Source organism: Oncorhynchus clarkii, chromosome 20, assembly GCF_045791955.1.
Source record: "Oncorhynchus clarkii lewisi isolate Uvic-CL-2024 chromosome 20, UVic_Ocla_1.0, whole genome shotgun sequence".
Lineage (NCBI taxonomy): Eukaryota > Metazoa > Chordata > Actinopteri > Salmoniformes > Salmonidae > Oncorhynchus > Oncorhynchus clarkii.
Window position 1 is genome coordinate 15,783,470 of NC_092166.1, and position 114,043 is coordinate 15,897,512.

Sequence of the window (114,043 nt, forward strand, 5' to 3'; positions counted from 1 at the left end):
TCATAGACAAATTCAGCTACATCTCAAGTTGTAAAATAAATTAAACCAAATCTGCCTTACTCCCCCTTGAAAACCCGACAGAGGACCCCATCTCTACTTATGGAATCTCAATCGTTTCCTATTTGAAATATTTAGGAATAGATATATTTCCTTCTTTAGATAAAACCATTGCCAAAAACTTCAACAGAAGGCTCAAGTTAATTCTATCAGACCTCAGTAGATGGAATAACATCCCAGTCACTCTAACTGGCAGAATGGATATTGTAAAAAAGGATTTATATTGCTTCAGTTGAATTGATCCCTTCCGGCTATTAGAATAAAATCCACAGTGCGTTTTTAAAATGTATTTGGAAAGGTAAGAGTTCCCGGATTAAATTAAGACATTTACAGAAAGGGAAAGACGCTGGAGGGCTATTCGTTCCAAACGTTCAATTGTATAACCAAGCACTAGCATTTCGCCCAATTCTAAACTGATTTAGACAAGACGTTTCCGCTCCCTGGCTGACAATAGAGAAACTATGGTGTCCCCCAATACCCCCTATCGCAGTCTCCAGCTGCAATAGTCTATGTGCCGGGGGGCTAGTGTCAGTCTGTCCTATCTGGTGTAATTATCCTGTCTTATATGGTGTCCTGTGTGATCTCAGGTATGCTCCCTCTAATTCTCCCATCTCTCTCTCTCCTCCCAGAGGACCTGAGCCCTAGGACCATGACTCAAGACTACCTGGCCTGACGACTTCTGGCTGTTCACATCCCCAGTCCACCTGGTAGTGCTGCTGACAGTTTCTGCTGTTCAGCCTGCGGTTATGACCTGTTCACCAGATGTGCTACCTTGTACCGGACCTGCTGTTTTGACGCTCTCCCCCTGACCGAGTCTGTAATACCTACATGTTTCAAGCAGACCACCATAGTCCCTATGCCCACGGAAGCGAAGGTAACCTGCCTAAATGATTAACACCCCGTAGCACTCATGTTGGTAGCCATGAAGTGCTTTGAAAGGCTGGTCATGGCTCACATCAACACCATCATCCCGGAAACCCTAGACCTACTCCAATTCGCATACCGCACAAAAAGATCCACATATGACGCAATCTCAATCGCACTCCACACGGCCCTTTCCCACCTGGACAAAAGGAACACCTATGTGAGAATGCTGTTCATTGACTTCTGCAACTGGATCCTGGACTTCCTGACAGTCCGCCACAGGTGGTAAGGGTAGGCAACAACACATCTGCCACGCTGATCCTCAACACTGGACCCCTCAGTTGTGGGTGCTTAGTCCCCTCCTGTACTCCCTGTTCACCCACGACTGCGTAGCCAAACACGACTCCAACACCATCATTATGTTTGTTGATGACACAACAGTGGTAGGCATGATCACCGACAATAATGAGACAGCCTATAGGGAGGTGTGGTGCCAGGACAACAACCTCTCCCTCAATATGAGCAAGACAAAGGAGCTGATCGTGGACTACAGGAAAAAGCGGTCCGAACAGGCCCTCATTAACATCGACAGGGCTGTAGTGGAGAGGGTCGAGAGTTTCAAGTTCCTTGGTGTCCACATCACCAACAAACTATCATGGTCCAAACACACCAAGACAGTCGTGAAGAGGGCACGACAACACCTTTGCCCCCTCAGGAGAATGAATAGATTTGGCATGGGTCCCCAGATCCTCAAAAAGTTCTACAGCTGCACCATTGAGAGCATTCTGACCGGTTGCATCACCGCCTGGTATGGCAACTGCTCTGTATCTGACCGTAAGGCGCTTCAGAGGGTAGTGTGTACAGCCCAGTACATCATTGGGGCCAAGCTTCCTGCCATCCAGGACCTACATACTAGGCGGTGTTAGAGTAAGGCCCAAAAAATTGTCAAAGACTCCAGTCACCCAAGTCATAGACGGTTCTCTCTGTTACTGAACGGCAAGCGGTACCGGAGCGCCAAGTCTAGGACCAAAAGGCTCCTTAACAGCTTTTACCTCAAACAATTTACATTGACCTCCCCCTTTTTATTTTTACACTGGTGCTACTCACTGGTTATTACCTATGCAGTCACTTTACCCCTACCTACATGTGCAAATTACCTCGACTAACCTGTGCCCCTGCACATTGACTCGGTACCGATACCCCCTGTAAATAGCCTTGTTATTAGTTATTTTATTGTGTTATTTTTTATTTGAATTTAAAAAATGTACTTTATTTTATTTAGTAAATTTTTTCTGAGCTCTATTTCTTGAACTGCCTTGTTGGTTAAGAGCTTATGAGTAAAGCCTTTCACTATAAGGTTGTATTCTGCGCAACATTTGATTTGATTTGTTCCTTTGTTTTCACATAACTGATCAAGGTGATTGATTAGCTAGGAAGTCTACACACCTGGGTTTCCTGCTCTAAAAGAATGAATGAAAATCCTAAGACACTGGAGCCCTCTGGGAATTGACTTTGACTTCTACTCCCTTGTCATAGCGAAACACAAAAATATATCTGAAAGAGGCAATGAAGAAATGTCTTCTTCTTCTCCAGACCTTTGCCTGCGGAACAGTTCTACTGTATTCCAGAGGGACTATATCTAAAGGTGTAGTTGACAGAACTCAACAGCTTCAAATCTATCAATCAGCATTACCGTCAAGGTCAATTATCCTCCACGGCAACAGCTATAATCTGGTGTATGTGTCAAGGTACAGGTGTTTGTGTGTGTGCATGTGTGTCCTTGTGTGTGGGCGGGTGGGTGTGTGTGTGTCTTCGTTGGTGGGTGGGGGGGTGGTTGTGCATGGGTCGGCGGGTCAAAATAGATGTTGTTCAATGGAACAGAGAACAACTCATAGGTCTTCCCTTTAATCAAACTTCCTGAAAATATGAATATGCTTATTTTATGTAATCATAAATTATCACGTAGCAAGATCAACATGGTAACAACACAGTAATTGCATGATTATTACCCAAAACAGTTACAAATGGTGTTAACTAATCTCAGAGAATTACCATAAAGTAGCCTGACCATAAAATCAACATTTTGCAATGGCCATCTCAGTCTCCGGACTTGAGCTCTAATGGAAGGCTGTGGTTTGAATTGAAGAGGGCAGTCCATAAGCACAGACAAAAGACATCAAAGATCTGGAAAGATTCTGTATGGAGGAATGTATGGAGGAATGGGCTAACATCAAATCAAATCAAAGTTTATTTGTCACGTGCGCCGAATACAACAGGTGTAAACCTTACAGTGAAATGCTTACTTACAGGCTCTAACCAATGGTGCCAAAAAAACAAAACAAAAACAAAAAAAGGTGTGTGTGTGTGTGTGTGTGTGTGTGTGTGTGTGTGTGTGTGTGTGTGTGTGTGTGTGTGTGTGTGTGTGTGTGTGTGTGTGTGTAGGTAAGTAAAGAAATAAAACAACAGTAGAAAGACATTTGAAAAAAGAGTAGCAAGGCTATATACAGACACCTGTTAGTCAGGCTTATTGAGGTAGTATGTACATGTAGGCATCGTTAAAGTGACTGTGCATATATGATGAACAGAGAGTAGCAGAAGTGTAAAAAGAGGGGTTGGCGGGTGGTGGGACACAATGCAGATAGCCCGGTCAGCCAATGTGCGGGAGCACTGGTTGGTCGGGCCAATTTAGGTAGTATGTATATGAATGAATAGTTAAAGTGACTATGCATATAAGATAAACAGAGAGTAGCAGCAGCGTAAAAGAGGGGTTGGGGGGTGGCACACAATGCAAATAGTCCAGGTAACCACCTGTTCAGGAGTCTTATGGCTTGGGGGTAAAAACTGTTGAGAAGCCTTTTTGTCCTAGACTTGGCACTCTGGTAGTAGAGAGAACCGGCTATGACTGGGGTGGCTGGGGTCTTTGACAATTTTTAGGGCCTTCCTCTGACACCGCCTGGTGTAGAGGTCCTGGATGGCAGGCAGCTTTGCCCCAGTGATGTACTGGGCCGTACGCACTACCCTCTGAAGTGCCTTGCGGTCGGAGGCCGAGCAATTGCCGTACCAGGCAGTGATGCAACCGGTCAGGATGCTCTCGATGTTGCAGCTGTAGAACCTTTTGAGGATATCAGGACCCATGCCAAATCTTTTTAGTTTCCTGAGGGGGAATAGGCATTGTCGTGCCCTCTTCACGACTGTCTTGGTGTGTTTGGACCAATCTAGTTTGTTTGAATTTGAAGCTCTCAACCTGCTCCATTACAGCCCCGTCGATGAGAATGGGGATGTGCTCGGTGCTCCTTTTCCTGTAGTCCACAACCATCTCCTTAGTCTTGGTTACATTGAGGGATAGGTTGTTATTCTGGCACAACCCGGCCAGGTCTCTGACCTCCTCCCTATAGGCTGTCTCATCGTTGTCGGTGATCAGGCCTACCACTGTTGTGTCGTCAGCAAACTTAATGATGGTGTTGGAGTCGTGCCTGGTCATGCAGTCGTGGGTGAGCAGGGAGTACAGGAGGGGACTGAGCACGCACCCCTGGGGAGCTCCAGTGTTGAGGATCAGCGTGGCAGATGTGTTGCTACCTACCCTCACCACCTGGGGGCGGCCTGTCAGAAAGTCCAGGATCCAGTTGCAGAGGGAGGTGTTTAGTTCAAGGATCCTTAGCTTGGTGATGAGCTTTGAGGGTACTACGTGTGTACGGGTGTTGAACGCTGAGCTGTAGTCAATAAACAGCATTCTCACATAGGTGTTCCTTTTGTCCAGGTGGGAAAGGGCAGTGTGGAGTGCAATAGAGATTGCATAATTTCTGGATCTGTTTGGGCAGTATGCAAATTGGAGTGGGTCTAGGGTTTTTGGGATAATGGTGTTAATGTGAGCCATTACCAGCCTTTCAAAGCACTTCATGGCTACGAACGTGAGTGCTACGGGTCTGTAGTCATTTAGCCAAGTTGCCTTTGTGTTCTTGGGCACAGGGACTATGGTGGTCTGCTTGAAGCATGTTGTTATTACAGACTCAATCAGGGACATGTTGAAAATGTCAGTGAAGACACCTGCCAGTTGGTCAGCACATGCCCGGAGCGCACGTCCTGGTAATTCGTCTGGCCCCGCAGCCTTGGGTATGTTGACCTATTTAAAGGTCTTACTCACGGCGACTACGGAGAGTGTGATCACACAGTCATCCGGAACAGCAGATGCTTTAATGCTTGCCTCAGTGTTGCTTGCCTCGAAGCGAGCATAGAAGTGATTTAGCTTGTCTGGTGGGCTCGTGTCACTGGGCAGCTCGCGGCTGTGCTTCCCTTTGTAGTCTGTAATAGTTTCCAACCCTGCCACATCCGACGAGCGCCGGAGCCGGTGTAGCATGATTCGATCTTAGCCCTGTATTGACGCTTTGCCTGTTTGATGGTTCGTCGCAGGGCATAGTGGGATTTCTTGTAAGCTTCCGGGTTAGAGTCCGGCACCTTGAAAGCGGCAGCTCTACCCTTTAGCTCAGTGCGGATGTTGCCTGTAATCCATGGCTTCTGGTTGGGGTATGTACGTACAGTCACTGTGGGGACGACGTCCTCGATGCACTTATTGATAAAGCCAGTGACTGATGTGGTGTATTCCTCAATGTCATCAGAAGAATCCCGGAACATGTTTCAGTCTGTGATAGCAAAGCAGTCCTGTAGTTTAGCATCTGCTTCGTCTGACCATTTTTTTACAGACCGAGTCACTGGTGCTTCCTGCTTTAATTTTTGCTTGTAAACAGGAATTAGGAGGATATAGTTGTGGTTGGATTTACCAAATAGAGGGCGAGGGAGAGCTTTGTACACGCCTCTGTGTGTGGAGTACAGGTGATCTAGAATTGTTTTTATTTTGGTTGCACAGTTAACATGTTGATAGAAATTTGGTAGAACTGATTTAAGTTTCCCTGCATTAAAGTCTCCGGCCACTAGGAGCGCCGCCTCTGGGTGAGTGGTTTCCTGTTTGCTTATTTCCTTATACAGCTGACTGAGTGCGGTCCCAATGTGTTCTCCAATCTCATCAAATATTTGAGAAAAAGGTTCAGTGCCGTTATCCACACAAGGGGAGGGTGCAGGTGTACTGAAAACAAGGGTGCCAATCATTTTCACCCCTCTCTTTTTGACAAAAAAAGATTATTACTTGTTAAAGAAAATCTCTTTCTCTGAGAAATTCTATTTTTTGCTCATCTTTATCAAGGGCGTCAATAATCTCAGTTATGACTGTACTTACAGTACTTACTAACTTACTAACGGGGATGTTCAAATAAGTAGTCTATCATGTCGTTATCAAGTAATTTCCTAACAAATATTAGGTACTGTACATACCAGCTACAGGACTAGTAATGATTTACTGTAAACTCTAACTTCAATATGAAGTATCCACATCAATACTGTCTCAAATCATCCAAAATACAGTATAATACCACTGAAATATTCCCCTCAAGGGTAATGAAGGAGTAATCTCCAGTCGCTCTTCTCAGTTACTTGGCCCATAGTGGTGTGTATTGTTCCATAACAGCCCCCTTGGCTGCTTGCTTATCTCTGTGACTGTTGATCGGGGCGTAGAGTGCAGAGGGTTATCTCCCTCCATCCAACCAGCAGCCAGAACCATAGTTCCCCAGCAGCCCGACAAGGGACACATCATATCGAACTGCCGAATCAGTAATCAGAAAGCTAATAAGCTTCTAGCAATTTGGAAATTGTACCTAGTTGTCTGAGGATCTTGATTAACAGACATAATACATTTTCTGCCTTGGGTGTTTTTGTTCCATTGATCGGGGTGGAGGTTGTTGAACGTGTGCTTAGTCACTCTTCTTGGAAACCGTAGTTGGATCAGACTCATGTTGGGACCTGGGTAATATGTCTACCAGTTTAGACAGTTACAGTACCAAGATTTTGGAATGACACTGGTTCCCCCTAAATCTATCAATCAAATGTATTTTATAAAGTCCTTTTTATATCAGCAGTTGTCACAAAGTGCTTTACAGATACCCAGCCTAAACCCCCAAAGAGCAAGCAATGAAAAGGCAGACGCAAAAACTCACAAGGCAGGAACCTAGGAAGAAACCTAGAGAGGAACCAGGCTCCGAAGGGTGGCCAGTCCTCTAATCTCTGCAACCTTGTAAATAGAAATGGACCTCAGATCTAGCCATATTTTAATTCCCAAGTAACATTTATTGGTACCAGAAATATCAATAGTACTTGGCCTTGAACATAGGTTTCATTTGGGTTCTTATCAGCCTCAGAAGAGAAAAATCTATATCCCATTCAGGGTTATCGTGTTGTCAAACAGGTGAGGCCAAGGACGAGACATTACCTTGCTACCATGACAGTGCTATTGCTTACAGGTCTACACAGATATGGTGGACAGAGTAGAGCATTATGGGTAAGAAAAGAGGGGCAAAGCAGCTGATAGAATGTTCAATGTCAAGGTGGTAGAATTCTCCCTATAATGTAAATAATTGAAAGGAAGGAGACGTAGCCCTTTCCTGTAGTCAAATGACCTAGTGACCTCATGGGTAGAGTGGTATTCATAATTTTCATAATTTCATAATTAATCAACTTTATTTTTAAAAAGCCGGAGAAAATCCGTTGTTTCTATATCAACCAGTTCTGTTCTATTTCAGTCTTCTGTGATGTATATAAAGTGTAATATTGGGTTGCAAACTCAAAATGTAATACATTTCAACTCTATATCTGACATGGTACAGGTGTCTTCTTTTTTAAGCCCATAACATGTATGTGAGGTGTATACTTTTGTTTCAAAGTAGATTTGTTTAAGACTACCAAGAAACACTCTGTGTGATCATGATTTAGCCCACGACAGTAAAAGGTTAATAACATACAGCACAATATCTTAGAATTGTACACATAAATCATTGAAACTGATTAAAAGAAACTGCCAGCAGATTATTATTTTCATGACATGCTCTGCTACTTTATCAATCATACATAGAAAATATTTGATGTATACACTAAATTAATTATACATTTAAATTAACATTTAGTGTTGTGATTCATTTTTCATTGTCAGGTCTGTGATGCTCACTGTTCCAGACATATTTCTGGTTAGCTCAGTTACCAGACAAGATATTCTTTGTAGATTTCTTAGGTATAATACATTTTCTATAAAGAAGATGTCATTTTTAATTGACTTCTGCTTCAGACTTGTTTGCATAATTAGCTTAAAGGTCAAGCTAACGCCCTGCCAAGGAAGTGTTAATAATTCAAACTAGTGAAGTTGTCCTTCAGTTCCCTTCTCTTATCACCACAGCAGTTCGCTCATTTCACCATAAGCAACGTCATACACAGTCAGATTTAAGTGCCATTCACAGATAAGATATTCTGTCAATGGGATACTGGTTTAAACTGGACATGAAAGTTTTATCCCAATTTGATATTAAAAAAATATTTGGTATTTTGGGTATGCGGAAATAGAAAGTTTGATAGTATGTGAAAGTTTGAAAATGGAGTATGCTTTAAATGCTTTCAAATGATTGTATATTTGTATAAATCACATTGGTTATAGTTTATTAATGCTGATTTGTGGAAGTTATTGTAAAGTCTCAAAGACATACATCTTGTGATATTTTATGACATCTTCAACATGCCCCAATCTTTAAAGCCAAACAATTGAAAACTATTTTGACTGTACACAATACCATATCAATGTAAAAATTGCACAGTTATGCAACAGAGTAGTGTATATAAATGCATTATTGCCACATAAATTGTGGCACTTCCACATTTCCATTACTGATGTCATCATCTGACATTCTAATCACTAGAAGACACCCTTAGCAGAGCAACATACAGTAATTAGTCCCCTGTAGGAATCGAAACCACACAACACGTTGTGACTATGCAATACCAACTGAGCCACACTAGATCTGATCATCTGGTCTAGACATCCCGTCAAAAGGGCCTGCTTTAGTCAAAAACTATTTTTCAGCAGATGGTAAACAACACACTCCCAAACCTCATAGGAACATTAACAGGATTCACAACCATAAGCCAAACCAGTCAGGGAAACATGACACATCAGTGATTCTGTAAAAGGACTCCCACATCAGCAGCATGGTTCTCTGAACAACATCCCCCAGCTGCATTATCCATTTTGTTTTCATGATACATTAGGGGATAGCTCAAATAAGGAAACGCTGTACGTCTTGACTGTAAATGATATAACAGCGATCAGCCGCCCAGCCAGCCACTGTCTACCACACCCATGATACAGGAGTAACCTTCTATCCAGGAGTGACCTGTGTGACGGTGGATGGATTAAGGTTACTACAGTCTAAACTCAAAGGGCAGGTTAGTTACAAAAACGAAGAAAGAAAGAAGCTGAAAACTAAACAAAGGGTTTGATATGATTTTGTTTAAACACCAGGGCAGAATTTGTCATGGATTTATCTGATTTACTGATTTGAATATCATTTTTTTGTGCATTTAATAAGGAACGTTTTCAAAGTTTCACATATAAAGTTTACCACTACAATTTTGAAAGAATCCTCTCACCCGAAAGACTACAAGTGATAAAATGCAAAGAATAAACGAGACCTTAACCTTGAAACTATGAGTTGACATGACGCCAGGGATAAAGACAAAACCAGCAAGTCTTTTCAATTAATCGTTTTTCAGTCAGTTGTGGGGGTTTTTCTTCGAAAAATGTATAAATGAATATCTTCAAGTTAAATCATAAACATGCAAATGCCATGGGGCGGCAGGGTAGCCTAGTGGTTAGAGCGTTGGACTAGTAAACGGAAGGTTGCAAGTTCAAACCCCCGAGCTGATGTTCTGCCCCTGAACAGGCAGTGTTCCTAGGCTGTCATTGAAAATAAGAATTTGTTCTTAACTGACTTGCCTAGTAAAATAAAGATAAAGTAAATAAAAATCACAGGTGTTGCAATGTTCCATCCTGTCCACATCTTCACCTATTTGCAGGGTTAATTTAAACTTTTCCTCTTTAATTAATGATTCTCATTATTTAATTTAACTGTCAGCTGTCTGCTGTGCATGTGATGAATGCTATGTGCTACATTTGGTGAGATGGGAAGAAAATGGGTAGGTAGTCAGGCAAACATGTAGGAAAATAGATGAAAATCTTAGTTGCTTATTTTTATCAGAGCTTCATCGTGTGGTTAAGAGAATATAGGGCAAATGTATCTGAGTAAAAATGTATGTGTAAAGATGCAACAATCCTGCTTACAAGTTCAAACTTGTTTATTTAGATCCTGAAAATGCACACACCATATTCCCATTAACAATTATAGCCATTCTCTGTGGAAAGTAAAAATTAATTCATATTGAGAAAGCAAACCAAATGGAACTCAAAAGAGTTCTACATTGAACTAAAAAGGATCAAATCAAATCAAATGTTATTGGTCATATACACTTATATAGCAGATGTTTTTGGGGTCTAGCAAAATGCTTGTGTAAGAAATAACAAACAAAAAAATCTAAACACTGCTATGTTGCTTAGGAGCTAGAAGCAGAGCTGCCATGTCTGTCGGTGTCATCATCTACAGTCTCTGGAACCATAGATGTTGTTTTCTTTAGGGCAGGTGTCTCTCAGTGTGACCCAAACATAACCTTTGCTGATTAAATATCACATATTGTTCATCTACAAAAAGGTTCACATAACATGACACCCATTGTTCAAGTATGTGTGTCTGACTCAAACTAATGTGATAGGACTTAGTCACTTGTCCAAAGTTCTACAGCTGCACCATCGCAAGCATAGTTTGCATCACCGCCTGGTATGGCAACTGCTCGGCCTCCAACCACAAGGCACTACATAGGGTTGTGCGTACGGCCCAGTACATCACCGGGGCCAAGCTTCCTGCCACCCAGGACCCTTATACCAGGCGGTGTCAGAGAAAGGCGCTAACATTTGTCAAAGACTCCAGCCACCCTAGTCATAGACTTTTCTCTCTGCTACCGCAAGCGGTACCGGAGCGCCAAGTCTAGGTCCAAGAGGCTTCTAAACAGCTTCTACCCACAAGCCATAAGACTCCCAGACTATGGCCCCCCCACACTTTTACACCACTGCTACTCTCTGTTGTTATCATCTATGCATAGTCACTTTAATAACTCTACCTACGTGTACATATTACCTCAATTACCTCGATTAACTGTTGCCCCCGCACATTGACTCTGTACCGGTATCCCCCCTGTATACAGTCTCGCTATTATTATTTTACTGCTGTTCTTTAATTACTTGTTACTTTTATTTCTTATTCTTATTCATATTAATTCATTAATTAATAACTTTTTTAACTGCATTGTTGGCTAGGGGCTCGTAAGTAAGCATTTCACTGTAAGGTGAACTCACCTGTTGTATTCAGCGCATGTGACTAATACAATTTGATTTGATTTGATTTATAGCAAAACAATCCTGTGGAGAGGCTCTCTCCAAAAAGCTTCCATCATCCATAATACATTTTAATGTTCTGTCCTGAGGGTTCATGGAAGAGTTCATGGATGAGTTCAAGGGGAAATTAATTGTTCAAGATAATTATCTCTTGAGCGCGAACAAATGTATTGTTTTGATATTTATGTTGTAAGAGCAACTGAAATACAGAACCTTACATTCTCCACCTAGTTACTGGTCTCAACAATTTGTCAGAACAGGTCACAACAAGCATACACACACACTCACTCACAAACACGAGAGCGAGGGCGAGAGAGACTGAGACAGACTCACGTACAGTGCATTTGGAAAGTATTCAGATCCCTTGACTTTTTCCACTTTTTGTTATGTTACAGCCTTGTTCTAAAATTGAAAAAAATAAAACATTTTCCTCATCAATCTACACATAATACCCCATAATGACAAAGCAAAAACAGGTTTTAAAAATATAAAACATGTAAAACAGAAATTGCTTATTTGCATAAATATTCAGACCCTTTGCTATGAGACTCGAAATTGAGCTCAGGTGCATCCTGTTTCCATTGATCATCCTGGAGATGTTTCTACAACTTTATTGGAGTCCACCTGTGGTAAATTCAATTGATTGGACATGATTTGGAAAGGCACACACCTGTCTATATAAAGTTCCACAGTTGACAGTGCATGTCAGAGCAAAAACCAAGCCATGAGGTCAAAGGAATTGTCCGTAGATCCGGATTATGATTGTGTCGAGGCAGAGATCTTGGGAAGGGTACCAAAAAATGTCTGCAGCATTGAAGGTCCCCAAGAACACAGTGGCCTTCATCCTTCTTAAATGGAAGAAATTTGGAACCACCAAGAATCTTCCGAGAGCTGGCCGCCTGACCAAACTGAACAATCGGTGGAGAAGGGCCTTGTTCAGGGAGGTGACCAAGAACCCGATGGTCACTCTGACAGAGCTCCAGAGTTCCTCTGCATCACTCCACCAATCAGGCCTTTATGGTTGAGTGGCCAGACTAAAGCCACTCCTCAATAAAAGGCACTTGACAGCCCACTTTAAGTTTGCCAAAAGGCACCTAAAGGACTCTCAGACGATGAGAAACAATATTCTGTGGTCAGATGAAACCAAAATTGAACTCTTTGGCCTGAATGCCAAGGGTCATGTCTGGAGGAAACCTGGCACCATCCAGGTGGTGAAGCATGGTGGTGGCAGCAACGTACAAAGAGATCCTTGATGAAAACCTGCTCCAGACCGCTCAGGAACTCATACTGGGGTGAAGGTCCACCTTCCAGCAGGACAATGACCATAAGCACACAGCCAAGACAATGCAGGAGTGGCTTCGGGACAAGTCTCTGAATGTCCTTGAGTGGCCCAGCCAGATCCCAGACTTGAACCCGATCAAACATCTTTGGAGAGACCTGATAATAGCTGTGTAGTGACGCTCCCCATCCAACCTAACAGAGCTAGAGAGGATCTGCAGAGAAGAATGGGAGAAACTCCGCAAATACAAGTGTGCCAAGCTTGTAGAGTCATACCTGTAACGATTTTGTTCCTCTTCTGACGAGGAGTAGGAAGGATCAGACCAATGCGCAGCGTGGTAAGTGTTTGTGTTATTTATTAGGAACAGAAACATTAAACAAAATAACAAAGAGAGTGAAACGAAAATGAAACAGTCCTGTAAGGTGCAGCAACACAAAACAGAAAACAACTACCCACAACCCATAGTGGGAAAACAGGCTGCCTAAGTATGGTTCTCAATCAGAGACAACGATAGACAGCTGCCTTTGATTGGGAACCATTTCAGGCCAAACACCTAGACATATGACACACAGAACAAAACATAGAATGCCCACCCCAACTCACGCCTTGACCAAACTAAAATAGAGACATAAAAAAGGAACTCAGGTCAGGACGTGACAATACCCAAGAAGACTTGAGGATATTGTCGATGCCAAAGGTGCTTCAACAAAGTACTGAGTAAAGGGTCTGAATACTTATGTAAATGTGATTTCATTTTGAATATATTTGCAAAGATTTCTAAAAACCTCTTTTTGCTTTGTCATTAAGGAGTATTGTGTGTAGATTGATGAGAGGTAATAAACTATTTTATACATTTTAGATTAAGGCTGTAACGTAACAAAATGTGGAAAATGTCAAGGGGTCTGATTACTTTCTGAATGCACTGTACACACACACAAATGCACACAAAGACACACAAACACTTGTGCGCGCCCACACGCATTCACACAGAGAGAGAGAGAGAGAGAGAGAGAGAGAGACACACACACACACACAGAAGCGTCAAAGACCTTGAAAGCTATTTGCCAACCCAGTGGGGCTATCAGGTACAGTCCTTCAGGTAGTGTTGTCCATGGACTACAGTCAAGGCCATTGTACACACATACACTTCCATAGATTTCCTAGCGACATCTAGTGTAACAGGTTATACATGTAACAAAAACAGGAAGGCGGTGTCTTGGCTGCACCTGCTAATCATTCACCGCCAATGCTTTATTGCTTCATCTGTCATCCCGTGGCGTGTGTGGAGCACCATATAAATAGCTGCCTCAGACCTAAGGATGCCACGAACACAGTCTCCAGAACCTCTACTGTCAGCTAGCTGTGTTCTCTCTGCTAGGGAGTCTACACTGAACCTAACCATCTGACCTCTCTAAGGCAGCTTGTGATCTGGCATCCACCACTAGCCTTCTGGAGCATCTTTAGCAACCATGATTATCACCATATCTTTGATTTGGGCAGTGGTGATTGGTTTTTGCTGCTGTCTGTGGCTTGCTCTGGGGATCCGCAAGAGGTAAGCAGAGACACGTGCATTGTATAGTAAAATGCCTTTACATGTCAAATGTTAAAAGATAAGAAATCAGATGTGGAATGTAGACAATAGCATCATGTAATGGAACTCATTGCAATGGAAGGATTTGGGAGATGTGGAATGTGGGTTATGTAGTTCTATTTCTTTTAAGAAAACTAAAGAGCAGCTGACTGAATTGTTTTCTTTCTTGGAGGTGTTATTTGTGTCATCTGTCATTGCTCTTAAAACTCAGATTGTTTTAAAGTTTTGTTGACTTTGGCAGGTTCTTCATTTTTGTTGAGACTTTAGTGTTGTTCACATTTCAAGAAAGTCGGAGCTAATTCAACGTATTTGACATGTTGCACTTTAAAACCAGATGGTTATGTATAAGTAGTATTGTTATTCTTAGATTGCTGCAGTGTCATTAGGTTTCACTCTGCTGGATATGATTCATTACTTTTAATGTTTGAATTGACCTAGTAGTTTGAGTACATCTTGTTTTAGCACACACTTATTTATGCATTACTATGTTGTTGTTTGGGTTACTTTGTTGCTGTTTAAGTCAAGTGTTTTAACATCTCTTACTTTATGTCTAAACATTACCTTTGTGTTTCTTATGTACAGCTTTCTCTGTTGGCTTGCTTGGGCATTGCTTTCTCGTTGTTATTATGTTACATGAGTGTTGTTGCTCTTCCAGACAACCAGGCGAGCCTCCGGTGGAGAATGGTTTGATCCCGTACCTCGGCTGTGCCCTCCAGTTTGGAGCCAACCCCCTGGAGTTTCTCCGGAGCCGACAAAAAAAATACGGCCACATCTTCACTTGCAAGATTGCTGGAAAATACTTTCACTTCCTGTGCGACCCTTTCTCCTACCATGCCGTCATCCGCCAAGGCAGGCATCTGGACTGGAAGAAGTTCCACTTCTCTACCTCGGTCAAGGTAAGGACAAACCTACCTATGAATTGTTGTTCAACTAAACATTTGGTGATATTGAGTTCATATATCTATGTCTGTCAATGCAGACTTTCAAGAGTATAATTTTAAACCTCTCTCTGTCTCCCCCCAGGCGTTCGGCCATGACAGCATGGACCCCAGACACGGTTACACCACAGAGAACCTCCACCAGACCTTCTTGAAGACCCTGCAGGGCGAAGCCCTCCCCTCGCTCATCGAGACCATGATGGAGAACCTACAGTCGGTCATGCTGCAATCCGACACCCTCAGCCCCAGCAAGGACCGCTGGGACGTGGACGGCATCTTTGCCTTCTGCTACAAGGTCATGTTCGAGTCAGGCTACCTGACGCTCTTCGGCAAGGATCTGGGAAACAACAAGAATGCTGCGCGCCAGGAGGCCCAGAAGGCGTTGGTGCTTAACGCTCTAGAGAACTTCAAGGAGTTTGACAAGATCTTCCCGGCTCTGGTGGCCGGCTTGCCCATCCACGTGTTCAAGAGCGCCCACTCTGCCAGGGAGAACCTGGCTAAGACCATGCTGGCCGAGAACTTAAGCAAACGCCAGAACATATCAGACCTGATCTCATTGCGCATGCTTCTAAATGACACGCTGTCCACCTTCAATGACCTGAGCAAGGCCCGCACCCATGTGGCACTGCTCTGGGCCTCACAGGCCAACACACTGCCTGCTACTTTCTGGAGCCTGCTTTACATGATCAGGTATGTAGGGCTTAGTCTCATTCCCATCCTTAATGTCTCTTCTATAGACTTGTGTCGTACGTTTGGACAAGCTCACTCCATGTGAGACTAGTCAGGCCAGACTAAGTAGGCCAGAAAGTGTTACAAAGAGTTTAGTCTGTTAACCCAGAAGTAAAATCTTGCGTAATGTGGTCAATTGCGTGAGTAACTTCTGTGTTCATACGTGTTGAACACCCCCACCGGCTTCACCCAATCCTGATGCATCCAAATAACAAGTTACAACAACAACAAAAAGCGGAACTAATGCTCCTCGGATCTCACGCATCTCATGCTGTGCTCATTGTGGTGGAGTTAAGGCCAGAGTAATGTCTTTTGTAACAGTCCTGTACAGTACATTGGCATCTCAACAATGCTCTGACTGCGGCTTAGCACTGGCTCACAGTAACTCTTCGATAACAGAGGTGTCAAGAACCACTTATTAAATACAGTTGGAGAAACATAGCATTCCCTTTATGTCGTAGAGCTGCATAGAATGACCATATCCTCCTCTACCAAAGTGCACGTTGAGAATATTGTGATTAATCAATCTGTATAGTCTGAACTTGATGGTTTTATTGACCCTATCTTGTCTTGTGTCTTCAGGAGTCCAGAGGCTATGAAGGCAGCCAATGAGGAGGTGAAAAAGATTCTGGAGAGTTCAGGTCAGCGTGTCGACCACAGCAAACCACAACTCACTCTCTCCCGGGAGGACCTGGACAACATGCCTGTAATAGGTAAGGGAAAGTTGCGATACACCTGGTGAAATAAAGCCAAAATTATTTAATAAATATTGTAACTAAATCATGTTTGATACCAAAGTCTGTCCATTCAATATGTGATTGTCAAATGTAATGTCTTCTTGCCTACAGACAGCATCATTAAGGAAGCCATGCGTCTGTCAAGTGCGTCAATGAACGTCCGAGTGGCTAAAGAGGACTTCCTGCTTCACCTTGACAACCAGGAGTCGTACCGCATCCGCAAAGATGATGTCATCGCCCTCTACCCCCAGATGCTCCACTTTGACCCCGAAATTTACGAGGACCCTTTGGTGAGTGATGCTCAGGCTCTTTCTTTTAAAGGTGAAGGGGGTCTAGTATGAAGACCTCTTAACTAGGGCCAGTTTTACTTGATTTTTCTAATACTCCTCTACCTGTCAATCCACAGACCTACAAATACGACAGATATTTGGATAACAGTGGCCAAGAAAAGACGACGTTCTACAGGGAGGGGCGCAAACTGCGGTACTATTACATGCCTTTCGGCTCTGGGGTGACCAAGTGCCCCGGGCGTTTCTTCGCAGTGCACGAGATCAAGCAGTTCCTAGCGCTGGTGCTCTCCTACTTCGACATGGAGCTCCTAGACTCAGCCGTTAAAGTGCCTCCTCTCGACCAGTCACGTGCAGGCCTGGGGATCCTGCAACCCACCTATGATATTGACTTTAGATATAAACTGAAAACTCAGTAAGACAGACTCGACTGATATACTTTCTCCATAATGTGAATTGCATATATTGTATATTTAAGAATTTAAGCCACAATGATCCCACTGGGCACACACTGGTTGAATCAACATTGTTTCCACATCCTTTCAATGAAATGACGTGGAACCAACGTGGAATAGACGTTGAATTGACGTCCGCACTCAGTGGGATTTAAATACACTGCGATGTACTGTTATAATGTATTTTTAAAGTTGATACAGAGAGGTTTTTGTTAGCCTCAGAAAGGTAGCATTGGTGAAAAGGCCATTTTAGGAAGAGTCCTGTTTCAAAAGTGTCTTTGATGGAACTCCATATAAATGTTATCAGTAATATTTACTGAATCTTCCACGTAAGCATTATTACTGTATCACTATTGCCGACCGCAATCTTTGAACTGTGAAATCATTCAACATTTCAGTTGTGCTTCTGTTTGTGACCTTCACAATCAGTAGTTGGTAATTGCCCCCCATTTACTGTGCTGTTGAATGACTCTTTTTGCGCTGATTGAGTAGTGTAATGTACATTCTAGTTCCGTTGAAGTATTCCCTATGCTGGGATAAAATAATTGTATTATCTGTATTAATGTTTACTGTGATATACCGTACAAAACAAGTATAAAAATGCATGTGATGTTTACTTTACAAAACCAGTATAAATGCAATACATTTCTACAATGGTGTATTGTGCCACTAATTTCTTAATTGACCATTCAGTCATTACTTTGATCACTATTCACGCAAACATACACAAAGAAAAGCCACACTCATGGTATAGGTCATTCAATAAACTAATAAAGTCTCTCTCTCTCTCTCTCTCTCTCTCTCTCTCTCTCTCTCTCTCGGGGTCTGACAATCTGGATGGAAAATTACTGAGAATAATAGCAGGCGATATTGCCTGGAGGGAAGCTGAAGTCGTTCCACTACCCAAGAATAGTAAAGCCCCCTTAACAGGCTCAAATAGCCGACCAATCAGCCTGTTACCAACCCTTAGTAAACTTCTGGAAAAAATGGTGTTTGACCAGATACAATGCTCTTTCACAGTAAACAAATTGACAACAGACTTTCAGCACACTTATAGGGAAGGACACTCAACAAGCACAGCACTTATACAAATGACTGATGATTGGCTGAGAGAAATTGATGATCAAATGATTGTGGGGACTGTCTTGTTAGACTTCAGTGCAGCTTTTGACATTATCGATCATAGTCTGCTTCTGGAAAAAGCGTATGTGTTATGGCTTCACACCACCTGCTATAATGTGGATAAAGAGTTACTTGTCTAACAGAACACATAGGGTGTTCTTTAATGGAAGCCTCTCAAATATAATCCAGGTAGAATCAGGAATTCCCCAGGGTAGCTGTTTAGGCCCCTTGCTTTTATAAATTTTTACTAACGACATGCCACTGACTTTGAGTAAAGCCAGAGTGTTTATGTATGCGGATGACTCCACACTATACATATCAGCTACTACAGCGACTGAAATGACTGCAACACTCAACAAAGAGCTGCAGTTAGTTTCAGAGTGGGTGGCAAGGAATAAGTTAGCCCAAAATATTTCTAAAACTAAAAGCATAATATTTGGGACAAAACATTCACTAAACCCTAAACCTCAACTACATCTTGTAATAAATAATGTGGAAATTGAGCAAGTTGAGATGACTAAACTGCTTGGAGTAACCCTAGATTGTAAACTGTCATGGTCAAAACATATTGATACAGTAGTAGCTAAATGGGGAGAAGTCTGTCTATAATAAAGCAATGCCCTGCCTTCTTAACAACAGTATCAACAAGGCAGGTCCTACAGGCCCTAGTTTTGTCACAACTTGACTACTGTTCAGTCGTGTGGTCAAGTGCCACAAAAAAAGACTGGTCAGCACAGTTGTCCCTTGGATGTACACAGAGCTAATATTAATAATATGCATGTCAATCTCTCCTGGCTCAAAGTGCCCTGAAGTAACTTGTCCAGTCATCAGATCATAAAACATAGAGTTTTACATAGATTTATGGATCAATGGATTCACATATTGATTTATGGATCCATATCTAGCTATCAGAGGTGGTGTCTACAACAAGGACACAGTCCACTAGCCATAACCATCCAAGGCCAGCTGTCGTCTGTACCATCCTGGCAGTGTATGTGTGCCAGCTGTGCAAGAGATCAACCCCAGGATGATAAGAGAACACTGTCACTGACACATTGTAACCCCAGCTGCAACCGTCAGCACAGCTGTCTCGCCAACATTACAACAGGCCAACGGGTTCATTTGTGAGCTACTGTCTTTCACAGCTGGAATGTAGTTATTGAATGATTATTCATGCCTTACTGTTGGTACAGCTGGGCTGAGCTGGCTTAATGATGAATGCAGCACAATTAATACGTTTGATCCTTTTTTATCTGTTTGTTTAAAAAAAAAAATTTGATCACATAATATATATGATGCTCTCTCTGTGGTATCCTCTATGGGATCGGTGTCCCTATACCGGGACAGTTGAACTAACGTGCACTAATGTGTCTAGCATGATGTTGTAAGTAACAGCAAACTTTCCAGGACATAGACATGTCTCATATGTGTAAAAAGCTTAAATTCTTGTTAGTCTAACTGCACTGTTCAATTTACACTAGCTATTGCAGTGAAAAAAAACATGCTATTGTTTGAGGAGAGTGCACAACAACAAAACACTTTTATGATGGCAACTGGTTTGATACATTCACCTCTGAAGGTAAATAATGTACTTACATTCAATAATCTTGTATTGATTTGTCATCCTGAGGGTCACAGAGATAAAATGTAGCATAGTTTTGTTTGATATACAGTATTCAAATGTAGGAACTGGGTTCTACAGTTTGAACCCCTGCTGTCTCTGGCTCCACATCTACGCCGCCCGGCCATCTAGATGTGTCATTTTGGTATAAAAGGATCGGGAGACAGGCGCATGTCACGTTCTGACCATAGTTCTGTTATTTTATTCTTTGTTTTAGTATGGTCAGGGCGTAAGTTGGGGTGGGCAGTTTATGTTTGTCTTTCCATGTTGGTTTTTGTGTTCAGCCTAGTATGGTTCTCAATCAGAGGCAGGTGTCGTTAGTTGTCTCTGATTGAAAATCATACTTAGGTAACCTGGGTTTCACTGTTGGTGTTGTGTTTGTTTCCGTGTGAGTGTTTGTCACCAGTTTTAAAAAAAACACCAGTTATGTGTCGGTTTTCGTTTTCATCACATCGTTTGTTTTGTATTTCAGTGTTCAGTTCGTTTTTAATAAATCGTCATGAACACTTACCACGCTGCATCTTGGTCTGATCCTTACTCCTCTTCAGACGAAGAGGAAATCTGCCGTTACAGCGCAGGAATGCGTAATATGGTTTTTTATTACCCCATATTACAGCGTGCCATGTAAAGGCACAGGGACAAAGATCAAACACACATATACAACACACAGGGTTGAAACCCAAACAAAAGAGTGAGGAGTACCTCAAAGAAATAACACTAGCGCACAATGATTATCACACGGGATGAGACCTGTAATCATCTGCACACTCCACAATGGCACAAAAGTCAAAACAACACAGCACAGGTACTCACACTACCAACGGACATTGGAACAATAATCGACAGCCCAATGGTGAAATAAAGGGCACATTTATACAAAGACAATCAGTGGGAATGGGGACCAGGTGTGCGTAATGACACAGTTACAGAGGGATCCGTGACAAGATGTGTGAAAGTTAGTGCATAAGCTAATGATCTATCATGTATGACATTCCTGGGAGTGTGTAAACTTAAATGTTGTATTACCATATAATTTTTGTATGTACTTGAACAAAATATTGTCCAGTATTGCAATGCTTCACTGGATCAATCTGAAACTTTGCACACGCACTGCTGCCATCTAGTGGCCAAAATCTAAATTGCTCCTAAATTCCTATATTATATTATGGCCTTTCTCTTGCATTTCAAAGATGATGAAAAAAAATCATAATTTGAAAACGTGTTTTTTTGTTTGTATTATCTTTTACCAGATCTAATGTGTCATGTTCTCCTACAATCATTTCACATTTCTACAAACTTCAAAGTGTTTCCTTTCAAATGGTATCAAGAATATGCATATCCTTGCAAGATCGAATCCCCGAGCTGACAAGGTAAAAATCTGTCGTTCTGCCCCTGAACAAGGCAGTTAACCCACTGTTCCTAGACCGTCATTGAAAATAAGAATTTGTTCTTAACTGACTTGCCTAGTTATTAAATAAAGGTCAAATAAATAAATAAATATCTAGCCTTATTTCTTTGGAATTTGATCTGGTTATCTATAACCTGCATCCAAAAGTACATCCTTGATGCTAATGATGCTCCAGAAGTAAACATATACGCTTAGACTGATGTACCCAGGATTTAATCTCGTTTAAACTAACTGGTGATTAGATTGTACAGCAATGGGACTCAAAGGTGGGTGCTCACAAAAAAGACGCTAAACCTTGCGTGTGCCAGTTTTCGCATAAAGGTTGGTATTGATCCATTTTGAACTTGACAGGTAAGTGTGTGTATCTCCACACAAATCTCAGACCATGCATGGAGAGTTGTGTGGAGGAAAGGTGGAATTAGTGGCGGGGAGGATGGAGTCTCACAGTAAAAGCGATATGGATACTAATAGATATACAGTATATTTCCAGGCCTGAGGTTGATGAGGAGAGTAACCTCACAGAAAAAGAAGAAGAGGATAAGGAGAGTAAAGAAATCCGATGATGAGTTTGAATCTGATGAAGGTAGGGCTAGCCAGCTAGCTACCCCTGTCGGAGCTGGTGGCACGTTTTTTTGTCTGTCATTTCCGGTCACAACTTGCAGACTTGTTTACGTCCTGCTGTGCGTTTTGTTGCTAACTTTACTTTGCTACCTGACAACTTTACGGTTTTTACTTTTTAATTGCAGTTTATATTTTTAGTTTTTCCCTCACTCAACTTTTTTTCATTCAACTTTTTCACTCCGGACGCTATATCTGGACGTGTTTCGTCAGGCCCTCCACCAGCAAGCTAAGTAGTAACATTAACATGACGCCTTCTAATTGCTGTCGCTGTACTCATAATATACAGGAGAACGACCGCCTTATGGCGAGGATAGCTGTGCTGCAAGCCTAGCTTCAGACGCAATCGTTAGGCAAGGGTAATTTCAGTGTAGGAAAGGATGAAACAGCGTCTGTGCCACCAGTAAGTATAGATAGTAGTATAAATCCCCTCGCGCGGTCCCCGCAGCCGGACAACTTTGTCATGGCTTCTGGAGGGAAATGCTGTAGGAATGCTCAACCGGTGTCACTCATTCAGCCGACAGAAACTTTCAACCGGTTCTCCCCATTAAGCAGCAAGTAGGAGTCAGAGGCCGAGCCTTCTCTGGTCTCTACTCCTCCCGTTACGGGGTCTGAGACGCCGAATCCTCCCACCATTAGCTCTGACAAATTGAAAACCCTAGTCATTGGCGACTCCATTCAATGAAATGACGTGGAACCAACGTGGAATAGACGTTGAATTGACGTCCGCACTCAGTGGGATTTAAATACACTGCGATGTACTGTTATAATGTATTTTTAAAGTTGATACAGAGAGGTTTTTGTTAGCCTCAGAAAGGTAGCATTGGTGAAAAGGCCATTTTAGGAAGAGTCCTGTTTCAAAAGTGTCTTTGATGGAACTCCATATAAATGTTATCAGTAATATTTACTGAATCTTCCACGTAAGCATTATTACTGTATCACTATTGCCGACCGCAATCTTTGAACTGTGAAATCATTCAACATTTCAGTTGTGCTTCTGTTTGTGACCTTCACAATCAGTAGTTGGTAATTGCCCCCCATTTACTGTGCTGTTGAATGACTCTTTTTGCGCTGATTGAGTAGTGTAATGTACATTCTAGTTCCGTTGAAGTATTCCCTATGCTGGGATAAAATAATTGTATTATCTGTATTAATGTTTACTGTGATATACCGTACAAAACAAGTATAAAAATGCATGTGATGTTTACTTTACAAAACCAGTATAAATGCAATACATTTCTACAATGGTGTATTGTGCCACTAATTTCTTAATTGACCATTCAGTCATTACTTTGATCACTATTCACGCAAACATACACAAAGAAAAGCCACACTCATGGTATAGGTCATTCAATAAACTAATAAAGTCTCTCTCTCTCTCTCTCTCTCTCTCTCTCTCTCTCTCTCTCGGGGTCTGACAATCTGGATGGAAAATTACTGAGAATAATAGCAGGCGATATTGCCTGGAGGGAAGCTGAAGTCGTTCCACTACCCAAGAATAGTAAAGCCCCCTTAACAGGCTCAAATAGCCGACCAATCAGCCTGTTACCAACCCTTAGTAAACTTCTGGAAAAAATGGTGTTTGACCAGATACAATGCTCTTTCACAGTAAACAAATTGACAACAGACTTTCAGCACACTTATAGGGAAGGACACTCAACAAGCACAGCACTTATACAAATGACTGATGATTGGCTGAGAGAAATTGATGATCAAATGATTGTGGGGACTGTCTTGTTAGACTTCAGTGCAGCTTTTGACATTATCGATCATAGTCTGCTTCTGGAAAAAGCGTATGTGTTATGGCTTCACACCACCTGCTATAATGTGGATAAAGAGTTACTTGTCTAACAGAACACATAGGGTGTTCTTTAATGGAAGCCTCTCAAATATAATCCAGGTAGAATCAGGAATTCCCCAGGGTAGCTGTTTAGGCCCCTTGCTTTTATAAATTTTTACTAACGACATGCCACTGACTTTGAGTAAAGCCAGAGTGTTTATGTATGCGGATGACTCCACACTATACATATCAGCTACTACAGCGACTGAAATGACTGCAACACTCAACAAAGAGCTGCAGTTAGTTTCAGAGTGGGTGGCAAGGAATAAGTTAGCCCAAAATATTTCTAAAACTAAAAGCATAATATTTGGGACAAAACATTCACTAAACCCTAAACCTCAACTACATCTTGTAATAAATAATGTGGAAATTGAGCAAGTTGAGATGACTAAACTGCTTGGAGTAACCCTAGATTGTAAACTGTCATGGTCAAAACATATTGATACAGTAGTAGCTAAATGGGGAGAAGTCTGTCTATAATAAAGCAATGCCCTGCCTTCTTAACAACAGTATCAACAAGGCAGGTCCTACAGGCCCTAGTTTTGTCACAACTTGACTACTGTTCAGTCGTGTGGTCAAGTGCCACAAAAAAAGACTGGTCAGCACAGTTGTCCCTTGGATGTACACAGAGCTAATATTAATAATATGCATGTCAATCTCTCCTGGCTCAAAGTGCCCTGAAGTAACTTGTCCAGTCATCAGATCATAAAACATAGAGTTTTACATAGATTTATGGATCAATGGATTCACATATTGATTTATGGATCCATATCTAGCTATCAGAGGTGGTGTCTACAACAAGGACACAGTCCACTAGCCATAACCATCCAAGGCCAGCTGTCGTCTGTACCATCCTGGCAGTGTATGTGTGCCAGCTGTGCAAGAGATCAACCCCAGGATGATAAGAGAACACTGTCACTGACACATTGTAACCCCAGCTGCAACCGTCAGCACAGCTGTCTCGCCAACATTACAACAGGCCAACGGGTTCATTTGTGAGCTACTGTCTTTCACAGCTGGAATGTAGTTATTGAATGATTATTCATGCCTTACTGTTGGTACAGCTGGGCTGAGCTGGCTTAATGATGAATGCAGCACAATTAATACGTTTGATCCTTTTTTATCTGTTTGTTTAAAAAAAAAAATTTGATCACATAATATATATGATGCTCTCTCTGTGGTATCCTCTATGGGATCGGTGTCCCTATACCGGGACAGTTGAACTAACGTGCACTAATGTGTCTAGCATGATGTTGTAAGTAACAGCAAACTTTCCAGGACATAGACATGTCTCATATGTGTAAAAAGCTTAAATTCTTGTTAGTCTAACTGCACTGTTCAATTTACACTAGCTATTGCAGTGAAAAAAAACATGCTATTGTTTGAGGAGAGTGCACAACAACAAAACACTTTTATGATGGCAACTGGTTTGATACATTCACCTCTGAAGGTAAATAATGTACTTACATTCAATAATCTTGTATTGATTTGTCATCCTGAGGGTCACAGAGATAAAATGTAGCATAGTTTTGTTTGATATACAGTATTCAAATGTAGGAACTGGGTTCTACAGTTTGAACCCCTGCTGTCTCTGGCTCCACATCTACGCCGCCCGGCCATCTAGATGTGTCATTTTGGTATAAAAGGATCGGGAGACAGGCGCATGTCACGTTCTGACCATAGTTCTGTTATTTTATTCTTTGTTTTAGTATGGTCAGGGCGTAAGTTGGGGTGGGCAGTTTATGTTTGTCTTTCCATGTTGGTTTTTGTGTTCAGCCTAGTATGGTTCTCAATCAGAGGCAGGTGTCGTTAGTTGTCTCTGATTGAAAATCATACTTAGGTAACCTGGGTTTCACTGTTGGTGTTGTGTTTGTTTCCGTGTGAGTGTTTGTCACCAGTTTTAAAAAAAACACCAGTTATGTGTCGGTTTTCGTTTTCATCACATCGTTTGTTTTGTATTTCAGTGTTCAGTTCGTTTTTAATAAATCGTCATGAACACTTACCACGCTGCATCTTGGTCTGATCCTTACTCCTCTTCAGACGAAGAGGAAATCTGCCGTTACAGCGCAGGAATGCGTAATATGGTTTTTTATTACCCCATATTACAGCGTGCCATGTAAAGGCACAGGGACAAAGATCAAACACACATATACAACACACAGGGTTGAAACCCAAACAAAAGAGTGAGGAGTACCTCAAAGAAATAACACTAGCGCACAATGATTATCACACGGGATGAGACCTGTAATCATCTGCACACTCCACAATGGCACAAAAGTCAAAACAACACAGCACAGGTACTCACACTACCAACGGACATTGGAACAATAATCGACAGCCCAATGGTGAAATAAAGGGCACATTTATACAAAGACAATCAGTGGGAATGGGGACCAGGTGTGCGTAATGACACAGTTACAGAGGGATCCGTGACAAGATGTGTGAAAGTTAGTGCATAAGCTAATGATCTATCATGTATGACATTCCTGGGAGTGTGTAAACTTAAATGTTGTATTACCATATAATTTTTGTATGTACTTGAACAAAATATTGTCCAGTATTGCAATGCTTCACTGGATCAATCTGAAACTTTGCACACGCACTGCTGCCATCTAGTGGCCAAAATCTAAATTGCTCCTAAATTCCTATATTATATTATGGCCTTTCTCTTGCATTTCAAAGATGATGAAAAAAAATCATAATTTGAAAACGTGTTTTTTTGTTTGTATTATCTTTTACCAGATCTAATGTGTCATGTTCTCCTACAATCATTTCACATTTCTACAAACTTCAAAGTGTTTCCTTTCAAATGGTATCAAGAATATGCATATCCTTGCAAGATCGAATCCCCGAGCTGACAAGGTAAAAATCTGTCGTTCTGCCCCTGAACAAGGCAGTTAACCCACTGTTCCTAGACCGTCATTGAAAATAAGAATTTGTTCTTAACTGACTTGCCTAGTTATTAAATAAAGGTCAAATAAATAAATAAATATCTAGCCTTATTTCTTTGGAATTTGATCTGGTTATCTATAACCTGCATCCAAAAGTACATCCTTGATGCTAATGATGCTCCAGAAGTAAACATATACGCTTAGACTGATGTACCCAGGATTTAATCTCGTTTAAACTAACTGGTGATTAGATTGTACAGCAATGGGACTCAAAGGTGGGTGCTCACAAAAAAGACGCTAAACCTTGCGTGTGCCAGTTTTCGCATAAAGGTTGGTATTGATCCATTTTGAACTTGACAGGTAAGTGTGTGTATCTCCACACAAATCTCAGACCATGCATGGAGAGTTGTGTGGAGGAAAGGTGGAATTAGTGGCGGGGAGGATGGAGTCTCACAGTAAAAGCGATATGGATACTAATAGATATACAGTATATTTCCAGGCCTGAGGTTGATGAGGAGAGTAACCTCACAGAAAAAGAAGAAGAGGATAAGGAGAGTAAAGAAATCCGATGATGAGTTTGAATCTGATGAAGGTAGGGCTAGCCAGCTAGCTACCCCTGTCGGAGCTGGTGGGAACATGAAGGGAATTCAACATGGAGGACATTGTAGGGATCCCAACACCTGGGTGGCGGACAAAATTGAACCTGACAAGAGTGAGGATGACTTTACCTGTAGTGATAGACAGCAGAGGGTCGAACCTTGTCCCGATGATGATAAAGATGATTCTTGCCCAGTGTGAGTGAGAATTTGAGAGAATGGATACTTGCCTTCTGACTTATCCATATTTTTTATTTATTTATTTATTTCACCTTTATTTAACCAGGTAGGCTAGTTGAGAACAAGTTCTCATTTGCAACTGCGACCTGGCCAAGATAAAGCGTAGCAATTCGACACATACAACAACACAGAGTTACACATGGAATAAACAAAACATACAGTCAATAATACAGTAGAACAAAAGAAAACAAAAAGTTTATATACAGTGAGTGCAAATGAATTAAGTGCGGTGAGAAGATGACCAATGTGTGTCACACTAGGCAGCTTTAACTGGAGTTTAATTTTGTTCAGCTTCATGTTGACATCTCTTGCTGTTTGCAGGAGAGCTGTAAGGATTCTGTCATGATCTGCCATCGCCTCTTCATGTGTGTCACCACATCCACAGAGTAGAATGTCATCTGCGATCACACTCACTCCTTAAAGTCCCTGCAGTGCTTCACACTGTCTGTGCTGGTATTCAGCTGCTGGCTTGATTCCAAATGGCATTGTCAGCCAGCTTCATCACATCACGTTTTTTTGTCTGTCATTTCCGGTCACAACTTGCAGACTTGTTTACGTCCTGCTGTGCGTTTTGTTGCTAACTTTACTTTGCTACCTGACAACTTTACGGTTTTTACTTTTTAATTGCAGTTTATATTTTTAGTTTTTCCCTCACTCAACTTTTTTTCATTCAACTTTTTCACTCCGGACGCTATATCTGGACGTGTTTCGTCAGGCCCTCCACCAGCAAGCTAAGTAGTAACATTAACATGACGCCTTCTAATTGCTGTCGCTGTACTCATAATATACAGGAGAACGACCGCCTTATGGCGAGGATAGCTGTGCTGCAAGCCTAGCTTCAGACGCAATCGTTAGGCAAGGGTAATTTCAGTGTAGGAAAGGATGAAACAGCGTCTGTGCCACCAGTAAGTATAGATAGTAGTATAAATCCCCTCGCGCGGTCCCCGCAGCCGGACAACTTTGTCATGGCTTCTGGAGGGAAATGCTGTAGGAATGCTCAACCGGTGTCACTCATTCAGCCGACAGAAACTTTCAACCGGTTCTCCCCATTAAGCAGCAAGTAGGAGTCAGAGGCCGAGCCTTCTCTGGTCTCTACTCCTCCCGTTACGGGGTCTGAGACGCCGAATCCTCCCACCATTAGCTCTGACAAATTGAAAACCCTAGTCATTGGCGACTCCATTACCTGCAGTATTAGACTTAAAATGAATCATCCAGCGATCATACACTGTTTACCACGGGGCAGAGCTACCGACGTTAAGGCTAATCTGAAGATGGTGCTGGCTGAGGCTAAAACTGCCGAGTGTAGAGAGTATAGGGATATTGTTATCCACGTCGGCACCAACGATGTTAGGATGAAACAGTCAGAGGTCACCAAGCGCAACATAGCTTCAGCGTGTAAATCAGCTAGAAAGATGTGTCGGCATTGAGTAATTGTCTCTGGCCCCCTCCCAGTTAGGGGGAGTGATGAGCTCTACAGCAGAGTCTCACAACTCAATCGCTGGTTGAAAACGGTTTTCTGCCCCTCCCAAAAGATAGAATTTGTAGATAATTGGCCCTCTTTCTGGGATTCAACCACAAACAAGACCAAGCCTGGCCTGGTGAGGAGTGATGGACTCCATCCTAGCTGGAGGGGTGCTCTCATCTTATCTACGAACATAGACAGGGCTCTAGCTCCACAATGAAATAGGGTGCAGGCCAGGCAGCAGACTTTTAGCCAACCTGCCAGCTTAGTGGAGTCTGCCACTAGCACAGTCAGTGTAGTCAGCTCAGCTATCCCCATTGAGACCGTGTCTGTGCCTCGACCTAGGTTGGTCAAAACTAAACATGGCGGTGTTCGCCTTAGCAATCTCAATGGAATAAAGACCTCCTCCATTCCTGCCACTATTGAAAGAGATTGTGATACCTCACATCTCAAAATAGGGCTAATTAATGTTCAATCCCTCACTTCCAATCAGGCTATAGTCAATGAACTAATCACTGATCATAATCTTGATGTGATTGGCCTGACTGAAACATGGCTTAAGCCTGATGAATTTACTGTGTTAAATGAGGCCTCACCTCTTGGTTACACTAGTAACCATATCCCCCGCGCATCCCGCAAAGGCGGAGGTGTTGCTAACATTTACGATAGCAAATTTCAATTTACCAACAAAAAAAACTATGTTTTCGTCTTTTGAGCTTCTAGTCATGAAATCTATGCAGCCTACTTAATCATTTTTTTTTATAGCTACTGTTTACAGGCCTCCTGGGCCATATAAAGCATTCCTCACTGAGTTCCCTGAATTCCTATCGGACCTTGTAGTCATAGCAGATATTATTCTAATTTTTGGTGACTTTAATATTCACATAGAAAAGTCCACAGACTCACTCCAAAAGGCTTTCGGAGCCATCATCGACTCAGTGGGTTTTGTCCAACATGTCTCCGGACCTACTCACTGCCACAGTCATACTCTGGACCTAGTTTTGTCCCATGGAGCAAATGTTGTGGATCTTAATTTTTATTTATTTTTTATTTTTTGAATTTTTCACCTTTATTTAACCAGGTAGGCTAGTTGAGAACAAGTTCTCATTTGCAACTGCGACCTGGCCAAGATAAAGCGTAGCAATTCGACACATACAACAACACAGTGTTACACATGGAATAAACAAAACATACAGTCAATAATACAGTAGAACAAAAGAAAACAAAAAGTCTATGCACAGTGAGTGCAAATGAGGTAAGTTAGGCCATGGTGGCGAAGTAATTACAATATAGCAATTAAACACTGGAATGGTAGATCGGCAGAAGGTGAATGTGCAGGTAGAGATACTGGGGTGCAAAGGAGCAAAATAAATAAATAAATACCAGTATGGGGATGAGGTAGGTAGATAGATGGGCTGTTTACAGATGGGCTATGTACAGGTGCAGTGATCTGTAAGCTGCTCTGACAGCTGGTGCTTAAAGCTAGTGAGGGAGATGTGAGTCTCCAGCTTCAGAGATTTTTGCAATTAGTTCCAGTCATGGGCAGCAGAGAACTGGAAGGAAAGATGACCAAAGGAGGAATTGGCTTTGGGGGTGACCCGTGAGATATACCTGCTGGAGCGCGTGCTACGAGTGGGTGCTGCTATGGTGACCAGTGAGCTGAGATAAGGCGGGGCTTTACCTAGCTGAGACTTGTAGATAACCTGTAGCCAGTGGGTTTGGCGACGAGTATGAAGCAAGGGCCAACCAACGAGAGGTCGCAATGGTGGGTAGTGTATGGGGCTTTGGTGACAAAATGGATGGCACTGTGATAGACTGCATTGAGTAGAGTGTTGGAGGCTATTTTATAGATGACATCACCAAAGTCAAGTATCGGTAGGATGGTCAGTTTTACGAGGGTATGTTTGGCAGCATGAGTGAAGGATGCTTTGTTGCGATATAGGAAGCTGATTCTAGATTTAATTTTCGATTGGAGATGCTTAATGTGAGTCTGGAAGGAGAGTTTACAGTCTAACCAGACACCCAGGTATTTGTAGTTGTCCACGTATTCTAAGTCAGAGCCGTCCAGAGTAGTGATGATGGACGGGCGAGCAGGTGCGGGCAGTGATCGATTGAATAGCATGCATTTAGTTTTACTTGCATTTAAGAGCAGTTGCAGGCCACGGAATGAGAGTTACAAGCTCGTCTGGAGGTTAGTTAACACAGTGTCCAAGGAGGGGCCAGAAGTATACAGAATGGTGTCGTCTGCGTAGAGGTGAACAGAGAATCACCAGCAGCAAGAGCAACATCATTGATGTATACAGAAAAGAGAGTCGGTCCTCACAATCCTGGACTATCGGACCACCATTTTATTACATTTGCAATCGCAACAAATAATCTGCTCAGACCCCAACCAAGGATCATCAGAAGTCATGCTATTAATTCTCAGACAACCCAAAGATTCATTGATGCCCTTCCAGACTCCCTCCACCTACCCAAAGACTTCAGAGTACAAAATAATTTAATTGAAGAAAATAAGAACAATCCAACATTTATTTTTGATACTGTCGCAAAGCTAACTAAAAAGCAGCATTCCCCAAGAGAGGATGGCTTTCACTTCAGCAGTGATAAATTCATGAACTACTTTGAGGAAAAGATCATGATCATTAGAAAGCCTCTTTCCTCTTGGGGATGTCATTTGAAAACGTAATGTTAACTTTCAATGCTATAGGGATGACACACAGCTGTACATTTCGATGAAACATGGTGAAGCCCCAAAATTGCCCTCGCTGGAAGCCTGTGTTTCAGACATAAGGAAGTGGATGGCTGCAAATTTTCTACTTTTAGAGAAACAAAGAGATCTTCTGTTGAGATCTTCTGTTGAATCTGACAATTAATCTTGATGGTTGTACAGTCGTCTCAAATAAACTGTGAAGGACCTCGGTGTTACTCCTGGACCATGATCTCTCTTTTGACGAACATATCAAGACTGTTTCAAGGACAGCTTTTTTCCATCTACGTAACATTGCAAATCAGACATTTTCGTGACAAAAATGATGCAGAAAAATGAATCCATGCTTTTGTCACTCCTAGGTTAGACTACTGCAATGCTCTACTTTCCGGCTACCCGGATAAAGCACAAAATAAACTTCAGTTTATTTTACGCCTGCTAGAATCCTGACTAGAACCAAACAATTTGATCATATTACTCCAGTGCTATCCTCCCTACACTGGCTTCCTGTTAAGGCAAGGGCTGATTTCAAGGTTTTACTGCTAACCTACAAAGCATTACATGGGCTTGCTCCTACCTATCTTTCCGATTTGGTCCTGCCGTACATACCTACACATACGCTACGGTCTCAAGACACAGGCCTAATAATTGTCCCTAGAATTTCTAAGCAAACAGCTGGAGGCAGGGCTTTCTCCTATAGAGCTCCATTTTTATGGAATGGTCTGCCTACCCATGTGAGAGACGCAGACTTGGTCTCAACCTTTAAGTCTTTATTGAAGACTCATCTCTTCAGTAGGTCCTATGATTGAGTGTAGTCTGGCCCAGTAGTGTGAAGGTGACAGCCCTTACTGTCTCTGCCTGGCCGGTTCCCCTCTCTAACCCTATTACAGAGGCTGAGTCATTGGCTTACTGGTGCTCTTCCATGCCGTCCCTAGGAGGGGTGCGTCACTTGAGTGGGTTGAGTCACTGACGTGGTCTTCCTGTCTGGGTTGGCGCCCCCCCCTTGAGTTGTGCCGTGGCGGAGATCTTTGTGGGCAATACTCAGCCTTGTCTCAAGATGGTAAGTTGGTGGTTGAAGATATCCCTCTAGTGGTGTGGGGGCTGTGCTTTGGCAAAGTGGTAGGGGTTATATCCTGCCTGTTTGACCCTGTCTGGGGGTATCATCAGATGGGGCCACAGTGTCTCCTGACCCCTCCTGTCTCAGCCTCCAGTATTTATGCTGCAGTAGTTTATGTGTCGGGGGCTAGGGTCAGTCTGTTATATCTGGAGTATTTCTCCTGTCTTATCCGGTGTCCTGTGTGAATTTAATTAAGTATGCTCTCTCTAATTCTTTCTCTCTTTCTCTCTCTCTCTCTCTTTCTTTCTTTCTTTCTTTCTTTCTCTCTCTCTCTCGGAGGACCTGAGCCCTACTAGGACCATGCCTCTACCTGGCATGATGACTCCTTTCTGTCCCCAGTCCACCTGTCCGTGCTGCTGCTCCAGTTTCAACTGTTCTGCCTGCGCCTATGGAACCCTGACCTGTCCCAGACCTGCTGTTTTCAACTCTCTAGAGACAGCAGGAGCGGTAGAGATACTCTCAATGATCGGCTATGAAAAGCCAACTGACATTTACTCCTGAGGTGCTGACCTGTTGCACCCTCGACAACCACTGTGATTATTATTATTTGACCATGTTGGTCATTTATGAACATTTGAACATCTTGGCCATGTTCTGTTATAATCTCCACCCGGCACAGCCAGAAGAGGACTGGCCACCCCTCATAGCCTGGTTCCTCTCTAGGTTTTTTCCTATGTTTTGGCATTTCTATGGAGTTTTTCCTAGCCACCGTGCTTCTACACCTGCATTGCTTGCTGTTTGGGGTTTTAGGCTGGGTTTCTGTACAGCACTATGAGATATCAGCTGATGTAAGAAGGGCTAAATAAATACATTTGATTTGATTTGATATACCTACCTACAATTGTTAGATAGATGCTCACTTCATCAAGTTTGACTTCCCATTATCCATCTTTGGCATTGAGTACTGAGAATACATTTGCATTGGATATCTCTGGTAAAATCTCTTCTATTGTTGGCATCTGGAAGTGCGATCTCAGTAAAGCTTTGTTGAGTGCACTGGGGTCCATGTATATTCTTAGTTTATCAGGTTTTTCAATGACAACCATGTTGCTGATCCACGTTGTTGGCTGTGTGTCTTTCGTGATGATGTCTGCATTGTCCATTGAATGTATGGCCTTTGTGATCCTTCCCTTCAGTGGAATAGGTATGTTGATTAGAATGTATTTTCTTCAGCATCATTGAGTAGCATGCATACAGCTCCCTTCAGTGCATAGTAATGCCTTACTTGGCTCGCTCGTACTAAACTCAGCAAAAAAAAGAAACGTCCTCTCACTGTCAACTGCGTATATTTTCAGCAAACTAAACATGTGTAAATATTTGTATGAACATATCAAGATTCAACAACTGAGACATAAACTGAAGTTCCACAGACATGTGACTAACAGAAATGGAATAATGTGTCCCTGAACAAAGGGAGGGAACAAAACCAAAAGCAACAGTCAGTATCTGGTGTGGCCACCAGCTGCATTAAGTACTGCAGTGCATCTCCTCCTCATGGACTGCACCAGATTTGCCAGTTCTTGCTGTGAGATGTTACCCCACTCTTCCACCCAGGCAACTGCAAGTTCCGGACATTTCTGGGGGGAATGGCCCTAGCCCTCACCCTTCGATCCAACAGGTCCCAGACGTGCTCAATGGGATTGAGATCCGGGCTCTACGCTGGCCATGGCAGAACACTGAAATTCCTGACTTGTAGGAAATCACGCACAGTATGGCTGGTGACATTGTCATGCTGGAGGGTCATGTCAGGATGATCCTGCAGGAAGGGTACCAAATGAGGGAGGAGGATGTCTTCCCTGTAATGCACAGCATTGAGATTGCCTGCAATGACAACAAGCTCAGTCCAATGATGCTGTGACACACTGCCCCAGACCATGACGGACCCTCCACCTCCAAATCTATCCCACTCCAGAGTACAGGCCTCGGTGTAACGCTCATTCCTTCAACGATAAACGCGAATCCGACAATCACCCCTGGTGAAACAAAACCGCGACTTGTCAGTGAAGAGCACTTTTTGCCAGTCCTGTCTGGTCCAGCGATGGTGAGTTTGTGCCCATAGACAATTTTGTTGCTGGTGATGTCTGGTGAGGACCTGCCTTACAACAGGCCTACAAGCCCTCAGTCCAGCCTTTCTCAGCCTATTGCGGACAGTCTGAGCACTGATGGAGGGATTGTGGGTTCCTGGTGTAACTGGGGCAGTTGTTGTTGACATCCTGTACCTGTCTTGCAGGTGTGATGTTCGGATGTAATGATCCTGTGCAGGTGGTGTTACACGTGGTCTGCCATTGCGAGGACGATCAGCTCCCTGTAGTGTTGTCTTAGGCGTCTCACAGTACGTACATTGGAATTTATTGCCCTGGCCACATCTGCAGTCCTCATGCCTCCTTGCAGCATGCCTAAGGCACGTTCATGCAGATGAGCAGGGACCCTGGGCATCTTCTTTTGGTGTTTTTCAGAGTCAGTAGAAAGGCCTCTTTAGTATCCTAAGTTTTCATAACTGTGACCTTACTTGTAAGCTGTTAGTGTCTTAACGACCGTTCCACAGGTGCATGTTAATTAATTGTTTATGGTTCATTGAACAAGCGTGGTAAAAAAGTGTTTAAACCCTTTACAATGAAAATCTGTGAAGTTATTTGGATTTTTACGAATTATCTTCGAAAGACAGGGTCGTGAAAAAGGAAGGTTTCTTTTTTTGCTGAGTTATTGTATCACACTCAGATACACTTAACAGCAGAGGCATCTATTGGCTTGGCGACATCTCGCAACAATAATCTATTGATAAACAAAATACTGAACAACAAGTTCATATTTTCCATAGAAGTGTGCTGTAGCATTTACTTTTAAATTGTTCAAAAAGACAATTGAACTTGCAGAATGTGCTGCCAGTGTTTGGCACTCGTTATAGGTGGTATGCATTTTTTTTTTAAGTCACTGAAAAAGAGTAAAACATTCTGCCCACACCTCATACATGTGATCAAATTTGCCATTACGCTTTTTTTTAGAAACTACCATGTCCCAGTTTCAACATCTCCAAATCATCCAGCAAATGAGGGCTTTGTTTTACCATAAAAGGTGAATGGAGAACGTTTTTCAGGCAAGGTTGTAACGCTCGTTCACAAGCGCAGAAATATAGTATGGCTCTGCTTTATCAATGAAAGCATGTACATGTTGCATGTGATAGTTTGATAAATCCCAATAATTAGTTGCGCAAGCAAAACTTACAATCTCCAAGCACGACAGAATTTACTGAGAAATGTAGCTCTCTGTTGATAAATGAGGCCCCTGGTCTTACTGTTGAATTCCATGTTTGCTTTTCAGAGAGCAAACGTTTCCTTATCTCTAGCTGATGCAGGAGTTGTCAGCGAAGGTTATGAAATAGGACAGTTGAGTTCACCACAGTCCAGATTCAAACCTGTCACTGCCAGCAGTACACATTTTGCAATGAGGCTGAGAGAAAATATTACAGTTTCAAAAGTCATTTCCTGTCATTCTAAGTATTTTGCTATTTGAGGCAGGGCCCCTACCTCCAGGGTGCCCCCAACCCCCAAAATAATAACAGTAATCATATTTATTAAAAACTATATATATTGGGGGCTGCCTACAGATCTGAGACAAGGCTAACCATTCCCACCATTCCAGTCTAAAGTAAACCTAAGACGAGGGCTATTTAGTAACACTAGACAGTGTGCCCGATGAGCAGAGATGCAGTCATTGAGTTGAGGTCTGAGACACAAGCACAAGCTGAGAGAGTGTCTGTGAGCTCATTTAGCTAGAACTTGAGGCTTCTCTGGGGCAAAATTTGAAACGCTATGAATAAATTCTGTACAGCTAGTAATTTCCTCCTTTTGTTGTTGGGTGAATAAAGTTCAAACATTATGGAATTCCCCTAGTTAGTGGGTCAAGGTCAAGAATTTCAATAAGCATTTCTCTACAGCTGGTCATGCTTTCCTCCTGGATAACCCAACCCCGGCCAACAGCTCCGCACCCCCCGCAGCTACTTGCCCAAGCCTCCCCAGCTTCTCCTTCACCCAAATCCAGATAGCAGATGTTCTGAAAGAGCTGCAAAACCTGGACCCGTACAAATCAGCTGGGCTAGACAATCTGGACACTCTCTTTCTAAAATTATCCGCCGCATTGTTGCAACCCCTATTACCAGTCTGTTCAACCTCTCTTTTGTATCGTCCGAGATTCCTAAAGATTGGAAAGCTGCCGCGGTCATCCCCCTCTTCAAGGGGGGTGACACTCTAGACCCACTCTACACCCACCCGTAGCACGCGCTCCAGAAGTTATGTCTCACTGGTCATCCCCAAAGCCAACACCCCCTTTGGCCGCCTCTCCTTCTAGTTCTGTAATGCCAATGACTGGAACGATTTACAAAAATTGCTGAAGTTGGAGACTTATATCTCCCTCACTAACTTTAAGCATCAGCTTAAAGCAGCTCACCGATCGCTGCAGCTGTACACAGCTCATCTATAAATAGCCCATCCAACAATCTACCTCATCCCCATATTGTTTTTATTTACTTTTTTTTGCTCTTTTGCACACCATTATTTCTACTTGCACATCATCATCGGCACATCTATCACTCCAGTGTTAATTTGCTAAATTGTAATTACTTTGCTACTATTGTATATTTATTGCCTTACCTCCTTACTCCATTTTCACACACTGTGCATAGATTTTTGTATTGTTATTGACTGTACTTTTGTTTATTCCATGTGTAACTCTGTGCTGTTGTTTTTTGTCGCACTGCTTTGCTTTATCTTGGCCAGGTGACGGTTGCAAATGAGAACTTGTTCTCAACTAGCCTACCTGGTTAAAAAAAGGTGATATATATATATTTTGTAAAAGGTGTGCACCCCTTTAATGAGTAGGAGGAAGTTATAGGGTGGCCAAGGACCATCCCCTTAATCAATGATTCATTAACCACGTTGTCACAAACAGCATGTAAAAATACTTTTGTCATATTGTGTTTTCTTCCAAAAGGAACGTGAACATATCCTGTTAAACTCTGAGCGGTTGTTTTGGGCCCGGCACCAGGTCCACGGAGGGTAAGTGGTACCCACTCCCTCAATTTCAGGCAGAAAATAGAAAGTGACATATCATTCGAAAGCTACAGCACTTTTTGGAAATCAAACTCAAATCGTACTGCTGGAGATGCCCCAGCCCCAATGTGGTCATCATAGTGCAATTCATTTCTTTTCCACCCACATTTAATATGACACTTTTGGCAATGAGACCCTTTATCTACTTCCCCAGAGTCAGATGAACTCGTGGATACCATTTTTACTGTATGTCTCTGCGTGCAGTTTAAAGGAAGTTGCTAACTAGTGCTAGCGCAATGACTGGAAGTCTGTGGGTATCTGTAAGCACACTAGTAGATACCCATAGACTTCCATTCAATGTGCTAAAGCTAGTTGGCATTGGCTCACGAAACTACCTATAACTTCCTTCTTACTAGACACAGATACATAAAAATAGTATGAGGAAGTAGATAAATGTAGAGGCGAAAGAAACACACACCAGTTTAGGCGAGGTGCTGGCTAACGGAGTAGAACACTTGGAAAAGAAAAGGAGCGCCGCACATTCTAGGAGCTCAGATGCAATAATTGAATAACCTAATAACATACGTTTCAACAGACAAGCTGTCTTCATCAGGGTATAATGACAAACACTGTGGGTCACCAGTTTATAAAGTGTCAAAGAACACACACAGGTGTCTGTAATCATGGCCGGGTGTGGCCTGATATCATGGATTAATTCTCAGATATAAGAACATACAAAAACATGAATGGATAGCATACCATTTTAGATACAATTTGGATACATAGGCCTACAAACATTTACAATGAATAGCAAAATCACAATAATCACAAGAATGGCTTCAGCTCAAAGTCTACGTTTTGTAGGGTTAGGAGTTAGGTTAAAGAGTTAAGGTTAGGGTTAAGGTTGGGGGAAGAGTTAGCCAAAAGGGTTAAGATTAGGGTTAGGGTTAGGGGAAAGGTTAGCTAACATGCTACAGTATATCACAAAAGTGAGTACACCCCTCACATTTTTGTAAATATTTGAGTATATCTTTTCATGTGACAACACTGAAGAAATGACACTTTGCTACAATGTAAAGTAGTGTGTGTACAGCTTGTATAACAGTGTAAATTTTCTGTCCCCTCAAAATAACTCAACACACAGCCATTAATATCTAAACCGCTGGCAACAAAAGTGAGTACAACCCCTAAGTGAAAATGTCAAAATTGGGCCCAAACTGTCATATATATAGGACCAGGGATTGACCATATAACTGGACAGTACTCTAAGTGTGATAGGACCAGGGATTGACCATATAACTGGACAGTACTCTAAGTGTGATAGGACCAGGGATTGACCATATAACCAGACAGTACTCTAAGTGTGATAGGACCAGGGATTGACCATATAACTGGACAGTACTCTAAGTGTGATAGGACCGGGGATTGAACATATAACTGGACAGTACTCTAAGTGTGATAGGACCAGGGATTGACCATATAACCAGACAGTACTCTAAGTGTGATAGGACCAGGGATTGACCATATATACTGTCCAGTTATATGGTCAATCCATGGTCCTATCACACTTAGAGTACTGTCCAGTTATATGGTCATCTGCAGCAAAGAAAGACATAAAAAAGCTCCAAATGGCTCCAAACAGGGCTGCCAGATTAGCTCTTTATTGCTCCTAACAGGGCTGCCAGATTAGCTCTTCATTGCTCCTAACAGGGCTGGTAGATTAGCTCTTCATTGCTCCTAACAGGGCTGGTAGGTTAGCTCTTCATTGCTCCTAACAAGGCTGGTAGGTTAGCTCTTCATTGCTCCCAACAGGGCTGCCAGATTAGCTCTTTATTGCTCCTAACAGGGCTGGTAGATTAGCTCTTCATTGCTCCTAACAGGGCTGGTAGGTTAGCTCTTCATTGCTCCTAACAGGGCTGGTAGGTTAGCTCTTCATTGCTCCTAACAGGGCTGGTAGGTTAGCTCTTCATTGCTCCCAACAGGGCTGCCAGATTAGCTCTTTATTGCTCCTAACAGGGCTGGTAGATTAGCTCTTCATTGCTCCTAACAGGGCTGGTAGGTTAGCTCTTCATTGCTCCTAACAGGGCTGGTAGGTTAGCTCTTCATTGCTCCTAACAGGGCTGGTAGGTTAGCTCTTCATTGCTACTAACAGGGCTGGTAGGTTAGCTCTTCATTGCTCTAACCGTATGAATATTATCCAAATGCATCAGAATCTCTCATTGCTTCACGTTAAAGTCTTCTAGTCTTCAGATTTTCTTTAGGAATGTTATATATTTTTTTACAACAGTATTTTTCAGTCCAATTAGTACATACTAGCAACACGCATAACCACCAAAACAGACAGGCAAATTCAGGGCAGCTAAAACAACTCAAGCCAAGGACAAATCGCCTAAAATCTATAGTTTCATATAGAGCCAAAGCTGAACGGAACTTTTTACCAATCCATATTTGTCAGACAATAAGTAAATCCACCTTCAAGAAAAAAATAAAAGAACATCTAATGTGATAGACCATATGACTGGACAGGAAATAGAAAGAACATCTAATGTGATAGACCATATGACTGAACAGGAAATAGAAAGAACATCTAATGTGATAGACCATATGACTGGACAGGAAATAGAAAGAACATCTAATGTGATAGACCATATGACTGGACAGGAAATAGAAAGAACATCTAATGTGATAGACCATATGACTGGACAGGAAATAGAAAGAACATCTAATGTGATAGACCATATGACTGGACAGGAAATAGAAAGAACATCTAATGTGATAGACCATATGACTAAACAGCAAATAGAAAGAACATCCAATGTGATAGACCATTAAAAACGGTTTATGCTTTGCCATTATGGGGTATTTTGTGTAGATTGATGAGGGGAAAAAACATTTTCATCAATTTCAGAGTAAGGCTGTAGCGTAACAACAAAATGTGGAAAAAGTCAACGGGTCTGAATACTTTTCGAATGCTCTGTATAGCGCTTCTTAAACTTGCATTCAATGAGAATGACAGATCTATAACACTAATTCCTATGTGAATGTGGTCACCGAAAAAGTTACATATTGCAGCTTTAAGTAAGCTTCTGTCTTATTTAACCATACCAAAGGTAACAACATATCATACTTATATAAGTGTCCTGTTTTAACATTTACTATGTTACATCTAGTCTATGAGACCAGGCTGCAGCGGTTTAATTAGAAGGCCACCCATTCAATCTCTCTATACTGTCCAGCTAGACTTGGATGTGGTGTAGCCTGCTGTCCACAAAGAGGCACATGGTTTGATGCAGGCTTAACGCCGAACAGATGATGTGGTTCCATCATAGGGAACTAGTAACTGAAAGTGCAAGGAAGAGGATAAGCAGAATATCAGGGGCATGTCTCTCTCTGTCCATAGCAAGTATGTTTCACTATGTTATATGGCCATATATTCTGTTGAACATCAAGTTCACAATGTACAGAATATTGTGACAGGTTCATTATGGCATGACTTGCAGAATCTGAAGAGAAACAAATCATGTGTTTAGAGTGGACACGAGCACATCCATGGCTGGCCAAAGGCAATTACAAACACCGAGCTAATCAGTCCATCCTAATCAATACAAATCTAACCTTCCTTCTAAGTGTGGCTGGATTTCTGTGAACTTTGTATCAACGTGCTTTGTGCGGTTATACTGCTCTCTAGTGGCAAACTGAGATCTGTACGTCCGTCACTGAATTATGCACTCAGTTTATTTGAATGGCTCCTATATATATCCTGTTAAGGGTTTGTACAATTTCTGATAAGCCTAATGCAAACGGCCCCAAAGTGTGTGCTGGATGGGTATTTGTCGAGAGTAGGCCTAGTGGAATTAGGCCTACGTAATTGATTCATGGTGTTTTTTCATGTGTCATCATGCGCAGTTATGTGCAAGCCAAGCATAGACACAAATGTTCACACTCTGCGTATGAAAATATTGCTGACTTGTGCAAAGAAATATAGATGGACGTATTTGCAAATAGCTATTTGAGAAAAGCCTGGTAAAATTGCAAGTGCAACAGTCTCAAGGGCACAGGATGAGGACGAGAGGGATTTTGGAGCGTCTGCCTGCATAGTGACGTCACCGGCCCTGCGCGTTATCCTCTCGCGCTGAAAGGATGCTGAAATTGCCACCTTATTCTATCGTCTGGTCCAACATAATATAGTAAAACAAATCACCGAAGAAGAATGCTGAACGAGGACGGAGCCTATTAGATGAGATTTACATTTTTTAAATTCCGCAATGGAATCAGAATTCCTTGAATTCTGAAAAGGAAATCAGACGTGATAAGAGCTATGTGACTGGGGATCATTCCTGAGGAAAGAATGCGCCATGGACAAGAATAGCCTATATGCAGTTAAAAACCGATGCAGTTTTATTTTTGTGGGTTGCGTTTGAATAAAATGATGTTATTTCTCTTTCCAGAATAGACAACCTGTGCACGGTCGGTATTTGACAGCATTTGTACATTATTGTATACAGCCTAGCATTGTTACCCTTCAACAAAACACGGGTTAGATTTGTACTCCTGTAGGTAATTGGTGTATTTATTTTCTTTGGGTTTTTCTGTGTATTAGGGCGTTGCAGAATTGTGAAATATTTGCATTCGATATCGGATTAGTGGTGTTGTAGGCTATGGTGTTTGTTGTTGTGGTTTGGCCTAGATGATCCCCCTTCCCATCTCTGAATGAATGATTGAGGAATAACGGCCTTTACTTGGTCTTTTTATGGGGTTATTGTAATCATCATATTATGGTGGTTAACAATTTTGCTTATGTTGCATTACAGGTGCGCAAGGACATCAAATGTGCTGCCGCTTTTCACCGTTAGGCGTTTTCATTGTTGTACAACCTCCAAAATCAGAGCAAGGACTAAAATGCAAGGCCTTGCCTGACCAATTTGACTCTCTTATAATGGCTGCCGTGGATTATCTCGTATGCGTATTGGTCCTTTCCTTATGGATAGTCTAGGCTGAATTCATTATTTTTCAGGAGCAAAACATGATCCTAATTCGAATTGGAGACGCAGGTTTCAGGAATAGACAATGGAATTATTCTTGACCGTTTGATCGCCCTAATTGGCTGTAACACCTTATATGGAAAATAGGTTATATGGAATATTATGGATAGGCTTGCCTATCGAGACCGACGACGCCTTTTTCTCTCTGTCCATGATTTAGACTCCGGCTCCTCGTGTTCACGGCGGACCTTGATTTAAAGTCATTCAATTAAGGCACGCGGTGAATGCCAAGAGCCGAGCCCATACAACACCAAATGGACGCGGATAATCCATTATTTTGCGCGATGTTGTTTTGTTGTTGCTGTATTTAATAGCATTGCATCTGTAGCCAAATTAATGTCGTTTGGGTCATCATAATAAATATAATTTCACTCTGGTTCGTTGTCGTTGCAGAGAGACGTACGATTTGTGATTTCACGCCAAAGTTATTTGGTGTGGCACAGAGGAGCTGTCCACGACGCGTGGTGCTGAATTTGACCAGCAGCGGAATGAGCGGCCATAGTGTCGTCATCATGGTGTTAGCAAGTCTCCCTTTGGCTGCGTAGAGCGACTCTGGGTGGATGTTTACATCAAAACAAAACAAACTCAACTCTTTTGTAATTGAAAGGCAAGAGTAATCTCAAATTCTGTCCTACGTTGTGCATGGTGTGTTAGGCCCACTGTTTTCTGAGAATCACAGTTGTTTAACCTCGCCTAATAAATATTTATTGAAAAAAAGTTGTGTTGCGGTATTTAAGATCTCTCTCTCTCTCTCTCTCTCTCTCTCTCACACACAAATATACAGTGCCTTCGGAAAGTATTCAGACCCCTTGACTTTTTCCACATTTTGTTACATTACAGGCTTATTCTAAAATATATATTTTTAATCTACACACAATACCCCATAATGACAAAGGGAAAATATTTTTTTAAACATTTTTGGAAATGAAAAAAAAAAAAGATGCCTTATTGACATAAGTATTCAGACCCTTTGTTATGAGACCTTTGGTTCAGACCCTTTGCTATGAGACTCGAAATTGAGCTTAGGTGCATCCTGTTTCCATTGATCATCCTTGAGATGTTTCTACAACTTGATTGGAGTCCACCTATGGTAAATTAAATTGATTGGACATTATTTGGAAAGTCACACACCTGTCTGTATAAGGTCCCACAAATGACAGTGCATGTAAGAGCAAAAACAAAACCATGAGGTCGAAAGAATTGTCCGTAGAGCTCAGAGACAAGATTATGTCTAGGCACACGTCTTTTCTGCAGCATTGAAGGTCCCAAAGACCACAGTGGCCTCCATCATTCTTAAATAGAAGAAGTTTGGAACCACCAAGACTCTTCCTAGAGCTGGCTGCCCGCCAAACTGAGCAATCGGGGGAGAAGGGCCTTTGTCGGGGAGGGGACCAAGAACCTGATTGTCACTTTGACAGAGCTCTAGAGTTCGTCTGTGGAGATGGGAGAACCATCCAGAAGGACAACCATCTCTGCAGTACTCCATCAATCGGGCCTTTATGGTGGCCAGACAGAAGCCACTCCTCAGTAAGAGAAACAAGATTCTCTGGTCTGATGAAACCAAGACTGAACTCTTTGGCCTGAATGCCAAGCGTCACTTTTGGAGGAAACCTGACACCATCCCTACAGTGAAGCATGGGGGTGGCAGCACCATGCTGTGGGGATGTTTTTCAGCGGCAGGGACTGGGAGACTAGTCAGAATCAAGGCAAAGATGAACGGAGCAAAGTACAGAGAGATCCTTGATGAAAACCTGCTCCAGAGTGCTCAGGACCTCAGATTGGGGCGAAAGTTCACCTTACAACAGGATAATGACCTTAACCACACAGCCAAGACAGCACAGGAGTGGCTTCGGGACATGTCTCTGAATGTTTTTGAGTGGCCCAGCCAGATCCCGGACTTGAACCCGATTGAACATCTCTGGAGAGACCCGAAAATAGCTGTGCAGCAACGTTCCCCATCCAACCTGACAGAGCTTGAGAGGATCTACAGAGAAGAATGGAAGAAACTCCCCAAATACAAGTGTGCCAAGCTTGTAGCTTCATGCCCAAGAAGACTCAAGGCTGTAATTGCTGCCAAAGGTGCTTCAACAAAGTACTGAGTAAAGGGTCTGAATACTTATTTAAATGTGATATTTCAGTTTTGTATTTTTTATATATTAGCAACAATTTCTAAAGTCCTGTTTTTGCTTTATTTGTTATTATTGTGTGTAGATTGATGAGAAAACAACAACAATTTAATACATTTTAGAATAAGGCTGTAAGCTATCAAAATGTTTAAAAAAGTAAAGGGGTCTGAATACTTTCCACAGTATTCACAGACACACATGCACGCACGCATGCACATGCGCACGCACGCACTCACACACACATTGAAGGCAGGCAGGCAGGTAGACTAGCGGTTAGAGCGTTGGGTCAGTAAACAAAAGGTTGGCAGTTCGAATCCTGAGATGTCAAGGTGAAAAATCTGTTGATGTGCCCTTGCGCAAGGCACTTAACTCTAATTGCTCCTGAGTTGCTGTTGATAACAGAAAACCATGACCCAACTGCAGAAAAACACATTTCAATTCAACATGAGTATAACACATGTGTGAAATAGGATTAGTAAGCACCCACATTATTACATGCAGCACCATTGCTAAACAGTTATATAACAGTACCAGTTTTACACAACAGGAGTGGAGCTGACTTCTGCAGCATATTCACTCATTTTCATGGCCAACAGGATATATACCCTGAGTCAATGCATGTTAGAATCACCTTTGGCAGCGATTACAGATGAGAGTCTCTCTGGAGAAGTCCCTAAGAGCTATGCACACCTGGATTGTACAAATATTTGCATATTGTAATTTTTGGAATTCTTCAAGCTCTGTCAGGTTAGTTGTTGATCATAGCTAGAAAGTCATTTTCAAGTCAGGAATATTCAATGTCATCTTGGTAAGCAACTCCAGTGTATATTTAGTCTTGTGTTTTAGGTTATTGTCCTGCTGAAAGATAAATTTGTCTCCCAGTGTCTGTTGGAAAGCAGACTGAACCAGGTTTTCCTCTAGGATTTTGCCTGTTTTCCGTTCTGTTTCCTTTGAAGTCACCATTGGCCTCGTGGTGAAATCCCTGATCGGTTTCCTTACTCTCCGGCAACTGGGTGTATTGATACACCATCCAAAGTGTAATTAATAACTTCACCATGCTCAAAGGGATATTCAGTGTCTGCTTTTTATTTTATTTTTACCCATCTACCAATAGGTGCCTTTCTTTGCAAGGCATTGGAAAACCCCCATGGTCTTTGTGGTGGAATATGTGTTTGAAATTCAATGCTTGACTGAGGGACTTTACAAATACTTGTATGTGTGGGGTGCAGAGATGAGGCAGTCATTCAAAAATCATGTTAAACACTATTATTTCACACAGTCTATGCACCATATTATGTGACTAGTTAAGCAAATGTTTATTCCTGAACGTATTTATGCTTGCCATAACAAACAGGTTGAATTCTTATTGACTCAAGATATTTCACCTTGTAAAAATGTCTAAAAACCTAATTCCACTTTGACATTATGGGGTTTTGAGTTTCGGCCAGTGACACAAAATCCCAATTCAAACCATTTTAAATTCAGACTGTAACACTACAAAATGTGGAAAAAGTCAAGGGGTGTGAATACTTTCTGAAGGCACTGTAGCTTTGTGAGATCTTGTCACTCCTTCATATAGGGTTAGCATGCAAACCAACCTCTTAGGGAGTCAGTACTAGATGTCCTATTGATAACAGCACTTTGAATCCTTACAAGGAAATCTAAACATTTACCAAAAAAGTATGATTTAAGAGAATTACAGAGAATGACGCTGCCCGCACCGAACTTGTCTTTTTCTCGTCATTTAGACATGTAGTAATCTTCTTTGCTTGCAACCAGAGCCGAGCCCAGGGAGACAGGCATAATTTCCCATTAAAATCTACTTTCAATACATGATACAACCAGTGCCATATACTTCAATGATACGTTATTTCATCCCATTATTCACTTTCATTCAAACACCAGACCTTGTTGTAATAAACTATATAACCAAGTCACCATGATGGTAGCTGCCTGTACCTATGGGCACCGTTTGGAGAAATTATGCTCTAGGCCTTTATCTGATATTCACACTTGAGGGCGCTGTTGTCACAAGAAAAACTTGAAGTTCCTGTTTTGTGTTCAGGTCACTTATATAAAGAGTTATTTGGATATTTCAATGGTAAATATGGCAGATTAAAGAGCCTCTCAAAAAGCCTGCTGGTTTCGTCTGTGTGCTTTAACCAAGCTCTCTCTGTGTTCATTGTCATGCCAAAGAAGTATCTAAATGTGTTGACAAATAAGAGTTACAGTCTAATTCATGTTGTTCAGGCTGAAACAGTAAAGACTGGAGATTACTGCAACTCAGTCAATGAAACAATGTAGCACGGAGTATGACCTGGGGTTGAATTTAGATTTTGTATGTGCTGGAAGACAGAAAACAGGCCTGACCCGGTGTTAGTGTAAGATGTAAACAAACCTTCTCAGGACACTGGCCCACACCCAGGGGTTAATAAAGGTCCAATGCAGCCGTTTTCATCTCAATATCAAATCATTTATGGGTAACAATTAAGTACCTTGCTGTGATTGTTTCAATTAAAATAGTCAAAAATAAACAAAAATAGCTTCTTAGCAAAGAGCAATTTCTCAAGCAAGACTTTTGCTTGGACTGTCTGGGAGTGGTTTGAGTGGGGAAAATGAAAACTAGCTGTTATTGGCAAAGAGGTTTGGAACTCTCTTTCTTATTTTTCTAGTAACTAATTTACCACCTGGCGATGTCACCAGGCAGGCCAAAACCCTATCCCACCAAAACAGGCTGAAAATTCAGGTGGTCTTTTCAAACAGCTCTTACACTAAAAGGGAATTATCATCATTATCAAAATGGCTGCAAAGATTATTTTATGAATGATTTGTTTTCAAAATCGATTTGCGGGCCAGAAAAAGGGCAGTTATTTAAAATTATAAACTGGGTGGTACGAGCCCTGAATGCTGATTGGCTGAAAGCTGTGGTATATCAGACCGTATACCACGGGTATGACAAAACATTTATTTTTACTGCCCTATGTTGGTAACCAGTTTATAATAGCAATAAGGCACCTCTGGGGTTTGTGGTATATTGCCAATATACCATGGCTAAGGGCTGTATCCAGGCACTCCGAGTTGTGTCATGAATAAGAATAGCCCGTAGCCATGGTATATTGGCCATATACCACACCCCCTCGGGCCTTGTTACTTAAATACATAGGTCCATTATCATTTCTACCAGTGGAGGCTGGTAAGAGGAGCTATAGGAGGACGGGGTTGTTGTAAAAACTGGAATGGAATAAATGGACCAGTATCAAACACACAAAAGATATGGAAATCACATTTGACTCCGTTCTAATAATTCCATTCCAGCCATTACAATGAGCCCATCCTCCTATAGCTCCTCCCACCAGCCTCCACTGATTTATACATACTTTCTATCTAGTTTAAGACATTCAAGTGTAGCCTGGAGTGTGTTTTTTTAAGCCAAAATATAAAAACAAATCCGTGTCCACACCCCAAACAATTCTTCACAGTAGTTCCTCTCACAGAAATAAGCTTACACAGCAACAACACTGCACATACTACACATGACCTTCAGGTACAAAATGCTCTGACCTGAACATGTCTGAGGAGTGATTTTATACCATTTAATTGTTCCCCAATAATTACGGTCCCCTGGGAACAGAGACTGAAACTATGGTTAGTACCCTTTCACATTAGGTTACCACCTTACAGTAACACATGTATCCTGATGTACGATGCTCATGATAGAGTAGTTCGCCATATAATGGTGACCTAACCCTAAACCCAAAATGAAGAGAAATTAGTTCATGTACTTGCTCTTTAAATCTGTACATATTTGATATATTTTATGGTGTCACCTCCCTCTATTTGAGTGCACTACCACCTCTGCCAAGAGGAGGTCTAGAGCTCTTTTTCCCTGTATAAGCAAAGTTATTCGTTGAGGTCCTACTCCAATCTCTTCCCCTCAATCGCTATGTTACTGGCAGCACTGAGATCATCCCTGTGGTCTCTCATTTTGTTGGTCTCTCATTGGGGTTGTGTGCGGGCCGTGTCTTGAGAGAGTGGGAATAGTGTAGCCTCCCTGTATGTATGCATAGCCAGTGCTTGACTTGGACTGAAATAGCTTCCGGTACTCATTGTGGGTGCCGGCCCAGTACTGTTTATATGTAGGTGCAGGAGCTCCACAAATTCTTTGGTTAATTTTCTGAAAGAAGAAGAGGAGTTTAGTTCATTAGGATCTACATTAGCACCTGCACATACAGCAGCTACTCTTCCTGGGGTCCATATAAAACGTACAAACACATGACAAAGTACAGAACAGTTATAGACAAGGACATTATTATTAATTTTTTTATATGTGTACAGTACCAGTCAAAAGTTTGGACACACCTACTCATTAAAGGGTTTTCTTTATTTTTACTATTTTCTACATTGTAGAATAATAGTGAAGACATCACAACTATGAAATAACACATATGGAATCATGTAGTAACCAAAAAAAGTGTTAAACAAATCTAAATATATATTTTATTTGAGATTCTTCAAAATAGCCACCCTTTGCCTTGTTGACAGCTTTGCACACTCTTGGAATTCTCTCAACCAGCTTCACCTGGAATGTTTTTCCAACAGTTGAAACAGTTCCCACATATGCTGAGCACTTGTTGGCTGCTTTTCTTTCACTCTGCGGTCCAACTCATCACAAACCATCTCAATTGGGTGGAGGCCAGGTCATCTGATTCAGCACGCCATCACTCTCCTTCTTGGTCAAATAGCCCTTACATAGTCTGAAGGTTTGTTGGGTCGTTGTCCTGTTGAAAAGCAAATGATAGTCCCACTAAGCACAAACCAGATGGGATAGTGTATTGCTGCAGAATGCTGTGGTAGCCATGCTGGTTAAGCGTGCCTTGAATTCTAAATAAATCACAGACAGTGTCACCAGCAAAGCACCCCCACACCATCACACCTCCTCCATTCTTCACGGTGGGATCTATACATGCGGAGATCATCCATTCACCTACTCTGCATCTCACAAAGACATGGTGGTTGGAACTAAAAATCTCAAATTTGGACTCATCAGACCAACGGACAGATTTCCAATAGTCTTCCATTGCTTGTGTTTCTTGGCCCAATAAAGTCTCTTCTTAATATTGGTGTTCTTTAGTAGTGGTTCCTTTGCAGCATTTTGACCATGAAGGCCTGATTCACACAGTCTCCTCTGAACAGTTGATGTTGAGATGTTTCTGTTACTTGAACTATGTGAAGCATTTATTTGGGCTGCAATTTCTGAGGCTGGCAACTCGAATGAACTTATCCTCTGCAGCAGAGGTAACTCTGGGTTTTCCTTCCCTGTGGCGGTCCTCATGAGAGCTAGTTTCATCATAGTGCTTGATGGTTTTTGCGATTGCACTTGAAGAATCTTGAAATCTTTTGGATTGACTGAGCTTCAAATCTTAAAGTAATGATGGCCTGTTGTTTCTCTTTGCTTATTTTAGCTGTTCTTGCCATAATATGGACTTAGCCCTATTTGGTAAAAGACCATATTTTGTATACCACCCCTACCTTGTCACAACACAACTGATTGACTCAAACGCATTAAGAAGGAAAGAAATTCCACAAATGAACTTTTAACAAGGCACACCTGTTAATTGAAATGCATTCCAGGTGACTACCTCATGAAGCTGGTTGAGAGAATGCTAAGAGTGAGCAAAGCTGTCATCAAGGCAATGGGTGACTACTTTGAAGAATCTCAAATATAGAATATATTTAGATTTGTTTAACACTTTTTTGGTTACTACATATGTGTTATTTCATAGTTGTGATGTCTTCACTATTATTGTACAAAGTAGAAAATAGTAAACAAAAAAAAAAAAAAAACTTTGAATGAGTAGGTGTGTCCAAACTTTTGACTGGTACTGTATAGAAAAAAAAAAATCAAAAAGGTATATATAAATTAAACATTAAACAAATTATAATAAAATAAATAAATAAATAAGAGTTATATATTGGAAAGACATCAAAAGACAACAAAAATACAATTTACACACTATTCATACATATGAATATTCTTGTATACAGTTAAATTACATTTTTAGAAAGAGGAGGAGGCACATCTATTTATTTGAAGTTAAACCTGCCTGAGCAACCTCTTTTGGCAGAGGTTGACTTGCCTAGTTAAATAAAGGTTACATTTAAAAATATATATATTTAACAAAATTCCATGATGACTTGACTCTATACTTAACTGAGCGACACATTAAATCTTCTTTTTTTTCAGTAGCTCAAATAGTAGAACATCTGAGGTGCCTGTAGGCCTTGTGAGCTCCTGCCCAAATCAAGTACTGAGGATAGTACCTTCGTACCTTATTAGCACAGGTGGTAGTGCATTTGCCCTGTGCAGGATTTTTGGTCCTACTCTGACTCTTTCCCCTCAATCACTACATTGGTCCTTATTTTAACATGGCCATCTAGTGACTACATCACATAACGATTTGTGCCTTTTTATGTTGGTTGCAAAATCAATGAATAGTGTAAGCTCTGTTCACCTTGGTGCCAGACCTTCTTGGGGCCAATCAAGCTCTGACTCATAGTCTGTTGATAAATATACACTGCTCTAGGAGACACTGATGTCCACAACGCAAATGTATGATAGGTCTAACCGTCTGGCAAGGGTTTGGACTTTAGTTTGTGAAACCAGTGGTTTAGAGTAGAAATTGTGGGGAAGGCACATGCTCTTGCCGTTTTCCAAATGAAGGGGGCGGTGAGAATTTAAAATCCACTTGCTGTTGTGTTTTCTATGAAGAGTGACGCCACAACCACGTCACTTTCTGCCCAACGATGGCGACTCAACGACCTCACAGCACAAGAGGCTGGCTAGGGGCTGTTACCTCAGAAACAATGTAGTCCAAGTAATAATCAAAGGCGAAAAAACATGTTATTATAATGACAACGTAGCTAGTTAAGATAAAGGCGGAGAGGAGCATTTTCTTGAAGTAATGTTTCGTGGCTGTCACTCAGGTTCTCCGACCATAATGTGAGACGGAGAAAAGGGGATCTTCGACCGAGCAGCACAGTCATAATCTGGATGACAAACATTGCTAAGTGGTGATTCTCTATCAAACCTGACTCGCTGGTTTTATTTTAGCTGTCTGGCTAGCTGTATGATATCCTCCATCGCAAAGAAAGTCATCTGACAGCAAGTATTTCAACGTCGAAACCCCAGAGGGGAACCACTGAGGAAGGATGAAATTCACGGAGCACCTTTCGGCGCACATCACCCCAGAATGGAGAAAACAATACATCCAGTATGAGGTAAACGGCTAGCTCGCGTTAGCTAGCTAACTGCCAAGAGAGGGATACTCTTGATAGAGCTCCGTTTTTATAACACACACAGCTAGTAATCATTACTAAGTCATGTCAGTTTATCTGGCTAGCCAGATAAAGCAGCTAGCGAGTATAACAAATAACGTAGCATGAACTTCTAATGTTAGCGGTTAGCCGACAGTCTGCTAATATTGCTGGGGGGGGGGGGGGGGGGTTGCATCTAATGGGGTTTGCAGTGTGTGACAGTGAATGAACAGTTTTTTTGAGACATTGAATGTCAAGCGTTTGAGCTATTTAGCGTATTTTACAAGTATTGCTTGACCTAATGTAACTCAGCGAGCCATACTAGACGTTACATTAGATGTATGGTTCATAATTCTTATTCTCTACCTTATTTTGCCAACATTACCTAGATAGAAAACTCTCTTGCAATTCAATTCTACAATTCCAACCAAATAGCTAGCTTGTTCAGTAGCGTTATAACGTTACAGTACAGTACCTGTAATACAGTGCACACTATTACACTGATCCCCTAACATTCTTCAGCAAGGATCAACTACAAAACCCAATGCCCCTGTTGGATGGAGATGATTGAATATACCTGCAATCTATGGAACTGGTGTGGATTGCAGCAACATAGCTCTGCAATGAACACCTCCATTTGGAGGTGATCACTGCTGCAGTCCTTAGTTCTACGCATTGCTGCTGCTTGCACCAGCACTGTCATGTTTACTGACACAGTCCCTGGGCTGGGTCCAATTCAGACCGCAGGACAAATGGCTACCTTGAAAATATTTGCTGGCAACCATCCTCTCATGTATCAACACCAACAAAGTCAAATTCAAGGACACTGACTTTTAATTAAAAAGCTCTGGAAAGGGTCAGCTTGCTCTCTTCCAGTCTGCTGGAAAATATGTGCGCAAAATGGGTCCAGACCAGTGGTCCCTAGAGCATTTCTTTGTTATGAAGTAAGCATGCCAAATACATTTATGGCATATAGATCCAAAATAATTGTTATTGAGGTTGCATTCCTCAATGATAAACATTGTCTTTTTGAATTATGATCATGCAAGTGTGTGAAATATGGTCTAGTTTTGTCCACCACATCAGCACTCTAAAACGGCAGCACCCCTTTCCTACTCCCCCCACATCAGCACTCTAAAACGGCACCGCCACTTTCCTACTCCCCCCACATCAGCACTCTAAAACGGCACCGCCCCTTTCCTACTCCCCCCACATCAGCACTCTAAAACGGCACCGCCACTTTCCTACTCCCCCCACATCAGCACTCTAAAACGGCACCGCCCCTTTCCTACTCCCCCCACATCAGCACTCTAAAACGGCACCGCCCCTTTCCTACTCCCCCCACATCAGCACTCTAAAACGGCACCACCACTTTCCTACTCCCCCCACATCAGCACTCTAAAACGGCACCGCCCCTTTCCTACTCCTCCCACATCAGCACTCTAAAACGGCACCGCCCCTTTCCTACTCCCCCCACATCAGCACTCTAAAACGGCACCGCCCCTTTCCTACTCCTCCCACATCAGCACTCTAAAACGGCAGCGCCCCTTTCCTACTCCTCCCACATCAGCACTCTAAAACGGCACCGCCCCTTTCCTACTCCCCCCACATCAGCACTCTAAAACGGCACCGCCCCTTTCCTACTCCCCCCACATCAGCACTCTAAAACGGCACCGCCCCTTTCCTACTCCCCCCACATCAGCACTCTAAAACGGCACCGCCCCTTTCCTACTCCTCCCACATCAGCACTCTAAAACGGCACCGCCCCTTTCCTACTCCCCCCAAATCAGCACTATAAAACGGCACCGCCCCTTTCCTACTCCCCCCACATCAGCACTCTAAAACGGCACCGCCCCTTTCCTACTCCCCCCACATCAGCACTCTAAAACGGCACCGCCCCTTTCCTACTCCCCCCACATCAGCACTCTAAAACGGCACCGCCCCTTTCCTACTTCCCCCACATCAGCACACTAAAACGGCACCGCCCCTTTCCTACTCCCCCCACATCAGTACTCTAACCCCCCCCCACATCAGTACTCCCTCTGACTGCAGTACACATAATTGAATCATTTCACATCAGTGCTGCTGAGGTTTCTTCCGTTGGATTAGCCTACTGATTAGAGATGGTCAGGGCTAGAACAGAGAGTGAATGATGGCTCTGTGGCTCTTGCGGGGTCAGTTCTCCACACAATGATTACACAATTTGTCTTTCCAGACTCCTGCCAGTTGGCTAGAGTTGCACAACACATTGGGACAAAGTATCACTCGTGTATTGGTTTTCGGAAGTGTAGTCTCTTCATGTAGTGGTTTTCAGAAGTGTAGTCTCTTCATGTAGTGGTTTTCAAAATGTTTGTGAGAACATCGACCTAAGCCTGTTCATGACAACTTGTTTGTGAGATTCTGCCTAGGTGTGTGTGCGTTTATCTGTATGTGTTTGAATGTGTGCGCCCATACACATATATGCATGTGTGTGAATGCATGCACGTGCCGCTCTGAGAATATATTCTAATTCTTTGTAAAGGTGTTGTATTTGGTCACTGCTCTCTCTCTCTCAGGTCAAGAGGATAGCTGGACTCTGCACTCAACATTCTGTATGAGCAGAGCACTGTAATAACACCATTCTGTATGAGCAAAGCACTGTACTGCCTAAATTAGATTAATCAGGGAAACAGGCTGAGGCTTATTGTATTAATTTGCAGGCAGCAGACATTTTATGTCTGTCATTGTACTGTTTATTCTTGTCTGAATTCATGCGGTGCATGTACATGTGTGTTTGTGTACTATGTTCATGTCTGCCTTTATTCATGTCTGTGTGTCTGTGGTTACGGTTCTTGTTGAGAATAATTACCACTGCCTGTCTAAGTGACCTCTGTTGTTTTTGTATCTTTTACTCTTGTGGAGCTGATTTTTCTGGGTCATATTCATTATGGCAAAACGGTTTGCTTCTGTAAAGTGTTTCTTATTGGATACATTCTGGTAGTCCCTTCCTGTTTCAGTAAGTGTTTTTCAGTTCGGTGCCTGATGAATATGACCCTGATTATGGCTTACTGTTTTCTGAGCTCAGATTGGAGACGTGCAGTGGCTAACTCACCAGTAGTTAATAGCCTAATAACCACCTACTCCTTCATCTAGGCTTGTGCGTCATATATTTAATCCTATTATACGCGTGACATGACACTCAAATACTTATATATGTGTGTGTATATGGCAGTTTTCTTTTTAGCTTATTAGCCTATTTGGCAGTTGACTGCAGTGAGATTGGAGGCAGAGAATGTGTGGCCAATTGTGGTCAGAGAAGTCACTCAACGTTCATTCTAACCAGACTCTGTCTCGTAGGCTACTTGTGTAGCCTAACAGACACCATATCTCCACAGTCCACACTGCCTTGATTTTGTCTGGACTTGTGTTGTAGTTTGGCCTGTATTACGGCCCTAAATGTGTAACACCCCAAGCAAGATACCACAGACCTGTGAAGGGCCAACAGGAGGACAGCGGTAGAGGAGGGAGGGGGGCTGAAGGGATAATCGCTTGCCTGTAGTGGTCTGCTTTGTTTAGGAAACTTACGCTTTAGAACCCGCTGATGAACTTAGTGTACACTCACACAGGCTCAAGCATGGGAAGTTGCCCTTTCTGTCAAGTACAAACACCATACACACACACAAACATACACAGTGGGTAGTGTGGGGAAACAAGGCTTTGGCTACACTAGTAGCACTGCGCCCTGCTGTGTAGGCTCTGTGCTGAGTATTGCATGACAGTTGGTGATCTTTGTAAGCACACCACACCATGCCATTCCTGTCTCTGTTGCTGTTATCATTCCTACCATCTCTGCCACAAACGGTTTTCTGCTCCGTAAAAACACTATCTGTTCCTCACATTCACCATTTAAAACAGAGCTAGGCTAGGGAAACACTGCTGCTAGTTCGAAAGTAGTGCAAAAAAGGGTTGATTTAAATCAAAAATCAAAAAAATCAAACACCTGCTCACGGTTTAATCTAAGGGCTAAATTCTCCCGTGGTTTTACTTACTAGCAAAGATTTGACCGCGAAGGGTCTTCGTCAGGCCTTCTCTGTGGTTAAAAACAAAAAATGCTTCTAATTAAACTACTAGAGCATTTAAACAGAGGATTGTCCCATTATATTAGCTTGCTCTCACAGTGACAGTCCCACGATCATATCAGTGTCTTCTCTTACTGGCTGGCTGCTTGACTGGCTCAGCTCCAGGGAAGAGTAAGATACTGGTCGCGTTCCAGCCCGTCGCACTGTGCAAATTCTCACAATGCCTGGAGTAGTGTTTTAACATCTCAAGAACCACATTAATGATATAGCAGTCTTATGATATGCACAGTCCAACTGTGTAAAGATGGGCTGGAACGCAACCAGCGCCTCACAGAAGACCTTAGCTAACAAGCCAGCCACACTACACCATAGACATTAAAACCAGAAGATAGTAGCGCTGACGTCATCCACATGTTCCTATGGAAATGTCCCGATGGCACATGAAGCTGGAAGTATTCGAATTTGAAGCGCGCCATATTAATGATTTGAGGCTGAATGGCACCAAAAAATTGCTAAGGATCATATTGAAAGTGGCCGTAACTAGCAAAGGATCATGGTTGATGTAGTCGTTTTCATCCAGCCTGAGTTATGCACAAAGAGCGTGCATGAGGGCGCAAGCCTCATCCGATTGTAGAGCTCAAAACGCCATACAGATAAAAATATATATTTTACATAGGCTTTCGAGGGAAGACAATGGGATTTTGGCACCGCTAGGTTTCTACACAGTAGCCCACCAGCAGAGCTTGTGACTTGACATTCCAGACCGGACACTGAGGGCCCGCACTACACACATTGCCATCAGTATTGTGTCAATGTGAAGTTCTACCTGCTACACCAGAAACCAACCAAAATCAACTATTTTCTCATTTATTTCCATTCACAAGATAGAATGAATGTGCGTGTCAGGCATAGAGAATTGAACCTCAGCAATTATTGCACTTTGAAGCTGCCATTGGATGTGACACAATGCGGGCAACATAGCAGCTTTCATTGATTTCAAAGGAATCATTCCCTAAATGACTGATGGCAATGCCGTGCTCCGATAGATCTAATGTAGCAGGGCTGTAAAATGGAGGACCATAGACTGGCCCCTTGTCTGTTGGTTCTCACTCTCTCACTATTTATGAGATTCTATATAGACAAGTTCCAAGGGGATAGATGCTAGGGGCCTTTTGGGCATACATTTCTAGTGTAGGTAATTTCCCCCTCATAGATACAGTGCCTTGCGAAAGTATTCGGCCCCCTTGAACTTTGCGACCTTTTGCCACATTTCAGGCTTCAAACATAAAGATATAAAACTGTATTTTTTTGTGAAGAATCAACAACAAGTGGGACACAATCATGAAGTGGAACGACATTTATTGGATATTTAAAACTTCTTTTAACAAATCAAAAACTGAAAAATTGGGCGTGCAAAATTATTCAGCCCCCTTAAGATAATACTTTGTAGCGCCACCTTTTGCTGCGATTACAGCTGTAAGTCGCTTGGGGCATGTCTATCAGTTTTGCACATCGAGAGACTGACATTTTTTCCCATTCCTCCTTGCAAAACAGCTCGAGCTCAGTGAGGTTGGATGGAGAGCATTTGTGAACAGCAGTTTTCAGTTCTTTCCACAGATTCTCGATTGGATTCAGGTCTGGACTTTGACTTGGCCATTCTAACACCTGGATATGTTTATTTTTGAACCATTCCATTGTAGATTTTGCTTTATGTTTTGGATCATTGTCTTGTTGGAAGACAAATCTTTGTCCCAGTCTCAGGTCTTTTGCAGACTCCATCAGGTTTTCTTCCAGAATGGTCCTGTATTTGGCTCCATCCATCTTCCCATCAATTTTAACCATCTTCCCTGTCCCTGCTGAAGAAAAGCAGGCCCAAACCATGATGCTGCCACCACCATGTTTGACAGTGGGGATGGTGTGTTCAGGGTGATGAGCTGTGTTGCTTTTACGCCAAACATAACGTCTTGCATTGTTGCCAAAAAGTTCAATTTTGGTTTCATCTGACCAGAGCACCTTCTTCCACCTGTGTCTCCCAGGTGGCTTGTGGCAAACTTTAAACAACACTTTTTATGGATATCTTTAAGAAATGGCTTTCTTTTTGCCACTCTTCCATAAAGGCCAGATTTGTGCAATATACGACTGATTGTTGTCCTATGGACAGAGTCTCCCACCTCAGCTGTAGATCTCTGCAGTTCATCCAGAGTGATCATGGGCCTATTGGCTGCATCTCTGATCAGTCTTCTCCTTGTATGAGCTGAAAGTTTAGAGGGACGGCCAGGTCTTGGTAGATTTGCAGTGGTCTGATACTCCTTCCATTTCAATATTATCGCTTGCACAGTGCTCCTTGGGATGTTTAAAGCTTGGGAAATCTTTTTGTGTCCAAATCCGGCTTTAACCTTCTTCACAACAGTATCTCGGACCTGCCTGGTGTGTTCCTTGTTCTTCATGATGCTCTCTGCGCTTTTAACGGACCTCTGAGACTATCACAGTGCAGGTGCATTTATACGGAGAATTGATTACACACAGGTGGATTATATTTATCATCATTAGTCATTTAGGTCAACATTGGATCATTCAGAGATCCTCACTGAACTTCTGGAGAGAGTTTGCTGCACTGAAAGTAAAGGGGCTGAATAATTTTGCACGCCCAATTTTTCAATTTTTGATTTGTTAAAAAAGTTTGAAATATCCAATAAATGTCGTTCCACTTCATGATTGTGTCCCACTTGTTGTTGATTCTTCACAAAAAAATACAGTTTTATATCTTCATGTTTGAAGCCTGAAATGTGGCAAAAGGTCGCAAAGTTCAAGGGGGCCGAATACTTTCGCAAGGCACTGTAGATAGGTTGGCTAGATTTTACCCCCAATCTCTTGTCTAGACTCTAGGAACAGTATTTATAATAGCCCCCAAAGGCTTGGATTAAGGCAGTGAAAGCTGACCCTAGGCCTTTGCCTAGGAGTAACATTTATCTGGACACTCTAGGGGCATGTTTTGGGCTGGAGAACTGAGGACGCTTGTTATTGTAGCCTGATGTTGAAGCTGTTGTTCCAAGGTGTCACGTGATGAGAGAAGGAAACAAGCATGTGAGAATGGATCTACCTACATCTTTGTTGGGAACAGTAGGGGTTTATGGTGTTGGACACACACGTTGGATAAGGATACAGTAAGTATGGAACCCTGATAAACGGCCAGCAATCATTACCGATTTGATCGGTAATGATTGATTTGAGATTCCTGCTGTAAGATAATACACACACAACGCAAGCATGCCAACCAACTTTTAAAATGTGCTCAACTGACTTGACTAGTAAAATGAGAGCAAATTTACAACACATCTTTCATTTAGGAAATAAAAAAACAAACTACTTTGTTTTAAATAAAATAAAAAATCTTGACGTATACCAGCCATGAATGAACAACAGAAAAGCCATTGGGCTTAGTAAACATTTTTCCAGTGACTGTAGATGGCTGGGTTAAAATATGACTGCCCATTTACAACTTTAACATTTGGTGGCGGTTTTTCTTCACAAAGAGGACCAGCTCGGCTTTGTCACGAGAGTCTGTGTCTTTTTTTGTCTACAATGTGTGAAGCTGCACTGAAAAGGTGCTCCCTGGCCACACTAGTACAGGGAGCACCAAGATACTTGCGCACAGCTTTAGCTAGGATGGGGAAACGGTGCTTGTTACTTCTCCAGTATTCAAGTGGAGGGGAATAGTAGCTTCTGCAAAAATGGGAAGGGGGGGGTCCTCTATTATTCTTGCATTCCAAACGTTCATTAGTCATAGATCAACATTGGCAAATGTTGGCCGATGTAGTAACAGAAAATGTAAGTAAGTGTCACTCTCACACACACTGACCAAAAAGTTATTTTGTTGGCATTTGCATATGTCCCCATTACCAGTAAAACATAATCAAAACCTATTTTCACTTACTTGCTGTGCTGTTTTGTTAATTTGGTCAGTTGTTTCATTCTCAACCTGGATTTCCTCATACATGTCAAGCAGTGAAGTTTCAGCCCTGCCTGTCTGTGGCCTCTTCTGTCGTGGGTCCTCTTTGGTGTGCAGTGTCACTGTGTCCGTTTCCATCTTGTCCAGCTGTGTCTGTAACATTTCACATAAACCCTGTTTCTTGTCTGCATCGAAGTAGCAGGTCTTGTTCCTAGCATCAAGCATGGTGGCGACACAGTAAAGAGGCTCAGAGAGAATGCCACCGAATCGCTTGTTCACAGCGTCTAGTAGAGTACTTTTGCAAGTTTTGACCCCATGGTCTGTGTCGGACGTTTTGTTGAGCAGAGAGTATCACGTCTGCTGCAGACTAAGTTGATGAGCTTATTTCTCGAGTCAGTTGTTCAAATGGAGCTAGGAGTGTGTTCATGTTTTCAATGAGAGTCCACTGGTTTGTACTGATTGTTGCAGGTAACTCATAGTCAGCTGCATACACGCCAAGCACTCGTTTTTGTTCCAGCAGGCTCTCCATCATGTAAAAAGTACTATTCCATCTGGTGGAAACATCTTGCTTAAGCCTTTTTGTTTTCACTCCAAGCTGCTTGTATTGCTTGCAGGTGGCTGTATGCTAGCTGTGAGTGTTTAACATAACCCACTATCTTCTTACCTGTTGCCACTGTCTCAGATATGCTGCGTTGGGCCAAAACATCTTTGTTCACAGCCAGTTCAAGCGTGTGTGCCATGCCTGGCAAACTGGCGACTCCGCATTCTTCCAAAGCCTTTGTCATGTTACGTGCATTATCACGTAGCACAGCGTGTACTTTGTTCTTTGGGATTTTCCAAGTTTCAAACATTTTCTCAAATGCCATTGAAATGGCAGAAGCGGTATGAGAACCAGCACATTCTTGAGCATGCAATATTGCTTTCCTCAATACGAAATCCTTGTCGACCCACTGTGCTGTCAGACTCAGCATGTTCATGGGGCTCACGTTGCTGGTCCAAATGTCAGTCGTGAAGCTAATAGCAGTGACGCCCATAGCAAGTAACTCGTGGATGTGCATTTCAACAATACTGTGTAACTCCGGTAGCACAACATCTGAAAAATAGCGCCTACTTGGTAGTGTGTACTGGGGCTCGAGGTGCTTGACCAGTCGGCGAAAGCCAACATCATCCACAACAGAGAATGGCAATGAATTCCATTATCTTGGCTTTAATGGATTTCGCCTTTGAGTTGTCTCGCTGAAATGTTCTTACTCTTTCAAATGACTGCTCGACTTGAACTTGTTTAGTTGTTGGAAGTGTGCGCTTAGTTTCTTTTCTGCTTTTGTTCCAAGTAGTCGCTGAACGTCTGGGGGTGATGCACTTTCAAATGAGTAATTAGGTTTGTGGTATTGAAAGATTTCACTTTCTCCCGTCCTCGGGAAATAATAGCAGCACAAACGTTGCATATGGCCTTTCTGTTATCTTCTTTTGAAACGTCAAAATAGATCCACACAGCAGACATTGTGGGCCAGGTTAGGAATGCTGTGTTGCACATGTAGCGCTGTATTTTTCGTGGCGTCATTACGTCACCTACCTACGGTATATAGGTATACACTTCAGCTTTGACATCGGTTTTCGACATCGGGCTATTGTCAATGTTGTCAATGTTGTCATTTTTGGCTAATATTGTCCGATTCTGATATTCTCACCGATATATCATGCATCCCTACTACCAATGTGTTATCTTCCAGGACACTAGACTTCTTTCCCAATCATTTGTTAATTTCTCTTCATTCGTTGCTCTTGTTTGTAAATCTACTGAATCCACTCATTCATCAGAGCATGAGTGACCTTGACCATGCAGCTCTATTGGCACTGAGGACTTTCATTGTCCTCAGACTCGCTTGCTTTTCCACAATAATAAGTGACTTCTTGTTCTCTACTCTGGGGCACAGAGAGCGACTGTATAGCAGGGGTAGGCAACTAAATTCAGCAGAGGCTGGATGGTCGGGGGGCTGGAAAATAATTATTATAATTTGTGCAGTGCAAATTAACCACAACTAATCCCAATGAGTTGTATTTGAAAATAACAATAATTTAATTCCTTGATTACATTGAGATGATCACATTGTGGGAATAGTTGGCAACAGATTTCCTAAACTAATACATTTGAGCTGAATTCATGGTAATTTGTCATCATGTAGTAACCAAAAAGGTGTTAAACAAATCAAAATATATTTTGTATTCTTTAAAGAAGCCACCCTTTGCCATGATGGAAGCTTTGCACACTCTTGGCATTCTCTCAAGGACAGCCAGGATGGAGCACTTACCCCTTTTCACCCTTCTTCTCTATTGTTATATCTATTGTTATATTTACACACACCCCCGAATATCATGACCTGTTTTATCCCTCAACTTTCTGCTGCTTCCTCTGGCTGGCTGGCTGTCCTGTCTGGCTTTCTGTCTGTCTGTATACCAACATGCTGAAAGAGTATTGTACAGTGTAGCTTCCCTTATAGGTTGGAAAGGGTTTACTATGAAACGTCTGCCTGGCCGCCTGCTTGCCTGCTTGCTCCTGGGCAGAAATTCCCTGGCTGTTTTAGCTAGTCAGTGGTACAATAATCTGGGTGCCCATGTTAAAGAGGTGCTGAACTCACTGATTTGGCCTGGCTTTTTAGCTTGTCTATTAAGAAATGCAAGAAGCCATGTATAGTACTAATGGGTGAAATCAATAGTTACATGTCAGAATACTATTTTTGACAATATACTGTATATTAATATTATTTTTGACAATATTGAAATATTATGTTTGTGCTAGCTGTCTGTACCTGTGCCGAAACTCCAGTAATTGTCCTTCTATAACTTGTTCTCCATCTGCTTTTATGTGGTGAGCCAACATGTTTTTACCACTTTTATTTCCATGACTGATCAAAACAACTTTTTCCCCTCTTGTCTCTCAGCAGCAGGCATGGTGACGAATACATGTTTGGATCGAATCGCTATGAAATCGCAGTATCGCTTCGCAATACATATAGAATCGTGAGAATTGCAATACATGTCGTATCAGCACCTAAGTATCGTGAAAATATCATATCCTGAGGTCTCTGGCAATTCCCATCCCTAGCGTATAAAGGTCCAGCAACCCAAATGTTGAGTGTTCGAATCACATCATGGAGAACTTTAGCATTTTAGCTAATTAGTAACTTTGCAACTACTTACTACTTAGCTAGCATGTTACCCAACCCCTAACCTTAAACCCAGGCCTAGCTAACATTAGCGCTAGATTAGAGCAAATACTGAAAGTATATCCCTTTTAAGCAGTGGCAACTGCTGACTCATACACTACACTACATCATGTGCTGCTCTACCACATTGAGCTGTTGGCTTACGTGTGTGAATACTTGGTGTAGTGCTGCATTATTGAAAGAGTCCAAGTGTCAAAACACAAGTGATGTTGCGTCGAACACAACACAATGTCTGCAGTTCATTTTATAAATGTGTCATCCCATTAGTTAGGTCAGTGACTTTATTTTTACTCCTTTCTCTTGTTTTTCTCTCTCTGCTCTGCAGGCTTTCAAGGATATGCTGTATTCTGCCCAGGACCAGGCTCCCTCTATCGAAGGTAAAATAAGATGTGTGTGTGTGTGTACGTACGTGCATTCTGCACACTATTCGGGCCTGTCCCCCCCACATCTCCCCAATTCTACTATTTCAGTGGGGCAAAAAAGTATTTAGTCAGCCACCAATTGTGCAAGTTCTCCCACTTAAAAATATGAGAGGCCTGTAATTTTCATCATAGGTACACTTCAACTATGACAGACAAAATTAGAAGAAAAAACATCCTGAAAATCGCATTGTAGGATTTGTTATGAATTTATTTGCAAATTATGGTAGAAAATAAGTATTTGGTCAATAACAAAAGTTTATCTCAATACTTTTTTATATACCCTTTGTTGGCAATGACAGAGGTCAAACGTTTTCTGTAAGTCTTCACAAGGTTTTCACACACTGTTGCTGGTATTTTGGCCCATTCCTCCATGCAGATCTCCTCTAGAGCAGTGATGTTTTGGGGCTGTTGCTGGGCAACACGGACTTTCAACTCCCTCCAAAGATTTTCTATGGGGTTGAGATCTGGAGACTGGCTAGGCCACTTCAGGACCTTGAAATGCTTCTTACGAAGCCACTCCTTCGTTGCCCGGGCGGTGTGTTTGGGATCATTGTCATGTTGAAAGACCCAGCCACGTTTCATCTTCAATGCCCTTGCTGATGGTAGGCTTTGTTACTTTGGTCCCAGCTCTCTGCAGGTCATTTACTAGGTTCCCCCGTGTGGTTCTGGGATTTTTGCTCACCGTTCTTGTGATCATTTTGACCCCACGGGGTGAGATCTTTTGTGGAGCCCCAGATCGAGGGAGATTTTTAGTGGTCTTGTATGTCTTCCATTTCCTAATAATTGCTCCCACAGTTGATTTCTTCAAACCAAGCTGCTTATCTATTGCAGATTCAGTCTTCCCAGCCTGGTGCAGGTCTACAATGTTGTTTCTGGTGTCCTTTGACAGCTCTTTGGTCTTGGCCATAGTGGAGTTTGGAGTGTGACTGTTTGAGGTTGTGGACAGGTGTCTTGTATACTTATAACAAGTTCAAACAGGTGCCATTAATACAGGTAATGAGTGGAGGACAGAGGAGCCTCTTAAAGAAGAAGTTACAGGTATGTGAGAGCCAGAAATCTTGCTTGTTTGTAGGTGACCAAATACTTATTTTCCACCCTAATTTGCAAATAAATTCATAAAAAATCCTACAATGTGATTTTCTGGATTTTTTTTCTTCTCATTTTGTCTGTCATTGTTGAAGTATACCTATGATGAAAATAAATTACAGGCCTCATCTTTTTAAGTGGGAGAACTTGCACAATTGGTGGCTGACTAAATACATTTTTGCCCCACTGTAGCTAACCCTTAGCCTTTCAGTATCAAACTAATTCTGCAGAAATCAATGCAAGAACAAAGTCAATCCTCTAGGAGAGATGAGCAAGTGAAAAAAAATGAGAAAGAGCGAGAGGAGGAAAAGAGTGTTGAGCTTGGGAGAGAAAGCGACGTGCACAATAATCACATCTCATCAAATACCCCTCCCTCTAAATGAAGCTTCTGGCCATCAGTCTTTGGTCTAACAGCGAGGAGAATGACAATGCATTGCTCATGCCTTTTTCTAGTGTCGCTGGCTACTTCATAGCCGCTTTCAGTTTCATTGGAAGGCTGATCTGTTTCTACAGCGGGATTCTCAGTGAAACACCTCGTGTCCCTTTTAAGAGTTCCCTGTGGTGTTTCTGCATGGCATTGTGTGCTTGGAGACTGAATCCAACTTGTTATGTTTGACTAGCAACAGAGGCTACTCTGAACCACTGGTGGGAACTGCAGTATAGACATATATAGGTGGAGGATTGTATAGTGTAGCTATGCTCATTAGGGTAGCAACCCTCAGATGAGCCTGAAGTTAGACATAGGCGTTAGGCTAGGCAAAGTTGGAAGGATCTCAAGCAGACATGTAGGTGGAGGATTGTACAAGGTAGCTTCTCTCAAAAGATAATGGGTTTACTAAACCTGTGTATGTCTCTGTATCAGACCTGGGTTCAAATACAATTTTAAAACATTTCAAATACGTTAGTCACCTACCTGGCACTCCAGGCAGGCGAAAGTATTTGAAACGGTTCAAATATTATGTGTGTGTGTGTGTGTTTGTGTGTGTGTGTGTGTGTGTGTGTGTGTGTGTGTGTGCGATAGATAGATAGATAGATAGATAGATAGATAGATAGATAGATATGAGCCTGACTGATATGGGATTTTTGAGTCCGATACTGATTTTAGGGAGGCGAAAGTTAACGATATATCTGCCGATACATGTTTTTTAACAGGTGGAATGAAAAACAGACCTTTTTTTCACAAATTGTGCTCCAAAGGATTAACAGATACTCTAAATTATGATTTCGTAACTAAATATAAAAATGTACATTATTTAAGAACATTTGTTCTTAAATTGGTTTACATGATAACCACCAAAAAGCAACTATACAGTGCATTCGGAAAGTATTCAGACCCCTTGACTTTTTCCACATTTTGTTACATTAGTTTTATTTTAATAAGATGTATTAAAAAAAAAAAATCCCCCTCATTAATCTACACACAATACCCTACAATGACAAATCAAAAACAGGTTTAAAAAAATAAAATATACAGTGCCTTGCGAAAGTATTCGGCCCCCTTGAACTTTGCGACCTTTTGCCACATTTCAGGCTTCAAACATAAAGATATAAAACTGTATTTTTTTGTGAAGAATCAACAACAAGTGGGACACAATCATGAAGTGGAACGACATTTATTGGATTTCAAACTTTAACAAATCAAAAACTGAAAAATTGGGCGTGCAAAATTATTCAGCCCCTTTACTTTCAGTGCAGCAAACTCTCTCCAGAAATTCAGTGAGGATCTCTGAATGATCCAATGTTGACCTAAATGACTAATGATGATAAATACAATCCACCTGTGTGTAATCAAGTCTCCGTATAAATGCACCTGCACTGTGATAGTCTCAGAGGTCCGTTAAAAGCGCAGAGAGCATCATGAAGAACAAGGAACACACCAGGCAGGTCCGAGATACTGTTGTGAAGAAGGTTAAAGCCGGATTTGGATACAAAAAGATTTCCCAAGCTTTAAACATCCCAAGGAGCACTGTGCAAGCGATAATATTGAAATGGAAGGAGTATCAGACCACTGCAAATCTACCAAGACCTGGCCGTCCCTCTAAACTTTCAGCTCATACAAGGAGAAGACTGATCAGAGATGCAGCCAAGAGGCCCATGATCACTCTGGATGAACTGCAGAGATCTACAGCTGAGGTGGGAGACTCTGTCCATAGGACAACAATCAGTCGTATATTGCACAAATCTGGCCTTTATGGAAGAGTGGCAAGAAGAAAGCCATTTCTTAAAGATATCCATAAAAAGTATCGTTTAAAGTTTGCCACAAGCCACCTGGGAGACACACCAAACATGTGGAAGAAGGTGCTCTGGTCAGATGAAACCAAAATTGAACTTTTTGGCAACAATGCAAAACGTTATGTTTGGCGTAAAAGCAACACAGCTGAACACACCATCCCCACTGTCAAACATGGTGGTGGCAGCATCATGGTTTGGGCCTGCTTTTCTTCAGCAGGGACAGGGAAGATGGTTAAAATTGATGGGAAGATGGATGGAGCCAAATACAGGACCATTCTGGAAGAAAACCTGATGGAGTCTGCAAAAGACCTGAGACTGGGACGGAGATTTGTCTTCCAACAAGACAATGATCCAAAACATAAAGCAAAATCTACAATGGAATGGTTCAAAAATAAACATATCCAGGTGTTAGAATGGCCAAGTCAAAGTCCAGACCTGAATCCAATCGAGAATCTGTGGAAAGAACTGAAAACTGCTGTTCACAAATGTTCTCCATCCAACCTCACTGAGCTCGAGCTGTTTTGCAAGGAGGAATGGGAAAAAAATTCAGTCTCTCGATGTGCAAAACTGATAGAGACATACCCCAAGCGACTTACAGCTGTAATCACAGCAAAAGGTGGCGCTACAAAGTATTATCTTAAGGGGGCTGAATAATTTTGCACGCCCAATTTTTCAGTTTTTGATTTGTTAAAAAAGTTTGAAATATCCAATAAATGTCGTTCCACTTCATGATTGTGTCCCACTTGTTGTTGATTCTTCACAAAAAAATACAGTTTTATATCTTTATGTTTGAAGCCTGAAATGTGGCAAAAGGTCGCAAAGTTCAAGGGGGCCGAATACTTTCGCAAGGCACTGTAAAACTGAAATATCACATTTACATAAGTATTCAGACTCTTTGCTCAGTACTTTGTTGAAGCACCTTTGACAGTGATTACAGCCTTGATGCTACAAGCTTGGCACACCTGTATTTGGGAGTTTCTCCCATTCTTCTCTGCAGATCCTCTCAAGCTCTCAGGTTGGATGGAGAGTGTTACTGCACAGCTATTTTCGGGTCTCCAGAGATGTTTGATTGGGTTCAAGTCCAGGCTGTGGCTGGGCCACTCAAGGACATTCAGAGACTTGTCCCAAAGCCACTCCTGTGTTGTTTTGTCTGTGTGCTTAGGGTCGTTGTCCTGTTGGAAGGTGAACCTTCACCCCAGTCTGAGGTCCTGAGAGCTCTGGAGCAGGTTTTCATCAAGGAAATCTCTACTTTGCTCCGTTCATCTTTCCCTCGATCCTGACTAGACTCCCAGTCCCTGCTGCTGAAAAACATCCCCACAGCATGATGCTGCCACCACCATGCTTCACCGTAGGGATGGCGCCAGGTTTCCTCCAGACGTGACGCTTGGCATTTAGACCAAAGAGTTCAATCTTGGTTTCATCAGACCAGAAAGTCTTGTGAATCGGGTTTCCCATGGTCTGAGAGTCTTTAGGTGCCTTATGGCAAACTCCAAGCAGGCTGTTATGTGCCTTTCACTGATTGGTGGAGTGCTGCAGAGATAGTTGTCCTTCTGAAAGGTTCTCCCATTTCCACAGAGGAACTCTAGAGCTCTGTCAGAGTGACCATCAGGTTCTTGGTCACCTCCCTGACCAAGGTCCTTCTCCCCCGATTGCTCAGTTTGTCCGGGCGACCAGCTCTCTGCCATAAAGACCTGATTGGTGCAGTGCTGCAGAGATAGTTGTCCTTCTGAAAGGTTCTCCCATTTCCACAGAGGAACTCTAGAGCTCTGTCAGAGTGACCATCAGGTTCTTGGTCACCTCCCTGACCAAGGTCCTTCTCCCCCGATTGCTCAGTTTGTCCGGGCGACCAGCTCTAGGAAGAGTCTTGGCAGTTCCAAACTTCTTCCATTTAAGAATGATGGAGACTACTGGGGACCTTCAATGCTGCAGATATTTTTTTGGTACCCTTCCCAAGATCTGTGCCTCAACATAATCCTGTCTCAGAGCTCTACGGACAATTCCTTCGACCTCATGCCTTGGTTTTTGCTCTGACATGCACTGTCAACTGTGGGACCTTTGACAGGTGTGCCTTTCCAAATTATGTCAAATGACTTTACCACAGGTGGACTCCAATCAAGTTGTAGAAACATCTCAAGGATGATCGATGGAAACAGGATGCACCTGAGCTCAATTTCCAGTCTCATAGCAAAGGGTCTGAATACTTATGAAGATAAGGTATTTCTGTTTTTATTTTTAATACATTTGCAAAAAAATCCGAAACTGTTTTTGCTTTGTTATTATGGGATATTGTGTGTAGATGAAATTTAAAAAAAGCCATTTTAGAATAAGGCTGCAACGTAACAAAGTTGAAAAAGTCAAGGGGCTGAATACTTTCCGAAGGCACTGTATATCCTCTATAAATACAAAGTCAGTATAACACTTGTTCAGTTTACCTTCTTAGTTACAACTTAAAGATGTCTGTCTATGGCTGTGGATAAGAAGGCTGAAGTGTTTGTGCGGATGCACCACAAGTACACTAATAAACAAGAAGGGCTGAATGAATTAAGCTTTGTCTCAACGTTAATCTGATATTAAATCTGAATCTGCACTGTTCACAAGATCACAAACTATGCAGTGAAATCATGTAACATGCAGTTCATAATGTCACGACTTTAGCATTGAGTAGATTCACTACGGTGCTTTACAACAGTCAAAGGTCATGTAAAGAAACACTTTGGCAACCTGCAATGAGAGCTTGTTCAGAGATACTTTTAAGGAGATGGGGAAACTCCATTGGAATTGTATCACCGGCAGGTTGTGTATGTTTTCAATGTGTCGTCAATGGACTGTGCTGGACATTCTGGGCGATTCCCGGGACAAGAAGGGCTCTCCTTCAAGGAGTGCAGGGGTCAATTGGGCACTAGCTCAAACTCAACATTAGCATGAATTTCACCAACAAGAAGTACAACATTACAAACATTTAACTTATCTGTAATATTGTTTAGCTTTGAAATTGTGACATTACATACTTTAGAGGAAAATAGGCAGGTTTCTCGACGCATACCCTGACTTTGAGAAGGGGTTGCATGATGATTAGCAACCGCGTGAGGCAGCATGACAACCTGAATGCAATTGGCCGACTGTCTGCTGTGTGAGGCGTTATATGTTCCTCCATTCATTGCCCAATGGGATTCCTAGCTCTTCTTTTCTCTGTCTTTGGCTTGTTGTTGCATAATGTACTGTGTATTATGACAAGCACATTCTAGCTGTTATTTACATTTTTTTGTATTTCTTTTTATTAGGATCCCAATTCGCTGCTGCAAAAGCAGCATCTACTCTTCCTGGGGTCCACACATTCATTCCAAAAATGTTTTCTTACACTGTTATTCAGTACAAAACGTGTCTGCTATATATTTCAACTGCAAATGGCTTGTGCTGATGACTGAAACATTAATGCAGGAAGATGCTTGCCGCACTGGTTTTAGTCACACATGACTAATTGAACTAGCTGGCTAGCTAACAATCTTCTCTCATCGTGAATTAAGCAGACAGACAGAATTCTAGATCTGCTCCAACTAACTAAAAAAATCCCACTAACACAATAAGCCCAGACAGTAACAGTGTTATTTTTGTGTGAAGGATGAGTCAGTGTTGACTATGTCGTCAGTCCTGTGTTCATGCATAAATAGCACAGATTGCTTGCTAGCTAGCTAGGCTAAATACATTGCTGGTTAGCCAGTGAACGTTAACCAAATGAGCATGTGATGAGGACAAGACTACTTGCTTGATGAAGTGTACTTTTGATTTACTTATCCAAATACGCTGTCCCTGGCAAGCTACTCAATGTCAAACCACCATGCTCACTCTGACTCTCACGTGGTGATTTACAAGCTGAATGATGTTAAATGAGCAGCTCGTAGAGCGCTCTCTTCAGGCAATCATTACCTTTTTTTAATAATGACGATTTTAATATCGGTCTACCGATTTATCGGTTGGGCTCTAATAATATCCCTCTGGGTTTATTTTTTATTTAATCATAAAAATCCCATTGAGACAGTCTTTTTTGCAAGGGAGACCTGGCTAAGATGGCAGCAGCAATCAATACAACATTTTATTAATTCAATCAGCACAACAATACAATCCAGCATTCAGGAAACATTTACTCTACTCCTGAACAGAGTACCAGAGTTTTAAACTCAGTGAGGGTCACTAGTACATCTAGTTTTAGTATACTTTGTAGAAAATTCCATGCCTCGGGTGCGTAATAGGAGGCCATTTCTTCTGAGCAACAACAAACACAGATTCCTGTGGTCATCTGAGGTCATAGTTCAACCAGCACTATCATTGATAGGATTGGCAATAAACATATCTAGCCTACCTTTGGGTCTATGTGTGCTGTTGCTATGGCTGGACATTGGACACTAGGCCTGGAGTGTTGCCAATGTTAGAAGTCAACTCATCAGTGTATCAGTAAAACAATCTCCGGACACTGTTGTGCTCACAGTGTGTTTTAATATAACAACGTTGTAACCAACCAGTGTTATATAACCAAGAGAACGCCGCAGTCAGCACACAGTGAAACACGTACTCCCAACCAAGTGTTTGTTTTTTGTTAATAGCCTTAGCTCTTTGTTCAGTAGGCCTACCTGCAATTATCCTTGTTTAAGTTGCTTTAATACACCATAGATACATTTCATTTAAAAAATAATGTAGGGTTTTAATGGTTCACCAAACCCACTGTTCGGTGCCTATTGCGGTTTTTGGTACAGAGCCAAAATTAAAATGCCATTCACAATGTTCCTTACTTGTCTGTTTTGACCAGATTGTTATGTTGTGCCTCTCAAGTTTCCGCTTTGATGAGGTGGGAATTGACCAGTTGTGAAGTCATAAATACCAGTTAAGAAATGCCGATTGGCTAATGGCCAAAAAGCTGTCAACCATAACATTAAAATACAGCTATCATGCTTGTAAACAAATGTATAGTGTTAATAGATTTATTTTTATAAGTAATGTTTTGTTGTTTCATTTAACTGCCAAAAATGTTATAGAGGCCATTTCCTAACTAGGTGACGTCAGAGGACACCATGTGGGAGAAGTGGATGCTCAGGATGATAGACGAGTTTCCCACTAGTAATTACCAGTTTGAGGGCTGTTCAAGTGGATTTTTCAGAGTCGTGGTAAATTCCCACTTCCTATTTGGTTAGGAACGCACCATGCCGCTGCATCCTTCAGTGCCAGATGCGTACTTGTGACTCAACGCAGGCATGTCTGTAGCTCTACATCTCCCACTCAGGGGTAATGTGATGGGCTTTCACTGTTAAAGGTCCGATGCAGCTGTTTTTTTATCTCAATTTCAAATACTTTCTGGGGAACAATTATGTAACTTACTGTGACTGTTTTCAATTAAAATAGTCAAACAGAAACAAAAAAAGCTTCTTAACAAAGTGTAATTTCTCAAGCAAGAATTTTGGCCAATTCTTTGAAAACTTTAGCTTTGGTTTGCTACATGTTTGCTAAAATGGGTGCAATTGGGAAGTTCGTAACATGGCTCAAGCACTTTCAGGGGGGTCTGAAACTCCCTATTCTCAACTACCGAAAAAGGGCGCATATCCACGGCTATAAACCAAAGACTGTAAAAAAAGATAAACAAAATAGCCTACCTATCGCTCTTGTAATTTCTTTGGCCAGTCAGAATCAGCTGCCAAGGGCTGCTTGAATGTAGAAGGTAAACGATGGTGTGTTTGTTTATTTGTGTTTCCATCTTGCTCCTGTATACTGGGGTGATTTCGGCGTAAATGTGTCCACATATTTTAGGTGTTAGCAGCTGCGTATGCTATTCTCGTTGAGTGGCGACATACTGTTAATGTTTTCTCCACAACTCTCTGCCCATTGTCAAAATGTTACCAAACCGGAGATTTAAATGGAGGATCCTCCAATTCTGGTTTATCGACCCTACCACATGCCATCGTACAGTACTAGTTCCCTGCTGCCCCTCACAAAAGGACAGTTTGAAATGTGCCAATTAATATTAGAGTTTTGATTACAATTTTTGCATAGGCTCTAGTTGTTTTAATGGAATAGCCTGATGTTTCAGCTCAGATTTATTCGAGGCATGTGCCTACAACGCAGTCACATTGTCCCATTGCACACTGTCCCATTGCACACTAGCAACTCCTGTGGCGGGCCGGGCGCAGTGCACGCTGACACGGTCGCTAGGTGAAACGATGTGCAAACAATGTGGCAAATAGAAGTGGCAATAGCTCAAATAGCCAACCAAATCAGCCTGTTACCAACCCTTAGTAAACTCCTGGAAAAAAATGCGTTTGACCAGATACAATGCTATTTTGCATGTCACATCGTTTCACCTCTTCCACACTGACTTTACGGAATTCAAAAGTAAAATTCTTGTCTTTCATAATTTGGTCTGATATACTTGGATGTGTAGTGTCAGTGTTTGTTGCTGGCATGTCATCCCTAAGTTTGCTTATCTTGCCAATGAAAAAGTCAAAGTAGTTTGCAATATCAGTGGGCTTTGTGATGAATGAGCCATCTAATTCAATAAATGCATAGTTGGCTTTTTTCCCCAAAAATTAATTTAAGGTGCCCCAAAGCTTTTTACTATCATTCTTTATATAATTTATCTTTCATTAATTGTGTCGTTTCTTTTTATTTAGTTTAGTCACATGATTTCTTAATTTGCAGTATATTTGCCAATCAATTGGGCTGCCAGACTTAATTGCCATACCTTTTACCTCGTCCCTCTCAACCATACAATTTTTCAATTCGTCATCAATCCAATTGGATTTAAGTTTTTACAGTCATTTTCTTAATGAGTGTGTGCTCATTAGTAACTGGAATAAGTCGTTTCCTAAATGTTTCAAGTGCAGCGTCTGGTTGCTCCTCATTACACACCACAGACCAGCAAATACAGTTGAAGTCGGAAGTTTACATACACTTAGGTTGGAGTCATTTAAAACTCGTTTTTCAACCACTCCACAAATTTCTTGTTAACAAACTATGATTTTGGCAAGTCGGTTAGGACATCTACTTTGTGCATGATTGTGGCAAAATGGCTGATTATGATTTTTTTTCAACGCCGATACTGATTATTGGAGGACCAGCATATACCGATTAATCGGCCGATTTTTACATGTATTTATCTATTTGTAATAAATGACAATTACAACAATACTGAATGAACACTTTTATTTTAACTTAATATAATACATCAATAAAATCTATTTAGCCTCAAATAAATAATGAAACATGTTCAATTTGGTTTAAATAATGCAAAAACAAAGTTTTGGAGAAGAAAGTAAAAGTGCAATATGTGCCATGTAAAAAAGCTAACGTTTAAGTTCCTTGCTCAGAGCATGAGAACATATGAAAGCTGTTGGTTCCTTTTAACATAACATATGGTTCCTTTTAACATAAGGCTCGTATTTATTTGTGTTATTATGTTATAATTAAGTCTATGATTTGATAGAGCAGTCTGACTAAGCGGTGGTAGGCAGCAGCAGGCTCGTAAGCATTCATTCAAACAGCACTTTCGTGCATTTGCCAACAGCTCTTCGCTGTGCTTCAAGCATTGAGCTGTTTATGACTTCAAGCCTATCAACTCCTGAGATTAGGCTGGTGTAACCGATGTGAAATGGCTAGCTAGTTAGCAGGGTGCGCGCTAATAGCGTTTCAATCGGTGACGTCACTCGCTCGGAGACCTTGAAGTAGTTGTTCCCCATGCTCTGCAAGGGCCGCGGCTTTTGTGGAGAGATGGGTAATGATGCTTCGTGGGTGGCTGTTGTCGATGTATCCCTGGTTCGAGCCCAGGTTGGGGTGAGGAGTGGGACGGAAGCTGTACTGTTACACTGGCAATACTATAGTGCCTATAAGAACATCCAGTAGTCAAAGGTATATGAAATACAAATGGTATAGAGAGAAATAGTCCTATAATAACTACAACCTAAAACTTCTTACCTGGGAATATTGGAGATTCAAAATGTTTATTCTTTAAGTGAAATACGAAACCGATCCGTATTTAATCTAACGGGTGACATCCATAAGTCTAAATATTCCTGTTACATTGCACAACCTTCAATGTTATGTCATAATTACGTAAAATTCTGGCAAATTAGTTCGAAGCGAGCCAGGCGGCCCAAACTGTTGCATGTACCCTGACTCTGCGTGCAATGAACGCAAGAGAAGTGACACAATTTCCCTAGTTTAATATTGCCTGCTAACCTGGATTTCTTTTATCTAAATATGCAGGTTTAAAAATATATACTTCTGTGTATTGATTTTAAGAAAGTCATTGATGTTTATGGTTAGGTACATTCGTGCATTGTCACAAATGAGCTTTTGTTAAATCATCCCCCGTTTAGCGAAGTTGGCTGTCTTTATGGTTAGGTACACATTGGTGTAACGACGGTGCTTTTTTCCGCGAATGCGCATGTTAAATCACCCGTTGGCAAAGTATAATACATTTCTTTTTTTTTTCTTTTTTTCTTTATTTCTTTTTTTTGTTGAATTTTACCCCTTTTTCTCCCCAATTTCGTAGTATCCAATTGTTGTAGTAGCTACTATCTTGTCTCATCGCTACAACTCCCGTACGGGCTCGGGAGAGACGAAGGTTGAAAGTCATGCGTCCTCCGATACACAACCAACCAAGCCGCTGCTTCTTTAACACAGCGCACATCCAACCCGGAAGCCAGCCGCACCAATGCGCCGGAGGAAACACTGTGCACCTGGCCACCTTGGTTAGCGTACACTGCGCCCAGCCCGCCACAGGAGTCGCTGGTGCGCGATGAGACAAGGACACCTCTACCGACCAAGCCCTCCCTAACCCGGGCGACGCTAGGCCAATTGTGCGTCGCCCCACGGACCTCCCGGTCGCGGCCGGTTACGACAGAGCCTGGGCGCGAACCCAGAACTCTGATGGCACAGCTGGCGCTGCAGTACAGCGCCCTTAACCACTGCGCCACCCGGGAGGCCCTCAATAATACATTTCACAGGCACCGCATCGATTACATGCAACGCAGGACAAGCTAGATAACTACACATGGTTGATGATATTACTAGTTTAACTAGTGATTATGTTAAGATTTGATTGTTTTTTATAAGATACGTTTAATGCTAGCTAGCACCTTAACTTGGCTCCTTGCTGCACTCGCATAACAGGTAGTCAATGTAATTGGCCATCGGTGTCCAAAAACTTGAAATCGGCCCAAATTAATCGGCCATTCCGATTTAAATGGTCGACCTCTAATTCAATACCAATAAGTCTGCCATTTTCACCCCATTCTGTGATTTTTGAGGGTTTATGACATAACCCCTCTAGTAATTTAATAGGATCTCTGTGGCTTAAACAATAACTTCATATCTGAAGTCATGCACTTTTTCTATTGATTGGTGTGGTCTCTGTGTGTATGTGTGTGTCTCTCAGAATCAGCGAGAACGGGAGCGAGGATGTGGCCTACCCATGTGTGGTTAATTACTGAATTGAATGGCTGTGGTTTATAAATATGTATGTGTAGGGGTGTGTTGATTATCTCTGTTTTTGTGCCATAACGTAGCTCTGCGTGTGTGCGTGCGCGATAAGAGTCACTGACTCAAAGCCACAAGAGGATAGAAAATATTTCAAACGTTGCTTTTTCGGGGGAGGTAGTTGCAGAAACGTTATAATGGTTTAGTCGACTTCCTCAATGGTTGGTCCATACCTGTTATTTGCCATGGCAGACTGATGATAATCACAGGGCCATTTTAGGCCAAATTGAATGTAATTGAAAAGTTAATGATGGTCCTCCGAAACGGCTGATGTTTGCGGAGCTGTGAGGTCGGTTTCACCCGTTCATTTTCACACGGACGCCATGATGTCACTTACCTTACCAGCATTCTCACAAGTCTGACTTCACTGGCACCATCATCATAGTCTGCCCACTCTGTCGAAACTGTTTTAATGTTTTTATAAACCATTCTGTGTGCATAGAAATGGCGCAGAATTGCTTTCTTCAACTCTAGCCTGATAGGCAAATGTTAAAATACTGAAATTGTCATGAGGCTAATCTTTCTGGAAACCGAAACATCAAAAAATAGACCAATGTTTCCCCTCTGTGATTTGTCAGTGTGTCATCCAGCTGTGCATAGATTGGTTACAGGGTATCTCTCTAATATAGTCAGCTCTCCTCAGGGCCCAGTCGGCCCCAGTGACCCAGTTCTATACAGCTATATAGAGTTACCTAAACCAGTTTTAGTTTTATATAGGGGTTGACTCAGTCAAACCAGTACTACACTAACATCTGGGATGCATTACTAGTGCTGTTGCCATTCCCTGGGGCAGTTGACAACCTTGATCAAATCCGGAGTTCAACTTGATAAACAACATCACACCGGATAAGTGTTTTATTGAGTGGGTATAGCAGGGACGGCCTATAGCCTATTAAGATTGTTGGTATTGTGACAATATCATCTGCCCCCTTGTCCAGTTGCTAAAGGAACATTTTGAGGAAAACAGTAATACTTTTGTCCATGATTCAGCCTGTGTCAGGATCACTCTGTCTGCTATAAAATAGCATAATAATAGCATAATAAAATGAGCTGTATTTAATCTACAGACTCACAACAACTCTTTTGGAAAGTCCCCACTCACATTTGGTCAGCATGTGTCACTGTATATTGAAACTGGAGTCATAACACATACATTTATGTGAATAAAAATGATAAAATCATGGCATTATCCATCAATGTGAAGTATCATTTCTCCCTACTTTGAACTTGTTTTGTCTCTCTTCGGGTTTTCAATCAAGCCCAATGGACTAAAGACTTCACCAAAGCTTGGAGAACAGTCAGGGAAAAACACTTTGTCAAAATCCTTTATGGAGTCTGTGAAAATGTTTACATTCAGACCTATTACATTTCTCTGACCTTTTCACTGAGGGAAAGACACGGTGCAAAACAGTCTGAAAGGCCAGTAAAGGGATATTTGGAGACTTACCAACGGCACTAACACAGACTTAACATCCTGTTCAGGCGTACCGTTCCAGAAGGAGCGTTCTGAGTGGTATTTTTTGGCTATTAATATTCATCTGCACCCATCCATCATTCTACCCATTCTCTCTTCCTCCTCCAGTGGTTTCAGGCTCTAACGATGGCCTCTCTTTCTCACTCGCTCACCGCGTGACTCCAGATAGCATTTCTGGTCCCAAAACTTTGCAGACCAGTGATTAACTTTCGCTGCAAATGTCTGAACACATGAGTCCTCGCATGTGTAATGTATTCATGATTGGCTCATTCTGCAGAAAGCAGGATGAGCAGTTTTTGTTATGAATCTAGAGTTTCTCATCTGATGCAGGGCTATTAGGATGATGAATCCTTGTCCTCTTGCCTATTATGAGATTCTGTGGATTTAGTCCCAGTCATAGACCCATATAAAGAGGCCAGTATGTCCAGATCCTCCCAGCCTCTCCCAGCCTATCACATTTCAAGTTCAGTTCAGCATCTTTGGTCCTACATGGGATTACGTGCAGTAGTTTAGAAACTGATACCGGAATACATCTGGAGTTATCAGAAGAACACTTTCATGATATGGCAAGTTACAATTTGCTTTTTGAAAGTCCTATATCTTGAAAATTGTATTTGCTGACATGCAACAAAAATGTGTGACCGTATCAACAGTGGACTAATGAAAGAAATATTCCTTTAATACAGTGCATTCGGAGTATTCCGAAGTATTCAGACCCCTTGACCTTTCCCACATTTTGTTAAGTTACAGCCTTATTCCAAAATGGATTAAATTCATTGTTTTCTTTACCAATCTACACAATACCCCATAATGACAAAGCAAAAACAGGTTTGTAGAAATTTAGGCAAATTTATAAAAAAAATATACAACTGAAATATCACATTTACATAAGTATTCAGACCTTTCACTCATAAGTATGGAGTCCCTTTGCTATGGGACTTGAAATTGAGCTCAGGTGCATCTTGTTTCCAATGATCATCTTTGAAATGTTTCTATAACTTGATTGGAGTCCACCTGTGGTAACTTCAATTGATTGGACATGATTTGGAAAGGCACACACCTATCTATATATAAAAACCAAACAATAAGGTTGAAGGAATTGTCCGTAGAGCTCAGAGACAGGATTGTGTCGAGTCGCAGATCTAGGGAAGGATACTAAAACATTTCTGCAGCATTGAAGGTCCCCAAGAACACAGCCTCCATCATTCTTAAATGGAAGAAGTTTGGAACCAAGACTCTTCCTAGAGCTGGGCGCTCGGCCAAACTGAGCAATCAGGGGAGAAGGGCCTTGGTCAGGGAGGTGACCAAGAACCCGATAGTCACTCTGACAGAGTTCCTCTGTGGAGGTGGTTGTCCTTCTGGAAAGTTTTCCCATCTCTGCAGCACTCCACCAATCAGGCCTTTATGGTAGAGTGGCCAGACAGAAGCCACTCCCCAGTAAAAGGCACATGACCAGCCCGCTTGGAGTTTGCCAAAGGACACCTAAAGGACTCTGACCATGAGAAACAAGATTCTCTGGTCTGATGAAACCAAGATTGAACTCTTTGGTCTGAATGCCAAGCGTCACATCTGGAAGAAACCTGGCACCATCTCTACAGTGAAGCACAGTGGTGGCAACATCATGCTGTGGAGATGTTTTTGAATGGCAGGGACTGGGAGACTAGTCAGGATCGAGGCAAAGATGAACGGAGTAAAGTACAAAGAAAGATATCCTTGATGAAAACTTGCTGCAGAGCTCTCAGTACCTCAGATTGGGGCAAAGGTTCACCTTCCAACATGACAATGACCCTTAGCACACAGCCAAGATAATGCAGGAGTGGCTTCTGTACTATTCTCTGAATGTCCTTGAGTGGCCCAGCCAGAGACTGGACTTGAACCCGATCGAACATCTCTGGAGAGATCTGAAAATAGCTGTGCAGCGACACTCCCCATCCAACCTGACAGAGCTTGAGAGGATCTGCAGAGAAGAATGGGAGAAACTCCCCAAATACAGGTGTGGCAAGCTTGTAGTGTCATACCCAAGAAGACTTGAGGCTGTAATCACTGGCAAAGGTGTATACTTATGTAAATGTGATATTTCAACAACAACAAAAAAATGTTTTAATACATTGGCAAATTGTCTAAAAGTCGGTTTTTACTTTGTCATTATGGGGTATTGTGTGTAGATTGATTAGGTAAAAAGAAAATGATTTAATCAATTTTAGAATAAAGCTGTAACGGTACAAAATGTGGAAAAAGTCAAGGGGTCTGAATACTTTCCGAATGCACCATACATGGGGTCAGCATTCTCCACAACTCCAGTCCTTTTGTTTTATCCTTACTCAAATGCTCCAGATAAAACATGAGCTTGTAAGGGGTTAGTGAAAGTGACTCCTTGAATTATCCCAGACACCCACCCAGTTTTTTCCTGACTACAGAGTCTGGCTGTTCTGACTCACGGATAGTCGTCAGACACTGAGTCAGAGGTGCCTGTCTGGACTACCCATAGCCCTACAGTAAGTTAACCTACTTCTGTTACATTGGGAATTACCGGGAACCAACCTGCGGGCTCCTGCCCTCTGCCGTGGCTCCTCCTGGTGGCCCTTTGGGGTATTACAGGAGTGAGGTGGCAGTGTATCAAGGCACATAATGCACTTTCTCAATTATTTTAGGCGTTCCTAGAGAACTGCAATGTGTGCAGGGTTTGGTCTCACATGCGTCACTCTTTTTAAACACCCAATTCAACTAATCCACAAGACTGATTAGTTGAATCCAGTGTTTTGGTGCTGGGCTGGACACATTGTTCATTATAGATTTTCTTCACAATGTTGTGCCACCTGAATGTGCTGAATAAGCCAAGAGAGGTTAAGTAATAACTGTGTCATGTGTGTACAGAAGCCTTGCTCAAAGCGGAGTCTCCAAAATAACTAACCGCATCTTTTAAGACGGCCTCTCTCAACACAGTCTTAGGGATCCAGTCGTTTTAAACATGTTTGATGGATTCCCACTAAACAAGGGCTTGCTGATTTAGTTGACTAGATGGTTGAACCAGGGGTGCTTGTGTTGAAATACATCAAATGTGAAATTAATGGGATATCACAAGTGGCAAAAATAGCAAGCTCTCAAAGACATTTGCAAACCCCTTGAAAATTCGTCAGCTTTTCTGTAAGAGATCAGATGAATAACACCTCGTTCTTTCCAGTCACAGACGAGGACACAGTCAAGAGATACTATGCCAAGTTTGAGGAGAAGTTCTTTCAGGCGTGCGAGAAGGAGCTGGCCAAAATCAACACATTCTACTCAGGTAACTGTACAATTGTGTACAACAATGTGTTGTCATTTATGTTGTTCATTTATGTCGTCCTGCACCTCATATAACCAAAACAACGTGTGTCTCTCTAGTTAGCTAGCCGTTTCTACGATTGTACAAAAAAACTACAGCACATTCACATTGCGTGATTAGCAAAAAGTTACACGCTCCTCCACTGTCCACTACTGGCCTAGGCCACTAAAGGCCCATCTGTTCAGAAGACAAACATTTAAACCCTTAGGGAGTGAATCTCCCTGCCAGAAACCAACAGTTAGGCAACAGAGACCAAATCAGACTGCCTCTCTCTTACTCAATCTCCATCTCTCTCCTTCCCATGACCCTTCCTCCTGTCTCTGGCTCTTCTCTCCCCCTATTTTCTCCCCCTCTCCAGAAAAGCTAGCCGAGGCCCAGCGTCGTTTCGCCACTCTCCAAAATGAGCTGCAGTCGTCGCTGGATGCCCAGCGGGAAAGCAGCATGCAAGGCCTCCGTCGCCGTCGCAAGGCCGTGTTCCACCTGTCCCAGCAGGAGCGCTGCAAACACCGCAACATCAAGGACCTGCAGCTGGCCTTCTCCGAGTTCTACCTCAGCCTCATCCTGCTGCAGAACTACCAGGTTAGTACCCTAAACCCTACACACTACCCCTAGATCACAGGAGGCTGCTGAGGGGAGGAAGGCTCATAATAGTGACTGGAATGAAGTGACTGGAAGGGTATTAAATGATGAGTTTGATTCCATTTATTCCATTCCAGCCTTTACTATGAGCCTGTCCTCCCCAAATAAGGTGCCACCAACCTCCTGTGCCCTAGACACTATCACTAGATACTACCTCAGCCTCATCCTGCTGCAGAATTACCAAGTTATTAGACACTACCAGGGTGGGAAATGAACTTTTTGGTGGCAGGTAGATTTTTTACCAGGCAATTGTTTTTTTCTTGTTACTACAACAAAACTGATGGTCATCCTTCCTAATGTTTCTAAACTATTACTAGTAAGAAGTAATGGGGTATATTGCTTAATTTCATTTTTGTGACATGCGTCTTTTAACCAATTATGTTTAAAATAAATATTTTTAAATCCAATATTAAAAACAGATAAACAGTTCTACAACTGAACATCAACAAAGTGCCTGCCCTGCCACATATACACATAAGGCAATTCTAGTGACATATTTTGTTTAAATTATCCCCAATTCAATGGAATTGCAACCCTCTGCATGCACAGTGCATTCTTACATCACCTGTGCAGTGCACTCTTCTATCGCATGTACAGCTGATTCTCAAGATCTTGCACACTAATGAGATGCTATTGAGCCCACACTACTACACTGTCTGAGACAAGGACTATATGCTTTCTGGTAAGTTTTGATTACAGTACAGGGTGGGGTGGATATTTTATGACATACATACTTTTTTGTTAACTAGTAAATAGTAGCCTACAGCAAGGTGTTTTTAAATCATTTCTAACTTGTTAACAATTTCTGCTAGTTAGTTTTTGCTACCATGTGGGTTTTAGCTTGCTTGAACCTGCTAACTGAGGAGTGTTCATTCACCTGTTTCAATACATGTTTCATTTTAAAACATGTATCTTACAAAGGAGTTGTTTGATCTAACTGCTTAACTATTTATCTGTACATGGAATTGTATTTTCCTTAATCTTCACATGAAAATGCCATGGGCACTATCTGATGTGTGGAGACATTTCACTGCAGCTAATGAAAAGGAAAAGCTGTGTACATTTGCTAATACTGTGCCAAATCATATGTGAAGAATGCAACAATGATGCAGAATCATCTGGCTAAGTGCATCAAGTTCCCTCAGCGCTCACAACAAGCAACCTCTGACAAAAGTCCATCTACTTCTATTTGAGGTGAAAATTATGAATCAGACACCTTATTGATAGCAACAGCTCATAGTCCTCCTGGAATTAGAAGTTTTTTTGACTCAATGGAGGAACATAGTCAGATAAATGCTGGTGAATGCTCGAGGTGTGTATGCAACTGGTTCACCTCTGCTCACAGGCAATGTGTATTGGAAGAGATTTCTGAATGTTCTTTGACCAGCATACTCGCCTTCAAGTGAAGGTCAAGCAAATCATAGAGAAAGCAGACTGTATTGCAATCATCTCTGAGTGGTTGAATGTTCCTGGGCAAGGAATAATTAACTACATCTCAACCAGTATTCTACAAGAGCACAGACACAAGGGACAACAGACACACCGGTCTCTACATTGCAGATGAGCTGAAGGCAGTCATCAATGACCTTGGACCACAGAAGGTATTTGCACTGGTGCCAGACAATGCTGCGAACATGAAGGCTGCTTGGTCTAAAGTGGAGGAGTCCTACCCTCACATCCCAACCATTGGCTGTGCTGCTCATGCATTGAATCTGCTCCTCAAGGACATCATGGCACTGAAAACAATGGTTACACTCTACAAGAAAGCCAGGGAAATGGTTAGGTATGTGAAGGGTCATCAAGTTATAGCAGAAATCTACCTCACCAAGCAAAGTGAGAAGAATAAGAGCACCACATTGAAGCGGCCCAGCAACACCCGTTGGGGTGGTGTTATCATCATGTTTGACAGTCTCCTGGAGGGGAAGGAGTCTCTCCAAGAAATGGCCATATCACAGTCTGCCGATATGGACAGCCCCATCAAGAGGATCCTCCTGGATGATGTATTTTGGGAAAGAGTGTTAAGCAGCCTGAAACTCCTGAAACCTGTAGCAGTAGCCATTGCACGGATTGAGGGAGACAATGCCATCCTGTCTGATGTTCAGACTCTGTTTGCAGATATAAGAGAAGAAATCCATACCCTGCCCACTTCACTGTTGCTCCAAGCAGAGGAAACTACCGTTCTGAAATACATCAAAAAGCATGAAGACTTCTGCCTGAAGCCCATACACACCGCAGCGTACAAGTTGGACCCCAAGTATGCTGGCAAGCGCATCCTGTCTGGTGCAGAGATCAACAAGGTCTATGGTGTCATCATTACCGTGTCTCGCCACCTTGGCCTAGATGAGGGCAAGGTTCTTGGCAGTCTGGCGAAATACACTTCCAAGCAAGGACTTTGGGATGGAGATGCAATATGGCAGCCGTGCCAACATATCTCATCAGCCACCTGGTGGAAGGGACTTTGTGGATTTGAGGCTCTTTGCCCTGTTGCCTTCATTATCCTCCAGATCCCACCAACATCAGCCGCCTCAGAGCACAACAGGTCCTTGTTTGGGAACACACACACCAAAGCATGCAACAGGCTGACCAATACAAGGGTTCAAAAAATAGTGGCCATCCGGGCAAATTTTAGGCTTTTTGAGCCTGACAACGAGCCATTCTCAACAAGGTTGGAAAGTGAGAGTGAAGATGAGGCTTCAGAGTCTGATGTTCAAGACACCATTCTGTATACATCTGGCCCCTCTTTGGACACTGTGTTAACAAACCTCCAAACGATCATCAACGCCATACAACACTCCTTCCGTGGCCTCCAACTGCTCTTAAATGCTAGTAAATTGTAATGCATGCTCTTCAACCGATCGCTGCCCGCACCCGCCCTCCCGACTAGCATCACTACTGTGGACGGTTCTGACTTAGAATATGTGGACAACTAAAAATATTTAGGTGTCTGGTTAACTCTCCTTCCAGACTCAAATTAAGCATCTCCAATCCAAAGTTAAATCTAGAATCTACTTCCTATTTCGCAACAAAGCCTCCTTCACTCATGTTGCCAAACATACCCTCGTAAAACTGACTATCCTACCGATCCTTGACTTCGGTGATGTCATTTACAAAACAGCCTCCAACACTCTACTCAGCAAATTGGATGCAGTCTATCACAGTGCCATCTGTTTTGTCACAAAGTCCCATATACTACGCACCACTGCGACCTGTATGCTCTCGTTGGCTGGTCCTCGCTACATATTCGTCGCCAAATCCACTGGCTCCAGGTCATCTGTAAGTCTTTGCTAGGTAAAGCCCTGCCTTATCTCAGCTCACTGGTCACCATAGCCACACCCGTAGCACGCGCTCCAGCAGGTATATTTCACTGGTCATCTCCAAAGTCAACACTTCTTTGGCCACCTTTCCTCCCAGTTCTCTGCTGCCAATGACTGTAATGACATGCAAAAATCGCTGAAGTTGGAGACTTGTACCTCCCTCAATAATTTTAAGCGTCAGCTGTCAGAGCAGCTTACCGATTGCTGCAGCTGTACACAGCCCATCTGTAAATAGCCCATCCAACTACCTACCTCATCCCCATATGTTTTTGTTTTTCTGCTCTTTTGCACACCAGTATTTCCACTTGCACATCCTCATCTGCACATATATCACTCCAGTGTAAATTGCTAAATTGTAATTACTTCGCCACTATTGGCCTATTTATTGCCTTACCTCCTTACTTAATTTGCACATACTGTATACAGATTTGTTTCTATTGTGTTATTGACTGTTCGTTTGTTTATTCCATGTGTAACTCTGTGTTTGTGGCGCACTGCTTAGCTTTATCTTGGCCAGGTTGCAGTTGTAAATGAGAACTTGTTCTCAACTGGCCTACCTGGTTAAATAAAGGTGAAATAAAACAAAATGAAAGGTGGACATTGAGGAGGTCCAGGGAGAAGACATGGAAGCCTGAGAGGAAAACAACCAAAGCTTTAGTTTCTACACTATCATTTTACAGATGTATGTTGAAAACATTTTTGGGAGATGCGATGGATCATTGGGATCATTCAATATTCCCTTTCTTTTGTTGTTCAGTGAAATCATCCCATGTGAAGAGTCAACTCATTTAATTAAAGTTCAATTCCTAACTAAATTGTTTTTAAAATTTCTATTGGAAGGATTTAATTATTTGCAAATATGTCTACTTATGATAAGGTATGTATGTTTGTCTCCATATGATATGGTAAATATATCCAATGCAAAAACCATCTACATTTAAATGGTGTTAATATTAATTTGCATATTTCCATTAATTCCCATATATTCCCGTTATTTCCCATATTCCCGCTAATTCCCACGGAAAGTTTCCACCTCTGAATATTCCCCAAAATGTGCAACCCTAGTAATGACCGTGCTGTTTAACCAGCTTCTTGATGTGCCACACTTGTCAGGTCGATGGATTATCTTGGCAAAAGAGAAATGCTCACTAACAGGGATGTAAACACATATGTGCACAAAATTTGAGAGAAATCAGCTTTTTGTGCTTATGGAACATATCTGGGATATTTTTCTTTCAGCTCATGAAACATGGGACCAACACTTTACATGTTGAGTTTATATTTTTGTTCAGTGTAGAAGCACACAAGTACATCTACGAGATTAATGACAAAGTTAATGGATAAATGTTTTTTGAGAGTGATTCATTATTAATCGAGCACAATCATTAGGTGAGACAAATGTTCAGCTGCCTCCTTTAAGGGCCGTAACCATGGTAACTTTCACACTTGCTTGTCTGTGATGAAAAAAATATCAGACTGTGATGTCTTCCTAGCAGCAGAAAGTTGCAGCAAACTCTAACGTTGAAAAACAACCTAGCATGTGAACAAAACGATGTAACTTGCCAAAGAAAAAGTCACGACAAAGTCACGTTTTAGTAGCCTGCCTTGTCAATTTGTCCAACTTCCACATATGGGCTTCGGATAAAAAAAAGTATAATCCTAAATGTTGTGACCGCCCTCCAATTTGGCTGGTGAAATAGACATTCTTACCCGCCAATGACGATCTACCTGCATTTGGCTGGTGTTAATTTCCAACCCTGGATACTACCCTTAGATATTACCTCCTATACACTGTTCCTGGTTACTACCTCATCCTGCTGCAGAACTACCAGCGTTAGTTACCAGCTCCTAAACACCAACCCTAGACACCCTACCGCTAAGCCTAACCTTGTTGTTTGTGTCACCTGATCAATTGCAACAGGTTTTGTCATATCAGTACGAACAAAAAATATATCTGAGGGATCCGAAAAAAAGAATCTGAGAGACTCCTACTTATAACCATTCAACTGTTTCTCCTCTCGTCTCCCCAGAATCTGAACTTCACAGGTTTCCGTAAAATCCTGAAGAAGCATGATAAGATCCTGGAGACGTCGCGGGGGGCCGACTGGCGCGTGGCCCATGTGGAGGTTGCCCCCTTCTACACCTGCAAGAAGATCACCCAGCTCATCTCTGAGACTGAGGTACTGGACAGCCATTTTGTTTTCCCCTCTTATCAATGAGAAGTATTAGCTCGTAGCAATGTACTATAATCATTTCAGTTTTTGTCTTTTAGCTGTGACACAATCTCTCTCCTCGCAGGCCCTGGTAACACAAGAGTTGGAGGGAGGAGACAGACAGCGAGCCATGAAGAGGCTACGAGTGCCACCACTGGGTGCTGCACAGCCTGCTCCGGCGTGGACCACCTTTAGGGTTGGGTTGTACTGTGGAGTCTTCCTAGTCCTCATGGTCACCGTCGTCATCACAGGTATACCTGTCTTCCCTGCCTTTCCCCTATTCTCCTCCTACCCTCTGTCTTACTGAAGCTCTAACACAGGTTTTAAACCATGGTGGTGTGAAGCGCTTTACAATGTGAAAAGATTGGCTTGATAGTGAGATTTTCTATGTCGATTTTTCACATTTCCCAATTCTCATTATTTCATACAGGCCCTAGTCCTCTAGTTCAGGGTTTGATAGCTCAGTTATCAACAAAGTTGCCATTATTGTGTTATTAATATGTTATGAATGTGTTATTAACCGTCCTGCCTGCTAGCTGCGGTTGTGATAGAGAATGCCAACGTGTGGCCACTGGTGAGGATCTACCGCGGCGGCTTCCTGCTGATCGAGTTCCTCTTCCTGTTGGGCATCAACACGTACGGCTGGCGCCAGGCAGGTGTTAACCACGTGCTTATCTTCGAGCTCAACCCACGCAACAACCTCTCCCACCAGCACCTCTTTGAGGTAGGAGTTTGGGGCTCTATACAGTGGTTGGATACTGATTGTGTTTTAATCATACAGCTCTGGATATTAGTTGTACCTATGTGGTTGTTTGTGTTCACATTTACTGTCATGTTACTGAATCTATCTTTTCACGTTAGTATCAAGTAATTTGCTTGAATTATCTTTCTCTCTCCCCTTATCTCTCGCTCTCTCTCCCGCATCTCTCTACCCCTATCTCTCTCTCTTTCTTTGTCTCAAATTTGAACTAGCTTTATTGATGTGAAATTAGCCATCAATTGTTGCCAAATCAATAAGCAGTAGAATGGAATGACACAGTAATAGATTGAAAATGCAATCAAATTCCAACACCGGCTAACCTCTCTTCTCTCCTCCACATAGATTGCTGGTTTCCTGGGGGTGCTGTGGTGTGTGAGCATCCTTTCCTGTCTGTTCTCCAAATCCATTCTGGTGCCCATGCAGGCCAACCCGCTGGTCCTCTACGGCTTCTTCTTACTCTTCCTCATCAACCCCTTCAAGACCCTCTACTACAAGTCACGCTTCTGGCTCCTCAAACTGCTGGTGAGACGCTCAGAAAGCTGCTGAACATGTCTCAATGTGCTTGGCATCATGATGGGGGAAAAATATTGACATTTGATGTTGACAAGTGGTGTATCCTGAACAGTAATATATAGTTATCTCTTTTCCCCTGTCTTTCTCTCTGCCTCTCTCTCTCTACCTCTCTCTCTCGGTTTCTCTCTCTCGGTTTCTCTCTCTCGGTTTCTCTCTCTCTCGGTTTCTCTCTCTCTCGGTTTCTCTCTCTCTCTCTCTCTCGGTTTCTCTCTCTCGGTTTCTCTCTCTCTCGGTTTCTCTCTCTCTCGGTTTCCCCCTCTCTCTCTCTGTTTCTCTCTCTCTCTCTCTCTCTCTCTGTTTCATTCTTCTCTCTCTCTCTGACCCCCCCCCTCCCTCTCCTCCAGTTCCGTGTGGTGACAGCCCCGTTCCACAGGGTAGAGTTTGCAGACTTCTGGCTGGCTGACCAGCTCAACTCTCTAGGGGTGGTTCTGATGGACCTGGAGTACCTCATCTGTTTCTACAGCTTCGAGCTCGACTGGAAGCAACAGGACGGGCTACTGCAGGACAGTAAGCAATGGATATACGAGTACACATGGATACACACACATACACATGCCAACATACAAGCACTGAGACACAAATACACACTCCAAGCTCCATTGAAAATAAGCTTGTTAGTTTCAGACCTTCAATTTGGACTTTTCTTATTTCTGATGGTTACTTTTATTTTTCTTTCCTCTCCTTTGTCCCTCTCTCCTCTCTCTGTCTGTATATATATCCTTCTCACACACAACTAAACACAACACAACTCAACACAGCCTTATCCAAACACACAAAGCTCAGCCAAAACAAGCCTACAGCCTGATCTAGCCCACACTAAACATACCCTCAAGACGTTCGTCCAAACAAACATAGCCTAGTCCACACACACAATGCAAACACAACAAACATTATCCAGTCCAAACAAACATACACACCACCACCTAACCCTGTTCCAACACATGTTTTATCACCTTTATGTTATTGATTGCAGGTGAGAAGTGTTGGAGTCAACTCCATTTTAAACTCAAGTCATTTGTGTATATTGAATTGCATTCCTATAAAGAAAATGTCTAATCCATCCAACAGAGGGGAATTTCAATGGAACATATTTGGTGGATTTTATTGGTTGATTGATAATCATTCTGATAGGTGGAGGCATGTGTCACTCCTACTCATATAACGTGCTCATGATTTGATCTGTTAATTTCTAATCCATGTGTATTCTGATAGGTGAAAGCATGTGTCACTCCTACTCATATAACGTGCTCATGATTTGATCTGTTAATTTATAATCCATGTGTATTCTGATAGGTGGAGGCGTGTGTCACTCCTACTCGTACGGTGTGCGGGCCGTGATCCAGTGTCTACCGGCGTGGTTCCGCTTCGTGCAGTGCCTGCGCCGTTACCGTGACTCCAAACGGGCTTTCCCTCACCTGGTCAACGCCGGGAAATACTCTACCACTTTCTTCGTGGTCACCTTCGCTGCCCTGTACAGCACTCACAAAGAGAATTGTGAGTGTCGTGATACTGTATTTTACTAGTGTACTCCTCAGACATTAGTACAGTTACAAAGGGAGGGTATATTACTGGAAACTTTAGAAGTTTACCAGTAAAGTACCAGAATTTTGGTTTCTTTCAAGGATTTGATATAACCTAGCATAATATATCTAGTGGCTCTTTTGGGTACCTCAGATTATCACTGGTGTATTTAATCATATTTGGCCCTCTGTGTGACCTTATCACATGTCAAATATATCAAATAATTGAATAAGATTATAAACTTTTGAGAAAAATGTAATGACAAAGCTGAAAAACATTATCCTAAAAATAAGCCATCAACTTAGTGAATACCATTGGTGTTTAATGAGGATTAAACTATGTTTACACACTTATTCATTTGACCGTGTCAATGTGTTTGTGTTTTTAATATTTTGGTGTCAAACTGCCTCTCTCCTAGCTGCGAGTCACAACGAAGCTAAGATCTTCTTCTACCTGCTGATTGGCTGTTCCATAGTCAGCTCCTGTTACACCCTGGTGTGGGACCTGAAGATGGACTGGGGCCTGTTTGACCGAAACGCAGGCGATAACACCTTACTCAGAGAGGAGATCGTCTACCCCCAGAAAGTTAGTATGCACCTTTGGGGAAAAAAGCTATCCCAACCAAAATGTTGAATATTGATTTAATCATCTATGAACAAAAATATAAATGCAACATGCAACAATTTCAATGATTTTACTGAATTACAGTTCATATATAAGTAAATAATTGAATAGGCCCCAATCTATGGATTTCACATGACTGGGAATACAGATATGCATCTGTTGGTCACAGATACATAAAAAAACAAAGTAGGTGCTTGGATCAGAAAACCTGTCAGTATCTGGTTTGACCACCATTTGACTCATGTAGCACAACCCATCTCCTTCGCATAGAGTTGATCAGGCTGTTGATTTGTGGTCTGGGGAATATTGTTCCACTCTTCTTCAATGGCTGTGCGAAGTTGCTGGATATTGTCGTGAACTGGAACATGCTATCACACACGTCAATCCAGAGCATCCCAGACATGCTCAAAGGGTGACATGTGGTGAGTATGCAGGTCATGGAAGAACTGGAAAATTTTCAGCTTCCAGGAATTGTGTACAGATCCTTGGGACATGGGGCCGTGCGTTATCATTCTGAAACATGAGGTGATGGCAGCAGATGAATGGCACGACAATGGGCCTCAGGATCTCATCACAATATCTCTGTGCATTCAAATTGACACCAATAAAATGCGATTGTGTTCGTTGTCCGTAGCTTTTTCCTGCCCATATCATAACCCCACCGCACCATGGGCTATGCTGTTCACAATGTTGACATCAGCACACCGCTGTACACGTGGTCTGTGGTTGTGAGGCCGGTTGGACATTCTGCCAAATTCTTTTTCAAATAAATTGATAGAAATGTTTTTTGTGCAAATGGAAAATGTCTGGGATCTTTTGTTTCAGCTCATGAAACATGGGACCAACACTTTACATGCATTTATATTTTTGTTCAATATATATACACTACCGTTCAAAAGTTTGGGGTCACTTAGAAATGTCCTTGTTTTTGAAAGAAAAGCTATTTTTTTCCCCCATTTGAATAACATCAAATGGATAAGAAATATAGTGTAGAACACAGGAGTGATGGTTGCTGATAATGGCCTCTGTAGATATTCCCTAAAAAGTCAACCGTTTCCAGCTACAATAGTAATTTACGACATTAACAATGTCTACACTATTTCTGATAAATGTTATGTTATTTTAATGGACAAAAAATGTATTTCAAAAACAAGGACATTTCTACGTGACCCCAAACTTTTGAATGTGTGTGTGTGTGTATTGTTGGGGAAAGCCTCTGCCTCAAAGAGGAACAGAGAAGTGTCTGATAATGTAGTTAAATCACCATAAAAATATTTTCAGGCCTATTATTTCAGAAGGTTTGTATGTGATGTGTGTGCGCTCAGGTCTATTATTTCAGAAGGTTTGTATGTGATTATTTGATGTGTGTGTGCTCAGGTCTATTATTTCAGAAGGTTTGTATGTGATTATTTGATGTGTGTGTGCTCAGGTCTATTATTTCAGAAGGTTTGTAGGTGATTATTTGATGTGTGTGTTCAGGCCTACTACTACTGTGCCATACTGGAGGATGTGTTGCTACGTTTTGCCTGGACGATACCCCTCTTCCTGAGCACAGTCAGTGGGATACCCTCCGCTGCAGACATCCTGGCCACCATCCTAGCCCCTCTGGAGGTCTTCAGGTGAGAACAGACTACATCTCTCTATATCTCTCTACCTCGCTCTACATCTCTCTACCTCGCTCTACATCTCTCTACCTCGCTCTACCTCCCCCTCCCCCACTCAATTAAATTCAAAGGGCATTATTGGCATGGGAAATATATGTTTACATTGCCAAAGCAAGTGAAATAAACAATTAAAAATGAACAGCAGACATTTTAAAATGCCATTATGGCTATGTACAGTGTTATAATGATGTGCAAATAGTTAAAGTAAAAAGGGAAAGTAAATAAACAAATATGGGTTGTATTTACAATGACGTTTGTTCTTCACTCGGTGCCCTTTTCGTGTGGTATTTCACCCAATATATATGGGAGTTTATCAAAATTGGATTTGTTTTGGAATTCTTTGTGGGTCTGTGTAATCTGAGGGAAATATGTGTCTCTAATATGGTCAAACATTTGGTTAGGAAGTGCATCTGTTTCCACCTTATTTTGTGGGCAGTGTGCACATAGCCCGTCTTCTCTTGAGCGCCAGGTCTGCCTATGGCGGCCTCTCAATAGCAAGGCCATGCTCACTGAGTCTGTACATTGTCAAAGATTTCCTTAATCTTGGGTCAGTCACAGTGGTCAGGTGTTCTGCTACTGTGTACTCTCTGTTTTGGGCCAAATAGCATTCCTCTCTCTGTCGTTCTCTCTCGCTTTGTCGTTCTCTCTCTGTCTCTTGTGTTCTATATTTTCTTTGCATTCTCTCTTCCTTTCACTTTATTTCTCCCTACCAGCTGTCTCTCAAACACCCTTTTTCTATGCCAATATCTTATTTCCTGTAAATGGACATTTCAGGGCTGACTACTATTGTGTTGACCTTTAGGTAGAGCTCTTTCCTGAAGATTTTAAAAGGCAAACATTTTCATGCATAATTCTTTCTTCCCATACGAACATTGAAACACCTCAACAATATTTCACTTGCTATTCTCTTCCTCCCCCTCTCCACTGCAGGCGTTTTGTCTGGAACTTCTTCCGTCTGGAGAACGAACACCTGAATAACTGTGGCGAGTTCCGAGCCGTGAGGGACATCTCAGTGGCTCCACTGAACGCTGACGACCAGACGCTGCTGGAGCAGATGATGGACCAGGAGGACGGAGTCCGGAACCGCCTGGGCAAGAAGAACTGGAAACGCTCCTACAGCATGTCCCTAAGACGGCCTCGCCTTGCTTCCCAGTACGGTTATAGAAGAGCTACATACACACATTGGCATGCATACACACCCACACAAAGCTACAGCATGTCTCTAAGACGGCCTCGCCTTGCTTCCCAGTACGGTAATAACGTACACACCTTATATAAAACTTATGGCTGTGTTGCCCTCTACTAAACTTTCTCTCTCTCCCTCTCAGGACCAAGACCCGAGACACCAAAGTTCTCATCGAGGACACTGACGAGGACACCTGACATCAGGCCAGACCCATTGCATCCATAGCATGGGTTCAGAACCTCTTTAAAGGACCACGCCCCTCCTAGGGGCACGCCCCCTGACCCCCTTCCTCCCCCATCAATCAGTCGATCGATCGTTTGATTGACCTGCCCCCTCGTCAGCTTCTCCAATCAGTCCATCACAGAGCTGCCTATCTGCACCTTACATGTATTGACATAAATACACACACACACACAGAGAGAGAGAGGGAGTACAAAGACATGAATATAGGAGTAGGTAGAGGAACAAAATATTACACACACCTTGGAACAGCTACTTTTAAGAAACGTTATTTTTGTTACATTCATGGATCATTTAGGACTGAGTTGACGTCACCCGTTATTTTTCAGATTCATGGGAAAGAGACGAAACAACAAGACTGTACATGTTGATGTAGATATCAGGAAGAACAAACGGGTGGACTAACTTTTGATTTCAAGATGGCTAATCAGAAATGATCGAATATAAAAAAAAGACTGAGAGCGTTGGACTCTGAACAGTGATTGCAGAGGAGTGTCTGACCAGTCTGGTTCTTTGACTTCCTCATTCCATGTTTTGATGAACATGAAGATGACTATATTAATGTGGCTGTTCTTTCCATGTGCTATAAGTTCTTCCACGAATACCTTGGTTCTTATTTTATTTTGTTGAATGTACATTTAATTGTTATTTATGCGAGGGGAGAGATGCCTAAAACATTTTGGGAGTGAATTATTTTAAATTAAAAACAAAATGGGTGTTTCTGATTTGAAATGGCTTCTAAAGTCTCTGCCTGACGTTGCCCATAAGAACTGTTCCAGGACCTGTTGGGGATTGGGATTCATTCTAATGGTTAAGTGGGTCGGCCTGAATATAAGTCTGATCAGAGACCAATGTTTTTTGGGCATCTCATCCTATAAAATGACTTTGTATGTTCAAAAACCCTCAGGAGGCTCCGATGTAGACAATTCTCTCAAAACAAGCCACCCCCTTCCCTGTCTTCAGAACCTTCCAATCTGGGTTAACTATAACATTATGTTTACTTTCATGCCAAATCTAGTCTTTTGTCTTTTTAGATACCAGTGTGAGCTAATGCAATCTCTCAGTAAGCTGTGAGAATGGCAGGATTTTCTACTGTCGTTATATCGCTTGCTCTTCTCAGAGCTAGCCAAATATCTGCAACATTCCATTGAGAGCTGGACTGTGCTTCCACGGCACAACGCCTCCGTAAGTCACATAGCACAGCAGATATAAATAGAATCTATAGAAGATATTTCACTATTAACAGCCCTCACTTTTTCTTGGTCATGTGACATGAGTTGTCAGGTCAGGAGAAAATCAGAGCCCTACTCACTTTTTAACCTTCCATTCTAGACATCTGAGTTCTATCTGCGTTGCTTCGCAGCCTTGTGTCCCCATACAGCATAACGCAGATCTCTGTTGTCAACTTCAGTTTAGCCATCTTTATTGGCCCTGTGTTGTTCCTGGTCCGGTCCATTCCATTAGATCTCAGGGCAGCACACCCAATGCCAGTTAGGAGTCCGGTGTCTGGGGGTGTGCAGGGATTGGCCTCTTCACCAACCAATCATCTCCATTCTGATCCACCCATCCTGTTCATTCTGATGTCCACTTCCTGGGTGTGTCTAGCGTCTTTTTTTATTTTTTACTAGATAACTGAAATTAATATTTTCAGTTGAATGAAATGATAAAACATCATTATATTCCTCTGTAGTAGAAATCTAAGTCATTCCATCCATTCAATAGTTTTTATTCGTTCCTAGCTTTAACACTTCTCACTTTGGGTCATTTGTTGAATGTATCATTCTGTTAGTAATTCCAGCCAACAAACACGATGTGTGTGCGTTCTCACATTTAGTCCCGAAGAGAAGTGTCTGTGTTGACTCACCTAAGGAGTCTTTAATATTAGAATGCATTCAATGCATATTCTCAGTTCTAATGAAGGCAAAAGCTTTAAATGTTCTACTCTTACTGAGTAAACACAATTTCCTAGAATTCCTGCCTCTCCCAAAAGCCACCTGAGGGTTTTAACCCCCATTTGTGTGCCCTGGTAGATTTACTAACCCTGTAAAGATATAAGCAATCATTTAGGGCAGAGTCCTAACTTGATATGCCCGGATAACTCGTCTCCCATTGACATTAATGCACAATATTCAAAGGTTTGAGTTAACCCAGGTGTATCTCAGGTTAGGATTTGGCCCATACTTCTTGAAGTTCAAGCTGCATTTGTAGTGTAGAGGTCAACCACAATAGTGATTGTGGAAAGCCTGATGGAGCTTAAATGTCTGGGGAAACTGAAATAATGTGATGAAGAAGATAACCACATAAAGACAACACGGTGTTCGATTTGTGGCTCCATCCGAAATGACATCCTATTCTCAATATAGGGCACTTATTTTGAACTTAGTGTACTATATAGGCAATAGGGTGCCATTTCAGATATGTCCCTGTGATGCTTGAGCTTTCTTGTCGACCATGTCATGACCAGCTCAAAGGGAGCCGACTTCGGAGGCTCTTAGACTTGAATGGAGCTGGTTAGCAATAACAGCCATGCATTATCCCTGTAATAAGTCATAAGTATAAAGTGATGTTTGCAGCAGAGGGAGGAGGGACCCCAGTGCCTCAGGGCAAACTGTTGGTTTTCATTGGGCCTCAGTGTGTTGTAGATCAAATAGTTCCTATTTAACTAGAGTCACCTCATCTGAATGATTTGCCAGAAATGCACTTTAGCTGCTAAAAAGAACCATAGTAGACACAGAATAAACAGAAATGCAGAAGCTGGGGCCCAATGACAACTAATAACAATTCAACACCCTGTGCACCTTGGGTCCCCCCGCCTCTTGAAAAGATTGTGATGGTCACCTGTTGTTACTTTTTCAAATATTGTGGTCTCTACCGGTCTGGATACTGTACCACCTAGGTCAACCAATGAACCTAGTGGGGAAATAGAGAATATCTCTATCTTTTTGTTACATTCCTAAAGTAACATCTCACCCTTGAGAGAGTGAGCTGGAGGGCCCACACACACACATACAAAGCCTTGTAAATATTAATGCACACTCTCACTGAAGTGCTTGCACACTCTCGCTGAAGTGCTTACACACACCCTGCTTACAATTATACCCTGTACACACACCCAAACACCTTGCTTGGAGTATGTTCCAGCTATGAATGCTAAGGGTGGAGTTGCACTGGACCTGTCTCCCTGTAGCTTCTCATTGGATCACTGAGCTGTCACTCAAATAGATCCTCCTATGGAAGAAGAGTGGAACCTACTGTACCAAAAGCCTGGACCAAAACAAAGCTCTTTAGAAAGTTACCGTGTTTCCCTTCTGCCTAGAACGCTATAAAGACGGAAAAGCCCCAAGTGAAGGAAGGGCCCTGTATGAACTATATGAAACGGACTGTTGCCCATGTCCAATATGTCCCGCCAGCGTTGTGTTTTTATGTTCCAGTTTTTTAATATGCTCGCCCTATGTACTGTCATCATACCCTAGTCACTGTAACTACTACCTTTAGAGTACTCCTCATGCATTTGGCATTCTCTGCTAACTGAGGTGCCTGGATTGACTCCCTGTCCCTGTTACATGGTTTTTGAGTTTAAAAAAAAAAGTCTAAACATTTCTGTACTTGTACCCATTTATTTCCACTTTATACATTCTCTTCCACTATTTCTTTGTCCTGCGGGTGGCGCTGTTGTATGACCTTTAGAGGGCATTCTATTCCATAATGTTTGAATATGGCTGGCCTAATGGTGAGAACATTTTGCTATATATTTTGTTTTCTTTTGCATAGGGAGGTGTCAAAGAAATGTATTCTTGTAGCTTACTCAAAGTAATAGACAACGTGTCTCGCCCATGCTTGGCAGGCTGAAACCTTTTTAATAGGTGTAAGAGAAATTCGATGAACTATTATAATATTTTAATACTGTTCACCAGGTTTAGACAAGGGCAAGCCACACATTTGATTTGGCACCAAAAAATATGCCCAAGCCTAGACGTCCGCTATCAAATGTGGTCAATACGACACCGCCCTTTCGTGGAAGAAGGTTGAAGCACTTTATAACAATGGATACACTTAGTCTAGAAAAAAATACATTTTACAGCCAGTTTGTAGCGTTACAATCTATTCCTGATCATTCTTCACTGGAAGTATTTCATTCCGTTTAGGGAGTGATGCATGCGGTTTAAGGCATTGCATCTCAGTGCTTGAGGCGTCACTGCTGATACCCAGGTTCGATTCCAGGCTGTATCACAACTGGCCGTGATTGGGAGTCCCATAGTGCGGCGCACAATTTGCCCAGTTTCGTCCGGTATAGGCCATAAATGTAAATCATTTGTTCCTAGTAACTGACTTGCCTAGTTAAATAAATAAAATTTATGACCAAATAGACAACACTAGCCTGCCTTATTTGAGTGTTTGAATTGTAGCACAATGGAAAATGTATTTAGTCTAATAGCTCAAACATTGCTCAAGTCGCTGGACTAGTTTTTCTACTGTCTTGCCCTACTGCCACGTATCATGGCAGTGGACTTTAGGTCGACAAGTACTTGAAAACATAGTTTTACCCCTGACCAGTAAAAAGCTGTACAGCCTTGATTTCGTCGCATAAAGTATTTGCCTTGTTGTACAGAGGTGAGTAAGTGAGCCGCGTGCGCGTTGACGAGCGAGACTATTTCAGTAGCCTATTCTGATTGCGCCGAAGGAAGTTTCTTCATTCTCCGTTGTGTAAATAGAGTAACTTACTTTTGTATGTGATGGGCGTGAAATGTGATACAGTACCGACATGAAGTCCGGAGAGGAGACGGATTACGAGGGAGACCTAAATAGTTTGCCCGACGACTCCAACTTTGTCAAACCTTATTTATTAGAACTGAGACAGAGGGCACAGAAAGACATAATCGACCCGCAGCAAAGCTTGAATTGGTCAGACAGTTTTCTAATAAAGTTTCTGCGAGCGAGAGACTTTAATGTTGAGCTGTCACTGAAGGTTGGTATCTCGGTGGGTTAAAGGTATTGAGATATTGAAACTGTTTAGGCTATGCCGCATGTTGCCCAGCTAGCACATTGGTTCCTTCGAAGTTGTGGGAACGTACGTTTTTGGTATCCCATTGGTCAGAACACTTACGAAGCCGTAAGTGTTTTGACCGGTAAAACTGAAAACGTTTGAAATGTTCTGAGAACAGAATGAAGTACTGAAATTCTCAAAGAAGAATGTTGTTTCTTAATGTTCTCAGAAAACAATTTGAGAATTACTTTAAGTAAAACCATGAGGTAGAAACCTGGAGGAAACATGCTGAAGTACTGAAATTCCCCACCTAAGAAACATAGTTCTCAGAACGTTATGTGCGAGCTGGTTATCCTGCACCATTTCCAGAAAATTGTGGGAAGGTTGTATGCAAAATAACCATAAGGCTAAGCTCAAAGAAACATGGTTCTCAGAACGTTTATGTGCTAGCTGGGTTTCGATGCCTATCGCACTTGTTTAGAACTTGGACTCAAAGACTGTTTGTCACTGAAAGAAAGTTGGGTCCATGCCAACTGGACTAACGGGGAAAATAAACTATTTAGGCTACAGGTTGTCGCTATGTGAGGAAGTTTTAAACGACCAGATTGCAGCACATGCATGGATAATGTCAAAAACCATGTCAAAAAAGACATTTTGCTTTGCAATAGTTGGACGTTTTGGACCTTTCCAAAATTATCATTCACTGTAGGATAGGCAATGCAGGCATAGGAGAGTGAATTATATTGTATCATTCATGGTTTAAACACTTGTAAGTTCTTGTTTGTATGTGTCTTAACTGCATTCAACAAAATGTGTGGCATAGTTCATGTCTGTAGCCCTGTATCCTGTTCATAGCCTACAAATGTCAGTCAGTGCACATAGGTTTGGAAAACATTTACCAGCTTGGCGCTTAAGTGTCCACACAGCCTGACATGATTTGACAGGATGACAGCTGGCTGTGGGTCCTCTGTTGCAATCCCCAAAATATTTATTTTCTTTCTCTTTCTATCTATAGCTACTCTTTAATTACCAGCGTTGGAGGAGAGAGTGCCCAGAGATCAGTGCCAACCTGCAGCCGTCCTCTGTCCTGGGACTCCTCCAGAATAACTACCATGGAGTGCTGAGGGACCGGGACCTCAGCGGCAGCAGAGTGCTCATCTATAGGATCGGTTAGTTCTCACCTCTATGGTCTCATAGGGTGTGGTCTGGGTGTCAGGCAAGGCAAGCGGTACCAAGGCATAAAACCACCTAAAATGTGCTTTGAACATAAATCAAAAGGAATAATCTGCCCATGGCTGTGTAAAAGGCTATGTAAGGAGATGGAATACTCTTCAATATAGGCTACTCTATAGTAGGGGTATTGAACTCTTAACATACGAGGTCTGGAGCACTGCTGGTTTTCTGTTCTACCTGATAATGAATTGTACCCACCTGGTGTCCCAGGTCTAAATCAGTCCCTGATTAGAGGGGAATCACCCACCTGGTGTCCCAGGTCTAAATCAGTCCCTGATTAGAGGGGAATCACCCACCTGATGTCCCAGGTCTAAATCAGTCTCTGATTAGAGGGGAATAAAACAAATTTTAAAGCAGTGGAACTGGCTTCGAGGTCAAGGTTTGAATTTGAGGGCTATCTATAGGGTGTCATTTGAGATGTGTTGGCTTTTCTCCTCAGGCCAGTGGAACCCCAAAGACTTCACAGTGTACGAGGTGTTCCGTGTCAGTCTGATCACATCTGAGCTGATCGTCCAGGAGACGGAGACTCAGAGGAATGGACTAAAAGCCATTTTTGACATGCAGGGATGGTGCTTCGCTCACGCCCTCCAGATCAACCCCTCCCTGGCCAAAAGGATCTCCTCTGTGCTCACGGTAGGTTCTGTTGAACTGGGTCATGTTCATTAGGACACTCATTTTCAACTACTGTTTTAATGGGCCCGTCCGCTGGTTTGAGAAATAATCTTTGTATGATACGTGTTAGAATAACATGATCAGTAATTGTAAAGGTCTAAGGATACGGTTAGTTCTGGATCCAGAGTTGCAGAAATCTCATGTGTTACTCTTACAGAATATAGCTATACTGTAAGTCTGTAATAATACTGTACTAAAGGTAGAATTAGCAAGATGATGTAGATGCACAAAGCAAACAACAGTAATTAGTCAATATCCGCAACAACTAAGAGTGTTGTAGTGTGAGGCTGAACTTCTCCTCTGTTGTAGTGGGAAGCACACCCGTGCACATGCACAGATACTTTGTGTGACTGTGTGAGAGCAAAGTGTTGCACCCCGCTCATCTCAATATCTGCGGTGCTGCTCGTTGCAACATCATCTAGCTGAGTCTAGCTTTAAGCCTCTATTTAAATGTCATCCCCTCAGGACTCGTTCCCTCTGAAGGTGCGAGGAATCCATCTGATCAACGAGCCCATATTCTTCAGACCCGTCTTCGCCATGCTCCGCCCATTTCTGCCCGATAAGATCAAACAGCGGGTCAGTCGCCATGCTTCATCATTCATGTTCTTTCACTGACTCTTGTTTTCACCTGGATACATCTCTTTCATACATTTAACGGGAGTGATGGAGATGATGTTAGCGACTTTCGATGTTGTTTAGAGCAGGTTCTTATAACCCATGATGATGATGTCTCTGATGATAGTTACAACAATGTTGATCATGACAGCAGTGATACTAATTCATGTCAATGCCCTCCTGTCTTACTCCTAGATCCACATGCATGGCAGCACCTTCAAAGAGACTCTGAGGGATTTTTTCTCCGAAGACATCCTCCCCCAGGAGTACGGGGGCAGCGGCCCCTCCATGGAAGAGGTGTGTCAGGAGTGGACCTCCCACATCCTGCAGTCTGAGGAACTCCTCACCCAGCTTTCCATCTTCCCTGCAGTAGATGAGGTCACCTCTGACCCAGAACCTGACAGCCAGTCTGCCTACAGCTCCTGACTCCCCATAGACTACACATCCCAGAGTGCATCTCACTGACCAACCACACAACTCGTAGCATCCTTCTGAAGTCCAATTCCAATTTCTTATTCCTTCCTTCACCTTCTTTTTTAAGGGAAGTCCAATCGATATGGTTGGGGTGCACAACTTGAGCTCTCGGTCCAAGATTGTCTGCTAGTTTTGACTTTATATGAGCATCCTGTTTATTTATTTAAAGTTTTTATCAGTAGTCGATGAAAAGAGAGGATGATGATGAAGGATGCTCGGTAGGAGCTAGTGCTCAAAATAGTATCATAACACATTGTGTTTCAGTAATAACACATTGGAATTGGGCCTAAACTACTTTTCTCCATCATCTGTTTTATGGGTTTTGCAAACATTAATATTATTGGGACGGCAGGTAGCCTAGCGGGTGGGAGCGTTGGGCCAGTAACCGAAAGGTTGCTAGATCGAATCCCAGAGCTGACAAGGTAAAACATTTCATTCTGCCCCTGAGCAAGGCAGTTAACACACTGTTCCCCGGGTGCAAAAGTGTTGATTAAGGCAGCCCTCCGAGGCTCTCTGATTCAGAGGGGTTGGGTTAAATGCAGAAGACACATTTCAGTTGAATGCGTTCAGTTGTAAGACTGACTAGGTATCCCCCTTTACTCAACCAACTGCTTCCATAATGTGTTAACACAAAAGACAAGGTTAAATACATATTTTAGCTATTTGTACAGTTCTGTGAATGTCTACTGTAGTAGTGAAGTGTATTTTTATACAATGATTGGTGTTTTAATTAATTACGAAGATTAAATGCTTAGTTCTTTACTCAAATCAGTATAAGCTGAGCCAGCCTGTTCTTGGAAAGATCCGTTAACCCAGATTGATAATACAAGATAGCAAAAATCCCTGAATATCCTTTGCCCAGTCTGTAGTAGCAAACTCAGAGGAAATTGATTCAGTTCTTTGCTATTTTGTCTTTTTCTCACAGACGCTTATGAAAGAAATGTGTCCTCAGAAATGTTCACATTGTAGCAAAATTGGAGAGATTATTTTTTTTAAAGAAAGACAATGTTTTCAACATCTCTCTCACTCAGATGAGAGAAGTGCTAAATACGTCTCTGTTTATTATTACAGAAGCTCTAGTCCAGTGAAGGCTGCTGAGGGGAGGACGGCGCATGGTGGCTGGAATTGAGTCAATGGAATGGTACCAAACACATCAAACGCGGGGTTTGTATGTGGTTGATACCATTCCATTGACTCCATTCCAGCCATTGTTATGAGCTGCCCTCCCTTCAGCAGCATCCACTGCTCTAGTCCATTCCCTGTCTTTATGTGAAACAGTCCAAAAGTCTAAATGCCGTCCAGGGGGGCAGTGTGTTGAGCTTAGTTAGGTTCTCTCACAACATTGTGTTGAGTTTGGCTGGGCTCTCTCCGCTCCTGACCTTAGGCCCTCAGTAAACTCAGTAAACAAGCCCTCTGTCCATGTATGAGGAGATTTCATCACATTTGGATGGCTTGATTTAATAATGTTCAGTTATTTGTGTCCGTTTGTTTGGAGTTTAGGAGCAAGACGAGCAAAATGATTTTTGATGAAGTGCCTCTGTTTCTCTATTGATATTCTACTTGAGGCTTGTTGGAACACATTGCTTGCTACATCTTTATGACCAATATCATTGCATTGAGGAAATGTGAACATACCAGTAATTTAAAAGAACTTTTGTAAGCTTTGCGTCATTCAGTGGTTCCTGATAGACCGTCATCTTGCTTCCTCATGGCAAAGGTTTACTTTTCCTACTATTATTAGCTATTGGAATAGTACTGTAATTAAACAACTTGCACTATTGAAAGTTTATTAAACCGCTATAGAAGGTGAATATTTTATTAAAATATCAAATTAATATTACCCTCATTGTCTTGACATTTGTAAATATTTTAAATATACCTTAAAGTACTACTTAAGTCGTTTTTTGGAGTATCTGTACTTTACCATGTTGTATGTTTTACAACTTTTACTTCATTACATTCCTAAAGAAAATCATACCATTTTTACTCCATACATTTTCCCTAAAAGCACTTGTTACATTTTGAATGCTTAGCAGGACAGGAAAATTGTCTAATTCACACTCTTATCAGGAGAACATCTCTGGTCATCCCTACTGCCTGTGATATGGCGGACTCACTAAAAACACATGTTTAGTTTGTAAATTATGTCTGGGTGTTGGAGTGTGCCTCTGGCTATCCGTAAATTTAAAAAACAAGAAAAGGGTGCTGTCTAGTTGGCTTAATATAAAGAAGTTTAAATTATTTATACTTTTTACTTTTGATACTTAAGTATATTTAAAACCAAATACTTTTAGACTTTTACTCAAGTAGTATTTTACTGGGTGACTTTTACTTGAATTATTTTCTGTTAAAGTATTTTTACTCAAGTATGACAATTGAGTACTTTTTCCACCACTGCTTTTTCTTACCAATTACATTTTAACTTCCAGGTTTTCTGAATTTCAGTCTATGCCCTCTGCTCTAATCGAAAGAAATGCATAGACGTGGGAGGGAAAGCAACGCATGAGTCTATTACCATGTATTTATCTAGTTCCTTTATGAAAATTGCCCTGTAGAGGGGAGTGCAACCATTTTTCTTCCTATGGAATTCCCTTACTTCCCTGGTGAATTAGTATGGAGGAAGAAGAACTTTCAGTGGGAAGAATTTGAGTGTCCACAGACAATGTTTTCCATGACATTTCATAAAATGACTAGGCTCAAAATCATAGAAAAATAATCAGTCACAGAACGATAGTTACTGGATATTGAACTGGTCTAGTGTTGCCATCTAGTGGGGAAAATATGAGTCCAAAGTCCAAACGCTAGTATCTCCACATCCTGAATCTCTTCACTATGCCGTAAAATATTTGAGACTATCAATTCTCATTGTCAAATTACTCGTAAGTATGCCTACTATTAGACCTGACGCCATGAACTGTACACAACTCCATAAACCCACTGTCAAGATAATGTAATCTTTTTATTAAATTGACTATTTTACAGACCAAAATGATTATTAAAATTAGCAATTTAATCCTCTGGAGGATAAAGAGAAATCTGTCTTGTTCTTGGCATTGAGGCCCAGACAGCCAGACGGACTAGAAGAGACGAATGTGACAGATTCACATACTATTAAGTTCACATACAGTACCAGTCAAAAGTTTGGATACATCTACTCATTCCAGGTTTTTTCTTTTTAAAAACAATTCTACATTGTAGAATAATACTGAAGACATCAAAACTATGAAATAACACATGGAATCATGTAGTAACCAAGAAAGTGTTGAACAAATCAAAATATATTTTATATATATTTTCAAAGTAGCCACCCTATGTCTTGAAAACAGCTTTGCACACTCTTACCATTCTCTCAACCAGCTTCATGAGGTAGTCGCCTGGAATGCATTTCAATTAACAGGTGTGCCTTGTTAAAAGTTATTTAGTGGAATTTATTTCCTTCTAATGCATTTGAGCCAATCCGTTGTGCTGTGACAAGGTAAGGGTGGTATACAGAAGGTAGCCCTATTTGAAAAAATACAAAGTCCATATTATGGCAAGAACCGCTCAAATAAGCAAAGAGAAATGACAGTCGATCATTACTTTAAGACATGAAGGAAGGTCAATCCGAAACATTTCAAGAACTTTGAAAGTTTCTTCAGGTGCAGTCGCAAAAACCATCAAGCACTATGATGAAACTGGCTCTCATGAGGACTGCCACAGGAAAGGAAGACCCAGAGTTAACTCTGCTGCAGAGGATAAGTTCATTAGAGTTACCAGCCTCAGAAATTGCAGCCCAAATAAATTCTTCACAGAGTTCAAGTAACAGACACATCTCAACATCAACTGTTCAGAGGAGACTATGTGAATCAGGCCTTCATGGTCAAATTGATGCAAAGAAACCACTACTAAAGGACACCAATAATAAGAAGAGACTTGCTTGGGCCAAGAAACATGAGCAACGGACATTAGATCGGTGGAAATCTGTTCTTTGGTCTGATGAGTCCAAATTTGAGATGTTTTATTCCAACCGCCGTGTCTTTGTGAGACACAGAGTAGGTGAGCGGATGATCTCCGCATGTGTGGTTCCCATCGTGAAGCATGGAGGAGGTGTGATGGTGTGGGGGTGCTTTGCTGGTGACACTGTCAGTGATTTATTTAGAATTCAAGGCACACTTAACCAGCATGGCTATCACAGCATTCTGCAGCCATACACCATCCCCTCTGGTTTGCGCTTAGTGGGACTGTTATTTGTTTTTCAACAGGACAATAACCCAAAACACACATCTAGGCTGTGTAAGGGCTATTTGACCAAGAAGGAGAGGGATGGTGCTGCATCAGATGACCTGGCCTCCACAATCACAATCACCCGACTCCAACCAAATTGAGATGGTTTGGGATGAATTGGACCGTAGAGTGAAGGAAAAGCAGCCAACAAGGTCTCAGCATATGTGGGAATTTGAAGCTGGTTGAGAGAATGCCAAGTGTGCAAAGCTGTCATCAAGGCAAAGGGTGGCTACTTTGAAGAATCTTCGGCCCGAAGATTGAACCCTGTGGCATCCCCATAGAGACTGCCAGAGGTCCGGACAACAAGCCCTCCAATTTGACACACTGAAATCTGTCTGCGAAGTAGTTTGTGAACCAGGATAGGCAGTCATTTGAAAAACCGAGGCTGTTGAGTCTGCCGATAAGAATGTGGTGATTGGGGGCCTCCTGGGTGTGCCATCAGAGACTCTGGGTTCGAGCTCAAGCTCTGTCGCAGCCGGCCGCGACCGGGAGGTCATTGGGGCTACGCACAATTGGCCTAGCGTCGTCTGGGTTAGAGAGAGCTTGGCCGGTAGGGATATCCTTGTCTCATCGCACACCAGCGACTCCTGTGGCGGGCCGGGCGCAGTGCACGCTGGCCAGGTCGCTAGGTGCACAGTGTTTCCTCCGACACATTGGTGCGGCTGGCTTCCAGGTTGGATGCGTGCTGTGTTACGAAGCAGTGCGGCCTGGTTGGGTTGTGTTTCGGAGGACGCATGGCTCTCGACCTTTGTCTCTCCCGAGCCTGTATGGGAGTTGTACCCATGTCAGAGACGCAAACTCGGTCTCAACCTTTAAGTCTTTACTGAAGACTCATCTCTTCAGTGGGTCATATGATTGAGTGTAGTCTGGCCCAGGAGTGGGAAGGTGAACGGAAAGGCTCTGGAGCCCTTGCTGTCTCTGCCTGGCCGGTTCCCCTCTTTCCACTGGGATTCTCTGCCTCTAACCCTATTACAGGGGCTGAGTCACTGGCTTACTGGGGCTCTCTCATGCCGTCCCTGGAGGGGGTGCGTCACCTGAGTGGGTTGATTCACTGATGTGGTCATCCTGTCTGGGTTGTGTGTGGCGGAGGTCTTTGTGGGCTATACTCAGCCTTGTCTCAGGATGGTAAGTTGGTGGTTGAAGATATCCCTCTAGTGGTGTGGGGGCTGTGCTTTGGCAAAGTGGGTGGGGTTATATCCTTCCTGTTTGGCCCTGTCCGGGGGTGTCCTCGGATGGGGCCACAGTGTCTCCTGACCCCTCCTGTCTCAGCCTCCAGTATTTATGCTGCAGTAGTTTATGTGTCGGGGGGCTGGGGTCAGTTTGTTATATCTGGAGTACTTCTCCTGTCCTATTCGGTGTCCTGTGTGAATCTAAGTGTGCGTTTTCTAATTCTCTCCTTCTCTCTTTCTTTCTCTCTCTCGGAGGACCTGAGCCCTAGGACCATGCCCCAGGACTACCTGACATGATGACTCCTTGCTGTCCCCAGTCCACCTGGCCGTGCTGCTGCTCCAGTTTCAACTGACCTGAGCCCTAGGACCATGCCCCAGGACTACCTGACATGATGACTCCTTGCTGTCCCCAGTCCACCTGACCGTGCTGCTGCTCCAGTTTCAACTGTTCTGCCTTATTATTATTCGACCATGCTGGTCATTTATGAACATTTGAACATCTTGGCCATGTTCTGTTATAATCTCCACCCGGCACAGCCAGAAGAGGACTGGCCACCCCACATAGCCTGGTTCATCTCTAGGTTTCTTCCTAGGTTTTGGCCTTTCTAGGGAGTTTTTCCTAGCCACCGTGCTTCTACACCTGCATTGCTTGCTGTTTGGGGTTTTAGGCTGGGTTTCTGTACAGCACTTTGAGATATCAGCTGATGTACGAAGGGCTATATAAATAAATTTTTATTTTATTTGATTTGAGTTGTAGCAATGAGACAAGATATTAACAATTGGATGCCATGAAATTGGGGAGAAAAAGGGGGGTAATTTTTTTATTTAAAAAAGATTGTGGTGATTGACAGAGTCGAAAGCCTTGGCCAGGTCGATGAATACAGCTGCACAGTATTGTCTCTTATCAATGGCGGTTATGAAATCGTTTAGGACCTTGAGTATGGCTGAGGGGCACCGATGGCCAACTCGGAAACCAGATTGCATAGCGGAGAAAATACGGTGGGATTCGAAATGGTCGGTGATCTGTTTGTTAACTTGGCTTTCGAAGCTTTATTAGGATAGATATAGGATAGATATAGGTCTGTAGCAGTTTGGGTCTAGAGTGTCTCCCCCTTTGAAAAGGGGATGATTGTGGCAGCTTTCCAATCTTTGGGGATCTCAGAAAGAGAGGTTGAACAGGCTAGAAATAGGGTTTGCAACAATTTCAACAAATAATTTTAGAAAGAGAGGGTCCAGATCGTCTAGCCCGGCTGATTTGTAGGTGTCCAGATTTTGCAGCTCTTTCAGAACATCAGCTATCTGGATTTCAGTGAAGGAGAAATGGGGGAGGCTTGGGCAAGTTGCTGTGGGGTGTACAGGGCTGTTGACCGGGGTAGAGGTAGCCAGGTGGAAAGCATGGCCAGCCGAAGAGAATGCTTATTGAAATTCTCAATTATCGCGGATTTATCGGGGGTGACAGTGTTTCCTAGCCTCAGTGCAGTGGGCAGCTGGGAGGAGGTGCTCTTATTTTCCATGGACTTTACAGTGTCACAGAACTTTTTGGAGTTTGTGCTACAGGATGCAAATTTCTGTTTGATAAAGCTAGCCTTTCCTTACCTAACTGCCTGTGTACATTGGTTCCTAACTTCCCTGAAAAGTTGCATATTGCGGGGGCTATTCGATGCTAATGCAGTACGCCACAGGATGTTTTGTGCTGGTCAAGGGCAGTCAGGTCTGGAGTGAACCAAGGGCTATATCTGTTCCTGTTTCCATTTTTTTTTAATGGGGCATGTTTATTGGAGATGGTGAGGAAAGCACATTTAAAGAATAACCAAGGCATCCTTTACTGATGGAATGAGGTCAATATCCTTCCAGGTCGATTAGACAGGCCTGCTCGCTGAAGTGTTTTAGGGAGCGTTTGACAGAGATGAGGGGTGGTCGTTTGACCGCAGACCCATTTCAGGTGCAGGCAATGAGGCAGTGATCGCTGAGATCCTGGTTGAAGACAGCAGAGGTGTATTTGGAGGGCAGGTTGGTTAGGATGATATCTATGAGGGTGCCCATGTTTACGGATTTGGGGTTGTACCTGGTAGGTTCCATGATAATTTGTGTGAGATTGAGGGCATCAAGCTTAGATTGTAGGATGGCCAGGGTGTTAAGCATGTCCCAGTTTAGGTCACCTAACAGCACGAGCTCTGAAGATAGATGGGGGGGCAAAGCATCCCCAAACCATCACACTACCACCACCATGCTTGACCGTTGGTATAAGGTTCTTACTGTGAAATGCAGTATTTGGTTTTCGCCAGGCATAATGGGACCCATGTCGTCAAAACAGTTAAACTTTTGACTCATCCGTCCATAGAACATTCTTCCAGGAGTCTTGATGATCATTCAGGTGCTTCCATGTTATTTTCTGGCAAACTTGAATCAACTTTTTGGATGAGATGGGTCCCATTATGTCTGACAAAAACCAAACACTGCCTTTCACAGTAAGAACATCATACCAACGGTCAAGCATGGTGGTGGTAGTGTGATGGTTTGGGGATGCTTTGCTGCCTCAGGACCCAGAGGACTTGTCTTAATAGAAGGAACCATGAATTCTGCTCTGTATCAGAGAATTCTACAGGAGAATGTCACGCCATCTGTCTGTGAGCTGAAGCACAGCTGGGTCAGGCAGTAAGACAATGATCCAAAACACACAATCAAGTCTACATGAAAATGGTTAAAAAGAAACAAATATTAAGTTTTAGAATGGTCGATTCAAAGTCCAGACCTAATCCCAATTGAAATGTTGTGACAGGACTGGAAACGAGCAGTTCATGCTTTAAAACCCACAAATGTCTTTGAGTTAAAGCAGTTCTGCATTCCTCCACAACGATTTGAGAGACTGATCAACAACTACAGGAAGCATTTGGTTGCAGTCATTGCAGCTAAAGGTGGCACAACAACCAGTTATTGAGTGTAAGAGGGCAATTACTTTTTCACACGGGGGAACTGGTTGTTGCATAACTTTGTTAATTAAATAAATAAAATAAGTATATACAGTTGAAGTCGGAAGTTTACATACACTTTAGCCAAATACATTTAAACTCAGTTTTTCACAATTCCTGAGATTTAATCCAAGTAAAAATTCCCTGTCTTAGGTCTGTTAAAATCACCACTTTGTTTTAAGAATGTGAAATGTCAGAATAATAGTAGAGAGAATGATTTATTTCAGCTTTTATTCTTTCATCACATTCCCAGTGGTACTTAGTAGCATTGCCTTTAAATTGTTTAACTTGGGTCAAACATTTTGGGTAGCCTTCAACAAGCTGCCCACAATAAGTTGGGTGAATTTTGGCCCATTCCTCCTGACAGAGCTGGTGTAACTGAGTCAGGGTTGTAGGCCTCCTTGCTCGCACACACTTTTTCAGTTCTGCCCACAAATTTTCTATAGGATTGAGGTCAGAGCTTTGTGATGGCCACTCCAATACCTTTACTTTGTTGTCCTTAAGCCACATTTTTCCACAACTTTGGAAGTATGCTTGGGGTCATTGTCCATTTGGAAGACCCATTTGCGACCAAGCTTTAACTTCCTGACTGATGTCTTGAGATGTTGCTTCAATATATCCACATAATTGTCCATCCTCATGATGCCATCTATTTTGTGAAGTGCACCAGTCCCTCTTACAGCAAAGCACCCCCACAACATGATGCTGCCACCCCCGTGCTTCACGGGTGGGATGGTGTTCTTCGGCTTGCAAGCATCCCCCTTTTTCCTCCAAACATAACGATGGTCATTATGGCCAAACAGTTCTATTTTTGTTGTGCAGTTGCAAACCGTAGTCTGGCTTTTTTTATGGCGGTTTTGGAGCAGTTGCTTCCTTGCTGAGCGGCCTTTCAGGTTATGTCGATATACGACTCGTTTTACTGTGGATATAGATCATTTTGAACCTGTTTCCTCCAGCATCATCACAAGGTCCTTTGTTGTTGTTCTGGGATTGATTTTCACTTTTCGCACCAAAGTACGTTCATCTCTAGGAAACGAGACACCTCCAATTGACTCAAATTATGTCAATTAGCCCATCAGAAGCTTCTAAAGCCATGACATCATTTTCTGGAATTTTCCAAGCTGTTTTAAGGCACAGTTATCTTAGTGTATGTAAACTTATGACCCACTGGAATTGTGATAGAGTGAATTATAAGTTAAATAATCTGTCTGTAAACAATTGTTGGAAAAATGACTTGTGTCATGCACAAAGTAGATGTCCTAACCGACATGCCAAAACTATAGTTTGTTAACAAGAAATTTGTGGAATGGTTGAAAAACAAGATTTTAAGGAGCCCAAACTAAGTGTATGTAAACTTCCAACTTCAACTCTATATGTTTTTGTTATTTGTAAAGGTTCCCTTTATCTAATATTAGGTTTTGGTACAACATCTGATAACATTCAATATAGAAAAATAGAACAAATGTAAAAGGGGCAAATACCTTTTCACTGCACTTTTTCAAGTACTTTACACAACTGAATATAATGTAGCAAGTAATTACACATACATAAGATATTACTATATATACACAGTACCAGTCAAAAGTTTGGACACACCTACTCATTCAAGGGTTTTTCTTAATTTGTATTATTTTCTATATTTTAAAATAATAGTGAAGACATCAAAACTATTAAATAACACATATGGAATCATGTAGAAACCAAACAAGTGTTAAACAAATCTAAATATATTTTAGATTCTTCAAAGTAACCACTCTTTGCCTTGATGACAGCTTTGCACACTCTTGGCATTCTCTCTCACTCTGTTGTCCAACTCATCCCAAACCATCTCAATTGGATGGAGGCCAGGTCATCTGATTCAGCACTCCATCACTCTCCTTTTTGGTCAAATAGCCCTTACATAGTCTGAAGGTTTGTTGGGTCGTTGTCCTGTTGAAAAACAAATGACAGTCCCACTAAGCGCAAACCAGATGGGATGGCGAATCGCTGCAGAATGCTGTGGTAGCCATGCTGGTTAAGTGTGCCTTGAATTCTAAATAAATCACTGACAGTGTCACCAGCAAAGCACCCCCATACCATCAAACCTCCTCAATGCTTCACTGTGGGAACCACACATGCGGAGATCATACGTTCACCTACTCTGTGTCTCACAAAGACACGGCATTTGGAACCAAAAATCTCAAATTTGGACTCATCAGACCAAAGGACAGATTTCTTGGCCCAAGCAAGTCTCTTCTTATTGTTGGTGTCCTGTAGTAGTGGTTTCTTTGCAGAAATTCGGCCATGAAGTCCTGATTCACGCAGTCTCCTCTGAACAGTTTTGATGTTGAGATGTGTCTGTTACTTGAACTCGGTGAAACATTCATTTGGGCTGCAATCAGAGGTGCAGTTAACTCTAATGAATTTATCCTCTGCAGCAGAGGTAACTCCGGGTCTTCCCTTCCTGTGCAGGTCCTCATTAGAGCCAGTTTCAGCATAGTGCTTGATGGTTTTTGTGACTGCACTTGAAGAAAATGTCAAATTTCTTGAAATATTCCGAATTGGCCGACCTTCATGTCCTAAAGTAATGATGGAGTGTTGTTTATTTTTGCTTATTTGAGCTGTTCTTGCCCTAATATGGACTTTGTCTTTTGCCAAATAGGGCTATCTTCTGTATACCACCTCTACCTTGTCATAACACAACTGATTGGCTCAAACACATTAAGAAGGAAAGAAATTCCACTAAATAACTTTAAACAAGGCAAACCTGTTAATTGAAATGCATTCCAGGTGACTACCTCATGAAGCTGGTTGAGAGGATGCTAAGAGTGTGCAAAGCTGTCATCGAAGCAAAAGGTGGTTACTTTGAAGAATCTGAAATATAAAATATATTTTGATTTGTTCAACACTTTCTTGGTTACTACATGATTCCATATGTGTTATTTCATGGTTTTGATGTCTTCACTATTATTCTACAATGTGGAAAATCATTTAAAAAAAAATAAAGACAAACCCTGGAATGAGTAGGTGTGTCCAAACTTTTGACTGGTACTGTAAATATATATACACACACACATTTCCCTACTTCAATCAACAATTGTGCAGTTGTATTCCGGCAAAGCATGTCTAGAATTCTCTGCCTGCCACGAACCCATTTAAGGATGATGTGGACTCCTGCATGACTGGGCACGTGAGCGCAAGTTTAGC

At 42.2% G+C, this 114,043-nt stretch overlaps 3 protein-coding genes across 4 annotated transcripts; all 3 read left to right on the top strand.

Annotated features, from left to right (window-relative positions):
- Positions 1 to 13,892: 13,892 nt before the first annotated feature.
- Positions 13,893 to 17,957, top strand: LOC139376001 (cytochrome P450 7A1-like). The gene is made up of 6 exons (XM_071118020.1): positions 13,893 to 14,121; positions 14,816 to 15,056; positions 15,184 to 15,788; positions 16,410 to 16,540; positions 16,676 to 16,854; positions 16,971 to 17,957. Exons 1-6 carry the CDS (start codon positions 14,039 to 14,041, stop codon positions 17,268 to 17,270), a joined length of 1,539 nt encoding a protein of 512 aa, XP_070974121.1. The 5' UTR covers positions 13,893 to 14,038; the 3' UTR covers positions 17,271 to 17,957.
- A 33,971-nt stretch (positions 17,958 to 51,928) lies between these two features.
- On the top strand, positions 51,929 to 98,075 carry LOC139376002 (xenotropic and polytropic retrovirus receptor 1 homolog). The gene is made up of 14 exons (XM_071118022.1): positions 51,929 to 52,422; positions 64,015 to 64,066; positions 81,604 to 81,705; positions 82,103 to 82,323; positions 87,728 to 87,877; positions 87,996 to 88,161; positions 88,447 to 88,634; positions 89,013 to 89,192; positions 89,588 to 89,750; positions 90,537 to 90,737; positions 91,183 to 91,349; positions 92,868 to 93,007; positions 93,983 to 94,204; positions 94,381 to 98,075. The coding sequence occupies exons 1-14, from the start codon at positions 52,354 to 52,356 to the stop codon at positions 94,433 to 94,435; spliced, it is 2,076 nt and encodes a 691-aa protein (XP_070974123.1). The 5' UTR covers positions 51,929 to 52,353; the 3' UTR covers positions 94,436 to 98,075.
- Positions 98,076 to 99,032: 957 nt separating this feature from the next.
- On the top strand, positions 99,033 to 104,296 carry LOC139376003 (alpha-tocopherol transfer protein-like). 2 transcript variants are annotated; one of them, XM_071118024.1, is made up of 5 exons: positions 99,033 to 99,444; positions 100,478 to 100,631; positions 101,135 to 101,328; positions 101,833 to 101,943; positions 102,178 to 104,296. In XM_071118024.1, exons 1-5 carry the CDS (start codon positions 99,241 to 99,243, stop codon positions 102,406 to 102,408), a joined length of 894 nt encoding a protein of 297 aa, XP_070974125.1. In that variant the 5' UTR covers positions 99,033 to 99,240; the 3' UTR covers positions 102,409 to 104,296. The 2 variants fall into 2 exon arrangements, with proteins under 2 accessions (XP_070974125.1, XP_070974124.1); XM_071118023.1 differs by having other exon boundaries at positions 99,085 to 99,456.
- The last annotated feature ends 9,747 nt before the right edge of the window (positions 104,297 to 114,043 follow it).

What these genes read in the sequence shown, in the direction of transcription:
- LOC139376001 (XM_071118020.1), top strand. Translation starts at nt 14,039, where the DNA reads ATGATTATCACCATATCTTTGATTTGGGCAGTGGTGATTGGTTTTTGC. An exon ending in GGACAACATGCCTGTAATAG is followed by an intron (nt 16,541 to 16,675) that starts GTAAGGGAAAGT and finishes TCTTGCCTACAG; the next exon opens with ACAGCATCATTAAGGAAGCC. An exon ending in AAATTTACGAGGACCCTTTG is followed by an intron (nt 16,855 to 16,970) that starts GTGAGTGATGCT and finishes GTCAATCCACAG; the next exon opens with ACCTACAAATACGACAGATA.
- LOC139376003 (XM_071118023.1), top strand. Translation starts at nt 99,241, where the DNA reads ATGAAGTCCGGAGAGGAGACGGATTACGAGGGAGACCTAAATAGTTTG. An exon ending in CACTGAAGGTTGGTATCTCG is followed by an intron (nt 99,457 to 100,477) that starts GTGGGTTAAAGG and finishes TTCTATCTATAG; the next exon opens with CTACTCTTTAATTACCAGCG. An exon ending in GGATCTCCTCTGTGCTCACG is followed by an intron (nt 101,329 to 101,832) that starts GTAGGTTCTGTT and finishes TCATCCCCTCAG; the next exon opens with GACTCGTTCCCTCTGAAGGT.
- LOC139376002 (XM_071118022.1), top strand. Translation starts at nt 52,354, where the DNA reads ATGAAATTCACGGAGCACCTTTCGGCGCACATCACCCCAGAATGGAGA. An exon ending in GGTCACCGTCGTCATCACAG is followed by an intron (nt 88,162 to 88,446) that starts GTATACCTGTCT and finishes CCTGCCTGCTAG; the next exon opens with CTGCGGTTGTGATAGAGAAT. An exon ending in GCCCCTCTGGAGGTCTTCAG is followed by an intron (nt 93,008 to 93,982) that starts GTGAGAACAGAC and finishes TCTCCACTGCAG; the next exon opens with GCGTTTTGTCTGGAACTTCT.